This window comes from Conger conger, chromosome 9 (genome assembly GCF_963514075.1).
Source record: "Conger conger chromosome 9, fConCon1.1, whole genome shotgun sequence".
Taxonomy (NCBI): Eukaryota; Metazoa; Chordata; class Actinopteri; order Anguilliformes; family Congridae; genus Conger; species Conger conger.
In genome coordinates, this window is record NC_083768.1 from 34,824,656 (window position 1) to 34,968,834 (window position 144,179).

The 144,179-nt window shown below is 43.0% G+C and overlaps 6 protein-coding genes across 7 annotated transcripts; 4 read left to right on the top strand and 2 right to left on the bottom strand.

Moving 5' to 3' along the window:
• Positions 1 to 12,662: 12,662 nt before the first annotated feature.
• On the bottom strand, positions 12,663 to 40,194 carry LOC133136568 (myosin light chain kinase 3-like). Of its 2 annotated transcripts, none has more exons than XM_061254186.1 (14): positions 40,020 to 40,194; positions 24,328 to 24,409; positions 23,520 to 23,985; positions 21,655 to 22,220; positions 20,516 to 20,621; positions 19,883 to 19,976; positions 18,439 to 18,548; positions 17,110 to 17,251; positions 16,863 to 16,933; positions 16,259 to 16,387; positions 15,482 to 15,634; positions 15,121 to 15,199; positions 14,965 to 15,019; positions 12,663 to 14,683 (listed from the first exon to the last, which is right to left on the bottom strand). In XM_061254186.1, the coding sequence occupies exons 1-13, from the start codon at positions 40,155 to 40,157 to the stop codon at positions 14,969 to 14,971; spliced, it is 2,187 nt and encodes a 728-aa protein (XP_061110170.1). In that variant the 5' UTR covers positions 40,158 to 40,194; the 3' UTR covers positions 12,663 to 14,683; positions 14,965 to 14,968. The 2 variants fall into 2 exon arrangements, with proteins under 2 accessions (XP_061110170.1, XP_061110169.1); XM_061254185.1 differs by lacking the exon at positions 40,020 to 40,194 and adding an exon at positions 28,242 to 29,381.
• A 3,807-nt stretch (positions 40,195 to 44,001) lies between these two features.
• wrnip1 (WRN helicase interacting protein 1) lies at positions 44,002 to 60,487 on the top strand. The gene is made up of 7 exons (XM_061254187.1): positions 44,002 to 44,659; positions 49,391 to 49,585; positions 52,218 to 52,462; positions 56,725 to 56,948; positions 58,722 to 58,877; positions 59,524 to 59,603; positions 59,730 to 60,487. The coding sequence occupies exons 1-7, from the start codon at positions 44,015 to 44,017 to the stop codon at positions 60,009 to 60,011; spliced, it is 1,827 nt and encodes a 608-aa protein (XP_061110171.1). The 5' UTR covers positions 44,002 to 44,014; the 3' UTR covers positions 60,012 to 60,487.
• A 401-nt stretch (positions 60,488 to 60,888) lies between these two features.
• dhx30 (DEAH (Asp-Glu-Ala-His) box helicase 30) lies at positions 60,889 to 88,508 on the top strand. The gene is made up of 20 exons (XM_061255102.1): positions 60,889 to 61,130; positions 61,701 to 61,810; positions 63,470 to 63,580; positions 64,849 to 65,000; positions 65,215 to 65,323; positions 66,022 to 66,174; positions 66,587 to 66,739; positions 67,493 to 67,954; positions 68,555 to 68,938; positions 69,919 to 69,997; positions 70,391 to 70,495; positions 71,239 to 71,414; positions 72,409 to 72,615; positions 72,900 to 72,981; positions 73,246 to 73,439; positions 73,791 to 73,953; positions 74,580 to 74,737; positions 86,459 to 86,562; positions 87,073 to 87,212; positions 87,410 to 88,508. The coding sequence occupies exons 1-20, from the start codon at positions 60,929 to 60,931 to the stop codon at positions 87,736 to 87,738; spliced, it is 3,573 nt and encodes a 1,190-aa protein (XP_061111086.1). The 5' UTR covers positions 60,889 to 60,928; the 3' UTR covers positions 87,739 to 88,508.
• A 1,731-nt stretch (positions 88,509 to 90,239) lies between these two features.
• Positions 90,240 to 101,536, bottom strand: LOC133137639 (alanine aminotransferase 2-like). The gene is made up of 10 exons (XM_061255979.1): positions 101,516 to 101,536; positions 99,488 to 99,601; positions 98,863 to 98,971; positions 98,422 to 98,555; positions 98,005 to 98,248; positions 97,772 to 97,851; positions 97,324 to 97,460; positions 96,269 to 96,443; positions 94,172 to 94,327; positions 90,240 to 90,422 (listed from the first exon to the last, which is right to left on the bottom strand). Exons 1-10 carry the CDS (start codon positions 101,534 to 101,536, stop codon positions 90,240 to 90,242), a joined length of 1,353 nt encoding a protein of 450 aa, XP_061111963.1.
• Positions 101,537 to 123,084: 21,548 nt separating this feature from the next.
• Positions 123,085 to 125,952, top strand: LOC133137640 (lactose-binding lectin l-2-like). The gene is made up of 5 exons (XM_061255980.1): positions 123,085 to 123,145; positions 123,575 to 123,690; positions 124,652 to 124,774; positions 125,672 to 125,792; positions 125,879 to 125,952. Exons 1-5 carry the CDS (start codon positions 123,085 to 123,087, stop codon positions 125,950 to 125,952), a joined length of 495 nt encoding a protein of 164 aa, XP_061111964.1.
• A 5,962-nt stretch (positions 125,953 to 131,914) lies between these two features.
• LOC133137802 (lactose-binding lectin l-2-like) lies at positions 131,915 to 135,571 on the top strand. The gene is made up of 6 exons (XM_061256149.1): positions 131,915 to 131,978; positions 132,121 to 132,194; positions 132,524 to 132,639; positions 133,530 to 133,652; positions 135,225 to 135,351; positions 135,436 to 135,571. Exons 2-6 carry the CDS (start codon positions 132,134 to 132,136, stop codon positions 135,528 to 135,530), a joined length of 522 nt encoding a protein of 173 aa, XP_061112133.1. The 5' UTR covers positions 131,915 to 131,978; positions 132,121 to 132,133; the 3' UTR covers positions 135,531 to 135,571.
• The last annotated feature ends 8,608 nt before the right edge of the window (positions 135,572 to 144,179 follow it).

A 144,179-nucleotide genomic window follows, 5' to 3' on the forward strand; every position in this document is an offset into this window, starting at 1 on the left:
GAAATGTACACTGGAAGAGTGATGACTTTGTTTTCAACTGCTTTTTATTCTGACATAATCATTTTGGGTGAATTAACCCTCCCCGACCCACCACACACACACACACACACACACACATATATATACACACATGCAGATATGCTACCCTAAACACACAGGTACATACACAGGACACACACATCCCTACTTGAAAACAACCTTATAGAAACTGTGACATCTCAAACGTAGCTCCAGATCCCCCATGGCACAGACGTAAGCTTTGTGAACATTTTGCCTCCACTCTGTAGATCTTTCGAGAGAACAGAATCCGGCTGTGGGCATGTCTCTGTGGATATGTACTAAGAAAACAAGGAGGAAATTAAAGAGCCACTGAATACACAGCACTGTCTACCGCCCACACACACAGCGCGCATGCATCTGTACATACACGATGTCGGTACGGGACGGGAGAACAGTCGTACAGTCATCCTGCTGGCATGATCTAAGGCCTCCTGCCCTTCTGTGAGACCCAGGTAGCCAGGGCAGGACGATCCTCGGCCAAGAACAATACAGACAGCCGGGGACTGACCTCCGAGGGCTCTGCGTGTTATGAATTAAATGTCAGATGATACTACTGTGTGACAAACCATTAGGTCCCACATAACACCCAGAATCCCCTCAGGCTCTCCCAGTGAAAATAAACTCCGGAGAGGCGATTGGGTGACTCCCTGTCACGGCCAGATCCAAGGCAGGAGCGGAGACAGGCGCGTTACTGAAGTCTGGATTCCTGAGGAGGGTTACGGTTGGAAGGAGATATTTGCAATTCCTTCTTATGTTCTGACTTTCCGAGAGGGCCATGTCCTATGAATACTTCGGAACCATCCATCTCTTTATCTTCCCTGTAATGTGTAGCAGAAGTGTCATACGAGGACAGGGTTCGTATTACTGACACTGTAGTGAAGGAACTTAAATATACTGCACACTGACTGCATGGTATGATCCATGGCACACATATTTGATGTTTTCATTTTTTGTTTAAAGCTGTCATCCAAGCTTGCTTAATAAAGACAAATGTGGGGAAAAGTAAGACATAGAACTTATAATCATGAATTTGAAATTGGAATGTCTGTATTTCTAAATAAAGTGCTTTTATTAAATTGAGACATTCATTATGCAAGCAAAATAACTGAAAAGAGAACCAGGGAAACTATAAACTATAAACTATAAAAAAGCCTCAGAACACCCAATTAGATTTCATAAGGCAAATCCATATTTGTGCAGCATGGAAGAGCATGGTATTGCGGTTTCCATGTGTTAAATCTAAAAATGTATTCTCTTTCATTCTCTATGAGCATGGAAAACTGGCCAGTGCTACTACTCTATTGAACCGACTGTGCTTGAAGAGCAAGGTACCCGGCAATGTGCTATGAATGTAAAACTAGCCAACACATGATGATAAGGCGCCACCTTCTGGTGGGAGGGCACAATGACATCCTGGTGAAGTTGGGGGCTCTGACCAGAGAAACTTCAATGCAGCCACAATGTGCTGGTCTCCACACATACAACACCACATGCTACAACCAGGTAACCATGACCATTTTATACAAAATACCCCACTTCTACCTCTCCTGTATTCACTGCATTAATACAAAGCACAAACTGCTTAGAGAAAAAGGATAATACTGTAAAAAATAGTACAGTAAAAAGTTAATGTTTTGAGTAAGGGGACTTACAACTGTAGACATTCCCAGGTCGGGCACTGCCATCGTACCCTTGGCAGGCTACTAAACTTGAATTGCTTCAGTGAATTTCCAGATGTATAAATAGATATAATGCATAAAAAAGGAATGCAAGTTGTCTGGACAAGAGTGTTTGCTAAATGCCTAAAATGTAAGAGTCGCAGCAATAAAAAAAAATTAATGGTGCAGAAAAATAATTTTGAATAAGTTCTCTCGATCCCAGGGACAGGGTTTTTTTATTATATTTATTTTGCACTCCATTGTGATGAATTCATCATGGTTGTGGTAGCTGGCTGAATTTTAGAATAACTTTATTAAATAATCACTCTAGTCATACAAAATATTTTATGATGCAGGAAAATAATTACAAGAATACTGTCCATCATAAAAACCGATGTAGATTTTTTTAAAATACTGTTCATATTTTCATATCCTTTAACTATCCTTATTGTCTTATTATTATTTGACATATTACTCTTGTAGGCCTCTAGCATATATAACCTATAGGTTGTATAATTTTATCAAGTGTGACATGGTAATATACAAATATGTACAAGTATAAACAAAAAGTAGAGTATGTAGCATGTCCTCTTCCTCTCTCTCCCCCTCTCTCTCAGTCGACTGCAGTTTGACGTGAATTTAATAAGCAGTGACCTGCAAGGCCCAGTCTCACAGGGACCACGATACGATCTCTGAAAGGGCCCTCAGAGTGCAAACACGGCCAGCCAATCAGGGCTCATTACATGGTCCGTGTTACAGCCCACACGGGACCCGGAGACCAGCCCGTGGCCCGAGTGCGGCTGATTTATGCGCTCCAAATTAGTCACGCTTTCAATCCGGCGCTTTCCTGACGAGTCGCGGCTGGTGTGCCTCCGCATTCGTACGCTGCCACACCGACAAAAAAAAAAAAAGGCAATTAATAATCCCTGGACGTGCGGTGTAGAAAAGAACAGCCTGGCCCAACTCTGGGCTTGGGCCTGATCTGGGCTTGCCTTTCGCATGCGTATGCATTATGCATGCGTGTGATTTCAGAACTGAGGTAAGCCCGCTGTTCCTCACGTTGGCCACATCTGGCTCAGTTCTGGGAAAGCTGATGGAGAAAGAGGCTTCTGTGGGGAGAGTCACGCAGGTGCGGCTGCAACCTCTACCTCGGACTCCAGAGCTCCCGGTGACCACAGGCATTACTGCCAGTCTCCAGGGCTGCCATGTGCCGTGGGTGCAGCCGTGTGGGGTCTTACCCTAAGAGCCGGCTCATTACACAGGCCGTGCACTGCTTCTTAAACAGATTCCCGAGCAGTAATGCTCATATTGCGTTGCTCTCTGTGCCGCGCACACATGCACACATTGGCACCGTCGTGGAGGGAAGAAGGGGAATGTTGGTGCGGAGCCGACATCTACATGTTGGGAGTTGAGTTAAAGAAATCTTATACTTTATGACTTTGGAAACTCCCCAGTCAGCAAGTGGCCTTATCTCTGCTGGTTCTCTGTCCTTCATTTAAAGTGAAATACCTCAGCATTCAGTTCATTACAGAAAAAAGCCAAGAGCTCTGGGGTATATAGGAAGTGGGTTTAGTAGTGTGCTTTATATTATACGCCTCAGTAATCCAGGAAAGAGGAAGCATATGTACTAGTGAAATAGGAGAGATTTCAGATTAACTGAATTGTTTCTCCTCCTTATCCTGTGCAAAGAATCTGACACCTTACCCTGCTCATTCTGTTCATTTCTTTCCTGGTAGTGTGTCCGGAGAGCTGTTTTTATAACTTTTTTGAGGGATATATTTAATATGGAAAACATATTTTTTCTGAGAAATGTGCCAGAGTTGCTGGCAATAGACAACCAAGCTGCTTTGAATTATTGGGACACACTTGTTTTTCGAATAAGTTCTCATTTTTGGACCGACCCCGATCCCTGAGACGATTTTATTTTTATTTTTTTCCACTCCAATGTGATTAATTCATCATGGTTGTGGTAACTGGCTGAATTTAAGAATAACTTTATTAAGGAATCTTTTCCTGGTTGAAATCAAGTCAGGAGGCTTTCCCTGTTCCATAAACATGGCCAGAATATAAAAAAAAACAAAAAAAAACCTTGTCATGAGGAAGCGGGGCAGGAAATGAAGTAAGGATCAGGTTACCATTTGCAGGGGTTGCTATGGTTATGAGGTAGCTGGGGTTGGGGGTAACAGTGGGGTTGTTGAATGGGGCAGGACGCAGGTGTGGGGCATGGTGCTGTGCACCAGGATTCTGCATTCATTCCATCTGAGACGTAGGAAAACCTGCAGAACTCAAAGAGCAGTCCAGCTCATTCCTCCAGTCCCTGTGGGCGTTACTCTATTCCTGCCTGTCTAAAGTGGGGATGTGGAAGAGCTGATCTGTGTGGAAGGTGTACAGCAGTGTGCCCTGTCGGGTTTACAGTCATGTCTGTGTAAAAAAGGCCTGACACATCACGCTTTCACTACCACTCCGGCTCCCCCATTAAGATTCCCAATTACAGGGCTCCTTGTTGAAGAGACATTCTCTACCGAGGGGGCCTCCCACCCAACCACACCGCTGCCATTGAGACCCCCCATCAAGCTCTGAGTGATTTGGGACCGAAAAACCAAAAATAAACTGGACTGAACCGACAAGACAGGCAGCCAGTGCACACTGGAACAAAAGCTGGAACAGGAGAAAAAACCAGAGTCGTGTGTTTGCACAGATCTTCCAGAGGCACTCCGTCAGCCCCAGGATGCATGTGGCCTATTGTTGGCCTGTTTCACGGCGGCTACTGTGTTTCCTCATTCCCCGACGGACAATGCCGAGCCCACACGCAGCCATTGCGGCTCATAAATCTCATACCGATAGCGCCCTTCAAAAATAATTACTTCTCAAGAACATTATTGTTTGTGCTTTCTGGGATTTATTTGCGAAGGAGCCTGTCTGTAAACCAACCGTACTTACATTTCAGGTTAGCTGCCTGACTCCTGCTTTCCAGGGGGTGTACACTGTTCACTGTACAAATACCTCTCTGCCTTCAGTTGATTCCTCTGTCTCTTTCTTTCAGCCCTCATCTCCGCCATGACAGTGCGCATAATGAGCAGTTTTTATCCACTTCTTGCTGTACTGTCCCAACTAACACACAAAAGCCTAAAAAGCCTCTGTTTATCTCACCTGAATGACCTTTGATGATTATTGTTACATACCAATTACAAAGTGAACCTGCTATAATTATCAGAAAGGGGAGCAATGAGTTCATTAACTTTTTCTCTAAGTTATGCATTTTGACAAAATAGATTGCACATGCATAACAGAAAAAAAAACAAGAGCCAAGTCAGATAGGATGGTCCCCAAAGGAATAGAATGAAACCAATGTTATCTTCGAAACACTGATTTCATTAATATATTGTAACCATATGTCAAAATATTTTTTGTCCTTCTAGAAAGAAAAAAGAACAGTACTTAAAAAACGTTTGACAGAATTATTTATTACGTGATTATAGTCATGCTATTGCTAAATTATTTTCTTTAATTTTACAATACCATACAGCAGTGTTGCCGTAGATCTACCATCCCATTTATTTTTTTCTCATTTTGGGAAATTAGAAAGTTAAGAAAGAGGATCAGGTCTCTAATGGAATACATCACTATTATATGTGTGAGCGAGGTAGTTAACCTGATATCAGCTTGGAAAATACCCAGGCATGCAACACAAAATGCCTGGATAAGGGCTTGTGCTAAGAAAATAAATGATCTGAACACCAAAAAAAGGACCATAGTTGGTGAGATTGAAAACAGGGATGAAAGACATTTCATTTCAGTTGCAGTGAGCTTGGTGTGAGGATGCGAGTTTATTGCATTAACTGGACTGGAGCGCCTGCCTGTTATTCAATAGAAAAGCATACGAACCCTCAGAATATTTGACTTGGCCGTTTCCACACAATAGCAGGACATGAGTCTGTCTGGGGTTGAGCTGTCCGTCATTGTGTCGCTGAGGTACGTGTGAGGTCCAACTTCCAAACATGCTACATGCACGATGCTACAGCTACCCCTACTATCAAAAACATATTTAACTAAATGAATAAGGGCAGAAAGTATAAAATAGACTGGAAACCTGTGCCACTGTGAAAAAGCGAAAGCTCCATATTTTTATTTTGTCAACAGTAGCTATCGACAAATAACCAAGTATATTATTTTGGCTAAAAATAAATAAATATATGAATAAACAACAACAACAACAACAACAATAATAATCATAATAATAATCATAATAATAATAATAATAATAATAATAATAATCATCATCATCATCATCGAATGTTAAAGATAATGAAACACTATTTCTTCACAGCGAACCAAATTGACTACGATGTTATCGTTGAGGTGAAGGCCAAAAGGAGAAACCAAAATATATAATCCATTATAAGAAATAACAAACTTTGTTATTAATCTAAGCCTAATACATGAAAACACTGAAAGCAGTGTCAATAAAATGTGTATTTTGTCCCCACTGGCATGTCTCCTCTTGACCGGACTAGAGCCTCCACCCAGTAGAGTGTGTACCGCACGCTTATTTGGTCTGACTTTCCTGTGACTCTGTTTCATTTGGGAACACTGCTTTGCCCTTTTCCTGGTCTCACGCCTGGATTTGCAAGAGAACATTTTGTGACTATGGATAGTTCACTCGTGTGTCTGTGCGTGTGTGTGTGCATCTGTGTGCGTTATTGCGTGTGTGTGTGTGTGTGTGTGAGTGTATGTGTGTGTATTCCCTGCATATTTGTCTTGGCTGATGGGGGGCTGTTCTAGCAGGCTGTTTAGCAGCCACAGAGACGGTCATCCATCTTGGATTGTGAAGTGCCGGCTGATGAGACAGGAGCTTGGGGGGAGAGTGGGACCCTGTCCCACAGTGGGGATCGCTGAACGGTTCACTCGGGCTGGGGGGTGAGGGATCTGAAGGCAGGCCGCTCCACTGCACAGAGAGGCTTTTATAGCGCCCAGCAGGACCTTCACTTTGTACAGCCAAATCTCTTCATCTTCACAGAGTCTGACTCAGTGGCACCCCCGCGTGTGTGTGTGTGTGTGTGTGTTTGTTTTAGTGTGTGTGTATGTGTGTGTTTCAGTGTGTGCGTATGTGTGTGAGTGCAGGTGGGTGAGTCTGTTTGAGTATGTATGTGTGTGTTTGTTTTAGTGTGTGTGTATGTGTGTGCATGCACGTGAGCGAGTCTGTTTGAGTGTGTATGTCTGTGTGTGTGTTTGTTTTAGTGTGTCTGCGTTTCAGTGTGTGTGTTTGTTTGAGTGTGTATGTGTCTGTGTGGGATACTTTGATCTTGGAAACTAGAGGCATGCAGACCGATGCACAAGCTTAGCACCTACTGGCGGGTCAGCATGTTATTGTGAGGACGGTGCTGCAGATTGCACTTGTGTGACAGACAGTATGGGTCCCCCAAAAAAAGGCAATACAATGGCAGGCAGGGTGAGTTTGAATTTCATTGTCGACCTGTTGAGTGTGCTTGAGTCTGTATCCAGGATTCATCCAAGCAAGCAACCAAGCAATTCTACTGCAAGCAATTCTAATGTACAGCTTATGTGGATTCAGTTATATGAGTACAACTTACATTGATTAGGGTTGATTTATACATTAAAGCGAATGCAGAAGAATTCCAAATAAATTTTAGTTGTATGCAACCTACACACTCAATAGTAGGTAAGTGCCTTAATTCGGCCCTTGTTCTTTTAAAATAGGTTTCTACAAAGGTAATTTAGCCCTTTGACCACTAGAGGGAGTAGTGCCTGTTACATTGTGTTTAATGTGGCATGTTTAATTCCTTACTGGAAACTAACATTGGAGGGGAGGCTTTGTAAGCCTGCATAGGGGAGGTGGAAACATCAGGGAGTCAGAGAGCTGTCCTTTATCTATCTCTGTGTATGTGTGTGGTTGTGTGTGGTTGTGTGTGTGTGTGTGTGTGTATGCATGTTCAAGTGAGTGGGGGGGAGGTGTCCAAGCTGAGAGAACTGAACTGGCCACCCACTGTCTCGGGTCGTTGCTGACAGCTCACTTTCTCAGAGACAAGGTGGCACCTGACCGCCCCTGTGCCAAAACAAACTGACCCCCCCATCACCACCATCAGTGCCCCCCACCCCCGCCCCCGCCTGGCCACAGAGCCGCAGCGCAGAAGGTCCCCGGCGGACACCCCCGGTGACCCCGCCGCTGTGGAATCTGCGCTCCCCTCTTCTTTCCACGAGACTCATCGTTTCTTTCACGACTACAGGGGAAAAAAAGACAAGCCAGCGTAGGATTCTTTTTTTCGGACTTTAGCGCTGGTGGTCCTGCTCTGACAGGAACTCGGGCGCTATTTGTTGTCTTTAGGTCCCGTTAAGTACATCTGGTTTTGATTGTGTACGTAGAGATGGCCTCAGGAGCTGGAGAGGAGGGGATAGGAGAGGGGGGGGGGCAGGGGGGACTTTTCGAGTCTTAAATTGAATTTCTCACAGTTTAAAACTGGGCCCTGGACCAGGGAGAGAAGGTTGTGGCTGTCACACAAGACTCTATTTAGTTCTGGCCCCAGAAACCTGGCCCCAATCTGTATCACCTGTTTGGCTGAGCGACTGCATGTTCTGAGCAATAAAAGCCATTAGCGTGGGCCGCCCTGCCCCGCCTGTGGCCCAACACAGAACTGGTTGAACTCGCCTTGACCTCCAATGCAGCTAAATGTCTCTTTGTTCATTAAACTTGTTTCCGAAGGGCAGCCAAGCCTCCGATCGCTTTTCAGGGTGTATCAAAACGACCCTTTCTTTGCGCGAAACCTTTCGCGTTTCAATTGCCTGTTGTTGGATTTCATTTTTGAGAAGTGAGTAGATTTTCAGATTGGCAAGCTGCTGGCAGCAAGGTTTTTTTGCGGTAACAGAACAAGCATGTTCTCTCAGCCGTGTTGCTCCCAGTTAAAATGTGTTTATGCTCCAACTTTCCTGGTTTCCTGGCGTGACTGAACAGTGTCTTTGGGTGAACCCCGCTTTGTGCACATTGATGGCCGTAGACCCAAAAAGTGAGTTAAGAACAGCCTAACCAGAAGCAGTGTCACTCTCTCTACCTCTCCCCTAAGCGTTCTGGGAAATAAAAACAGAGTAGCGTCATAAAAAAATAAAAAAATAATAATATCATTGATTCCATCCAGTGAAATTTTTTCTTCTTCTTCTTCTTCTTCTTCTTCTTCTTCTTCTTCTTCTTCTTCTTCTTCTTCTTCTTCACTGAAGTTATTCTCTTCCAGAAATCGAATGTATTTCAAAATAAATTGCCATGAATGTTATTAATTTATTAATTATTATATTATTAACATTATATTGGCAAACATACCCATTACTGCCACTGTTATGATATCTTTATATATTTCCACATATTCCGAATATATGAGAATTGTTGCCGTATATTTTCCAAGGGCTCACAGGTCAAATTCAGTGAAAGAGTGCTGCGTACCTCTACCTACCATGCCATTCACATGGTCTGTAATATGGAGTTAGCCAACTGTTTGATTAGCACCCAGTCTGAATAACAATTATGGAATGGGATCGCGACTTATCCAGGACAACCCCATTTTAGTTCTTAAAGGCTTATTTGAATTCCAATAACGGAGAAATTGATGGAGATCACCATCTGCAAATGATTCCTGCAAGAGGCTAATTGGATGATTAAGAAGATTAGATTAATGAGCAAGGGGAGGCAGGGAGGGAGGAGTTGTGATGGAAGATATGACACCCTGCTGTGACCTTTGACCTTACAGGCTGCCCCTCGGGTGACCTGTATAGCTGACAGACAGACAGATAGACACACACACACACAGAAATGTAATGTTCTCTGTTGCTGTCAGCCCTTCCTTCGACCTCAGTGGGAAAAAGACCCTTCAGTCCTTTTTCCCACATAGCTCAGTGAAAAAAACCCGGCAGCTTCAATTTTGGTTTATTTTTTCAGGTGAGTAAACTGCGTGGCATACGCTGGCCTCTCGGTGGTTTTAATTAGGCTTCTGGAATCTCGCGCTTTCATCTGCCGAAGGACCTGCGTCAGCCCGCGATTGGCCGCTGCAGTTTTTTTTTTTACACAAATACTTTCAGATGAGGCACGTCGGAGGTTTGGAGGAGAGAGAGGTTTAATTGTGCGTGCCGGGTACTCCTGCCACCATCTGACCACGGCGCTCCGCTGAACAAAGCTCGGTTTATCGCTGATTGGCTATTTCTGCCAGTTTTTCCACTCCCTGGAGTTCACAGGAGGCAATTCGATATGGTGTCTATTTCTGAAACCTGTGAAATCTGACTGAAGAATGCTGCCACTGCAGCGTTTACTGTGCAACGGAAACATAAAGACGGAAATTAGAGGGAAGTCCAGCTGTAAGGCGAAAGGACTGGGAAAATCCAGATGTGTCCATCGCATTGCTGAATTGCCTTTTTGTGTCACATTTAAAAAAAAAGCCTTTTTGAATTGTGAGAAAATATCCATTAAATGCATTAGTATTAAACATGAAATATTATCTGTCACGTACAGTACTGTGCAGAAGTCTTAGGCACCTGTATAACATTCTGTACAGATAAGATTCTTTGAAATTCAATGAAAGGTCCTAAATAAACGTACTATACATTTTACATTACATTTTAGTCATTTGGCAGAATAGTTAAAAATTGAATCGAATCAATCTTTTTTGTGATCAGCCTTCGGCATTAAAACTGCATCACTCCTCTGAGATAGCCAATGCTGTCCTGCAGTTCTATAAAACAATCAGCAGGGAGGTTGTTCCAAACATGTTGGAGAACTTGCCACAGATCAGATCTTATCTTTAAACTCAAGGGCAGATATTGTTTATTATCCTGAGTTTCTCACAAGATTTAGCAGTGGAAACAGATTAAGGTAATCCCTTAATCCATGTCTCACCTGCATATTAGCTATTTGATACTCCCAATCTCACTGAAAGATGTGCTCAAGATTGTTAAAGATAGACCAAATGCCATACTTCCAGACACAATATACAGTATGCATTACAGATGAACTTGTATTTAGAAATCTTGTGAGTGAGTACATATGAGACAACCAGTTCCTTTTCTGCTTTGTGCTGCACTGTGAAGAAACTACCCCAAAGTTCCAGAGTAGAGTCAATTCTAGAATGCAATTCAGCTATTAGGATGACTGGGGTGGAAGGGGGGGCTGGTGTACATTGATCTAGCAGAGGACAATTATGGGATAGAGCAGACCAGGATGAGGTCATCTGAGGAATTATCTCTGCACGTATGGGAATAATGAATTCCAATCAAACACAGACACTCACCCAGTACTGGAGCGGTCAAAATCAAACAAACCGCAGAAATTAATTTCTTTTGGAGGGTGTCGGAGGTCAAGGGCTGAGAAGGTCACCTACACCCTCAGGCACTGGGACAGAGAGTTGAGTTCATTCGGGTTACCAAATCCACCCCAGCCCCCTCTGCTCAGGGTCGTGACCAAAGCTAACTCATCCCTGCCGCAGACTGGGGTTGAGAGTTGGGTCGGTTGAGGGGTGAAAAGTGCCTCTCAGATGAAGAGCATGGAAGGCATGGTGGACCCAAACAGGGTTAGATGCAGGACGCCTTATAGTTGCTATAGCAACCAAGTTCCTAACCCAGGGGGTATATGGAAGCTTATGAGACCTGTTTTGGATGGGCTCTTTATGCATAAACATGGTACCATGGTGCTGCGACCAAGGAACCAGGCCTAGAGGTGGAATGTTCTGGGTGCACTGCCCAGATCAGACCCAGCAGTGAAAGCTTTATCTGGATACCTGGCCCAAATTGTTTCTAATAAATAACAAGCAGTGTGAGTACAACATGGAAAAACAGAGCCATGGATTAGCAAAACATCTCACCAAGTAACATGATGCATTGGCATGAGACACCGACGCAGTGATTATGGAACAGGAACGAGCAGGATTGTCACCATAGTGCAATGCAACAGATGAACAAAGAAGGTGGCCAAGGGCTTTGAATTACTGACCGGGCACTGCTGCACTACCTACACTGCATTGCTTCATGAAATGCATGATCTTTCATCAAAATTTAAAAATGTATAAAACCAGTTGATATTTTCAGCATCTTACATTTCTAGATTTTAAATTTAGTTCAATCTAGTCAAACACTGCTTCCCTCTAGTGTTTACAAAGAGAAAAGCAGTTTGGATCTTCAAGCTCGATTGTGCAGTTTGATAGTAAAGAATCTTAGCCTTTTCCAGCACACTGTCAACTGCATTCAAGAAGTTAACTACAAATCCAATTAATTATTTAAGGCTTCGAATGGAAACAGATATACACAAATATCTAAGAATCTAATAAAAATGTCTGGCACTCAAGGGCCAAGGTTATCCACTGTACCCAAGTTCTACAGCAACCGGGCATGCACGATGTCCAGAGAAGAAAGTATACGATACAAAGTAAACATTTTGTTTACTAATTAAAAACAACCATAAGCACATGGTGCTCTCATCCGAGTTTAAGTTCAGAAATCTAAATGCTTTTATTATTATTATTATTATTATTATTATTATTATTATTAAGGTGTATTTTCCATCAACAGCAACCTGTTTCTTTAAAGTACTGAACCAAAAAGGAAGATGTGTGGTAAGACTTTGTTTTAATATAAAGTATAAATAAAGGTTTTTTTATACACACATGTACAATATGGGTTGAATCTGGCATATAAAACATTATTTAAGAATTAATTATGGTTGTTTCTAGTATGCTAATCTTAGAATACAGTGATAAATAGTATAAATTGCACATAAGGAAGACCATTAGTTTAGCTCACACTCAATAAACTCACAACTTTCACAGAAACCATTGCCATGTTTTTCCTGGGAATCTTCCAAAGGGTTGTCACATTCTGTATCTATCATTGGCTCATTTGAGCACTGATAACACTCAGTATTATATTGAAACTCAAAAAAGATGAGTCATTGTTCATAAATGAAACACAGCAAGAAAAATCTTTTATGTCTGACACCAAGAGGCTGAGTTTGAAATAAAAAATGGTGATACTTCTTGGCACAAAACACAAGGATAATAAATAATGAAAATGTCTTTAAACGCTATGTGAAAAGAATCAGATTTCAGGTGAAGATGGCAGAGGGAAGCAACATTATATTATTGGAAGAATTATTTGACCTTAGAACCTTATTAAGAAAATTTGCCTGGCCAGACTCCTACCAAAATGTCTCATTAAAACACACTGAGATGCAGTGGTGTGCAAAAATGTGGGCACCCGTGGGCAAAAAATAATTTAGATAATGAATATCTAAGTGAACAGAACCGAACCTGACCTCTAAATGGTACAATATTAAACATGACACATTTCTTCAAATTTTAAAGCAAGATTACTATTTAGTAGAATTTTCTCACAGTTTCAAAAATAATCAAAAAAGGAACAAGGCTCTGTGCAAAAGTTTGGGAATGCTGTCAGTTAGTGCTTTGTAACTCCTCCCCAGGCAACTATAATAGCTTGTAAACACTTCATGTTTATCTAAGACTGTCAATTCTCACTTTTGGAATTTTTCATAATTCTTCCTGGCAGAACACCTCTATTTCAGAAATATTCTTCAGCCTCCTTGCATGTACTGCATGTTTGAGATCACAGATTTTCAATAATATTCTAGTGGTGTCCATTCCAAAACCTTCATCTTTCCTGGAGGTACTTTATGGTTGATTTTGAGGTATGCTTTGGATCATTATCTTACTGGAATACCCACACTCTCTTCAACTTCAATGTCTGGACTGACCTTTGATACTTTTGAAGGCATGGACTTATTTCAGAATAAAAAGTTCATCCCTGGAATTATACTCAACTGACTCATCGAAGCTCTAACGAGTAAATCACCTGGGTCTGGGCCTTAGTAATCATCTTTTTAAAAAGTAACAAAGAATAATCCAAAAGGTTCCTAAACATTTTCACAGGGCCCTTTTCCTTTTTTTTAAATAATGTACAAAGAGTAAAACATGAAAAAAAGAAAAGATTTTGCTTTCAAATTTGCAGAAAAGTCTCATGTAGTAAAAAGTTCAAGTTTGCTTTCAATCACGTACAGATTCATTGTAACAGACATTTTAACCAGGGGAGCCCTGTTTTTTTGCTCCCCACTGTATCTATGAAAGCATTAGCATACTGTATGTCTACGATACACATCTAACACCAGTAGAAGGCTGATTCATACATAAAACTGAAACTATGCATGTAAGCAAATTAATAATTGTGCTTTTTGAGCTGATGGGCATATAGGAAAAAATCCAAACAGTGAAATTCAAAACTGCTAAACAACATAAATGAGCTAATGGGTACAAACTTCAGTAAACACATTTCAGGGAATCTAAAAGTCTCTACAATTCACAACCAAGGTTTTAGTAAACTGTTGTCAACACCCCAACATTCTAGCTCATGCTATGAAAATATTCAGTGTAAATTGTGGCTTCCGCACTCATATGAAACAATTTTCAGTCACTGCAATATCTGATATTGGCTGTTTATATGGTGAAGTTGGTGAGGTGGGTGGGTGAACCGTTCTATAGAAGCCCTAGCATTCAATCACTTGGTACAGGTTGGCGGCAGTGTGGCGTACTGGTTAGGATAAAAGTAGGTGTGTACCTCCAAAGCTACCAGTTTGATTTCCAGGTCGGGCACTGCCAGTGGAACATTGAGTGAGGTAAGCTGAGCTACTTCAGTAAATATCCAGCTGTATAAATTAAATACATGTAAAAAGAATATGAGCAGTGTAAGTCCCTCTGGATTACAGCGTCGGCTAAGTGCCTAAAATATAGCCTAAATGGTTGTAAGCTTGCAGATGCTCAGGGCACTGTGCTAATATACATATTAAAGGGTGAGCGTCATGTCCAGAAAGCATACAGGTACAGCAGTGTTGGTCCAGGTGGTTGTGGCTCTTATCGCCACAGTGCTCGGTATGAGGGTGCCTGTCGACAGAGCCGCCAAATTTGTGGCCGTAGCTGGAGAAAAAACAAGACAAGGGACAGGGAAGGTCAATTCGTCCACTTGAAATATTCTCCTATGCCACTTGCATTTTCTTACTTTGCCACTCAATTGGGAAACAAATAACAGCAAAGGCAATAAGAGACTGAAAGAGCTTACCAGTATTACAATTCACACCTCCAAAGCCTACAATATTCCATTCTGAATGCATGCACTATTCTAAAAACACAACAGCAATGATGTAGGGTAACTCTTTGTGTCAGACAATGTAGACCTTAATTTATACCAAGAGACTCACCTTCTCAATCTGAAAGAGGGATGCAGGACGCTCGCCGAGAGCGACACTTGTTCTTCTGCAGAGAGAGAAAACCGAGGGCGTTATAGATCAGAATGATGTTCAAGTGCAGCAATCTTTATTATTTCAGGATGAAAGGAAGTGCTTGTGGTACTGTACCTTCCTATGTAGACGGTAGTGGAGACCAGGGTTTGACAACCAGTCATGTTCTAGAGCTTCACTTGAATTCATTCTCCAACTGCAGTCACACACAGCACACACACACACACACACACACACACACACGGACACGGACACACAATGAATAGTGAAAACTTCTGCAGATGAGACTTGTGTATATATACGAAGTACCATATTAATTGTAAACAATGAACAATACAAGGTATAGGTTTCAGTACAAAAATCACAATATTGATAATTTACTAAAAACGAATTTACAAAAAAAATTGCAAGTTAAGGGAAGAAAACATAAAACATAAAACATAAACATAAAAAGCGTATTTGAAGGGGTTGAGCATACCTCTTATTCAGGACCAGGAGTTTGGAGATGAAATCTTTGGCTTCCTCTGAGATTTCTGTGAACTCATCCTCCTCAAAAGTCCACTGGCAGGACAGAATGTTGTTCAACGTTTCATTGTCATCATCACCGAGGAACGGCGAGAGACTGCTGAGCCTGTCGAAGTGTTAGAGCCACATGGGAGTCACATGGGTTATGGATGTCACATGACACGCAAGTACTTTTCTGCTGAGATTTCTATGGTGCATCTAAATATGTGACAGACTAAAACGTAAACGAATATATTAGCGAATAAGAATTGATACGATTTGTATCAGATGAACAGCTGTTCTGCTCCAGTAGGGGGCAGTGTACAACTTTGTCTCTGCAGTCATTGCAAGTACGGGCGACTCTCGCCATTCAGCCCAGCAATTCTCGCCTTTCCGACCTCGTATTCATTACAAGTATGCTTGTAAGAGAACTTGCGTTGGTGAATTTATTCACTAATATATCCCCACTTTCAGGTATTAACCTCCTAAAATGTTGTTTGGGTTAATGGGCTTGTTTAGTTACATTATGCAGTTATTAAAGGAACCCTTGTTCGTCGAAAATGCAAATGTTTCCATATAGTACTGCTAAGAATTATATGTTGAGAATGTCTTGTTTAAAATGATCCAATGAAAATGCAAGTTTTGACTCCCAAAACAAGCATATGTGTGTGTGTGTGTGTGTGTGTATGCGTGTGCGTGTGCGTGTGTGTGCCTGTGTGTGTATTTGTATGTGCTGGTGTATGTTACTTACAGCATGTACATAATAACTCCAAGGCTCCACATATCTGTACGGAATGAGACAAATTCATAGTTGACCACCTCAGGAGCCAGGAACTCTGGGGTGCCAAAACTCACTTTCAGCTTCTCTCTGGGTTTATACCTGTAACAGGAGCAGGGCTTAATCACTCACCAGAACCTCTGGTAACACTCTAGAATAAGGTCACATGCTGCATTGAACTACATTGAATATTGCTTAATTCATCATCAGTTGTCTGACTGAAAATATATCAACAAAGCTGTACAGAATAAGATTTCAGTAGTTACAGCTACAATATTTAATGGCAATTCATGTGACCTTAGTGTAAATTTTTACAGAACTTCTTTTGCAGACCTGGATCAAGCTTTACTAACTCTATATGTACTCTATATGTACTGTATGTGTCAATAACAGTTTATAGCAACACAGTTACACATTACGTTAATTGTTTTAGAGTTTTGAATACTCTGAAATGCACAATTTATTTTCTTGGAGTGTAAAATGTTTATACTAGATCTAGAATGTAGTGTCTTAAAATATTATGATTAAAATATTATGATGCAGAAAAGATTGAAATTGGGTGGCTTGGGGAACGTACATCCTGGCAAGGCCAAAGTCAATGATCTTGATCTTGTTTGTGACTCTGCTCACACACATAATGTTCTCCGGCTGTAGGAGACAAAGAAACTATGTCAAGGACAACCCAACAAGGAGTTTGAGACCCCTCATATTGAAGATTCTTACTTTAATATAAGAGTGCGGTGAAGATCACATTTTAATGTTTTAATTTATGTTTTTAATTTTGATGGTCTAATGGACAGTCTGCATTATACTTTTTCATTAACCTTCAGGTCCAGGTGTACGATGGACATCTTGTGCATGTGTTGGACACCTTCACAGATCTGCCTAATGAAGTGGACTGTATCCAGCTCGGTAAGCTTGTAGTTCTCATCAATGATCCTGTCAAACAGCTCGCCTCCATCCACACTGCAGTCACAGAGGGGACACCCAGACAGACAGATGCTAAACAGCTGCCCTATTTTAGGAATCTCTGAACTAAAACACATCTGCTACTTTCATACTCAATGCACCACACAAACTTTCTGAGGCAACATGGAACAACTAAAATTGACAATTGCTTAAAATATCTTTAAAAATATATATTTACACATTTCTCCCTCCTGTGTTTACTTACAAAACAGTTTGTGGTGACATGCCTGCGGTATTATGCCTGCCTGCACAATTCCGTTACACGCATACTCTGTAGCATGCATACTCACATTCGCATCAATTAATTGTCAATTTTATTTTTATCAGACATCTCAAGTCTTTTCAAAGTCTGCCCAAGATAGTAAATACACTGGTAGAATCTCCAGAAAACTAACCAGTAACATTCAGGTATCATGACCAGCCAGCTCATGTACACAATTAATGTAGTTAACTAATAATCCAGCAGCTAATTATTGTTACTGAACGCTGGCCAGCTGCTTGATTAATGGTTAGCATCCAAGGCTAATCTCTCACAAACCCAGCTCACCACTGTAGTAGTCAAGGTGAAAATCCTGCATAGTATGCCTTTAATTTTGGATTGAATCTTCCAGAAAGCATCTCACAGCAATGGATTTCAATTGCTTTAACTTTCAACATTGAAAAACCAAAAGCTTTGGGTTTTTATAGGATGGCATCTCACCCCACCCAGGTGGAAAAGCTAGCAATACACAGTCACTGCCCTCCTGCCATAATAATACAATGCAACACGATTACTACTGCTGCATACAGTGAATTACATTTTTTGTCCCCTAACCAATTTGCTTCCAAAGAACACTGCGTTCTTGCACCTACTGTTTAATCTAGTTTGTAACTGAAATTGTGTTTTAACTACTATCAGCTATGATCCTGATGACTTGTCTTCTTCCCTGTTGCCTAAACCTCTATGCATGAACTTACAGTATGTCATTGTGTGAAGTTTTTGTTCCTCACAGTCTACACTAGGTGTTACTGGCATATTGTCGTTCCTATCAAGCAGTGGATTCATCCCATTGTTTGGTCATACTGATACAATAGCAGAAATTGTATCAATTGTTACCATTGCATATATTGCCAAATAATAATGAAAACAAGCATAATTAAACACAGTTACAGTATGATTGAGGGTTAATTTAGAGCGAACATACTACTCCAAGACGAGGATGACATCATAGATGGACTCATAGGCTGCATAGAGCTGAATCAGGGTGGCGTGGTCCAACTGGTTCATCACCTGGATCTCGTTTTTCACCGTGTCCTGCGGGTTGACCACAACCATAAGGCCAGTTATTGAGAAGATCCCAATGCCTATCAGAGTCCAATTAATCTGCCTAAGTGCACATTACCGGCTCAATAGCAGTAAACTCAGAATCTCCTATATAAATCTGTCGCAATAGCACAGAAAACACATACACACCTATATAAATCTGTTGCAATAGCACAGTAAACTCACACACCTGTATAAACCTGTTCAAATGTATTACCTGTTACTCCCTTAAATTCAATCCAGAGTGTGATCCAAGGACCGGGTGCGACCTTGAAGGGGATCTTAAAGTTACTCAGGGACCGTGAGGTAACCAGTAGTTATTAAAGGGTAACTAAATAAGGAAAAGGTTCCCCGGAAAACTGCACGAAAATAAAGCTACCCTGAAAGAGGGATAATAAGAAACAAAAATAAAGCGTGGGAATTCCGATACACAGGTCGCCCAAGTAACCCTCCGCCAGCTAGTAACCTGACCAACAGAGGTGAGGAAAGCCAATCTATACACTTGGTCCCCTAGCTATAGGAAGATCCCGGATTCCTTTTACTTTTGCAAGCATTCCCGTCTTCCCATTACCGTATATCCTTGCATAGTGAATAACTAAAGAGTGAAGAACGACATTCACCAGCCGAGTCTGCCTTCATCTCTACTAACACTGAACGAGCTGATAAACCAAGGCAAGAGGAGATTTCAGGTAGCGAGAACAAACTGCCGAAATGTCAGGGAGCGAGTCTCCGAGCTAGGAACCTGACCAAAGTGTCAAGAGGTTCCCCAATCCCTACGCTAGTTTTATAACTAAGGAGGTTCCTGAAATCCTTTTAATGTTAAAAGCATTCCAGTCCTCCAACTACCTCTTTACCGGCTTTGTGAATGACAGAACGTGAAGTGAAACACAAAAGGCCAGAGTCTAGGAAAGACCGGGCTTATATAGCTCCGAAACACCTGTTCGCGAGTACCAAGTCCTTGTGCAATCAGAGATTACCTGGGGGAGATATGAACCTGACAGGAGCACCCTCTCGCGGCCCCAAGACATAATGCCCAAGAGAGCTAGGCAAATCATGACAAACTGACCATCAAATAAAGCAAGCATTATTGTTTTTCTTCACTGACACTGTTTGACAAGTTCATCAGTTACTAAAACTAACTCACAAGTTTGTGGAAAATTTGTATTGCATTTACTTTTAAGTCACAGTTAAAGACAAATGATGATTGAATTTAAGCCATTGTCTTGTATGTCCTGGTAAAGCCAGACACATTTCTTTTGATAAAGACAGTCTTATCTAATGTAATCAGCCTTGTCATCAAACAGGAGCAGAAGAGAGATCCATACCTTCTCTTTTGGACTCCGAGCCTTGATGATTTTAGCAGCCAGGGTGAGGCCGGATGAATTTTCAACGCATTTGTGAACCTGGCCAAATCGGCCTCTGTAAGCGGAGAATTTAAAAATTGATTGATTGTATCAATAAACTGTATTTTCTCCATTTACGTGTAAAACCATTAGGGGAAAACAATCTTGAGTGAACAATTTTGTGATAACCATACTCCCGAGCTGGTCAAAGCTGGAGTAGACATTACTGGCATGAACCATACATAAGGTTTATTTAATTCTTAAAGTGTACCACATTAACGCATAGAGCCAATGTCTGTGATTTAATTCGATGCATGTTCATATCAAGGTGTATGTTTGTGAATACAAATTTCAATAAGCTCCAGCATTCTGGCTCCCTTCATTTTAAAAGGAGAGAGGCAGTGTGGATTAACACTTAGTGATTAGCTCTCAGCTGGTGCTGGGTATGGTTTCACATTCTCTGAGCTGTGGGGTAAAAATAAGCCCTGACCCTGGAGATATGAAGAGAGGGAGAGAGATAGCGAGAGAGAGAGATTAGAGATAATAGAGTCACTGTGGGCCTTGTTTCCTGCTTTCTCATACATTCTTAGATGTGGTTTAATGAAAGCATCGTACCCTCCCAGCATCTCCTCTTTGTTGATGGTGTAGAAGTTGTTGATCTGGTTGGGTTTGGTCGCCACAATGCGGTGGCTGAAGGGGGCGATTGGGGGATGGGAGACATCTGGAGGGACACAGAGAACGGAAGTGAGGTAGAGAGGAAAAAAGAGGCCTCATTCAAATCTTTTCTTTTTCTCCACTTTTTTCCTTTCCTTGCTACCTTTTCTACTCCTAGCCCAACCCATCGGGAGAGGCTAGAAAAAGAAGTGAAGAAATGGAAATCGAGAAAACGTGAATTAGGCCATTGGAATGTCCTTGTTCCTTCAAACATCTGTTTGAAGCCTCGTCAGTTACAGATGTATACTTCTGCAAAGCATGCACTCATGTCTCCTTGCTCAAAGGCAATATTGGGGGCTCCTAACGTCTAGCTCCTATAAGGAACAAGTAACAGGTTGGAATGTCCTTAAAGATGCAAGGTCAGCAAGGAAAAGAAAAAAAGAGGAGAGAAATAAGCGATTGGAATGAACCCAGAGAGAAAAAAGATGGGGGGAGAAAGAGAAAGCAGAGAAGGCAGAGGGGGGCCAGTAAAGGGAGAGGGGGTATGTAGAGGGTTAGTAGAGAAGAGATATCTCAGATTGAGAGGAGAGTGATGAGCCTCTCTCTCAGCAGGCAGATTGGATGAATTAGCCACCTGTGCATTCTGACATGCTGAGATATACATGAGACGGTCAACATATGCAAGTGCACCAAGCGCTGAGAGATGGAGGAAACACACACACAGTCACCAACAGACACACACGCACACACACAAATGTATGCACACACACAAATGCACACACAGACACACACATGCATAGAAATGCACACAATAATTGAACAATCACGCAAATCAGTTTAGGTCACGGAGACTCCCTTCACAAATACATGTTAAAACATTAAATTCTTAACCTGCTGAATCTGTTCTAAAAAATATCAAGTACATTAACAAAACAATAACTGTAAATAATAGTAGATAACAATAATTGGTACTATAGGACTGTAGATTTTATTGAAAAATCGTAATGTGATATGATAGTATACTATACAGTATATGGTTAAATCATATTCAAAACATGTTTTTTTGTTATTTTATGTTACCTTCCAGGGAATTCACTCACCAATCATAAACTTTGTTTCTGCCTCTTCTTGACGACCTTGTAATCCTTCCAGCTCTTCTTTTTTCTGCAGCCACAGTCTCTTAAACTCCTCCAAATTCGCTGCCCTCTGCTCACTATCTCCAGCGTCTTCTGCCCCCTCCTGGGGTTCAGCCACCGCTGTCTCCCCTCCTGCTGTCTGTCTTCCCATTTCTCCTTCTTCCATTGCCTCCTTCCCTCCCTCATCCACTCCCTCCTTCTTCACCTCCTCTGGATACCTGCTCTCATTGCACTCCTGTGGCTCTGGAACCTTCTCGGGCACCTGCGTCTGGCTGCTGCTGGCCACCTTGCTGCTGTGGTCTGGCTTCGCCTCAACCAAGGAGGAAGGTGTAGATTTGCTTTGATCCTTCCTGGTTGGTACTGATTTGCTCTCATCCTTCCTGGTAGCTACTGATTTGCTCTCATCCTTCCTGGTAGCTACTGATTTGCTCTCATCCTTCCTGGTAGCTACTGATTTGCTCTCATCCTTCCTGGTAGCTACTGATTTGCACTCATCCTTCCTGGTAGCTACTGATTTGCTCTCATCCTTCCTGGAAACAAAGAACCAAAGAACCATTGTTTTAATTACTATTTAGCTGGATTAAATAATCAGCACCTGATATTTTGAATATTGCTGGTGATATATCTGCAAATATAGGAAATGCACACTTGAGGTACCCCTATTGACAAAGTGATGAGTATTATAAATTATTTTCCCGAATTAAAAAAAGAATGCCATCAGGTATTTCTATTTTCAGGTATTCAGTTTTAGACATTCACTCACCAAGCACTTTATTCGGTATTTATTAGACTTATTTTTTAGACTTCTACTGCTGTAGCATATCCACTTTGAATTATGATGCATTGTGTATTCAAAGTTCTTCTGCATACCACTGTTGTAATGTGTGGTTATTTCTGTCACTGCTGAACTGCTGCTCACTGGATGTTTTTAGTTTTTTCGCACTATTGTCTGCAAACTCTAGAGACTAGTGTGCATGAAAATCCGAGGAGATCTGAGATACTCAAACAAACTGACACAAACAATCATTTCATGGTCAAAATCACTTTTCAGATCACATTTCCTCCCCATTCTGACATTTGGTCTGAACTATAGCTGAACCTCTTCACCATGCATTTACTTGCTGCCACAGGATTGGCTGATTAAATATTTGCATTAACACGCTGCCGTACAGGTCTACCTAATAAACTGCTCACTGAGTATACATACATGCTTGTGTGGGTGTGCATTATACCCTGCCTGCCTTGAAATTTCTGCCTGGGATAGGCCTTGCTGATGCAGTATAATTACCTTGTTATACTGTGCTCAGTCTTGCCATAGTGTATGACTTCTGACATTAAACTGTCTTCAGCAACCTCACCTTGGAAGCAGAGTTTGGCTGTTCCTCACCCAGTCAGTTTTAACCGTCCTACACAGCTGTTTCTGTTTCAGTTAATGATTGTGTTTCAACCTACGTATTAAATTGATGATCATTAGCTCCTGTTTGTTATAATTGGTTAATCACACACCTGACTATATGCCTACAAAATCCTTGAAGTGTACCTAGAAGAATTGATGCTGGCATGAAGGCAAAGGGTGGTCACACCAAATATTGATTTGATTTAGATTGTTCTTCTGTTCACTCACTTTGCATTTTATTAATTTCTAAAATAAACTATTAACATTTCTATTTTTGAAAGAATTCTTACTCTACAGCATTTTTTCACACCTGCCTAAAACCTTTGCACATTACTGTACATTCATGTGTGTGCATGTGATTGTACTGTACGCGTGCATTTAAATGTGCTTGTGTGTGTGTGTCTTGTGCATATCCATGTCTGTGAAACGTCACCTCTGCAGCATGGGGTCCACATTTCTGGGCTTGTCAGTCGGTTTGACAGATGCATCAGCAGGAAGAGGCTTTTGGGTCTGAGGTGTCTTACAGATTGAGGGCCGCACACTATCAGCAGGGGTCACAGCTGCTTCTTTTACCTTCTCTTTTGCTTCTTTCCCTTTCCCCATTTTTGGTGATTCCTCCTTTTTTGTCTCAAACTTGGATAATACCTCCACCTTTACTCTTGACCCTTCTACCTTTGAATCCTCTCGCTGCTTGGCTGCAGGTGCTTTTGGGTTGTCCAGGATGGCATTCAGACGGTCCAGGCCTCCCTGACTCTCTAGGGTGACCTGAGGGACCTCTCCCTCTGTCTCCAGGTCCTGGGACCCCGTGGTCTGCATACAACTTGACCTCTCTGCATTCTGTTGGTTGAGTTTCTGAATGTCTTTCTGTTGCAGCGGGTGCTTCTTCAGAGAGCTGGTGTCTGAGAAGGTCCAAATAGAGTCACAGTGGTATCAGAATTTCACACTGCTACATATACATTTGGCAAATTCTGTTCTTAAATTCAGCATGAACCACAGTATAACACCTTCTTTGCCACAGTATGGCATATATCCAGATCAATCATAAGCCTGTTTGCAGGATTTTTAGTCTGAGGATGGACTTGGTGTGAAGTCATTTCAAGTGTTACTTTTAAATAAAGCCAAAATGTAGGGTGTGCAACAAGTGAGCAGTGGTTGAGGAAACTACATCACTAACAATATCCAGTATTATATGACAGCGGGCTGTCAGTGGAAATATCACAATGCAAAAACATCTACAGTACCTGACAAGTCTGGAGGCTTCTTCTGCAATTTCAGACTCAACCCAGGCTTCTCCTTCCCCTCTCTCCCTTTCTGGTCTTTCAGCTGCAAAGAGAGGCCAGAATACCGCCATTTCACTGTAGCTGCAACGCAACCACCAATCAGAGCCAGACTTAGGACTGCTGTTGCAGACTCCATACTGGAATTACTGCTATAGCTCCTATAACACCCAACACCAAGTTGGACATTTGTTCAGCAGTTCATCAAATAATGATTTGAAAGAACCAGGCAAAACACAGTTATTGATACAAAAGTAATAGTACCAGTCAGCTGACAAAGCTATCTGTAACCTAATTATTACTTGTTAAATATTTTGCTTAATTCTCATTGTCACCGTCTAATTATTTTATATCACAGCAGGAAATTAATAAGTCAACACATACAATAACAATTTAAGGAAACTACTGCATGTTTTTTAGACATTACATTAATGCTGCTGATTCAGTGAAAGTTAATGACATGGTTGACTGGCACCAGAATGATGGGGCTTATGTTGTGAGGGTGGAATTAATGCATTGAGGTGTGGACAGCGTGCAGACCAGTCTGCTAAACGTGTGCCAAGTTGTCTCTGATGAGGGATGTAGTAAAGATATGCAGGGCTGCGAAATTGTAACTCAACTCTGTCGTTGAGGTGAAGAAACATAACGCTGATCCCCAGTGGAAAAAACTTCTTGTTCCCAATGCTTGCTTTTTCCAAACATGGGCACCATAAACACTCCATTTAAGTACCCAAAAGTGTCTTGTGAGCCCCTGGATAAGCCTCCTTTTGGGAGCTGCTGCCCGTCTGAACGTCTTTGGGCGAGATACTCGGCACTGAAGCATGAGGATATTTCGAGCGCATAGCAGCTGCCACACTCTGAAGGACAGACTGAGCTAACCGCCCTCAGGTATCTCACACCTTCAGTCAGAATCGTGCTTGAAGTGCAACTCTGTGCAATGACGCACACAACCCCACAAGCCTGTAAAGTCACTTGGCAGAAATGCGTCGTCACCATAGCAACATACACCGATCAGCTCCAACATTAAAACCACCTGCTTAAAACAGTTTTTTCATGATTAAAAATGCTTTAAACTGTATAATGCTTTAAACTGTATAGTAAACTGTAAAAAGTGTACAGATTCAAAATGCTTTAAACTGTATATTTCATTATTGATTGGTGAGCCAGGAAACACATACAAGAAATATATTGATGTTGCATACCGTATGTGCCCAATCACCTGTTGGTGTTGTGGCCATATACTAGAAAAGTCATATATAATATGATTTCTTTGGTAAATATAAACAAAGGGATGCAAAAGATTATGGGGGAATCAAATACATTTCAATAGTGTCATATTTTGCATGGATAGTACAGTTTATATTTTGGTGTGAAAGATCCTTTGATATGTGCATAGGTAAATAGCCAGACTAATGAACTATGTTTTTAACTGAATGTTTTTGACATGTCTCATTGCTTCCAGCACTGTCAGTCAACGGGATGTACCAACTGCATGCAGTCTCTAATGTAACTTACTCTTCAAATGTTTTTACAGTTAATTCTCATATTCATCATTAATTGGTCAAATGGATTAGCCTTACAATGCAAAAAGGTGTCAGGCCTGTTGGCTTGAACATGATGATGATTGAGACCTGACTTTCAAGTGCCAGAAAATTTGTCTCAAGTTCTTCAAGGTAACTATAACCCAGCCATTAACCTTCTGCCTGACGTAAGAACATACCCGCTGAGGTTTTATGTGATCCGGCATCAAACAGCACCAAGAGTTGTTTTCAGAGGAAGGAAATATTTAATACAGGATATAGAGCAGGAGTAGGCCAAAGAGCCAGTGACGTAATTCAAAGTGTCAGTGACGTTTCTGGTTAGTACTAAGATATAAGCAGATCAGAAATGTTTGGACTTTCGAGTTCTAAAATGGTTTGAACTTTCATAATTACTTATTATACTTTTCAAATTATCAGAAAATGAACCCACAGGGGAAGTGTATAGTTGTCTAAAGACCAAGGAGCACCATCAAGGTAAATAATCACACGGCAGGTGTTCACATGCTAACTCACCTCTCATATTGACAAGATTTTTATAACAGGGACGTACAAAAGAAAGACCATTGGAATTCATTTGCACAGTCAGCAAACCTTTACAAACACACAAATACTCCACAAGAGGGAATTTTTCAGATACTTGATTACAGGTATCATTTCATAGGGTCTGCTGTGGCACTCCCCATCTAAAACAGAATTAATGGACACCAACTCATAGCTCATTTATGACCCTTCTAAATCAATGTGTGTCTGACACCGTATCCATGGTCACGGCATAATTTAGAGTTATAAATAGTCTTGAGAAATCAAAGTGTAAAATTCATTGCCACTGGTGCGCAAGAGCCATCCTGCAAGTGCTGGGGTGTGATAAATGAGACATTAGCATGTTTATCCCCCACCCCCCACCCACACATTGCAGGGAGAGGGAGAGGGTCAGTGAACACCACCTCTGATTGGCTGACTCATCACAAACAGAAGACACCTGACACCCACCCAGAACATGCACCATCTCTAAACATCTCCCCCTTCAGACACATTAACACAAACAGCAGGGAGCTGCTGTAGCTGCATTGGGCTTCCATGGCTCTCTAGGGGCTGTGTGCCTCAGCAGACATCCTATAATGGGAGCGCTGTACGTTGTGCGGTTCTGTAATCCATGGTGGTTCAATCACACATATTTAGAGTCCACTACCAGTACGGGTCCCTGTTCACAGTATGTCTACTTAACTGGCTCGAAAAGGCTTTGCCACCAAACCTCAATCAACAGAAAGGTTTGGTGCAACAAGTCAGCTTTCCTGCTCGTAGCACTTCCATCTCAAGGAACCTACTGCCAAATATGGCCTTTATATTCACATTATAATCACAAAAATAGGGAACTGATGCCATGGGGCAGACACTGGCAAACAGTTCAAATTATTTGTTGTTACATGTGATAGGCATCAAGCAATAAACTAAATGGACACCCCGCAATCAAGCATTCAAATAGCTTTTTTCCCCATCATCCCTTGTGTGAGACATCACAGCTGTCACATGACGTTTTGGAAAGAGTGCCGACATAAGTACGATAGTTTACAGGTCACAGAATGGCACCAGAGTTCAACAGAAGTTGAATTGAGAGATCATTGCTGCTTACGTGTTACGTGGCCATTGATTTTGGGCAGCTTCAATGCTGCTGGCAGTAGGGGTTCTCTCAGGTCAGAACCTCTGCTTGGCTTTTCCTGATCACAGCATATGACTTTATCTTTTAATTTACCCTTCCTCATTGAGCAGACTGTTCCAAATTACCTATTATATAATACATTTAATGTGCAGCTCCATATGCAAATTCAAACCTTTTATTTTATAAAACAACAATTAAGACTTGATAATTCTGAGCAATGATGGTATCCATTTTGTTTTGTAGTCAAGTTGGAAGGAAATGAATGCATTGGCTGCACATGATTTACTATTTAACTAGATCACGTGAATATCCCTCTCCTTTGCAGGCTTAGAGGGTTATAAAGATGATAAATTAAATGAATGGAGTGGCACTGGCAGCCTTTTATTTCCCACACACTCAGTAATACTAGGAATTGGAAGGGAAAGACTTTCTTGGGGAAAAAACACTGGCAATGGAATGGATTTGTGTACGATTGTAGTTAATGCCTCTTCAATAAATCCCACTGCGGAAAATGAGACAGGCACGTATAGCACTGCATAAAGGTGGTCTTTACACACATAAGGTGTTTTTACACCTTACCATCTGGGAGCTTTTAAGAACAAGAGGCAGAAAGAAGAAATGTGTTTACACACACACACACACACACACACACACAGATGAGGAGGCTTCCCAGTCCTCACCTTGTCTAATTTCTCGCTGAGCACCGACTCGCCCTTGTCTGTAGAAGCTTGCCTCTTGATAGTCTGTTTGCCCTTATCATTAGTGTTCTCTTTGGGTGGGGGTGAGGCTACTCCCTCTCCGGGTGAAGTGGAGCCTCGTTTGAAAAGGAGCTCCATGAGCTGAGAGCCCTTCACCGTTTCCCCAATGAAGCTGATCACCTCCTGGATGCTGAGCACCAGCTTCTCCATCCCTTCCAGCTTCTTCTCCTGCTGTTCTGACCTCTTGTTCACTGCTGACATGATGGTGGTCATCTCCTTGCACATCTCCTTCACCTGGTTGGTGCCTGCTGGCTCCAGTAGCCTGGGGAGTGCCGGCAGCACATGAACCTCTTCCTTGTCCACCATCAACGTCTCCATGTCCTGCTCGATGTCTTCGATCTCCTCCGACATGCCATCCAGCCGGTTGAGGACCTTCCCCTGTAGGTGAATAAGCTTGTCCATCTTCTCGCTCAGGGACTCCATCTTCACGTGGATGATGTTGAAGCCGTGGGCATGTTGATCATCGGCATCTCCTGCCATCATTCCCGGTTTCCCCTTGTTGAGAGAAGCTTTGGGGTCGTAGACCTTGGCCAGGGAGCCCACCAGTTTAGAGCTCATCACTTCAACCACGTGTGAAGACTGTTAGGATCAGCTCTCCTGGAACAACCTATGACTGACTGCTCGGGGCCAGTGTCCACAAAAAAACCCCCACTGAATCCCTACTTTGACAAAACCAGCCAGATCTGCTCGTTTAGGTCTTCTCCTTAACGGCAAACCCCACAATTATAGTGCAGCACTGATGGAAAACAAATCCTCAAGGAAGATCGAGCAACTTAAAGTGGGAAAAAATCAACCACAAACACAATACCCACACAAAATCCAGCCGTGCATAATAAGTCAAGCTCACAGGCTGACAATGGGGTAATCAGACAATGTTGAGGTTGCCCCTGTCCTTCTCCATTCAAAGTGGCTGAGCCTCAGTAGAGCTGGGGGGGTATTAAGAATAGAATGAGCAGCCCACCCTAAATGAAGAACGCCGCCGTACGTCATCACAGGGACTGGCTGGGGCTCTGACTTTGGGGCCCATGGGGACTTTGGCTTCAGCCGACTGGTTTGACATTTGAGATGCTTTAAATGTGTGTCCACTGCGGCTGTCATGGTGCCAGGTGCTCCTCTACACCTAACGTTGCCAATAAGATCTTCTCTGAAAATTATATACATGTTTGTCTGTGTGTGTGCAGCCGTAAATCTTTTATCATTAATTGAAAAAGGAAATGCTTTCAGTTCATCACATACTTATTGAAATGAGTGTGAGTAAAACTATCACTTTGATATTTGACCCATTCACCTATTTACTGCTGTTTCATAAAAAAATTAGAACCGGTGTACAAAAGGGAATCCTTAAATCATTTTTTCATGAAAAGCACATACAGTATATACGTCTATATTCAATATATATTGAAACACATAGTCGTACTGTACTACAGAATAAATAAAATGACCAGAAAATATAAATAGAAAGTACTTTCATAATTGGTACTTTCATAATTGACTGCTTTTATGACTTTTTTTATGAACCCTGTTGTGTATCATTTTACATATCCTTTTATCTTTTTATGAACAGTTTGAAGTATTTTTATTAATCTATACTGTTTAACCTAGTCTGTTTTTGCCTTGGCTTTGTTTTGATTCTTCCTGTTGGTGCTTTTGTAAATTGTGCTTTACAAATAAATCTATTTTCATTTCATTTAAATTAAATGATTAAATATTATCATTATTATTATTATTGGTTGTTATTGACATTGTTACTGCTGTTATTATTAATACAGTGCGTATTATTGTAATTGTTATTATTATAAATATTACAATTGAGCATCTCCAAATCACATGAGTGTTCTCAGGCATCCGTACATGCAGTTTAATTTGCTTACATCTTTCCACTGGGGATCGGAGTTCTGAAGCATTTTGCAGTGATAATGCCGAAATATCCATCCTTGATACTGAGAACACGGATACATAACGACTTGGTTTTATTCAACAAGTAGGGCTGCAAAGCTCAAAAATCTGCCCCCTTGGCAACTCATGCTAATGAGACCAGCCTGCCACTGAATTTTCTGGCACACCTACACAGAGCTCACCATAGCCAGTGGTGCTTGACTTGGCAAACTTAAACATCTTTGGCCCCGATAATGAAACAAGAGAAGATGACAGCTGTGATTTATTAGGTGCCTTTCTTCCAATGAACGTATCTCTTTAACTTCGCTGTACTAGGTCCATCTCACACACAACCGGGGTAGTTACGGATCATTTTTTACTTATGAACCGTAATTGGAACCTTGATTTTATACCCACGTAAATATGAAAACGTTGACGCAGCATGATGAGAGAGCATGTGCCATTTTCATCAACATGAAGGGAAAATGGACATTGTGCCTACGCACAGGATGCATAGAGGGGAGTCCCCCCAGACAGGCTCTAATGGCCAGTGGACATAAAGGTTTGCAGTACTAAATGCTGAAGAAATAAAGAGATTTTATGGTTTGGTTAAAACAAAACCAAGCAAGTTTTAGCATACGACTGAGGTAAGCCTGCTAATTGTACTTTTATATGTTTAAGTGTTCACTATATGTTAGCACATTTAATGTGGATTATCTTAAATGTTTCATCAGGATGACAAATTATTATCATACTGTAAAAGTGTAAATAAAAGTAGAAGCATCTGTAAGAATGTATAGGCCTCGTTACTGTACCAAGTGAAACTAGTTCAAAATGTTTTGAGATTGATTCATTTTGAGTAACGTAAATATTTTAGATCTAAAAGCAAAGTCTTTGGTTAATAATTCTGTCAGGACAAAGTGCCCAGCCTATATTTTTGAAATCCACATTGCAAAGGATATCAAATACAAATACTGGACAGGAGTATGGAACAAGGACAGAGAGAAGCTGGGGGCACTGAAAGATACTGTTGACATCTGAAGGATTATGATGACCTGCAAACTGAAACTGAAGCACTTCTGTCTAATAACCATGTTCAAAGAGTTTTTGAAATAGAGACTGTACACCACCTTGTGTCCCCATGCAAGCATAAGGGGCATTTTTATTTTAAAATTCCAGGAAAAACAGGGTCCAAGTTGCATATGTTGCATCGTGTCCTCATTTTGAATGGATATTTTCACAATGCAAAGAACAGGTGAAGCTGGTTGACTCTTAATGGGGATGTAGACCGGAGATGGCCCTGATGTCACACCTCACAAATTGTGTCAGGTTGCCAATTCCAAAAATGTTTGTCGTTCCATGCCACTTGTGGCGATTTACAAACCATGAAGTGCAGCTTTAAACATGGTATTCCTTTCACTAAAGATGAAAAACATGGCCAATACATTTCCAAATATATCCAATTACACATATATTTACACAAGGATTTACGAATATATTGATAAATGAGCCCCATTGAGTGCAAAACACTTACACACACACCAATCCAAGTACACTGACACTGGGTGTTTTCATACATTATAAATAAGAGGCTTACTGTCACAACTTCAAATAAAGGACTCCCATTAATGTTAATGCGAAACTCAACAGTCTGATAGTACCTATTCATTTAAAATGCCACTGTGAGCACTGTAAGACAATTCATCATGCGACTACATGAACCTCAGATCACATTTATAACACCATGCTCCAGCACTTAGCACTGAAATACAAATGATGCCAGCCTCGTTCTTGATTGCGTCCTGGAATATGCAGTGGGCGCCTGTGACAGCGCCCGGCGCTGTATGACTGCCACGTGGCGTCATCGGAGGATGGTGAGATGGTGAGAGGAAGAGAAACTTCTCACCTGACAAGATGCTCAAATTGATCCTAGAGCTAGCATGGGGATTTTCTGCTATGTTTAACCCGGTTCTGACTAGCAAGAGCTGTTCATTCTTTGTTTTTTCAGAGGTGAATACTGACCTCATAATAATAATAATAATAATAATAATAATAATAATAATAATAATAATAATAATTATTATTATTATTATTATTATTATTATTATTATTATTATTATTATTATTAGTAGTAGTAGTAGTAGTAGTAGTAGTAGGATTGTTATTCCCATTGTTGCTATTATTTTGGCTCTGATCTGCCAGTCTGTCAGATTTTCCTGGAGAGTTGTACCAGGGTTGTATCATTTTGCTCCCCCCTCCCCCTCATGTTTCTAGCTAAAAGCGTATCAGGTTGTGCGTTGTATACTTCCTGGCTGTTATCAGGTAAGTGGCACCATGTGGTGTCTGAAACATTAGTGAATGAGGGCAACTAACACTGCCGAAGTTGGAATTTTTGTATCTGGATAACAAGGTATAAATTGCACCTTCAGCTACACCGAAGACTAAAGTCAGTAAATTGATATGCGTATGAAGGTTAGCCACTACTCTGTCATCACCTGCCCCGGTCCTAAATGCAGACCTCCTCCATCTTAGGAAACAGTTGCAAGAGGAAGTAAAAAGGAGTTACATCCAGCATCCTACAGAGATCCAGAGTATCACTACACAGTGGTTGCCAAAAGCCACATTTGTTTACAGGGGCATATACTTATCCAACTTTAGTATGGGAACATACCACCAATATATTTCCATCAAACTCTTTGTAGTTGTCTGTCTTAAATCAATGAATCTAATTTATAAAGACCATTTTACAAAGAATGTATCACAATATACTTCACAGTTTACCCTGGCCTAAAACCCCCACAAAGCAAGCCAAAGGCAACAGTGGCAAGGAAAAGCTCACTGGATGGCATGCAGGCAGAGGCCTTAGGAGGAACCAGACATAGTAGGGAAAACCCATCCTCTGGCTGGTTCATGGTATGGGTTCACGGGAAAAAGACATGGTTCAGTCAATTATTGTATCTGATCAGTTCAAGATAGTTTGTATGACGCATCTGTCCTGGTATCCTTCATAATAGTACATACCAAATCTGTGTTTTGGAGACAATTGTATTCGTATTGGTAACTTTATGAAAAATACCTAAAATCCCAGTGGTAAAAGTAAAATGTGTGCAGATGCAAACATTTGCACAAACATTGGGCTTCATTTATCAAACGTGAGCCAAACAAATTTGACCGTAAATAGTTCATTTACACCAACAACGTGGGATTCATCAAAGTTTTTGTATCTCAGTTTGTAGGATCTGAACGGATTTCATGAGTACTCTAAACAGAAAAAACAGGGTTGTTCCATTCCATTCATTCATATATTTTTACTTTTGAAAGAGTGGCAAAGTTATTTTACTTAATAAGCCAATTGACTGTTATGATGAACTGGGTTCAACATGCTTCATTTGTGTAATTCTGAATTTTTTTTTTTTAATTCTTGAATTTAAATTCCATAAAACACGTAAACGAAGTTTGCTATAAATAGAGTGTATAAGTCATAGCTTAGGCTTTTGCTGCTGTAGCTGACCTACCTTTACCTTACATGAATTGCTTTATTTGAAGATTTGATGCATGGCACCCTGAAACTGCGCCAATTTGTTTGCTGCAGCTTGTGAGTCGGTTCAGACTACAGACACCTATCTGCGGCTTTGTGCAAGGACAGAAAAATGTTTGCTGTCACTCTCCATGGTGATACCAGACAGTGACGTATCTCCCATAATTTGACCAATACATTCCAGCGTACACAACTGGGACAAACTCTGATGTTCCCCTGTGGGTGATGTGCTTCATTTGTGGAGTTTTCTTTTTCTGCCTCGCATTTAATGTCAAATGATTTTCCTTTTACCTGTTGCATAGTGCGTGGAGCTTTAGATAGAGTTTACAGCGGGCAGGCTTTAGTCTTCCCCAGCTCTGACAATCCACACTACTGAATTGCATATGTTTTTTGGCTTATACTTCCATTAACAGCACTTCAATCTCTGCTTCAGAGAAGTTTTTTTTATTTTGTTTTTCTCTTGCTATCTCTTTCAACTCTGTAATGGAATTCCTTATATGGTATTTTAGGTGCGTCAATTTATGCTAATCATGAGTTTAGTGAACGTGCTTTTCAGTTCTGATTGTTTGGCATTCATCAACATACACGGATACAAAAAAAGCTATCTGTGTGTCTATGTGTGTTTGATACACACACACACACACATACACACACACACACCAACCCAAGTACATTGACACTGGGTGCTATATCAATATGTGCTGGCCCGTGTAAAAAGATATTTATATTTAACTTTGACAGCATCACGTTTTTGACAAAGTAAACTGACCCTGTGCTGGGAGTGACCGGTGGAGCAGTTTGACCCCAGTGGCATTAAATGTTTTGGCAGGGGACGAGATCAAATGGAAAAACGAGTATGGGTCCTTGCTAGTGCACTCTGTCTGGTCCCAGAACACGGCCCCATGCTCCTGTCACCCCTCAAGTGAATGGTGCCCCGTCCACGAGGAGCCCAGAATATGGCCCTGACAATGGTTCTCCCACTTCAGAAAGCTCAACAATCCGCTTTTCTTTTCAGCAACCCATTTTACCTTTGAGCAATCTCCTTTACCTGTCAGCAATCACCTGTATTTTTCACTGAACCCCATTTTTAGAAATCCTCTTTACCTTTTAGCAATCTCCTTTAACTTTCAGTAGTCCCCTTTACCTTTTAGACTATACATGATCTGCTGTGACACAGTCCAGTTGTACTCATCATGAACGATTGTTCTACAAATAGATTTCAAAATCTTTTTTGTATGAATGAACCAGTTCATCACCAGACAGAAAAAGACAGAAAGTAAACCTGTGGTTTCCATGTTCTGTTGGACATGGCCAAGTTGCTTCTGAATTTGCAGACTGCAAAAAGACTAACACCAGAGGGCACTGTAACATTGACTGATAATCGTTCATGCCTAGTTGTTGGGCCACTGAACAGATGTGTCCTTGTTTGCAAGATAGTGTGTGCTTTTATGTTTTTTTGTCAATAAATAATCCTGTGTACCTTTAATATTTAATAGATACTAATAATAAATAGATATTTTTGAACCTCACTTTAGTTACTGTGAAGGAGGTTGACCTCAATTCAAAGGTCTGTTGTTAAATGAAACCTCTCAATGTATGTTTCTACCACATGAGGAAATGTTTTAAATACTCCGCCTCAGCCAAAAAGGATGGAAACTTGCCAAACTGTTTTCAGAAGAGGGGAATGAAGAGGAGGGAGGACTTTTTAAATGTTTTACATGGCCTTGCTCCATAACCGCTTTGCAAATAGGTAAAGAGACTTGGAAGATCTGCTTGAGGAGTTGTTAAAAAAAAAAGCCTTGGTTGATATAATCAGGTCTGAATTTTAATTCAAAAAATCATGTCAGAATTCATATTTGCTCCCATGTGTAAAATCCTGTCTTGTCATATTTGAATGTGATGTATTGTAAAATATGTCATCAATGTAATTGTTATACTAAAAACTGTTCATGTGACCGGGTGTTGGAAATGAGTATGGTGCAACACATCTTGAAATTGTGTATTCAGTTTGTCAATGTGTATTGTAATCTGTCCCTATCAAATAAACCATAAATACATATAATTCTGGCAACAGCATTGACTACAGAAATGACCCTTCTGTCCAATCTGTGAATAATATAATTTACGATATCCGAGGGTTCTCCAGCAAACACTGACGACTTGATTTGTCTTATTATACTGTATACTGCTGCACTGCCAGTGGGATTCCAATCCCTTAATTATTGTTATATAATTGCCAGTTATGAGAAATGTCCAGTTCTGGACTAACAACACTAACAACACTAACAACACTTACTTTGGAGTCATCTTCCTCTGTCATCAAAGTAATCTCCCCAAACACATTATGCAACATATCAGATGATAGATTTTGACAAGTGTGCTCTTTAAATAGTTTTGGTCACAACAACATTGCATGGATGCATAGTTACACAATGCGCCCACAGAAACAGAAGCCTAATTTCTTCTCTCTCCCTCTGTCTCTCGACTGAGCAAGTCCTGGATTAAGGGAGGGGTCACCTCTTCTGGACTTATCGGCGCAGCCCATTCCTAACATTACATAACTTTGGCAGGAGAAGAGGGCCCGGGGTGCCATGTGACCGACAGCGAGACCAGACACCCCGGAGCGGGCAGCACTCTGCCGCCACTCATCAGATTCACACACCCCCGCTTTCCCAGAATATGAGCTTGGCCATGCACTGTGGAGATCAGAGATTGTTTGCCACTGCTGCTTTTTCAGGGGTGTCAGTTTCTGTTAGAGAAGCAGATGGACCATAACATGATATGATATGGATCCATTTTCAGAACAGGCTGTGTTTGATAATGGGAAGCAAAATGTGCATTCCGATTGGGTTCAGCGGTTCTTGCAGTATGCAGAGTATTGGTTTGCGGTCCAAGTCTACAAATGATCGAATTTGACTCTTTTCTTTTGATAACATATTAATTGTACCATTTGCTTTTGTGCATAATTCTTACATTGATTAAAATATTTTAGAGCCCAACCTGTGAACACTATGAATAGGTCATGTTCAATTTGTATCTGTCTATGGTATAAGCTTTGTTTAAAAGATTTTCAACCAACAATTGGTTTTACTTTGAACATTTTTCCTTTGACCAGCAGAGGTCATAGAAGATTCACACTAGAACACACTGGTTATACGGTAGATACAGCCATTGTAGACAACACTCCATTTGTCAGCTACCAAAAGCTACTCTTGAAGCTGATTGGAGGTTTGGGGGAGACATACCACAAACCTTGTGGTGTGGCAAGTGAATGACTTATCTTAGACATTTAATAAAGTTAGTGAGTCCATTTATTACATCACTGTCTGTGGTAAGAGCAAAAGCATCTTTCCCTTCTGAGGTATATACTATCATGTACTAATCAAGTGATACCGTGATGTAAATTTAGGTTAGATAGATAGATATCTTAGCTGGATTAGTTAGACAGGGTAATCCTCCAATCAACTTCAGAAGAGGCTTCTTGATAGGGTTATTCTAAAGTGCTGGGTGGGTGTATAACATAATAACCATGGCGCATGAATACTAAGAGGGCACATTCCACTGCCAAAATGGCCATCGAGCATTGACACATTTTTAGTATCATTGCTTTTATTTTGAAGTACCATTGATATAGATAAGAGGAAGAAGTACAGTCCTAAAATTGACCTATGGAATTGCTGCCTGGTTGAATTTAGGTGTTTTTCCTTTGCTGGGGTATTTAAAATGGCTAAACAAGGGGATGTCTTAAAATATTGACATGCTGACAGACTGTAAAACCAGGCTCTCACTGATAAGTTATTTAATCACCCTTGAAGACTAAGTGCCCGAGGTCAGCCCTCTCTTCTTAAAAACCTCTGCTTACCCGTAATGTAGATGGGTCTGCTTGCATGTACCCAGAGACTATTTATAAAATGGCCTTGGTTGTTTTTATAGTGGAGGAGGAGGGTGGGCTGTCCTTTCCTGTCTCTTAGCTGCAATGAGCTTTATTTCAGATGGCTTGTAGCGTAGCGCCATGCCACACCAACAGCATGTAACCTGTCCGCACACCCGCTGATAATTCACTGACAGTGTATGTGCGGTTATGGTCACCAGTCAGGAAACCGAATGCCTGGCAACCGCGATCTGTCATGCAAGCCTCCTGATTTAACCACACACACTGAGTGGATAGTGAAAAAAACTTTTTCCCAAGTTTTGGTTTTCTTTCATATCCCCCTCTAATGTAACCAGTTAGAAAAATGCAGGGACTGTTCAATAAAAACAATTGTTTACACAAAATGTATGAGCGATGCAAAAACCTTGAAGGTCTGTTTCAAAGAGTGAAACCATAGAAGCCTCCAGAATGAGAGGCAAATACAACCTAATACCCTAGTAGTTCTATGGTAGGGAGTAGACTGACACACACATCAGTGTGAAGGACAGACACACTTAAACCCTTCTTACATCACAGATGTAATCCCAGGGGTTAAGCAGCTGGACCAACTGCATTCCACTGGACCAACAGCTTGTTGAGCCTTTTCCAGGGAGTCCACAGGAACTGCAAAAACACTTGAGTGTCTCTATGTTGTACAAAACAATCAGGGGCCCCTTTACAGTAAAGACATTTTCAAGGGCCTATCTACTGTAAAATACTTTTAGGGGCCACTCTACCCTTCACAGTGAAATATATTCAAGGGCCTCTCTACTGTAAAATACTTCCAGGGGCACTGAGATTTAGATTGTTGCTGATTGTGGAGAAGCACAAGTCACACAGCAAAATGGAAGGCTTTTTTTTGGATAAATCATCAAAGGACAACAGTTGGCATGCAGGTGGGATTCCTGTGGCTGTGTAAGAAATAAACAAGCATTAGAACTGGTCTACTTTGTATTAGTGATTGAGTTCCTTGCTGACAATGTCAATATCAATGACATTGACAGAATGTCAACAAAAATATAAAATGAAAATTATTATACTGGATGAGTCAAGCTGAGAACACTGGTTACCAGCACAGGGACTGAAAAAAAGACCAGGATTGATCTTTTTTTCCTCAAGTACATTTTCTCATGACAACTGATGTTATAATAATAGATGTTACCAGTAATGCCACCCCCCGCCTCCCCCCATTATTCCATGCACATAGTGGATCAAACCAATCCAGGTGGATCAAACCAATCCAGGTTGCTATTATTTGTAGGGGGGAGGTAGAATGGTGTGAAACAAATGTCCCCATCTTCCCTGTCACCTCGTAAATACTTTACATCACAGCAATGAAACTGACTGTGGGAATGTAAATACCTGATATAAAACCAAGTTAGTATTGTACATTCCAAGATATCTGAGTTCATTGATTAACTCCATTTGAGGGTAATGAACACAACTAAAATTATAGAGCCTTTAAACATTAATCAGACCTGTATCAAGCAAATGTATCCTTTAATACACATTATTGTATTGTGTTGTGCAATGTGTTGTTAGCATGTGGGTCAATTCTTTGATTTAATTAATGAATTTGATTTAATCCAGTACATTTGCTTGAAAAAAGGATAAACAAAAAACACAAGCACAACAAAGTGTGAAGTAGTTGGTCATTCACAATTAATATGTTATAGTTTATTTCTCAATCAGAGTTCCAAGCAATCATGATTTACAACCAATACATACCTCATTTAATTTATATCTTGTCATCATTACATCACACATCGTTACATGCCAACACAGACGAAACCACTGTGTTTGAATGGTCAGCTCACTAATGTTGCGCCCGTCAGCAATGTGTTTAACTTCATTTACTTCAGCTGTATCATTGTATGTCAAATAACTTAATCTGTGTAAGTCGGTATGGAAACCAGCATCCGCTAAATGGATACAACATGTTAAAAAATGGAAAAGGGAAATGAGAATAATCAGTCAATAAACCAAAATACTGATCCCAATTATTATTCTATACCCAAATGTGTTCTGGAATCCAGATATTTTTGTTTGTATTTTTCCTGTTAAGCACTTTGAGCTGCAGTCTGCAAGAAATGTGCTGTACAAATAAAGCTATTATTATTATTATTATTATTATTATTATTATTACTATTATTATTATGTATCAAAGTTGATGATTTAGATGATTTAAGAGGCACATCCGATTTTTGTGCATCTCCATTAAAAGCAGTCATCGTTGGATTGGCTGCAAGATAGATTGAAACGTTTTAAGGAGTTGACACGGCACAGAGCACCATATCAATAGGCAGGTCTAAAGCTACGCACATCTCCTCAGGAGAAGGAGGAGATCGGAGAACATCCGAGGAGTGGGGAGTGGTACCTGTATATCAGCCGGTGCGCGGGGCTGTCCTTTCCTCCAGTAACTGAGTAAACTCCACAGTTTTCTCCAGAGGTAAGAAGCCACCAGGCACATGCTGCTCACAATCCACATGCCTCTTCCCCACACAGTGTTGTCCATGTCAGCGTCCGGCGGGCAGGGCCTGTCCCTAACGCTCTGTGACTCTGCGGCCCCTCAGACTGCCAGCGTAGGGCTCTGCATGCCACGTCGGGCGGGGTGTGCGTGCATGTGTGTGCGTGTTGGGGAGGGGGCTGGGGTCGGGGGTCGTTTTTTGGAGGGTTTCCTGCACGCTGGTGACTGAAAGAGCGAGCGCGTCTGAGGGTCTCTCAGTCACGCGGAGCGTTCCGCGACCAGCCAGCCTGGGGTCCTATAAGTAGTGACGGGCTGTCCCTGTGACAGGAGGGGGACAGGTGCAGGGAGACCGAGATCTGGGGGGGGGGGGGGGGGGTGAGAATCGGACACAGCCACCTCTGTAGTCCACCAAGCACTTTAGTGAAAGTGAGAGAGACACCAGAGTCCTTTCACTTTAGGCACAGTGGGCAGGCAGTTCCACTGGAGATCAATTCAGTGTTGCCTCACAGGTTGCACTTACATATGTGGAATTATAATATTCAGGTATTGTGCCACTATCAACTTTTGGCATGTGTTACTGTCATTGTTTGCATGCTTTTCAGGAAAAATAGCATGTTGCAATAATAGCACTGGTACTTAATGCTTTCAGTGCTGACATGCTTGAGGTAAAAATAAATCGGTGCTCCAACAACAACTGAAAAAAATAATGACCAATTGCAAGCCAGTACACTGCCAAGTGAAGAAGTATTGGCCAGTCTCAAACCAGTTCAGCGCGAACTGAAGGAATACATGCCAAAAATGAATATTCCAAGTATTCAAGATTCTTAACATGTCAATGTCAAAATATTGCCACTATCCATGAGACCATATGCCAAAAAATGGCTGTAATATGTGATCGTTTGGCAAACTTTACTCAGGTACAAAATATATACAGAATGTGAAAAGATGTTACACAGAAGATAACAAGAATGTGTAGAATGAAAAGTGAGCCAAAATAAGTACCTTCATTTCCTGGGCTCACACCCACAAATCAAATCAATTCTGACGTCTCCTTTAAACTCACACACAGAGTTTGGAAGCATGAGACACTCACTCTTAGCAGTGGCTCTGAATCTGAATGACAGAATCCCTCCCAAAATGACAGTGTCTGCAAGCTGTGGGCACCTGCGGCTGACCACTGTCCGTCTAAAGCAAGAGAGCTATTTACAGACCCCTTGTAGAGACCTTGACAGAACCCAAATAAACTTGTGTCAATAACAATACCACAAATAACCAGCATCACAGTGAAACTAAATTAATACCGGTTGGCAATTTGACAACAAATGCATCTTCTTCAGGCAGTAAAAAATGAAAAAAGGAGAAAAACTATATAATAATAATAATAATAATAATAATAATAATAATAATAGTAATAGTAATAACTGGGCAAAAACCTGGTATGATTTCCCCCAAAAAAGGTTGTACCCTTGAAAAACATACTTATTGTAAACTGCAATGCTTAACTAAACAACTGGGTATATTAATGGATTGTACTACAATACTAAATGCATATAATTGAGTATCTAGTTCATCAAGAACTCCAATGTAGTTTCATCCATCCATCCATCCATTATCTGAACCCGCTTATCCTGATCAGGGTCGCAGGGGGGCTGGAGCCTATCCCAGCATACATTGGGCGAAAGGCAGGAATACACCCTGGACAGGTCCATCGCAGTCCATCGCAGGGCACACACACCATTCACTCACACACTCATACCTACGGGCAATTTAGACTCTCCAATCAGCCTAACATGCATGTCTTTGGACTGTGGGAGGAAACCGGAGTACCCGGAGGAAACCCACGCAGACACGGGGAGAACATGCAAACTCCACACAGAGAGGCCCCGGCCGACGGGGATTCGAACCCAGGACCTCCTTGCTGTGAGGCAGCAGTGCTACCCACTGCACCATCCGTGCTGCCCCAATGTAGTTTCAGTGCAGCTTAACTGATAAACTGCAATATAAAAAATAATTAAAATGTCTCCCCAGATTTGAACACCGCAATTTATCATTTCAAAATGAGAAAACATAAAAAGGATAAATAAATATTTGGTTCTGTGATTTGCCTGTACTGTATACTTTTTATTATGCAGTGTAGTGATACCTCCCTCTACTGGTGATCTGCAGGAATTACATCCTGCCATTAAGGTACTTGTCCACTAGGTGCCACCCACTAAAGCAGGTGGGCAATTCCATTACTGCAGGACCAGTGTGTATCCTCTATAGTTATTTCGTTGTCACTGTTGTCACTGGCCAAATGAGCTCATGAGCTGAATGCACTTAAACTGGCTTAACTGTCGATTAGACCACAATAAGATGTGGAATAATGGGATGGAGGAATAGTCTACAGTCATCATTCATGAACATACCAAGAAACTAAGCTAAGATAAAGATATAAGATATAAAAGCAGACGTTAGAATGAAAACCAGAAACAGATCCAGCTTTACACCAGGGTCATTCCAAGTTCCCGGGCACCATTTCAGGATTATGTGGAAACTTCTGCTCTTACTGAAATTATTCAATTAAATCAATCATATCTTGAACTGACAATTCTATTAGCACCAGCTACAGCCACATTCTGCAAGTGTATACTGAAGGAAAAGCGGTAGGAACAAAAACAAGCGTGCCTATCAGGAGCTTCAGGACCCCGGGTCTTAGAGGGTACCCAAGTGAATTTGTGAACTTTCCCTGCATCGGCATAGTACTGATCCAAAGCATACAAATCACTAAGGTTCCCCATACCTGCTCAAGTTCTCCCTCCATCTCAGTATGCTTCAGCTCCCAGAAGCTCCTCATGGTCTCCACCCTCTCCAGGCACTGGAAAAACACCAGCGTGGTTAGGTGCTGGCTGTCGGAGCGGCTGTGAGCGGCCTTCAGTCGGGCCACCTTGGCGGAAGGAGAGACGGGGCCCTGCACCCCCTTGTCCTGACTGCTCTCTGCTCTCCTCAGTGGAGTGACCTCTGACCTTCTCTCGTCAACTGCCTTTTTATCTAAACTGAGAGAACACACACACAACCACAAATAATATGCGAACATTGGCCTGTGATGTACCTGCTCTTAACATGGTTTTTAATTATAAAGTAGCTGGGTTACAGAAATTAACATTCAAAGCCTATGTCCACGGATTCAGTTTATTTATGCAGCACTGCCATTGTGCCTTACTGAGTAACCCAAGGCGCATAACTAGAATCTTTTCAGTTAACACCAAGCTGTGTAAATGGATAGAGCTATGTAACATATGCTGGCTGCTTAGTATATAAAGTATGCCATTTAAATATTTGAGATGATTCAATACAACTTTGGGAGAGAATGCAGGACCAACTAGTCTTGCGTAGTTGAACCAGTCTCCCAAGACTAAGCCTAATTCAAACCTAAATATGTGTGAGAACCATGTGCAAGATAAATAAGATCACACAAATTATTATATATTTTTTATTTAAAACATCACCATTTAAAACTTTCACCTCAGTGCAGAATCTTTGCACCCACTACCCAATTCTGCAGGTAGCCTAAAGTAAAAGTAAAATCTAGCCCTCACTTTTACTTATACTACTTCAACTCTTACTAGTTCTTATACCGTAATTAGTTCGCTAGATTTAGACTTAGCTGAACTTCATAAGGTCATGATTTAACAGACTACGTGTCCCACAATGCCATGCAGTTGTGTGGTTTTTGACTTTCACTTTACAACTAATCTACAACAATATTTATAATTTGATATTAAGTAGGCTACGGATCATACACCGAAACTGGTGTGCATAAAACTATCAGGGCTTCTCATTTTGTTCTGTTATTTATTTATTTATTTATTTAGTCGTTTTTGTCGCAGTAATTATACGACATTCCGGAAAGCATCGCGGGAAACATGGCGCAAGGAACAGGCAATGCTGATTCTGTGCAGTGTCCTGTATGTTTAGGTGATTTCGAAGCGTCAGTAATCAACGCTCACTTGGACAATTGCCTCTTGAACGATGCACAGTCTCAGGCATCAAATACCGATAGAGACATCGCTACTGAAAGCGGACCACCTCCCAAAAAATGCCGCATTTCAAGTGAAAGCGCGTCAGAGAACTGCGATGCCCCGGCGGGGACAGCAAACCCCGAAAGTAAAGTGCATCGCGCTGCGCCGTCCTCGGTTTTTACTATGTTTCAGAGGAACACAGCTCCAAACCAGAGCGAACGGAGCATGTTTTTCTCCAGCAAACAGACCCCTTCAACAAACAGCAAAGGTGGCAAACGCACTTCTCCAGAGGAGAAGGATTTAATTTCCCCTTACCAGCTTAAGTATGATGGAACTTCAACGTCGGGCTTGACCCAGACCCCGACCTGTCTACCTGCGCATTCACTATTAGATAGTGGCAAGCCTTTAGCGGAACTAATGCGACCCAGTAATCTCGAAGAATATTTTGGGCAAAATAAAGTCGTGGGAGAGAGCACTCTGATCCGATCACTATTGGACTCTCAGGAGATTCCCTCCATGATTCTGTGGGGACCACCTGGTTGCGGAAAGGTATGGTGTGATTTGGATTGTGAAGTAAACCCAGCTGTATTCAATTAAAGTATATGATTGTACACTACTAAGGAACTTGCATCATGTAGACTGTAATGGGCAAAATAGCCTAGTCTAGCCCGTTCTATTATTCACAAGGCATGTTTACCATGAACAAATTAAGTCTCGGATAAGTTTGAGGGACATACTTGTGGAAGACTCGGGCCCACATCTTTTTCATTATACAATCGACTTAAAATTTTTTAGCTGTATTAACTGGTTAACGTTAGCTAAATTAGTTGGCTAAAGCCTGAGGTTGTAACGACGTAGGCTATTACTTGACGCTGTTATACGGCCAGTGGGAGTTGTCGCTCATCTCCGTAGCCTAGTTCCGGGACTAGCTTAAACAATGATGTTGCATGAATGGGAAATCATCCCGAATGGTTGATCAGAACACCTCGAGCCGAAATAGAAACAGGCGCTGACACACGGGCATGAGAGATCTCGCACCTGGTGGAACATGTAACCTATTCTTAAGTTTGCGGATATCAAACCAATTGCTTTTTATATTACGGGGGTGATGAGATGCTCGTCGTGCTGTATCAAGTTATCATAAGCTATATTTTTTTATATAAATAGCTGACATTTTAAAACGAAAACATGAATAGCCTCTATTAAGTTCATCATTCAATATTTTCTGGATTACATTAATGTGGCACTTAAGCAAAACCATTTTGTTTTACTTTTGAGAAATTAAGCGACATGGAGCAAAATGCAGCTATCCAAGGACGGCATTAATTTGTGCTTCAGTAGGCCTCCAGCGTGTGTTTGAATATTAGCTACGCCCTGTCCTGTGTGCAGAACACTTCTGAAAGTATACACTTTGGACTCACACACTCCAAGGAGCATATGCATGATGATGGGGTGTGTGTGTGTGTGTGTGTGTGTGTGCGCGCACGTCACACGTCTCGGCCAATCAGAATGGCATATTTGCCGTATTTGTTTTTTTCTTCAGTGCAGTGGTATAACGTGCGTTTATGCCGTAGGAATCTAATGAATGAATCTAGTGCATTTTGAAAATCCTGCCTCTCTGCCACCTGTTGGTGGACATCCTGTTAAGGCACTGTTGTAGTGCATGGATGCATGAGCCCAAAAGCCAGGTATCCATTCTGATAGCGGTGCTTGGTATTTCTGTCACCAGAGGAGACAACGGGCTTGTCTGTGCTCTCCAAATCCATAGCCATGACTGCTAACATATGATTAGGCACTCCAAATTGGGGAGAAAAAGGGAGGGGAAGCATCAAACAACTTTAAAGCAGGAGCACCATTTGGTTCAGATAGGGGTATTGTCACCACAGTTAATGGCAGGAAGGTGCAAATACTGATAGTCCGTGTTCTGCGGTCACGTTAAAGTTCACATTTCTTCAATTTACTGGCAGGACAGTGAGGCTGCAGAAATGCCGACCAGGATGATTCACAGTGTATAACTGACCAGCTCATAATATTTTGCTATGGGAATCAAAGCGTTTTTCATTGACACTTATCCACTGTGATTTGCTGCACCCAGTTTTGTATGTCTTATTATATGATGAAAAAAGTTTAAGAACACAGCATATATTATCACATCCGGCCAGTTAGTTATGCCGCACAGATAAAACTTATCCTACTCGCACAATTACATCCTTATGTAACTCCAAACTGGCAAGGTCCTGGCCAAATAATGTTTTGAATGTGTGAGGTGTTTTCCAGGGTGTCTGACTTGCCAGACAGACAGTTCAGGACCTGAAACATTTGCTCAGAGAGGAGATTTTGAAAACCTGTCCTCCCGTGAAGCAGGGTAGACAAATCGGTTGTGTTTGGATGGATAACCTTCAGTATAAAGGGACTGCTGGACTGAAATGCATGGGTGTCGAACTGCAGCATCTGCTGGTATTTTTGTCAGGTATGTTTCCTTTTTGTCAGCAGCCAAATAAGGCCTTGGGAACAAGGAGTGTGGACTCTAAAAACCAGCAGACCCTACACCCCTCCAGATGGGGGTTGCAGTGGGGTTGTCTGCCCGCAGGCTGAAATGAAGTTTAAAAATGCACATTATCCTGCAAGGCAAAGGCAAGTTGTAAAAGTGCAAATCTCACTCACCCTTTCTACCCAAAAGCCCACCGGAGTTTGACACTCATGACTGGCGTGAATCTAATTTAGCTTGATGTTGTGAAACCATAAATCCATAAAACACTACCCGCAAAGGCTCCTCTGATGGCTTTTGGAAAAATAGCTCTTGGCACAATAGGCTCCTCTCTTAAATCAGAAATAGCACATGAACTTGCAGTGCTGGAATTCTGGTGCTCCAAAGACCTTCATTGTAAGACCCAGGATTACCTGTATATTCTTAGTAGCGGCCATTGAACCGTATTTTTAGAAGTGATTTGTTTCCATTTCACTGTAAAGGATGGTTACATTTCAGTAAATCCATGTGAACTCCACAGACTTTTGGATCACATTGTCACAGATTTGAATGATTTTGGCAAAAAACCCCTGAAACCAAAATTACACTAAATGTTTTTATATGGGAGATATAGGCTAACAAAGTTTGCATTAATTAGTGTGACTCCGTGACTTTTTGCCTAACAAAGATATAGGCTAACAAAGTTTGCATTAATTAGCTAGTGTGACTCTGTGACTTTATCTCCATTACTATAGGTTGTAGACAAATTGACTGGCTTAACTAGCTATATGTTTTACATATGCAGTCAACTACAGAATTATTGGCACCCTTGATAAGTAGAAAGAAGGCTGCATATAATAAACAACATGTTATATTCAAACGTATGGGAAAACTGTATATTCATTTACTCATGTTTAATGTTTTCATTGCTACAAATAATCTATTTCAGAACACCATAGGTGTCAAAATTATTTAACAATTAGAGCTATTACATTGTGTCATTCCATCACTTCCAGATTGGCTAGGGTATAAAAAGGAGTTAACAAGCATGCAGAACCCCTTCCATCAGCATGGGAAAAGCCAAAGAACTGTCAATTCAGAAGAGACAGATGGTAATCTGTCAAATGACCATGACAGGTCTGGTAGTGGGTACGAAAAAAAGCACCTCATACCTACAGTCAAATATGGAATTGTGTCATTGATGTTTTGGGGGTGTTTTGCTGCCAGTGGCTGTATTTACAGTCCAGAGGCTGTATTTAAGATAACTGGTATAGTACCATGGCATTTTGTCAGAAAATCTAGTTGTCTCTGCTAGGAAGACGAGATTTGGCCATATGTGGATTTTGCAGCAGGCCAATGACTCCAAACATACATCAAAATCCACACAGAAATTGAAAACAACATCCGTGTTCTGCAATGGCCTTTTCAGTTTCCAATCTAATGGTCTGAACTGAAGAGGGCAGACCATAAGCGCAAGCCCAAGGATATCCTCCAAATGTTTTCTCACAGAAATCAGAAATTATAGGAAAATGGCTGTGGCTGTATTATTTTCCAGGGGAAAATACACAAAGTATTCACTTTGGTGTGCCAATAATTTTGAAACCTGTTTTTTGGGAAAATAATTTTTCATTTGAGAAGTATAAGACATTGGTTGATTCATTATATCATTAATAAAGCACACTACTTGACACATAAAATAAATCAATCAATCTTACATCAATAACCTTTTTTTTTTTAGCTTAGAGTATTTCTTGTGCATATGTATCAACGGTGGCAGTAATTCTTACAAAAAAAAAAAAAAAAATGTTCTCTAAAGTTGGGTTATAATGTCAACACCATCTCCAGAAAATTTGGTCTTGGTTATTTGAGCCATTGCTGAGATCATAACTGATCTCATGTAGTGTTACAACCTCTGTCATAAGCTTTTGTGCTTGCATTTTTGCTGGATGCACCACCATCTTCGTTTTATTTCCAGTTTGCCCCAGATTGGCAATTTCCGCTACTGGTTCGTCTCTTTGAAAAGGCCGCCAATCCTACTGATCTGGGTAGACTAGCTCTGTACCCCTTTGTGTTTGTGACTGTGAATTAGTGATTGCTTCATTGATTTGAGTATGACTGTATTTGTGTTCGACTTACGACTCATTGCCTGTATTGGCGAAAAAGTTAAATCATTGGACCAGTCGCCTATGGTAAATTAGACCCGCATAGTATATCAGGCAAATATTGCGTGACCAAAGTTCTTAACAGCAGCATATTTACAGATTTAATGCCAATCAAGTCTATCAGGCTGAAGCCATAGGGAAGAGTCATGAAAACAATTATCATTTTAACCGATGCATTTATCGGAATCGGTATTGGGAATGAAAAAATGGTATCTCTAGCTGAGACCTGCTGGTCTTCCACCCTCACTTTACCTTGGAGTCATGTGCAAAGACAGTCTGGCCAATCCGTAGGACTAATTACCTGGGAGAAAAGAAAACCAGGCCTGGATTTGGATTTGAAAACTCTTGTCCTGCAATGCTTTAGAGAAGCCGCTAGTTTCAGACTATTATCCGTGCCATTCCAAAAAGACATGAGATACTTTCTTCCACACGTATATGTGAGGACATGGGGCGCTGTCAGATCACCTGAGTGCAGGGGGTACCTGCCTCTCAGGGGTTTGGGCTCAGGAAACTGCTGATGTGTAATAAATAAATAGTGACCACAGACGGTGGAATAGTTAATGCTCATATTCAAAAGGCACTGCATATCAATGCTGGTTTAATCCCTGCTCTCTCTATCTCTCTCTCTCACTCTCTCGCCGTCCTCCCCAGACCACCCTAGCCCACATCATCGCCAGCCGCAGCAAGAAGAGTGGCTCCATTCGCTTCGTCACGCTCTCTGCCACCAGCACCTCCACCAGCGAGGTGCGAGAGGTCATCAAGCAGTCCCAAAACGAGCTCCGGCTCTGCAAGAGGAAGACCATCCTCTTCATCGACGAGATTCACCGCTTCAATAAGAGCCAGCAGGTGTGCCAATGAGTATGGGTGTTTGTCACAGGAATTTATTGTGACAGTCATTATGACTGCTGAAACGGTTGTGTTTTGCGTGCTTCATACATTTACACAATAAGTTAGTATTTCATTTTTTATAGCGCTGTCCTTTTTTCTTTTTTCTTTTTTCTTTTTTTCAACTTTCTTAGAATGCGCAAATGTGCACATTCCACAGCCCCAAGGGTTTTTTTTTTTCCATAGAGATGATGTTTCTGCTTAACAATGATTGCAGCATGATTTAAGGAACAAAATGCATGAACAGAAGAAGTGAATGAACAGAAGAAAAATCTAAATCAAATCAATATTTGGTGTGATCACCCTTTGCCTTCAAAACAGCATCAGTTCTTCTAGGTATACTTGCGCACAGTTTTTGAAGGAACCCGGCAGGTAGGTTGTTCCAAACATCTTCTGTGGATTTAGGCAGCCTCAAATGCTTCTGTCTCTTCATGTAATCCCAAACTTGATGACGTTGAGATCAGGGCTCTGTGGGGGCCAGACCATCACTTCCAGGACTCCTTGTTCTTCTTTACCCTGAATATAGTTCTTAATGACATTGGCTGTATGTTTGGGGTCGTTGTCCTGCTGCAGAATCAGATGCCTCCCTGATGGTATTGCATGATGGATAAGTATCTGCCTGTACTTCTAAGCATTGAGGAGACCATTAATTCTAACCAAATCCCCAACTCCATTTGCAGAAATGCAGCCCCAAACTTCCACCATGCTTCACTGTTGCCTGCAGACACTCATTCTTGTACCGCTCTCCAGCCCTGCCTTCTGCTCCAGCCAAATTTTTCAAATAGCATTTCATTTTGACTCATCAGTCCAGAGAACCTGCTGCCATTTTTCTGCACCCCAGTTCCTGTGTTTTCATGCATAGTTGAGTCGCTTGGCCTTGTTTCCACGCCGGAGGTATGGCTTTTTGGCCGCAATTCTTCCATGAAAACAATGTTTGACCAGACTTCTCCACACAGTAGATGGGTATTCCTGGGTCCCACTGGTTTCTGGCGATTCTGAGCTGATGGCACTGCTGGACATCTTCCGATTGCGAAGGGAAGTAAGCATGATGTGTCTTTCAAGTTTCCTTGGCTGGCCACTGCATCTACAGTCCTCAACGTTGCCCGTTTCTTTGTGTTTCTTCAACAGAGCTTGGAAAGCACATCTGGAAACCCCTGTTTGCCTTGAAATTTCTGCCTGGGAGAGACCTTGCTGATGCAGTCTAACTACCTTGTGTCTTGTTGCTGTGCTCAGTCTTGCCATGGTGTATGACTTCTGACATTAAACTTCAGTAACCTCGCCTTGGAAGCAGAGTTTGGCTGTTCCTCACCCAGTTTTAACCCTCCTACACAGCTGCTTCTGTTTCAGTTAATGATTGTGTTTCAACCTACATATTAAATTGATGATCATTAGCTCATTGGTATAATTGGTTAATCACACATCTGACTATATGCCTACAAAATCTCTGACTTTGTGTACCAAGAAGAATTGATGCTGGTTTGCAGGCAAAGGGTGGTCACACCAAATATTGATTTGATTTAGATTTTTCTTCTTTTCACTCACTTTGCAATTGATAAAAATAAACTATTAACATTTCTATTTTTGAAAGCATTTTTACTTTACAGCATTTTTTCACACCTCCCTAAAACTTTTGCACAGTACTGTATTTGATGTATTGCTCATACAGTAGGTGGGAACACTAGTCATAATTATTACACTGAATCCTGCTTTTCTGGCCATGCACCATAAAATGGTCTTTGAACTCATAACCTATGCATGAAGAATAGTATTTGATATGTTCCCATTTGGGAATGCATGTATCCAGGGTACCAGCTGGCTGCCATTCCCACAGCACAGTTTTCCATTGCAGCCCCCCCACCCCCGGATTTTTCCAATGGAAAAAGGAACTAGACACCACATTGCACCTGTACACGCCTTTACCCTTTTAGTGCTGTTATCCTTGTTTTTAACACCAACAGCAACATAATATCATGCAGCTCTGCAGGCTAGCATCTCTGCCCAAAGCTCACTTCATGTGTCAGTGTGTGTTTGTGTGCGTGTGTGCGTACATGGCAACAGACTTGTGTACTGTGGAATTCCTGTTGCTATAATGCAGAGAACTTAAGCCATCTGTCTGCAGCGCTTTATTGTTTGTGAAACTGCAGATCTCAAAATAAACGCAGATTAACCTGCTGAAGCAGTACTAAAACCAAACCCGACACTCTTTATTCCTGTGGCTCGACAGTACTTTCAGGGGCTCCTGTTTTGGTGCAACAAGGACATCACTTAACATTGAAGGCAGAACACATGGTTCATTCCACCAACAGTTGCATTACGGTGATGTGGAGGCATACAAATCACAATTATGGTACCACAGTCTAGGCATTCAGAATCATTCTCATCATATCGGCATTATCAAATTATGATCACATTATCATTGTTATAATATCAGCATTGTCATAGTTTAAGACCGCAGTGATCACCGTGTCTCAAGTAAGCTCAGAAAGAAATGTAGAGCTAAATAGAGATGGAAGGTGGACTCACCGTTGGTTTGCGGACAGTTTCTGGATGCTCAGGGCTTTTTTGACTTTCCCTCCCATGTCCCTCGCCGCAGGACACCTTCCTGCCCCACGTGGAGAGCGGGATCGTGACGCTGATCGGGGCCACCACGGAGAACCCCTCGTTCCAGGTGAACGCGGCCCTGCTGAGCCGCTGCAGGGTGCTGGTGCTGGAGAAGTTGAGCGTGGAGGCGATGGGCGCGATCCTGCGCCGGGCAGCCGACGCGCTCGGGCTGCAGCTGCTAGGGCCGCCGGGCGTCCGGGGCGATGAGGACTCCGCAGAGCGCACCAGCGGATCTGAGTGAGTGCTCCCGGGACAGGCCCCGTTATCAAGGAGGGGCGTGGAATTTCAGAGTCCGGATGAGCCGGCTGCCAGGAATTCCTTGACGCCGATCGGTGGGTGGGGATTATGGTGTATCGGGCCTGACTGGATCCATGTGTTCTCCTCTGCTAAGCGACTGTTTCTGTACCTCCTAAATCACAATGGAAGCTTGAGGATACGTACAGGAATGCAGGCAGTGCATTTTCAATTCAGGTTTGTGTACTCAGGATTAAGAATTGTCTAAAGGGGTCGTAAAGGGGTCACACGTGCCAAGCTCGTGCAGTCAGCGGCTTCATGTAGATTTATTGCTGTGCGCATAGATTAAAAACGTGCCAGGCCATTATTCATTCTGGATTATTCCTTTGCAATGGACTTTCTTCTGACCACTTTTACATCCCAGGTAGAGCAAGTATTTCTCCTGGGGCTTGCCATTTGCATATGGTATGTACGTATAGACTTACTGGGTATGACTTAATTAGTTCTGTTATTTCTATTGAGTTCTTGTCATCTTGCGAGTGGCATCATTGTTTTCATGGACAATGCTTTTTTAAACATTGTGTGTCTGGATGCTGAAGTGTTCCAAAGGCTGAGTTTACATGTCAAACTGAAAATGCTAATGAGTAAGCCTTCACATTCAGTGATTTTATCCTTATTGCTGACTATTGAAGCGATAACATTTTCACAGCAGTCCATAATATCTGTCCTTAAGTATTCCTAAGTGAAATGTAATCTCTGTAACGTTAAAAAAAGATTAGCTTCGCTCTCATTTTGCTAGATGGCCTGGTCTCCGTATCAGGTTATCATTCTCCTTTCCGTTTACATATGGACATTTCTGCTGTATATAGATGGCCTGCTATAAATGTGTTCCTCATGGAGGGAAGGGCAATGTGCCTAACACATATCATGTTTTTTTCCAGATATTTTCATAATGCATCAATCCTATCACAATATGTACTGTTAGCAAACAGCAAGGTTTTTGCGAAGTTTGTTTTGCTTTAGAAACTCATGAATTGAATGCAATTCAATATATACTGTCCCCTCCAAGAGCAGTCAATTCCTTTGTTTTTGCTATACATTGTCTATTGAGAGTATTGAATTTGAGGTCAAAAGATGTACATGAGATGACAGATTTGAATTTCAGCTTTTATTACCTGGTATTTCTTATTTAGATTTGTTAAACAACTTAGAACATATCACCTTTTGTATCAGACCAATTTCTATGTGAGCAAAAGTATTGGAACATGTGACTGACAGGTGTTTCATGTTGCCCAGATGTGTCCTGTTAGATTGATTGGTTAATAAGTAATACATTGTTCTGAATGTCTACTCTTGGTTTTAGGCTTGGGTTTTGCCTCTGAAGACTGCATTTGTGTTAGAAAAGATGAACCCTACATGAAGACCAGAGGGCTGTCTTTGGGAGAAAGGCAAGGCATTTTGAAGCTTAGAGAAGAGGGGAGTCATAGCCATTGCACAAGCATTGGGGATAGCTTGTACAACAAAAAGAAAGAAACCGCTGGTGTGTTGAGCAACAGAAATCAAACAGGTCGACCAAGGAAAACAACAGCACTTGATGACAAAAATTCTTTGAACATTCTGTCAACTGTTCAAAGAAGACTTGGAGAGCAGCAATACCACAAGGTGCAACCACTCATCAGTAGTAGGAATGGGAAGGCAAGATTACAATTTTCAAAGATTGAAGAGTGATGAGTCACAAATGTTCTGGAACAAAGTTTTATGGACTGATGAGACAAAGATTAACCTCTACCAAAGTGATGAAAAGTGTGGAAAATGGATCTGCTCATGATCCAAAACATATAAATTAATCTGTGAAGCATGTTGGATGAAGTGTCATGGCTAGGGCTTGCATGGCTGCTCTTGGAGTGGGCTCACTAATCTTTATTGATGTAATTCATGATAGTAGCAGCAGGATGAATTCAGACAAATACATTCTGCCAATTAATGGAGAAATGTGTCCAAACTAATTTGGAGGAACAAGATAATGACCCACAACACACTGCCAAAGGACTTTTAGGAATTAGGAAGAAAAAGTGGAAGGTTTTAGACTGGCCAAGCCAATCACCAGACCATAACCAAATTGACCATGCATTCCACCTCCTGAAGAGGAGATTGAAGATTGAACAACTGAAATTGGCTGCAGTAAAAGTCTGGAAAACAGTTTGGTGATGTCAGTTGGTTGCTGGCTTGATGCAGTTATTGCAAGCAAAGGAGATGCTGACAAATATTAAGTGTTATTACTTTCACTTACTTAAATACTGTGTTCCAATACTTTTGCTAAGGTGCTAAAGGTTGACTATGTCAAAGGTGCTATGTTCTAAGTAGTTACACATCTAGGTGTAAATACCAGGAAATAAAAGCTGAAATTCTGTCTCATGTTCATTCTTATTTCAACCCCAACTGTATTCAGTGTATTGCAAAAACAAAGGAATTGCCCTTGCTGTTCCAATACTTTTTGAGGGGATTGTACATACTAATATTGATAATTCTATTAATTTATAGCAACGCATTTTTGCTACTCATTGATACCTTGGAAGCAATATGAGGATTTTTTTCAGGACTGTTCATCGCCCAACTGTTCATCAGTTGTCAATCACAAACACATGCCGTGATAAGCTGAGCAGCCTGTAGGGAACAACAAAAATAATTTGAGAAGAGTACTATGCCTTGTTACAGCAGTTCTGGCAAAATCTATCATCATTGATTGAAATATCTAATATGCTTTTCTAAATGTGTTGTGACTGAAATTGTGATATAAAATGGTAATATCTCCCACCCCTACCCCCTTTATGTGAATTCACTGTAATAATGGGGAATTGTCCCCTGAATCCACTCCTCCTGGGACAAGCCACCTGTCTCTGTCCAACTCTTCTTCTGCACGATCCATTGAAGAATGGGGAGGGGGTGGGATCTGTCATTTTCCAATCTGCGTCACTGGATATACTGTCTGCAAGAACTCTATCTGACCTATCAGATTTTAAAAGCTGTCACTTGTCAGTGGTAAAGGGAGCTTCATGGATAGTTAAAAAAATATGATGGGAATTTTGCCGCACGTTAGTTCAACATGACCGAGCAGGGCAGTGAGTCTAGTTGCCTCAGTCTCTCTTTTGCTGAAGGACCTCTCAAGTGTTCTCACTTGCCATCGTTATGCTTATGTATGAAAAGTAACTTGTGACTGATTGATGTCTCTATATACAGTACATGGACCAGCATAGTCTTGTCCTCCGAGTCACCTTTTATTGCATTTCATGTGGTGGTTTTGTACAAAAACCTGTTTACCTGTGAATTGCAGGATTTAATTTTAGGGCAATAATAATGCGTAAAGCTTTGAGGTTTCTCTGTCTGCTCAAACGTGCCTTTGTAGAAGATAAAACCCAATGCTCCCAGAACCAGCATGTTCTTTGTATGTAGTAAACTCTTTCTATGGTGGCCATGAGTAACTTGGGGGGGATCATTGGAGAACACTGAACACTGCAACCCACTTAGACCTGCTACAGGGGATAGAAATATGTTCCCTCTCTTCTGCGCACACGCACACACACACAGACAAACATACAAACATACACATGCACATACACATACCTTCCGTTCCATTCTGAGTGCTTGCTAAAGATCTTAGCCTCGCAAGTAATGTGAAGGAATTTACATGGCTAGCGTTTAATCACCGTATTGGATTTCACGTCAAACACGCTGAGAGTTGATTTCAGTCGGGGTTGTTTTCCTCTCTTCTGTCCTTACCCAGGTGTCACTTTATTGGAGATAGGGGTTTAGTGTGTACATACACTCAGTGAGCACTTCTACACCAGCTCCACCATTTAATTTGCCAAATATTTGGCAGCAACTAAATGCATAAAAGCATGCAGATATGGTCAAGAGGTTCAGCTGTTTTTCAGACCAAATGTCAGAATGGGGAAGAAATGTGATCAAAACAAAGTGAAAAAAGAAAAGTGACTTTGACTGTGGAATGATTACTGGTTCCAGACAGTGTGGTTTGAGTATCTCAGAAACTGCTGATCTCCTGGATTTTCATGCACAACCATCTCTGCAGTTTATAGAGAATTGTGTGGGGGGGAAAAAAACATCCAGTGAGCAGCAGTTCTGTGGGCAAAAACGCATTGTTAATGACAACGGTCAGAGGAGAACAGCCAGACTGGAGATATTGCACATTTTGGTTCTAAATGTGTGCTTATTTTGTACTAAAGGGGTCTACTGTTGCTGTTTCACAGGCTGAGGGTGTTAATCGAGCAGAAGGCCCTGGACACTATCGCCCATTTATGTGACGGAGATGCCCGTGTTGGGCTAAACGGGCTCCAGTTGGCGGTACAGGCCCGGATCAGTGCCGCCAGGCTGGGGCAGACCAAGCCTGCTGGCACCAGTCAGGACGTCCTGGTGCAGGAGGACCACATCAAAGAGGGGCTTCAGAGGTCCCACATCCTCTATGATAAAGCAGGTGAGCTCACCGCATTGGCTAATCCTCTGTAAGAGGGCTGGTCACTCAGCTGATGGTCAGCCTGTTTGTTAAAGTTAGGTTTTTGCTTGGTCAGTACTCTGACAGGAGAAATCTTAGCTGCTGTTGGAAATTGTTGTTCAGTTGTGGAAATTGTGTTCCAGTGCAATTATGGGAACACTGCTGTAGGAGAAAGAATATTTTGGAAGAGCCGTTGTACCGAGGGCCATGCTGAGGTCAATAAAAATCCCAGAGATCAAAATCTCTGCAAAGAATAGGAATGGTAGCCTGGCCAAATTCTCAAAATGGCTTTCTCAATATAGCCCTGTACTGTTTATCTTTGATTGTATAACAAGTTTCCCCACCCTTTTATGTACAGCAGGCAGTTTGGGGGATACTAAGCAGCTGCTTGAGCTCACAAGCTGTAAAGCAGTGGAGTAGTTTATAAAGAGATGCAACAGCGGGGGCCTGAATGGAGATGGGTAGGGTGTGTGTCTAAGAGCCTCTCAGTACCTACTCCGGTGGAAACACCGCCAAAATTGGGTGAGGGTCCTGTCGCGGTATACAGTCCCAAGGGGCCGGCTGATGACAGTGGCTCATACAGTAAACCCAGAGACTGCCTGGCTCCAGTGACTGGACCCCAAGAGGGGGTGGGGTCCCAGCTGTCAGGGTCACCAGAGGTCATCCTGGACGAAAGCCTCTTCACCATTCCCCTGGGAAACCCCTTTTATTTGTGTTGGGTTTCCGCTCTCAGTAGCGGCTGTCGGAAACGGGAATTTGAGCACCCCGTGCTCCGTAGACACTTGAGGCCTTTGTGTGGGCAGGGCTGAGCCCTGAGTGATACAAGGAGATTAGGAGAGAGTGACTCGGGCCTCTGTAATGGAGTTCTCTCACGCAAGGGCCTCCATCAAAGCAACCTTTAATAAACAAGAGTTTATAAAACAAGCTGGGGAGCTATATATATTATGATTTATCATCTATTATTATGTATTTATTATTTAGCATTATCATCACAGGCTTTTGTTTCATCAGTTGGAGGGTTGCCGGTGTAATTTCAGATCTGTGTGTCATTCCCCTCACAACTGCCTCTGTGACTGAGGCCCTGAGAAACAGCGCGTTCTGCCCTCGGGTCACTCACCTCCTTGGCTCTGCCAGAGACACAGGCACATTCTGCCCTGAGGTCACACACCTCCTTGGCTCTGCCAGAGACACAGGCACATTCTGCCCTGAGGTCACACACCTCCTTGGCTCTGCCAGAGACACAGGCACATTCTGCCCTCAGGTCACACACCTCCTTGGCTCTGCCAGAGACACAGGCACATTCTGTCCTCAGGTCACACACCTCCTTGGCTCTGCCAGAGACACAGGCACATTCTGCCCTCAGGTCACACACCTCCTTGGCTCTGCCAGAGACACAGGCACATTCTGCCCTCAGGTCACACACCTCCTTGGCTCTGCCAGAGACACCGGCACATTCTGTCCTCAGGTCATGCACCTCCTTGGCTCTGCCAGAGACACAGGCACATTCTGCTCTCAGGTCACGCACCTCCTTGGCTCGGGCAGCACAAATCACAACAGCCCCTTATGTAACAGTGGAACAAGCTTTACTGTTCCCTTTGTCCTGCCCCGCTTCTTTTTTTGGCCTATTAAATGGGCCTGTGAGATGACTGATGAATGCGGGATGTTTCAAGGTGATGACTGGCAACCTGAGCTATTGTAAGGAACCTGCTTTTCTCCTTCCTCTCCCTCTGTCACATTCTCCACTCTCGAGTGAAGGTGAGGAGCACTATAACTGCATCTCCGCCCTACACAAGTCTATGAGGGGCTCCCACACCAACGCTGCCCTCTACTGGCTGGGCCGAATGCTGGAGGGGGGAGAAGATCCGCTCTATGTGGCCCGGAGGCTGGTCCGTTTCGCGAGCGAGGATGTGGGTGAGTGAAATGGGTGGGGTTGTGTCACCACTGGGGACTTGGGTGACTCACAGTGTGAGTGAAATTGGTGGGCGTTGTTTAGCATTTGGAGGGTATGGATGAGTAGGGACAGCTGGTAGCTCCAGAGGGGATTGTCCTCAGCTTAGTCTATCAACTTAGCGTAATCAAGTCGCTTTGGATAAGAGTTTCCACCAAATATCAAATTATTTGTTATTTATGAGTAACACAGAGGTTAGGGTTAGCGGTGGGATGTTTGTTCATTAAGGCGATGCAGAGCTGTACTCACTGGTCTTGTTGTATTTGTACCATGTAGGTCTGGCACACACCCACACTTTTTGTTGCCAGTTTTAAAATAATGTGTCTAATATCATTACCATAAAAAAAAAATTTTTTAAACCCTAAACCAACTTGGGTTGAAAACATGAACATCAAAGCGTATTCGTGGGTTACCTCCAAGGAGGTCTTGTTTGTTCTCTTTGATGAAAATGTTGGATTTCAGTGCATGGACGAGTCGATCGGTAAAGGATTCCTATAGCAGTCTGCAGTACATTTCTGAGATCAGTGTGTGCTCTCCCATCACCTCCTGTACAGAAAGGGTGTCGTAGCGCATCACAGTGCTCCCATGTTTCCTGTGTCTCTTAACTAGGACTGGCGGATCCCGCCGCCCTTCCCCAGGCGGTGTCCGCGTTCCAGGCCTGCCACTTCATCGGAATGCCGGAGTGCGAGGTGAGTTCAAACAGCGGCCACCTAAAGCACTGGGACCTGCTAAGTATAATGTTTAGAAATGTTTCACAATTTTGCACTATTCATCTCTCTCTTTCTTCTCTCCTTCCCTCCTCGTTGACTCTGCAGGTGATCCTTGCGCAGTGTGTGGTCTATTTGGCCAGAGCGCCCAAATCCGTGGAGGTATACACGGCGTACTCCAACGTGAAGGCCTGCCTGCGAAACCAGCGAGGGCCTCTGCCCCCCGTACCCCTCCACCTCCGCAACGCCCCCACCAGGCTGATGAAGGACCTGGGCTATGCCAAGGGGTACAAGTACAACCCCGCCTTCAGCGAGCCAGTGGAGCAGGACTACCTGCCCACGGAGCTGAGAGGGGTGGACTTCTTCACCTGGGAGCCTTCTGACCTTTAGTCTTGTGTATCCTAGTAACCCCGCTGTGGCCCCATGAACCGTTTGGGCCCCACGTATTTGCATGTGGCCCCTGGCCATTATGCGTATCCCTGTAAACCAGAGGCTCCTGTTGCAGCCTCTGTGTCTCCTGTGAGTCTTTGAACGCATAGCCAATGTACCTGTTTGAGAGACCTTGAAGTTTAACTCTAAGGGCCAGAGGGGGCAAAATTATTCACTGAAATAAGTTAAAGGGCAGTAAAGCTGGATTGAAATCAGAAAGAATAATACACCGCAGAATTTTCAGAGATGCAGGCCACCGTTCAGTTACAACTGGAGGCAGCTTCGAGTCGTAATCATATGCTGATGTTGAAATCACAGATGAGTGGTTTAGAATCCCTTTCGAATTGAATGCATTACCTTCTGTGTGAATCTCAAAAAACTGTATTTTCTGGCAGTATTTAATGCTTTATATTAAAGATGGAAAAGAGGATGTGAAATATGATTTATCACTGGTTGTTGTACAATATGTTTTCCTTTACAATTTTGATGCACACTTATTTTGAACAATGAAGGATGTCACTAAACATTTACCAATTCAAGTTGCTTAAAGTACTGATGTGCATTGAATACACAGACGGAATGACTGCATATATTTTGTACCCATTTTCATCAAAGCTCATAGTAGATAAAATAAGTGATCGCGAAATACACAATCGCCTCACAGCAAGGAGGTCCTGGGTTCGAATCCCCGTCAGGATAAGCGGGTTAAGATAATGGATGGATGGAAGTACACAATCATTCGTCTTGATTGTTGAGCATTCCTTAAAATGCCTAGCTACGTCGTCGTACCTCCTGGCCGACAGATGGCGCTAACCTTATTCATATACTGATTGTTTCTACGCGGCGCTCTGTCTCCACGGAGTACAGTACAGCTAAACATGGCGGTGCCCAGTGCTGCACTCGTGCGTCTCCGAGTGCTGTGCAACCTTGGAGGTAAAATCAGCGGGACAGTGACCAAAACCCGACAGAACGGCATCTTGATCAGTCGGTGTAGAAATGACTTCGAGAGGAGATATGGGACGAAAGCCGAGACGAAAGCCAGAACGCTGCCGAACCACAGAGCGGCTCAGAAGAGACCGGGTGAGATGTCATTGACTGCTCTCAAAATGAAGCACTAGGTCGTTAACTTGGGTAGTGTGACAGATAACCTGGCTTAACTCGCCAGTGAACAACTTGTTACTCGCTAGTTTATCCGAAAGTTAATTTAACATACAGTCAAATGCGTAATCATTCGCGAGTTTTGCCAGTGACACTGAGCAGCCTAGCTCGGGATAGATGCTAGTCAGCTAGCTAACTGTAGCCAAGGATGCTAGCTATAGTATTGACTAGTTATCGGAATAGTCTACTATTGCGGTCTGATTGTGAGCAACTTAACCAGGTGCTATGTTACATAGTTTGGTAGTCTATTTTTCATGTTAAATATGATTTAGGCGGTTGGCGAGTAGCTTAACTGTAGTCTGACCATGTTGTTTGACTGGAGGTCACGTGTAACGTTAAGTGAATTCTCAACACCTCTCCTCGTTCAGTAGCTGCAATGGATGCATATCGCATCTATTGACTTCAATGTAACAATCGGTAAATACATGTGAACTAACACGCAGGAGTTTCTTTTGGATGAGTGGCCTCATTCTCCCTTCTTTCTGAATTCAGGGAACCTGAAGGAACCGAAGCAGCTCTTGAACGAAACGCTGTCCCGCCGGCTAGGCGTTTCTGACCTGTCCGAATTCATCGAGTACAATGTCAGTGAGGGAGCCGTCAAGGTGAGGGGCAGATGCTATAAGTAAATAAGGAAAATAAGTTGGATCCAGTAGTTACACCAGTGCTTCACCAATTTCAACTGGTCATTGTGTTTAAGATGCAGTACGAAGTCATTTGATTTGCCTACTTCAAGCTAGAGATGTCAAGAAGTGGTTTGGTGCACCCATTAGAAAGGAAACTAGCCCTGCTGTGAAATCCAGTTTGACCAGATTTAAATAACCAGCTGTCAGCTCTTTCAAAACCTAGCTTGAGCAACTTAAAGCTCTCTGGGAATAATGTGTTAAGCAGGCATGCAAACAAATTATTTTTTTTGAAGGAGGCATACACACTGCATTTTTATTTATTTTTATACTATGTGCAATACAGAACATAAAAATGCACACAAAATAAATAAATACAAAAAACTGACTGCTGTACATGCATAAATCCCCGTCGGCCGGGGCCTCTCTGTGCGGGTACTCCGGTTTCCTCCCACAGTCCAAAGACATGCAGGTTAGGCTGATTGGAGAGTCTAAATTGCCCATAGGTATGAATGTGTGAGTGAATGGTGTGTGTGCCCTGCGATGGACTGGCGACCTGTCCAGGGTGTATTCCTGCCTTTCGCCCAATGTATGCTGGGATAGGCTCCAGCCCCCCTGCGACCCTGTTCAGGATAAGCGGGTTAAGATAATGGATGGATGGATGGATGGATGTAAATGCATAACTGTTTCTAGAGGGAACAACTGCATGATTGCTTGAACTCATGTGTGATTGAGATAGGACACGTTTAACTCTGCTTGTGCGTCTTGCATATTCTGCAAAATATCCCTCGGAATAACACGGCATTTAAAATAGCCTTTACGGCTTATTACAAAAATTACATACAAAATAGCAATTCATGTTGTAATAGTGGGGCGGCACGGATGGTGCAGTGGGTAGCACTGCCGCCTCACAGCAAGGAGGTCCTGGGTTCGAATCCCCGTCGGCCGGGGCCTCTCTGTGTGGAGTTTGCATGTTCACCCCGTGTCTGCGTGGGTTTCCTCCGGGTACTCCGGTTTCCTCCCACAGTCCAAAGACATGCAGGTTAGGCTGATTGGAGAGTCTAAATTGCCCGTAGGTATGAGTGTGTGAGTGAATGGTGTGTGTGCCCTGCGATGGACTGGCGACCTGTCCAGGGTGTTTTCCTGCCTTTCGCCCAATTTATGCTGGGATAGGCTCCAGCCCCTCTGCGACCCTGTTCAGGATAAGCGGGTTCAGATAATGGGTGGATGGATGGATGTTGTAATAGTGGCCGCATCACTACATGTTTTTTTATATATATACATATATACTGTGTATCAGACACATGCACAGTATAAATACAGGTGTGGTTGTTTGAATTGGTCTTTCTGGATGATTTATAATGTATTAATTCTCATTCACAATCATATTATGTTCTCACGATGATTTTCTTTTTTAATCCAACGTTAGTTAAGGCACGGCCATTTTCTGTTCAGGCGGCCCATTTTAACTATAAACCACTGCAGGAAACACTGGGCCTTGGGTGTATGATGACTTCCGTACGTCAAATTCAAATTCCTTATGTTAGCTGCTGCAAAGCTCAGCTGCTGCCTCACTACACTGGGAAAGAAAAGTGTGTGATTGAGGCATTAGTAATGATGCTGAGGTTTCTGCCTTGGCAGAGGGCTACGTTGACCGTCCGGTGGCCTGAGATGATAGAGGTGGAGGGCTTTGGGTCCAGGAAGGTCGAAGCAGAGCGGCAAGCCGCAGCCGCCGCCTGTCAAAGGCTGAGGGTGAGACAGACAGCCTAAGTGTGAGAGAGAGAGAGAGGCTGAGTGTGAGAGAGAGGCTGAGTGTGAGAGAGAGAGAGAGGCTGAGTGTGAGAGAGAGAGAGAGGCTGAGTGTGAGAGAGAGAGAGGCTGAGTGTGTGTGAGAGAGAGAGGCTGAGTGTGTGAGAGAGGCTGAGTGTGTGTGAGAGAGGCTGAGTGTGTGTGAGAGAGGCTGAGTGTGTGTGAGAGAGGCTGAGTGTGTGTGAGAGAGTCTGAGTGTGTGAGAGCGAGAGGCTGAGTGTGTGAGAGCGAGAGGCTGAGTGTGTGTGAGAGAGACAGGCTGAGTGTGAGAGAGAGAGAGCCTGAGTGTGAGAGAGAGAGAGCCTGAGTGTGACAGAGAGAGCCTGAGTGTGAGAGAGAGAGGCTGAGTGTGAGAGACAGAGGCTGAGTGTGAGAGAGAGAGCCTGAGTGTGAGAGAGAGCCTGAGTGTGAGAGAGAGAGAGCCTGAGTGTGACAGAGAGAGCCTGAGTGTGAGAGAGAGAGGCTGAGTGTGAGAGACAGAGGCTGAGTGTGAGAGAGAGAGCCTGAGTGTGAGAGAGAGCCTGAGTGTGAGAGAGAGAGGCTGAGTGTGAGAGAGTCTGAGTGAGAGAGAGAGAGAGTCTGAGTGTGAGAGCAGATATATAAAAAATAATTTTTTGGTAATTCAAATCTGGTTTGTAAGGGTAATTTTCTTAATTGACTCTTAATTGACAATGTGTGTTACATAAAGACAATCACATGATTACAAATAACCTTTTAGTAATTTGTAATCCTTATTACTATTGAGACCACTTTCTGAATTAAATGCTTACTATGAGTCTCTGTCTCTCTCCAGCAGACAGACAGCATTTGACCTTAATGTCTCTGCTTCTCAGCTAGCACATTCTGGTCTTACAGCAACAGTCAACAAGGGGTATTCAGAAGACAAAATACTGATAAATGTTTGTGGCCAGCTTCATGTCTTTTTGTTTTGGTAAAGCCCCCCCTTCTGGAAAAGTGTGTATAAGAGTCTTACTGTGTCTGATGCAAATCAGAAAGCCGGTAAGCTTTTTCACTTTCTGTCATTTCTTTGCAAATAAATACAAAAGTTAAACTGAAGAATAGCTATTGTTGTTTTTTACTGGATTTGTTTCATCAGACGATGCTCACCTGTGAAATGTTAAAAAGGGCATTTTTCCCTAACAGTTCATTATTTGAAAGCTGATGGCCCTTGTGCTGCTAACTTTGCTTGTAATGATGCCCCCTGTTGGCAGGAACTGGGAGTGCTGGAGCCAGGGAGCAGCCTTTCAGGAAGTAGTTTGGGCCAGGTCTCTATGGATGTGGTGGCAGATAGGAGAACATCAGACATTGCTGATTTCCCATACCCCCCCCAGGCTGGTACACAAGGCCCCCCTGACCCTCCCAGGTACTGCTGCTGATTGCTGTATCCAAGGGTTGAGACCACAACCAGGCAGCTGTGGCAATAAATGTTCTCATTTGTTTAAACTCCAAGCCCTTTTGAAAAGTTTTCTTTCATTGTTGTTTTGTTCCTGTTTCTTATTCAGACTGAAGACAATGGTATACTTATTGCCATCAACACTAAGATCAAAATCAATCTCTCTATTTCTCTTTCTCTACAGGTCGTCTCAGAGGGCCGACGATGTGGCCCACGCTCTCTCCTTGTTCCCCAAACCAAAGGTCCGTCTGGCGCAGGTCATTCAGGTGGCCACGTCTTCCTCCAGCCTCAGAGTGAGTCTGCGTGTGTAAATCCTGCTTGCCACTGCCTGCGTTTCCCTTCCGTCACGGTGCTGTCTGTTCTGCCGTTCTCCAAACTCACTGCTGTCGTTGTATCTGCCACTCATCAACCGACTGCCTGACTGAATGAGAGCCCACCCCCTCTGATGTAACGACAGTAACAATGTTTCAACACTAGGGGGCAGCAATTCCCTTGCCGTTTATTCAGTTATTTTGATTTAGTTTGTGTGGGTGTGCTGAGAGATGACTGGTTTAAATTCAGGGAAAGCAGTATTTTAATCCCATAATGGAGGAGACTGTTGAGGTGGGGAAAATCTGCAGTTATCTTCCTCTTCCTCATTCACAGCATCTGCGGTATGAAGGGTAATCAGATCAGTGTCAGCCTTTCAGCTGAATTTAGACTTGAAGTGTGCCAAGGAGGAGTTGTTTTTCCATCCTTTCCCCCTAGTGCTCTCCTCCCTGTTTCCACATCTTCTTTATCCTCGCTCACCCGTCTCTCTGTTCTCCCTTTCTCAAACCTCAAGTGTGCTGCAGTACATGGCAAACAGTATTTGTGCAGTGCTGGTGAAGCTGGTCAAATGGCAATCAAAAGATCAAAAATCCCTCTGTGTTTCGCTGCCTGAAGTGGTGTGCAGTACCAGAGATGAAATAAACGAATGACCAGAACAGTCCTTTTCCCTACTCTTCCTCAGGAGCTGCTTCAGTACAGCACACAGGGGGACAGGGTGGTGAAGACGTGTAAGCTGACCCTGCTGTGGCCGAAGGAGATGACCTTTGAGACCTCGGCGAAGCGCAAGGTGGAGGCGGAGAACAGGGCCGCAGCACTGGCCTGCCTCAGGCTGAAGGTGGGGGAGGAGCCTACAGGCTGATGTCAGCAACGGCACTGCAGTGGCTGCCACTTCCTACTGTGTATAGTGTCTAGTGACAGTGTAACCATCTTAGAGTCAGCCAGTTAGTGTATCTCAGACAGTAGTGACAGTGTAACCGTCTTAGAGTCAGCCAGTTAGTGTATCTCAGACAGTAGTGACAGTGTAACCATCTTAGAGCCAGTGAGTTTGTGTGTGTTATAGTCTCTATGTGTGAGTGTGTGAGTGTGTGAGTGTGTGAGTGTGTGAGTGTGTGAGTGTGTGAGTGTGTGTGTGAGTGTGTGAGTGTGTGAGTGTGTGAGTGAGTGAGTGTTCATGTGTGTTTGCTATTCCATGTCTGTTGTGTGTCTTTGTGAGCATACTCAAATGTCCTCCCAATGTTTTTGGGCAGGAAATGGGGCTTTTGGGCCGGAATAACATGCCCCTGACCCACGCCATGTACCACAAGCAGGAAGTGCGTATGATGGGTCAGATGGCGCGGAGACCCCTCACCTTGGAGCTCCCCGAACACCTGGAGGACCAGCTGGCAGACTACCTCAGACAGGTTAATGACACTACAAATGCATACACACAGACTACCTGGGAGAGGTTAATGACTGTAAATATACCTTTACATACACATAGACTACCTGAGACAGACTAATAACACTTTAAATATACCTTTTCATACACACAGATTAAAGTTTATGGTTAATTACCAAGAATGAACACCCTCGGTTAGTGTCCGGTACTCTGAATACGGAACACGTCAACTGTTAAGATCCTTAACTTATCCAACATGTAAAAGAAATGTGCTCACACCAAATATCATGAAACACCCAACCTGATGTAAAGTCGTAGCAGCAGATATCGACCCCCAAAATTTTGACTGTAAAGGAAGGCCCACATTTTATGAGCTTGCAAAATGGGGTAACATTGTCCTCAGAGGGGTATATCTGTGCATTGGGAAACTGGAAAGTGTGGGAGAGAGACATATTGAAGAGTTATTGAAGAAGCAGGACTGGGTGGCCTGTAGTGTAGTGGATAAAGACTGGGACCCGCAAGGTCAGTGGTTTGAATCCCGGTGTAGCCACAATAAGATCTGCACAGCCGTTGGGCCCTTGAGCAAGGCCCTTAACCCTGCATTGCTCACGGGGAGGATTGTCTCCTGCTTAGTCTAATCAAATGTACATCGTTCTGGATAAGAGCTCAGTTATTGAATACCTTAGAAAAGTGATAGGGAGTGATAAGGTACAAAAATATTTTCTCAAAGCCAATAATCAAAACAAGTTATCTGACTCTTCGTCACTGACCACAGTATCCAGCAGAAGAAGCGATGCAGAAGCTTTGGGAGGAAGAGGAGGAGAGAGCAGGACAACCATCAATCATGGAGGATGAAGATGAGGTCATTGTAGATGCCATAACAGGCAGTCCGTATCAGCCCCTGTCCCCAGAGGAGGCGGAGCTTCTGAACGATAGCCTCCGGTTGCAGTGGAAGGAGGCGGATCCCAGCTTTGGGGTGGAGCTTCCCGTGGACGCGCACCGGGAGCGTGTGGTGTCGGCTGTGGAGGCAGAACGGGTGACCATTATTGTCGGGGAGACGGGGTGCGGGAAGACCACACGCATACCGCGCTTCCTGCTTGAGAGCCGTGTTCACGGGGGCGACGGGGCGCGGTGCAACATCCTGGTCACCCAGCCGCGCAGGATCAGCGCCGTGTCTGTGGCCCACAGGGTGGCTCACGAGCTCGGACCTGATCTCCAACACTGTGTGGGGTACCAGGTACAGACACACTGCTTCATCACAGACACTTCTGTAACACAGACACTCTGGACTACCCTACACACTGCTCTATCACAGACACACTGCACTATCACCGACATACTGTTCTATCACAGACACACTGCTCTATCACAGTCACACTGCTCTATCACAGTCACACTGCTCTATCACAGACACACTGCTTCATCACAGACACTTCTGTAACACAGACACTCTGGACTACCCTACACACTGCTCTATCACAGACACACTGCACTATCACCGACATACTGTTCTATCACAGACACACTGCTCTATCACAGTCACACTGCTCTACCACAGACACACTGCTCTATCACAGACACTTCTGTAACACAGACACTCTGGACTACCCTACAGACTTCTCTATCAGTCACACTGCTGTCTCAGTCACACTGCTCTATCACTGACACACTGCTCTATCACTGACACACTGTTCTTATCACAGACACACTGTTCTTATCACAGACACACTGCTCTATCACTGACACACTGTTCTTATCACTGACACTGTTCTTATCACAGACACACTGCTCTATCACAGACAGTACAGTCTATCACAGAAACGTCCCTCTCTCTAAGGTGAGGCTGGACAGCCGTCCCCCAGAGCACAGCGGGGGAGCCATGCTGTTCCTGACGGTGGGCGTGCTGCTGCGGAAGCTGCAGAGCAACGCGACGCTGCAGGGGGTGAGCCACGTGCTGGTGGACGAGGTGCATGAACGTGACGTCAGCAACGACCTGCTGCTGGCCCTGCTGCGCACCGCCCTGCAGCACAACCCCGACCTGCGCGTGGTGCTCATGAGCGCCACGGGCGACACAGACCGCCTGTCCCGCTACTTCGGGGGCTGCCAGGTACTGCGCGTGCCTGGGATCATGTACCCCGTCCGCCAGCGATACCTGGAGCAGGTCCTGCAGGAGATGGGACGGCCTGCCCCCAGGACAAGCCTCGCCAGTGCTAGTAGCCAGGTAAGAGACGATGCATATTGTTCGGTTGGCTTATATTGTCTGTGAACTGTTATGTCCTTGTACGTATATGATCATGCGTTCAGTGGTGTATGCTCTTTGTGTTCTTTTCTGTGCTTTGGCAACATAAGCTGTATTTTGTTATGCCAATGAAGCATTTTGAATTTGAACCCCTACCCCCTCCTGTCTCCCTGTACCAGCCCGAGAAAGATAAGTAATGCAGTCAAATAATGGACAGTAGAACTGGGTGATATTCTGATGTACCACAATGATGATTATTCAATTATTTTTTTTAGCATAATAACAATCATTGCTGCCACATGCCGCATCAGCTTTCTTACTGGATGTTATCGTAAACAAACATGACATTGCATTAATGGCATTTCTTATCCAGAGTGACGTACAGTTGATTAGACTAAGCAGGAGACAATCCTCCCCGGGAGCAATGCAGGGTTAAGGGCCTTGCTCAACGACCCAACGGCTGTGCAAATCTTATTGCGGCTACTCTGGGGATCGAACAAGCGACCTTGCGGGTCCCAGTCATGTACCTTAACCACTACGCTACAGGCTGCCCTCAGACTACAAACATCAGACGCCACATGAAATGCTTCCAGGAAATAACATCATGAAATGCTCCTGGAAGAAACACATTAGCACTGATATTTTGGGTGTTGATAAGACAGGCAGCAAGGACATAAAGCTTCCATGTGAATGACATAAAGCTTCCATGTGAATGACAGAAACACACATGGAAGCTTTATGGCCTTGCTGTCGATTGGCTTATCAACACCCAATAGATCAGTGGTAATGTGTTTCTCCCAGAAGCATTTCATGGCCTTGGAAGTTAGACGTTTACTGGACTGGTATTTGTCTTAAAGAAATAAAGATATTGTGCAAAAAATACTTGTTATTGTGGTCAGTATAAGTGACATCCACACACAACCACAAAGGTCTGTGAGTGTGTGTTCATGTCTGCCTTTCAGGTGGATGATGATGATGCCACTCCTGACCTGGATCTGGTGGCAGATGTGATAGAGCATATTCACAAGTGTGGAGAGCCAGGTAAGACACGCACGCACGCACGCACGCACGCACGCACGCACGCACGCACGCACGCACGCACGCACGCACGCACGCACGCACGCACGCACGCACGCACGCACGCACGCACGCACGCACGCACGCACGCACGCACGCACGCACGCACGCACGCACGCACGCACGCACGCACGCACGCACGCACGCACGCACGCACGCACGCACGCACGCACGCACGCACGCACGCACGCACGCACGCACGCACGCACGCACGCACGCACGCACGCACGCACGCACGCACGCACGCACGCACGCACGCACGCACGCACGCACGCACGCACGCACGCACGCACACTGACAGACCCATAATCCTGTCACACATTCCAGCTGACCTTTGACCTCTCTCTTTCTCTGCAGGGGCAGTACTGTGTTTCTTGCCTGGCTGGCAGGACATCCGCATGGTCCAGAAGATTCTAGAGAGGAAACCTGATTTCCAGGGCAACGGCTGTCTAATTCTGCCCTGTCAGTGACCGTGACTGCTTAAAGTGTGTGTGTGTGTGTGTGTGTGTGTGTGTGTGTGCGCAACTCTGCACAATTTAGAGAGGCACACTGTACTGATAGTAAGACAAATTCTTTATATTCTCTATGTAATGGCCACATTTCATCACATAAAGGTTCTGTGCAGTCACTATTTTATTACATTTGAGTGTTCATAAAAGCACAAGATGTCTTTCTTTTTCCAAATTCAACTGGAAAATAACACTGTTCATGTAAAGCAAGGCAATGTAAAGCACGTGTAAATTATCATGTAAATGTCAAATGTCAAACTCAAAGAGCTGGAGGTCTAGCCTGTACTCTCCTTTTATGTTTGAGCCCGCCTAACAGATGCGCCGCTGATTTGCTAACATGTAAATCGCAGCGGTACTTGCGCAAGCAACACGGTGTCCAGAAAAACAATGCAAATTCCTCCTGCCATGTGTATCATGTAAAACGTTTTTTTGTGTATTCAAGAAAAGTAAAACCTTGACCGAGTAAAATGGGCTTAATATCGTAACCTCTATATGTACAATGTAAATATTGAAAAAGTGATGAATTTGACTGTATATGGACTTTTTGAATGCTGTAGTATCCAAGCTGCAGGTGTTCGTAGTGTGCCTGTATGTATGGGTATATACCATTTTATTTTATTTTACTTTTCTTGAATACACAAAAAACATTTTTTACATGACTCTGGGTGTGTTGACCCCCTTTCTCCACCCCATCAGTGCACTCCAGCATGTCCGTGTCAGACCAGCAGACCGTCTTCCAGCGCCCCCCTGCAGGCCAGCGCAAGATCGTCCTGGCAACCAACATCGCAGAAACCTCAATCACCATCGACGACATCGTTCACGTGGTGGACCTGGGCGTTCAGAAAGAGGAGCACTACGACCCGCGTACCAAGGTACCACCAACTGCCTACCAGCCATACCCACACACACACACACACACACACACACACACATACAGTTAGGTCCAGCAATGTTTCTACATTGACAAAGTTATTGTTATTTTAGCGGTCTACCACAGGATATTGGAGTTGGAAGTAAATAATGAATATCAAATTACTCAAAGTGCAGACTTTCAGACTTTTTCATTTGAGGGTATTTACATCTAAATCAGGTGAATGGTGTAGGAACGACAGCCCCTTTTATACATAGTCCCCCCAATTTTAGGGGCTCAAAAATAATTGGACAAATTAACATAATCATAGATTAAATTGTCATTTTTTTGTACTTTGTTGCATATCCTTTGCATGGCATGACTTCCTGATATCCGTGACCTAGCAATGTCATCAGCAATGTCATCTTATTTTCAGGTTGTCCTACACGTGATACAAGCTTTGCATTTTAATAGATCTCTATGGGAATTGGGGGGTGGGACTAGATTGAGCTGAAAATTATGCTCATTTGATACCTTGGACCCTTGATGACTAAATGCCATTCAGCAAAGAAATGTGTTCTATACTGTACATGCTTACTGATGCATTTAAGTTGGTCTGCTGCTGTAAAATGGCCTTTCCACACAAATAATAAAGATATAAAAGAGTACTTGAGTAAATGCAAGGACAACTCCGCTTGTTGTCATTGATAGGTTGACAACCATCTGTGTTATCAAAGATTTAAAAAAACTAAAAACTGAAGCAGCTTTATGTGAGAGTGTAGAGACCAAACTATTTGTCTTCCAAGGTCTAAATCCAATCGGAAACACTCTTTTCTCTTTATCGAATCACCATTTGTTTTATTAGCTTATAGGCTTTCCAACGGCTGTATTTGCTGAAGGGGTTAATGTGTATTTGCTTGATTGCTTAAGGTACATGAATGGAACATTCTAGGATTGCGGCAAGTTCTGTTAGGGCTGGACTGTGGCGCTGAAGTTTAACCTGCCCTTTGTGTTAGGTCTCCTGTCTCGACACTGTCTGGATCTCGCGCTCAAATGTCACCCAGCGCAAGGGCAGGGCTGGGCGTTGCCAGCCTGGGCACTCCTACCACCTGTTTCCAAAGGGACGTCTGGAGGCAATGCCAGACTTCCCCATCCCTGAGATACTGCGCACCCCCCTGGAGAGCTTAGTGATGCAGGCCAAGGTTCACAGTCCAGACAGCCAGGTGAGGAATGGACCAAGTGATGGAAGGTGGGGGGGGGGGGGATCCAATCCAATCCAATCCAATTCTCTTCAAATTCTAAACACAAGTAGCATCGGATATGAATTCACAGAGGTTTTGTTGCCCTGGAAAAGTTATTTTTTTGTTGAAATTTTAAACTGGTAAAAGCAATTATCTGTCAGTTGGCTCGCACACAAAAGCGAATGAATGATTAGCTGTTCGGTGATAATGCATCAGTTACTGTATTAACTGGATGAAATGTTCCCTTACATCCCCTCTCTGGGCAGGCTGTGGACTTCCTGTCCCAAGTTATTGACAGTCCAGACAAGGCGGCAGTAGAAGAGGCCATCATGAACCTGCGGGAGATTGGTAAGTTATAAACACTTGCACACACACATACATACACACATACCCACACATACACACCCATACATACAAGCACACACACGTGAACATAGACGTTCACACACTCATGCACACACCCACACACATATATACACACATACACACACATTCACGCACACGCATGCACACGCACGCACACACACATTCACAAACGTACGTATGCACACACACTCACGCACACACACAGGGCTGCGGGTGGAGGATCTAAGCTCCGTTCCTTGGTTGCAGGGGTTCTGGATGGTAGCGAGTCTCTGACCCCGCTGGGGGAGCGCATCGCCTGCCTGTCCTGCGACCCCAGGCTGGGGAAGGTCCTGGTTCTGGGGGTGCTGTTCCGCTGCGTTCTGCCCCTGCTCTCCGTCACGGCCTGCCTGACCCGGGACCCCTTTCTCAACAGCATGCAGAACCGGGCGCTCATCCGAGAGGTCAGCACGCCCTCCACCGGCACCTTTTCTGTGTTCCTCTTGTTCTTCTGGCTCAGCATGCTTTTAAACGCGTTCGTGAGGTAAATCTTGAGCCATCTGCAAATCCCCCGACAACTGCGGGGTTCAAACCTCGCCATTGCCCCTTCTGAGCTGTGACGCCCTCTCTCTCCATTACCCTTTTAATAGCACAAATATAACTAAAGAGGGTGGACCCCCGATTACTCCTGTCGAGCTTATTGGTGCCTTATACGGTGTGTGATTGGGTGAATGACAAGCATCGAATCTTGACAAGCTTCAAGATTCGATCCCCCCTCCCCGCTCACCTCTGTCTCACGCTCTCTCCCTCCCCAGATTAAGGCTGCCCTGAGCGGCTCCAGCTGCAGTGATCACCTGGTGCTGAGCCGGGCGGTGCAGGGCTGGCAGAGGGTGATGCAGGGGCGCATGCAGAAGCACTCGGGCAGGCAGTACCTGGACGACCACTGCCTCTCTAGCAGCGGCCTGCGCTTCATACAGGGTGAGAGACACACAGACACTGCACTCACTACAGTCCCTTATTTTTCTTCTCTTAAACATTTGTTGGAAACCATGTCAGTTACATCACATGCACGGCAGATGCGTGGGAGTTCCTAACTTCTATCTCCTAGGAGGAACATTTAAGGCGCTGAAATGTCCTTAAAGATGGTGGAGCTTGAACGTATTCCGGGTGAGCAGTAAGGAAAGGGAAAAAAGTGGAGAAAAATAAGAGATTGGATTGAGCCTATTGTGTTCAATTTCCCTCCCTGGTCGGAGCTGATCCATAAGGACATTACAACCCCTAAGAGCTAGAAGTAGAAGTTAGGAACTCCCAATCTTTCCTTTGAGCAAGAAAACATCAGCGTATTCCAGTGCATCCACGTCTGTAGCTGATGCGGCTTCAAACTGACATTTGAAGGAGCAAGAGCATTACATTTACCGATTTGTAGTTTCCCCCATCTTGTCTCTTTCGATGGGTAGAGCTATGGGCAAGAAAATGGAGAAAAAGGAAAAAGAGGAGACATTTTTAAAAAAGGGATTGGAATGAGCCCTGTGACCCTCGGTTTGATTTTCCTCCCTGCTCACTGCTGGTCCGTGTCTCTTGGTTTGACTTTGCTCCCTGCTCAGGGCTGACCCAGCAGTTCAGTGATAATCTGCATGAAGCCAGGCTTGTGCCCAAAGCGTTTCACTGCCTTCGGCTGAGTTCCTCCACAAACCACTTCAGCCAGGAGGACCAGCTGGTGAAGGCCGTGCTGCTGGCTGGTCTGTACCCCAACCTCATCCAGGTACGCTCTGCACTCCTCTGAACTCCTCTGCTCTCCTCTGCTCTCCTCTGAACTCCTCTGACCTCCTCTGAACTCCTCTGACCTCCTCTGAACTCCTCTGCTCTCCTCTGAACTCCTCTACACTCCTCTGTACTCCTCTGTACTCCTCTGCTCTCCTCTGCACTCCTCTGTACTCCTCTGCACTCCACTGTACTCCTCTGCACTCCTCTGCATTCCTCTGCACTCCTCTGAACTCCTCTGCACTCCTGCACACTCCTCTGCTCTCCTCCAAACTCCTCTGAACTCCTCTGAAGCATGTGCAGAGGGTGCTCTCTCTACGCTCATCCGTGAATCCTTCCTTTCGCAGTTACATCAGGAAGTTTAATTTTTCAGGACCGTTTTTGGTTTGTCAGTCCCCGCACTTAAATAGTTTTGTCCCCAATCTAGTGTCGTGGTGACGCATCAACAGCTAGCCTGACATGTCTCCCCGTTACCTTTGGTGTTCCACCATAAAGCATACATGACTTCCTGTGCGCTTTGGTTTCGTGATACATTGTGTAAGTTGACATTGTGAGATGAATGACAAATGTGGAAGTACGTTTTTTCATACAGATTTTTATTCTGGAAAGTAACTGCAACGTATAGTGTATGAGCCATAATATTCATTATATTCATATTCATTCATGTTTATTTTGTTTGTATGTTTATATTTATTGCTTATGAGCCTGTATATCTTCCTTTGCTTATTGTCTAAGAATTATTTGATTGGGGTCCTAATCGTTTGTGTGGGTGTGGTTTTACCTACATAGGTGGGGGGAGGGCCTTGGACAGAAGGACAGAGAGAGAGGGGGTTAGTTGGGTCGGGATATTTTCTGTTAACTGTACGCCATGTTTTCGTTTTGTTTGTTTGAATAAGTTTCATCACGTTTAATATCGTTTGACTTTGACTGTAATAAACACCATAAACTTTACTTTCGACTGGACATGAATTCAATGGAACATGAGACAGCAATGGTTGCGTGAGACAGCAACGAGCCAACCTAAGCCTCTCGCCGACCTTTGTTTGATCAAAAAGTCGCTATAATTTAGTTAACAGAAAACGCCTTTGAAGACAGCCACGGGAGTTTGCGCTGGATTGGAAACGCGGATGCCAATTTCGCAAGCTTTGGAAATGGATACATACAGCGTTTGCATCCCCGCAGTTTGTAATCTGACAATGGAGCGAATTCAACCTAATTGATTGAAGCCACCTTGGAAACATTGCCCCAGCCAGCAGCGCATCGCAGCATCAGAAGCGGTAGGCTTATTTCATTGTTTGAAAGCCGATTTGGAAAATACCGCTTGTCCATTGGGGACTGTTATTTGTGTTGTGTTGCGCGCGTTTGGTTGAATATCGCATTTCCGACTCGTTATTGTGCAATGGCTTGTTGAAATGCGGTGTATTTGTGGGATGATGCTCATTGACTTGGATGATTGTGTATCATGGAAAGTGACAAAATGAGCGAAACTAAAAAAGTGGTTGATGGAATGGAGAAGCAAAGCAATGGAGGCTCCTCTAATTCAAGCTCCAGAGTTTCAAGCACTACAGCTGCACGTATCCTAGCTGAGGCTGAGGTGGCCGCTCTTAAAGTACAGAAACAACGGCTAAAAGATAAACTTGCCCTAGAAGAACAGGAGGAGCAGTTGGGAAAGAAAAAGGAGCAGCTGGAACTGGAAGCTGCCATTGCTGCTACTATGGCCAAAGTGAAAGTACTAGAATCATTAAAGGGTTCTAGTGTTCATGGCAAATCATCTAGAGCAGGGGTGTCAAACTCAAATACACAGTGGGCCAAAATTTAAAATTAAACAAAGCTGCGGGCCAACGTTGAACAAATGAACCTTTTAATATGGACCCAAACAAGTTTTGCTTTAACATTGAACATGGAACAAGCAACGCTTATATAACTTAATAGTGCAGACATGCAAAATCGAATTTCAAATTTTTAAAAAAACATATCAATGGCATATTAAATAAAATTTCTATTTGCAGCCTTCTGGGGTAAATATCAAAATAAACTTTTTCCACAGGCTAATAAATTTGAAAATAAAATAACAACAATGAATGAATCAATAATTAACGTTTTCTTTATGCAAAAAGTGCATAAAGAAAACGTTAATTATTGCTCAGTTTGCGACACACTGATCTAATCTGATGTGCCCAAGCCAGATACCTGGCATCTTTTCTTGGATGCTAGTTCATCAATGTCTGGGCTCAGGCTCTGAGCTGAGGAAACCCTCAGTATCGAACGAAGGTGTTCATCAGTCAGACGTCTTCTGTGAGATGTTTTCGTCATCTTCATCAAGGAGAAAAGTTGCTCACATAGATAAGTGCTGCCGAACATGGAGAGCAATTGAGCAGCTTGGGTGCGGAGCTGAGGCATTGTGTCAGGGATGAACTGTGGAAACTGTGCGGCGCCAACAGCATCATACTTCGACTTCAGCGTGTCATTACACTGGAGTTCAATCAGCTCCATTTGGAGGTTGGTTGGTGCGTTTTCCACATCAACTGCGAAGGGATTACTAAGCATTTCTGGACATCAAAGTCGGCAAATCGCCGGCTAAACTCAGCGCCGAGTACACTGAGTTTTTCAGCAAACTGCGCACGGCGGTAGAGATCTGCGTTTTTATGGTTTGGCAGCAGGGAAAATGGCCAAGGTTTCCTTGCAGCATCTGGTTCTCCCACAGGCACAGTTTAGTTTTAAAAGCTCTCACTGCTGCGTACATGTCTGTGATGATGCGTCCCCGCCCCTGCAGCTGCAGGTTCAGCGCATCGAGATGGCTTGAGATGTCACACAGAAAGGCCAGCTCACACAGAAACTTTTGCTCCCGGAGCTCTGCTGTGTCCTTCCCTTTGCTTTGCAGAAACTGACATATTTCCTCACGCAGCTCGAAAAATCTGTTCAGTACTTTTCCGCGGCTTAACCATCTCACCTCTGTGTGATACGGCACGTCTGCGTATTCCGAACCACACTCGTCCAGAAAAGACTTAAACTGGCGGTGATTCAGACCTTTTGCTCTAATAAAGTTAACAACTTGTGTTACTGTGGTCATAATGTGTTCCATCTTTAGGGCTTTACCACACAGTGATTCTTGATGTATGATGCAGTGATAAACAGATAGCTCACCTGCACAGTTCTCTTCCCGCATCTTTTCCCGAATCCTGCCCACCGGTCCATTCTTTTTACCGCTCATCGCTGGCGCACCATCTGTGGTTAATGCCACGAGTTTATCCCACGGCAGCTTTATTTCAGTTACACATTTGCAAACCTCCTCAAAGATTTCCTTCCCTGTGGTTGTGCCATGCATGGATTTAAATCCCAAAAGCTCCTCCGTAACACACAGATTTGAGTCCACTCCGCGGATGAACACTGACAGCTGCGCAGTATCAGACGCGTCGGTGCTCTCGTCCTCAGCAAGGGAGAAAGAAACGAAATCTTTTCCCTTTTCCATCAACTGGTCATACAGATTGGTGGCAAGATCACATGTGCGCTCAGCTACTGTGTTTCTGGTCAGGCTCACGTTTGAAAAGGCTTGCTTTTTCTCTGGGCACACTTGGTCACAAACTTTCATCATGCACTTTTTTACGAACTCTCCCTCATTAAAGGGCCGGGCTGATTTTGCGATTTCCTCTGCCACAATATAACTAGCCTTTACAGCAGCCTCACTTTGTGATGTGGCTTTTTTGAACATATTCTGTTGTGAAACCAAACTTCTTTTCATCTCCTCTACTTTCTGGCTCCTTTGAGTCATGTCCAGGTCCTCGTACTTGTCCTGGTGTTTCGTTTCATAGTGTCGTCTAATGTTGTACTCTTTACTTACAGACACGTTGGCTCCACAAACAAGACAAACAGGTCTGTCTTTTACATAGGTAAACAGATATTCTGCCTCCCACCTGTCCAGAAAAGTTCTGTTTTCTGCCTTTCTTTTCGACATTTTTGGGAAGGGTGACAGTGACAGTGACGGTGACAGTTGTAGTATGAGGTCGCGGTGTGGTCTGGGAGAGAGGCACGGGGAGGCGGGGTGAGCGGGGGCTTTCCTGCCGAAGCACGGATCGCTACTGACACAGAGTAGAGGGCGTGTCTGGGTCCTGTCCTGATTGACGCGCCAAAACAACAGTAGAGCATTATGGGATTTATGGGATTTGTAGTATTAGCGGTGAATGCGCTGTCGCCGCCGCTGTATAATACCGGCGGGCCAGCTCTAATAGTAATTTGATATTGCCTCGCGGGCCAAATATAATTACACTGCGGGCCAAATTTGGCCCGCGGGCCAGAGTTTGACACCCATGATCTAGAGCATCAAGAGGAAATGATGGTATGAATTCATATTTTGAGAAATATCAAAAGGAAAACCCAGCACAGAGCCAAGCCAGGCCTACAGGTGGACAAACCCGCCCAGGGCACAATGTCAGTTTAGCACCACAAATGACACCTGCCGTGGATGGGGCTGTAACTGGCAGCCAACCTATGCTCTATTGCTCTATGCTCTATTGACACATCAGTCAAGAAGTGGAAATGGACAGCAAGGATGGGCTGTGACATTTTCAGCTACACTGCCAGTTTCAAGCAACAGTGAGCCAAGTAATATTCACACAGTTATGGAGAAGCAAAATGAAATCACCGCGCTACTACTCCAGCAACAGTGTCTTTCATCAATGCCTAAAAAAGAGAATGAAGGTTTTGATGGTGATCCGCTCAAATACCAAACATTCATTAAATCCTTTGAGCATAATATTGAAAGCAAGAACACAAATCCCAGAGATTGCCTTTACTATTTAGAGCAATTCACAAGAGGGCATCCAAGAGAACTTGTAAGGAGTTGTCTTTATATGGCCTCAAACACAGGATTCTTGAAGGCCAAATCCTTATTGGAGAAGAATTTTGGCAACGAGCATAAAATTGCCACCGCTTACATGGAGAAGGTTCTTTCATGGACGTCAATAAGATCCGATGACACAAAAGCTCTGCAAGCATACACCTTATTCCTGCGAGGTTGTTGTAATACGATGGATGATATCAGTTATTTGCAGGAGCTCAACATGACTGCTAACATGATGGTCATCATTGTAGGGACTACAACTTCCACATTCCCACAGGAAAATTCTGCGACATCCACCACATATGACTTGGTTCAGCCAATCCCGTAATGGCAGGAGCAATAAACGGTCCCGTATAAGAGCAAGACACGTTCTTGGGATCTCTCTTCTGCTTTTTCTGCCTCTTCTGCTTCTTCTCTTCGACGCACCCTTTTTGGCCATTCGCTTCAGCTCATCTGCTCCGAGACTCGGACAGAGGCTGACTGCTGCACAGCGCACTACCAGGCCTACGGACACACCCAGTTACCTCGCGGTAACTTCGTGGCCTATAGCGAGTGGAAACTGGTGTACGCGGAACGCTACATCAGTTTACTCCTGCAAAGCTCACCATCGAACAACAGCAACAAACTTTTCCACCCGGAAAAAGGACAAGCGAACATCCTTCCAGCAACCGAGTGGACCAGACGACAGCGCGCGGCTAAGACGCCCCAGCCTGTGCATCTCTCCAGGACACGCATTCACAGCACCATCGCGGCTCCTATAAGGACAGCACGTCTTTTGGATCCAATGCGTATGGACTCAGTAAGAGAACAAACATTCAGGCATAGCCAGTGTTTAGTTTAGTCTTAACTGTTTTTGTGAATCTGTGTTTCAATATTTACCATCCTACTATTGTAATGTGTTTGGTTAGCTACATATATGTGCACGTGAATTGATTCGCCGTCTTTTGCGCATATATAGAGTAAAACTACTCAAGTAGTCCCATCTCACAGCTAACTCTAACTCATTACCATACCCAGAACTCTAGCTTACTCAAGCTAGCTACTCCCACCTTTCCTTTGTTCAAGCGACACAAGCGCTCTCGCGCGCCCACACACACACATACACGCCCTAACTTAACCTACTAATTTACCCAACTAAATTTCCGTTACTTTATCTGTTATGTGTTTGTATGTTTGTTTAATAAATATATTTTATTAAACCCCGGTGTCCGTTTTGGAATCGCATAGACATGAGAGCCGAGTTAAAGCAGTCTTTCGAAGAACTTCCAACCTTCAGGTTATCGGTATGTTTAATCATTAATATTGGTTATTTTAATTATTAATTAAAATACTAAATTTGTGGTTAGATATTTCTGATAATAGTAATTTTATGAGACTGATTACTTTTTGCAGTTATACTGCTACACAACGTTTAACTGGCGCCCCGGTTTCGTAGAGAGTAAAATCCCTGCGTTATTTGGCGGCCCGTGCGGGGACCCTACATAATTTGGAGTCCCGTGCGAGGACCCCTACATCATAAAGAAGTTGCCATATCGATTAAGGGATAAATGGAGAACTGTGGCTTGTGATTTCCAAGACAGATATAACAGTAAAGCTACTTTCAAAAACTTGGTGGATTTTCTGGAAAGGCAAGTAAGGATTGCAACAGACCCAGATTTTGGGGATATTAAAGACACTCCATCAGTGAGCAGAGATGTAAGGAGATTGAAGTCACCACCTCAACCTAAGAAAGGAAGTGCCTTTGCCACCACTGTGACGGTCATGGAAAAGAAACTGTACAAAGGAAGTAAGGAAAAGGAGAGTCTGTCTGCTGTGTCCAGATGTTTATCCTGTGGAGGGGGACATGCTCTGGATATGTGTCCACAACTGGAAAAGAGGGGACATAATGAGAAAACAGTCTAGTGTACAGTCTAGTGGTCTTACTGGAGCCGCTGAAGACAATTGTAAGCTCTCAATTGTGCCTGTACAGGTGAAGGTGAGTGCTATAATGCACACTTATGCATTTCTTGACCAGGGCAGTACTGCATCATTTTGCACAGTTGGGCTCATGAACAAGCTTAATGTGCAGGGAAAATCAAATATTTTAAGTACCCTGGGCCAAAGGAAGATTCTTGAATCATTTCAGGCCTAGAAATTGCTGCACTGGACAGCGGTGACTTTTGTGATCTTCCTGGTCTGTATACACAGAAAACAATGCCTGTGCACAAAGGAAACATCCCACATCAGAGTGACATCGAACAGTGGCCTCATATGAGCAACGTGCGTCTGCCTGAAATTGACTCTGAGATTGAGTTGCTGATTGGCCAAGATGTACCAAAGGCTTTGGAACCACTGAACGTAATCCGGAGTGTGGGAGATGGTCCTTACGCAGTGGAAACCATGCTTGGATGGACGGTCAGTGGACCTCTTGGAGGGAAAAACGCTGACGCCCAGGAGAAGTCTGTCAACAGGATATCAGTTATGAAACTGGATGAATTGTGGGAACAGCAGTACAAGTACATTTCCTGAATGCATCAGAGACAACCACGAACCTTCAAGAGAAGATGAACAGTTCCTCGAGCTGGTCACAAAGTCATCCAAACTGGTCAATGGCCATTACAGTATTGGATTGCCATTTAAGACTAGCCAAATCTGCATGCCTGACAACAGAAGTGTTGCTGAACAGCGCGAAGTGTGAAGAGACGATTCAAGAAGGATTCTGGTTTTCATGCAGTCTACACCAATTTCATGTCTGACATGATATCTAAAGCCTATGCTGAGAAGGTACCTGATGAAGTGCTGAAGCGCAATGATGGGAGAAAATGGCATCTACCACATCATGGAGTGTTGCATCCACAAAAGAAGAAGCTTCGAGTGGTCTTTGACTGTGGAGCGACATTTCAGGGAGTGTCACCGAATTCCCACCTCTTGCAGGGACCGGATTTGACCAGTACGCTGATTGGAGTCTTGGTCAGATTTTGGAAAGAGTCTGTCGTTATCGCTGCAGACATTGAAGCAATGTTTCACCAGGTGAAGGTGCCCAGTGAAGACCGTGATGTGTTACGGTTCCTCTGGTGGCCTGATGGAAACTGCAATCAAGACATGATGGAGTACAGAATGACCGTCCACTTGTTTGGGGCAACATCATCTCCAAGTTGTTCAAACTTTGCCCTGAGGAAATGTGCTGAGGACAATGTGGAACAGTTTAGTCCTCAAGCTGTGGACATCATTCTAAACTATTTTTATGTGGATGACTGCCTCGTTTCAGCAGCTTCAGAAGAGGAGGCAATTGCTCTATACCATGAGCTTAGAGCGATCTGCTCAAAAGGAGGCTTTCTGCTTAATAAGTGGATAAGAAACAGCCGCCACGTGTTGGCCGCAATACCTGAAATGGATCGAGCCAAAGTGGTGAAAGACTTGGACGTGGATTGTGACAGTCTTCCTGTGGAGAGAGTGTTGGGAGTGCAATGGTGCATACAGTCTGACACTTTCAGGTTCAAGATCATCTTGAAGAATCAACCTTGCACAAGAAGGGGAATTCTGTCGACGGTCAGTTCGATTTATGATCCTCTCGGATTGGTGGCTCCTGTGGTCCTGACTGCCAAGAAGATCTTGCAAGATCTGTGTCGGGAAAAGATTGGATGGGATGATGAAGTACCAGACCGCATCATACAGGAATGGATGAGCTGGACTCAAGATCTTCATCAACTGGAAGACTTCAAAGTTGACAGGTGTTTCAAACCCAGCAACTTTGGAACAGTGACATCTGCTCAACTGCACCATTTCGCTGACGCATGCAAAGATGGGTATGGAACCGTCAGCTACCTGCTGCTACGTAATGACAGTGACCAGGCACATTGTGCATTTGTGATGGGGAAAGCGAGAGTGGCTCCGCTGAAGTCGACCACGATCCCTCGCATGGAGTTGACTGCTGCTACCATGGCGAGCAGGATGGACACAGTGTTGAGGAAGGAGCTGCAGATGGAATTGGCAGACTCCATGTTCTGGACCAATAGCACCACCGTGCTAAAATACATCAACAACAAAACCACAAGGTTCCGAACCTTTGTGGCGAACAGAGTTTCTGAGATTGGTAAGGTGTCACATGCACAGCAATGGAGATATGTCAACTCTGCTAACAATCCAGCAGACATGGCTTCTCGAGGTCTGACAGTCAAATCCTTTCTGAAGAAAGAAATCTGGCTAGCTGGGCCTCCATTTCTTAGACGGCCTCAAGAAGAATGGCCTCAGAATCCGGATGGATTGGAAGAGATCTCACCCAAGGACTCTGAAGTCAAGAGCATAAGTGTGAACGCTGCCCAGATAACATCAGAGGAAGTGGATCCAACAACCCGCTTGATCCATCATTTCTCATCCTGGACTCGTTTGAAGAGAGCAGTAACATGGATGCTCAGATTAAAAGGACTGCTTCTGTTCCAGAGTAGAAAGAAAGGCATCAACAAGTGATCAACATGAGACCCAGAAAACCAGTGGCCTTGGAGTTGAAGAACTGGCTCAAGCTGAAATGGAGATAATCCGCTTTTGCCAGAAGAAGCGATTCGCAGATGAAATCTCAAGTCTGAAAAAAGGAATTAATGTCAAGAGAAACAGCCACATTCATAAACTCAACCCCGTTCTGGAGGATGATGTATTGAGAGTTGGGGGACGTCTCAGCTGTGCAGCGATGCCAGAAGAAGAGAAGCATCCTGTCATACTTGTCAAGGATTTCCACATCTCTGATCTAATTCCCACCATATGTTATCCAGATTACGCCAAAAGTACTGGATTCCTGGCGCCACAGTGTCAATCAGAATGATCGTGTCAAAGTGTGTTGTTTGCCGGCGTATGAATGCTACTCCTGGGCAACAACTGATGGCCAATTTACCCTTGGACAGAGTCTCACCTGACAAACCTCCTTTCACGTATGTTGGAGTCGATTACTTTGGACCCTTTGGAGTCAAACGTGGCAGGAGTGTTGTAAAGGGCTATGGCGTGATTTTCACGTGCTTGAATGTGAGAGCAATTCAGCTTGAGGTGGCATCCTCACTCGACACCGACTCCTTTATCAATGCCCTCCGCCGTTTTACAGCCAGACGCAGACAGGTAAAGGAGCTAAGGTCTGACGATGGCACCAATTTCGTGGGAGCTCAGCGCGAGCTGAAGGAAGCTATTGAGAGCTGGAATCAGGATCAGATCCACAATGCACTGCTCCAGAAAGGAATACGTTGGATTTTCATCCCCCTACTGGCTCGCACCACGGTGGTGTATGGGAGCGGATGATTAGGTCAGTGCGAAAGGTTCTCAATTCTACCTTAAACCTGCAGAGTCTGGATGAGGAGGGTTTGCAGACAGTTTTTTGTGAAGCTGAAGCTATTCTCAACGGTCGACCAATCACCAAGGCCTCAACAGAACGACCTGGAAGCACTAACTCCGAACCATCTCCTGCTTCTCAAAGCTACACCATCGCTGCCACCAGGACTCTTTCAGAAGACGGATATATATGCTTGCCGCAGATGGAGACAGATACAGTATATATCGGATGTATTCTGGAAAAGATCGATTAAGGAATATCTTCCACAACTGCAGGAGCGGAAAAAATGGTCTCAAACCAGACGCAACTTCACTCCAGGAGACATTGTGATCATTGTGGATGATTCAGCACCGCGAAACTCCTGACTGACTGGGAAAGTTGTCGAGACCATCATGGACAGGAAAGACCAAGTTCGGCTTTTTGAACAGACCCATCAGCAAGGTCTGCCTTTTGCAAGAAACAGAAGAACTTTAAGAAGTCCATGCTGACTTTATTTTTTGTTTATTTTGCCCTCTTTTTCACACCAATGACCCTTATTCACTACACGGACCACTACAGACTTTGACTGATGGACAAAGAGTGATAAGATCACTCAGACTAGGCCATGTGCTAGTAACCTCTTGTCTTACTGATTTCTATCTCTTTGACCCTCTTGTAAAGCATCTCTGGCTTTATGAAGAAAGAAGACCTACATTGTTATTACAGCGTAATTGTGTTATTACTGTACCTGGTTGTCACTGAATAGTCTGTTAGTGTGTAATGGTAATTATTGTTATTATTGTTAGTAACACAATAATTAGGGGCCGGAATTGTATGAGCCATAATACTCATAATATTCATATTCATTCATGTTTATTTTGTTTGTACTTTTATATTTATTGCTTATGAGCCTGTATATCTTCCTTTGCTTATTGTCTAATAATTATTTGATTGGGGTCGTAATTGTTTGTGTGGGTGTGGTTTTATCTACATAGGTGGGGGGAGGGCTTTGGACAGAAGGACAGAGAGAGTTTGTTTGTTTGAATAAGTTTCATCACTTTTAATATCGTTTGACTTCGATCGTAATAAACACCATGAACTTTATTTTCGACTGGACATGAATTCAATGGAACGAGTGAGACCGCAACGAGCCAACCTAAGCCTCTCGGCGACCTTTGTTTGATCAAAAAGTCGCTACATATTGTGAGGAATTTATAATGTATCCACACCTCCTTACATTGCATTTAATGACAGCCATTTAGAAGGCTCTCTTATCTAGGTTGACTTCCACAATTATTTGCCTTTATTTCCTTTACATACAGTACTGTGCAAAGATTTTAGCACCTCTGGTTAAAAAGCCTTTTACAAGTAATATTTAAGGGAACGCACATGTACACCAAAGCAATTTAGGGTCAACTACGTTACTATGTTAACTACATTGCTCAAGGGTCTAATGTCCTATCCGGGAGTTGAACCTGAAACCTTGTTTTTTTTTAGGTTACAAGCCCACTTCCCCTACCCGTTATTCTGCTGCCACACGTTCGTTCAGCTTCACACCGCTGAACGGGACTCTCCCGTCCGCATACTGCCCTGCCTCACCTCCTCTCGTGTTTCAGGTGAAGAAGGGCATGGTGACCAAGGGGGGAAAGTTTCGGCCCAACTGCCTGGCCTACCGCACCCGCACCGGACCCGTCCTCCTGCACCGCTCCACCGTCAACAGGTGAGCAAGGTGTGGGCTGGAGAAACAGATGAGCTGAGAGGACAGATTGAGGGATGAGCGAGCCAAAATGGAAGAAATTGAATCTTTCTGCTGCTTGCTATACTCTTAAAACAGTCGTTTTACTTCCTCAAAGCACCGTCTGTGTTATAATCTTACCCACTTAGCTCATTCACACTTCCAGGCAGGAAACTAATCAATTGAAAAATAATTGTTATTTTATGCAGGCTTTCTCATTTGCTTTTTACATTTAGGCATTTAGCAGACACTTTTTTCACAGGTTGACGCAACAAACGGTGCTGGCGTTGAGTCAGAAGGGTCGCAGCTGATAGTTGTAGTCGACACAATCATGATTGTACGTGCACGTTAGTGGAAAATAATGTCTTAGTTATTCAGAAGCAAGGCTTGTTCTCATAAAAAATGTAGTGAAAGTTTGAGTTGTAGTGAGTTGTAAAATGGTTGAATGACGTCTCTGTTGCTTGTCTGTGATACCTGTCCGTGTGTCCTTCCCAGAGGAGAGGAGAATCTTCCTAGTCGCTGGCTCACGTTTTTCACAGCTGTCAAGTCCAACGGACAAGTCTTTATCAGGGACTCCACTGTGGTCAACCCGCTTTCCCTGCTGCTGCTCACCGACTGCAACATCACAGAGAGGGGTATGTTTGACCTCACTTCTGTCCCATCACTGAGTGAGAGGCTTTTTTCTAATGAATGCATTACACCATTTTCACTGAAGCTTTCTATTCTAGTGTATTTTAAGTGTACTTTAAACAACTTGGGGTATTTCGGTCTAAGTTCAGTGTCGGAGACAGTAAAGGAAATCGTATGTTTATCGTTCGCTCTCTGTCTCCAGTGTCCGGGGGGCGAGTGGAGGTTTCATTAGGAGAGCAGTCTTTGGTGCGCTGTGAGATGTCTGTTCAGAGCTGGAAGCTGCTGTGGGAGCTTCGCATGTCCCTGCACGCCATGCTACAGAGGCAGCTACTGCGTACCCGCCGATCCCCCGACCACCACGCCAGCGCCCAGGACCGCCAAGCCAGCGCCCAGGACCTCCAGACCAGCGCCCAGGACCGCCAAGCCAGCGCCCAGGACCGCCAAGCCAGCGCACAGGACCTCCAGCTCATCGCACTGCTGGTGCAGCTGCTCAACAGCACCGAGCCGGGGACCGAAGTCTCGGAGCCGTAGCGGGCCTCGCCCAGAGAGTAGTCCTCAGCCCCTTTTACTCGATGCACCGAGTCTGACGCATGCGCGTGCTGCGTGACAGGGGAAGGTTGATGTTTATACATCAGCCGTCCAGGAGAGGTTGAGCCGGCGTGCCTCCATAGCTTTACGGCTGTGGATGGACGGCGGAGCTGCTACTTCAGTGAGTGGGAATATTTCAAACCTTCAGGATGGGGAGATGGAGATCAGAGACCACACTATGGAGGAAGATTCCACCCTCCAGTGGGACAAAACGTTATGGGCACTTAACTGATAGGTTTGGTGGCCCTCCAGTTGTTTGAAATACCGCCTTTTCCCTTAAACATGCAGACAATGTACATGACTGAATGGTCCCCATAGGATATGCTGTCCGAGAAAGTGTAGTCCTCTCATAACAGCTACTTATAAAAACGATAAAATAAGAACATGAAATGGACATACAGTTTGTTTAATTCTGAGCATGACCAGAACTTCATATATGTAATGAACCATAATGAATATGTAATACGCAGTCTAATTGGTGTACCATCCCATTTTGAGAATGAATTACAAGTCTGACAGAAATGCCCCTTGTAATGTCCAGTACTGTTAATGAGGTGCAGTGCTCCGCTGTGGATTCAGAGCACAAGCTGAGTGGACGCACTTTGAAAGTCGCTGTCTAAGGGATTATGTGTAAATGCAAAGTTGTGAAAATGACCTCTGTGCTTGGCTGTGTAGATATAGCTATGTTGTAATAAATGATGTCACCAATCGGACACATCTCTCTTAATTGTAAATTAAAGGGACTCACAATGCAAGGCAATGGGACAAACAGAAACAGGGTGTTTGTAAGTCAGGGAAAGTTTTATTGCAGTCAAGACTGTAGGTTCAGATGTCTGAAGCAGACCAGGTTTTAAGCATAGGGCTCAAGGGCTGCCGCCTAGGGCAGCAGAAAAGCCAAGGCTGGGTCTGTGCTGAAGTTGTATGAAGATGAAGGTGTATGTTCCCATGCTGTCATCTTAAATTAGTGTCTAAGACATGTGCCTCACCGTGGATGATGGCATTTATTAAATATTTTTTATTAATGTTTTTCAATAAGCTGCAGATTTTACAGAATTTTTTTTTTTCCCCACACTGAAAAACGTGGAAAACAACACTGGTTATTCCAGCTTTGTTTATTTCATTCATTTAAAACTCGTGACAGGACGTCCCAGTCAAGAGAGCTCTTCCAGGTTCTCCGTGGTTGTGTGCACACACATTCTGCAGGGGAACAAGAACATATGCACCCACTCTCCATTTTTTTCACACCTAATCATAACTCCTAAAATAAAGATCTGAAATGTTGCAAATTCTCTTCAAATCATCCTTTTGCCAATGTATTTATTGTAATTTTGACTCCAGTTATGATATTTTTTGTGGTAACGCAGGCAGTTCTTTTGCTGGATATGCTCCTATTATGCTTCATGAGAGTGAAGCTGCAGCTATCTTTGCAAAAATTAAGCAAACTATAATGCCCTTGGACCTGATGGCCTGCGGGGAAGGGTGCTTATGGCTTGCTTCTTTCAACTTGCTTTTTTAATTGAATTGTTACATATATTGCCAGTCATGGAATACCAGTTATTCTGGTTCCTGAAGAGGCTAGAGCTTCATTGCAAAACGATTTCTAGCCAGTTTCTCTGACCAGCTTTCTCTGCAAGTGTATGGAATGGGTCATAGTCTACCTTTGGTGACTACATTGTGCTTTACCCACTGTGTGGTCGGAGTGACACTCTGACATTACTATTAACAAACATTTTCAGATGTCTGAAAGTTAAGCCAGAGTATTATTCTTAAATTTTAGTTCAGCTTTTGATACAGTGATCCTATATTGCAGAGGCTTTCTGATCTTGGTATCAATGGGGTTTCTTTTATGGACTAAAAGCATTATTTCCCATTGGCCCCAAACCTTGTCTAGTAAAGGTACAATTTTGGACTTCTAATGGTCAAGAGAGTAATTCCAGCAACACCCTCATACCACAACACTGTTTATCCCTCCCCTTCTCTGTGAACGCGATGACGTTGAAACCTCCACGCCATTGGCTGTGGCAATTAGAACCAATTTTCAACCAATGAGCTTGAATTACAACTGTACAATGTTTTGGTGCACAGTGTCGGTCCGTCAACTATCATTTAAGGACTATAAACGGAGAGTGAATTAACGTCAGTAAGCAATTCAATTTCAGAATAGAACTGTTCTCTTCTATTCCAGTGCACTCTTTTCCATAATGGTTAACATTGTATTTTAGTCCCTTATATGTTGTGCAAATAAGGTCCATGAGGAATAGCCTGTAAAATATACATTTTCAGTCATGCAGAGCCCTGTTTGAATCGCTCTGCCCTGTTAAACGTAGCCAGGCGAGGTGTGAACGCAATCGCACTTGCATGTGTGAAGGGTGTGACAGCAGGGCCCCCAGATAAATTCAAAGCTGCATTCAAAAAGAACCCCCCCCGACCCCAAGCTGTGCCATTTAGACTTTCATCTGCAGTGTGGGTGCTGGCTTCATGGGGCAGGTCCATGGTGAGGGTAACAATCGACACCTGAGGTGGTGGGTTCCTTCTTGCTGCCCGGACTCACACCCTGGCTGGACGCATATGTCCTCCTCATCCAGCAGCCTGCTGCAGTAAAATTGGTCGGCCTCCATCCCAGCCGCCTAGAGCGCAAGAGAGGGGGTGAGAGCACAAAGTCGCACAGTACTGGGGTTAGGGTTAGGATTAGGGTATTAGTATTGGGCGTGTCCTGGACAGCATTTGGGTATTTAAATGGTTGCCTGCGGTGAAAGGCAAAATACCTGAGTGGTGTGTGTGGCTCCCAGAAGCAGGTTTTTCAGACACATGCTATGTCATTGACTCATGAAATCTACCTGCTGTTTTAATATCTCTGACCTATCCAACAAATTGATTAACTGCTCTGATAGATCCTTCATTTCATTTCATTTCGGTTTCCGTTCATTAGCCAGCCAGCAAAGGATGGGCTCCTTCTCTGTGGATCGTTCTTAATACACGTCACAAACCATGTAAACTTGACTTGACATCAGGGCAAGCTGCCCATATAACTCAATGTATTTTGCCGCTAACAATATTGTTTTTCCAATCTCAGGTCAAGGACAAAGCATATAAATACAGTGATTACATTATGATTAATTTCTGCACAGTTTATGCTTTTTGCTATACACTGAACACAATTAAGTTTGAGGTCAAAAGATGTGCATGAGATGACAGATCAGCCTTTTATGTCCTGGTATTTCTATCTAGAAAAGGTGATATGTTACATTACATTTTACATTAATAGCATTTGGCAGATCAGCAACATACAGCTGATTTAGACTAAGCAGGAGACAATCCTCCCCTGGAGCAATGCAGGGTTAAGGGCCTTGCTCAAGGGCTCAATGGCTGTGCGGATTGTGGTGGCCCGATCAGGAATCGGTACACCACTGGAGTGGAACGGCCCGTGCGCCAAGCACTAGGAAATGTCATTAACCACGTGTATTTCCCCAGTTTGTATTTTGGCCTGCGACACGGGGAAAGACGCGTGAGGAATGTGAGGAAGAAATCATTAACCTTTCTTATTGGACAGGCGCAGCCGTACCGACTCCAAGAGAGAGAGAGAGGCCTTACAAAAGACGGGGCACAAACACAGAGCGGGGCTGAGTACGGAGGGAGACGGAGACGCAGCCCAGTGCTTAGAGAAATAGCCACGAACAACGGCAACACGGTGGAGCCGCGGTGCTTCGGAGGCTCGGGAAAAGGCGTGGGCGGAACGGACCACCCACAGTCTCCGACGGACCGGTGTACCTAATTTTTTGGCCGGTTACTGAGGAAGCAAGTTTTTGTTGGGACTTTGTGAAAGTGCCCTGAAGGCACGCCAGAAACATCCATCCATCCATCCATTATCTGAACCCGCTTATCCTGAACAGGGTCGCAGGGGGGCTGGAGCCTGTCCCAGCATACATTGGGCGAAAGGCAGGAATACACCCTGGACAGGTTGCCAGTCCATCACAGGGCACACACACCATTCACTCACACACTCATACCTACGGGCAATTTAGACTCTCCAATCAGCCTAACATGCATGTCTTTGGACTGTGGGAGGAAACCGGAGTACCCGGAGGAAACCCACGCAGACACGTGGAGAACATGCAAACTCCGCACAGAGAGGCCCCGGCCAACGGGGATTTGAACCCAGGACCTCCTTGCTGTGAGGCGGCAGTGCTACCCACTGCACCATCCGTGCCGCCCACGCCAGAAACAATTAAAATATAATTTTTGAGGAACTACTCTTGCTCTCTCTGCCTCTCTCTCCCCACGGGGCACCACAGGATCTTATTGTGGCGACACCGGGGATTGAACCAGCGACCTTGCGGGTCCCAGTCGTGTACCTTAACCACTACGCTACAGGCCACTCCTAAACTTAGAACATATGAAAACTTAGAACTTAGGTGAGCAAAAGTATAGGAACGTGTGACAGGTGTTTCTTGTTTCCCAGATGTGTCTTGTTAGATTGACTGGTTAAACAATACATAGTTTTGAATGTGTACTCTTGGTTTTAGCCTTGGGTTTTGCCTGTGAAGACTGCATTTGGGTTAGAAAAGATAAACCACCAACAACATTAAGACCAGAGAGCTGTCTTTGGGAGAAAAGCAAGTTATTTTGAAGCTTATAATTGATAATTAGTTGACATACATGCTTTGGTGATAGCTTGTACAACAATTTGGAATGTCCTGAAAAAGAAAGAAACCGCTGGTGGAGTGAGCAACAGGCAACAAACAGGTTGCCCAAGGAAAACAACAGTAGTTGATGACAGAAACATTGTGAGAGCTGTGAAGAGAAACCCCAAAAGATCAGTCAGTGACATCTCAATCGGCTGCTTGAAGAAGACTTACAGAGAGCAGAAATATAGAGGCCGTACCACAAGACGCAATCCACTCATCTGTAGTAAGAATCAGGAGGCGAGATTACAATTTGCAAAGAAGTATACACATAAGTTCTGGAACAAAGTTTTATGGACTGATGAGACGAAGATTGAACTACCAATGTGATGGAAAGGTGAAGTGTGGAGAAAGCTTCTGGAGTGTGGTGAGCCCACTCCAGAAACACTCACTAATCTTTATTGATGATGTAACTCATGATGGTAGCAGCAGGATGAATTCAGAAGTCTACAAACACATTCTGTCTGACAACTTATGAAGAAATGCATCCAAACTAATTGGGAGGAACACTGCCAACACTACAAAATACTACATTAGGGAGAAGTGGAAGGGTTTAGACTGGTCTAGTTAATCACCAGACCTTAACCCAATTTAGCATCCATTTCACCTGCTGAAGAGGAGATTAAAGGAAAAACCCTCCAGAAACAAACAACAACTGAAAGAGGCTGAGGTAAAAGCCTGGAAAAGCATCACAAAAGAAGAATGTTTGGTGATGTCAATGAGTTGCAGGCTTGATGCAGTTATTGCAAACAATGGGTATGGTACCAAAAAAGAAAGTGTTATTTACTTTCATTTACATAAATACTCTGTTCTAATACATTTGCTCACATCATAATTGGGTGGTCTGATACCAAAGGTACTATATTCTACACATCTATGTGTAAATACCAGGAAATTCAGAACTCGTCTCATGTTCATCTTTATATCTGGGGTGACATGGCTCAGACAGTAAGAACAGTCGTCTGGCAGTCGGAGGGTTGCTGGTTCGATCCCCCGCCCTGGCTGTGTCGAAGTGTCCCTGAGCAAGACACCTAACCCCCAAATGCTCCTGACAAGTTGGTTGGGGCCTTGCGTGACAGCCAATCGCTGTGTATGAATGGGTGAATGGAGAAGCATCAATTGTACAGTGCTTTGGATAAAGGTGCTATATAAATGCCTGCCATTTGCCATTTATATCTCAACCCCAAATGTACTGAGTGCATTGCAAAAACAAAGGAATTGGCCTTGCTGTTTTAGCGTTAGTGAGTAAACTGTGTGATTACACCTGCTGAGTTATATGACTGTTATATGAAAGCTGATATTGACTGGGCACCATCATATTTTTTTAAATGGATGCCATGTCATCTAACCCCTGTGTTTCACTGCAAAAAATAAATGGGTTGCTTTGGCTGCTTGTCCTCCAACACATCGTCATCAAGTAAATTGTGACGTGATTAAGAACAATCCACATCTGGGTTTTTCTGTGTTTTCGTTTTTTTTTTACAATTTCAGTGTTTTCCCCCCCGCCCCCCCACCAATGACCCCACATGTGCCTACTTAGCAACACCCCTACTTAAAATCTGCTACAGTGCCACACTGCTTGAAATTATGGCAGAACAGAACAGACCAAAAAAAAAAATGACATGGGAGCCACCACACCTCTCCATCACATATGGTTCATATTTGGCATAACGTTTGGGCTGTGTTCAACTGACCTTGGCCTGCTCCACTGCTCTTGAGGGGAGGTGCAGACGGGGGTAGACATATATACCACCCATCACCGGCTGACAAATCACCCCGGGTAGACCTCCAAGGACATCCTGGGCCAGACGAATGTTCCAGGCCAGCAGGTTCCGTCTGCACAGGACCTCCTGATGGAAGAGGCAAAAGTTCAGTCCAATGGAAGTGCTGTGCAGGTGGGGACGGGTTGAATTCCAGGTGGGACACCAATGTTAAGCTAAGTATTTCACCTATAACTGCATTGTCATGTTTCAGGTCTGTCTTGCCCTCTTATGTTTTATCATTTGTCTTAGTCACGTATTGTCTTATCATGTATTATGTTAGTCTAGGTTTGTCATGTTGTTTAGTTTGTTTCTTGTTACGATTCATTTTCTTGTCATGTCTAGTTATGTTTTGTTACGAGTATTTTACCTTGTTATGTTGAGTGGTTATTGTCTTAGTTCGTTTAGTGTTATGTTTTAATTTATGTTTATTGTTACGCAGACTGGTCGTTGTTTAAACATACACTTTTACATGTCTTTCCGCAAACCTTGCGTTCCAGCTTTCTCTCTCTCTCTTTCTGTCACTCACACCCTAATTGTTTCTATTTGTCCATTTACTAAAACTACTAATGCTAGATCAGGATTGGGTAAAACTAACAGACTAATCATGTGTTCATGTTACCTTACGTTTCTCGTGCATGTCATTTACTAATTTACTAATGCTAGGGCAGGATAGGTTTATTACTAACGATTACTAATTACCTTGTTAAACTTGTCATCCATCGCACCTGTTTTCCATTCCCTTGCTGCTCTCTAACTAATTGTCTACACCTGTCTACAACTGCATTTATAGCCCAGTCGCACTTCTGCTCGTTGCAAAATTGTCTGCCTCTTGTCTGTCAGAGCAACTCTTGAGCATTATAACTCTTGAGCATTATAACTCTTGAGCATTATAACTCTTGAGCATTATAACTATTGATTACACGTTAAGATCCAAGCCTGTTTATCGACCACTGTTGTTTTCTGTTTCGTTGACCATCGCTTGTTTTTGATCACGTCCTCGCCTACTGTTTTTGTACCTTTGCCTCACTGTTTGTTTTATGGTTTCGACTTCCGCATCGCCCTCGACTACGACTCAGCCTGCCGCCCGCCTGTTCTTCTGCCCCACTGACAGCTCTCCTGCTACCGGACCTCCCTGCCCGTCTACTGACTACGAGTTTGCCTCTTCCCTCGGCACCGTGTTTTTTTATTGTTTATTGTTTTATTGGCTGGATCTACGTGTATGGACTTTGTTTTGACTACGCTCCTGGGATTCGTCCCGAATAAAGCCCTGACGGGACTTTATTTCACTATTGTTTCTGAGTCGTGCATTTTGGGTCCAACCCCCACGCACCCGTCTCATGCATTATGGAAATCCGGCAGCTGTGAAGAGTAAATATTAACATTTTTTCATTGGAAGTCATGAACATGCCAATTCATCACATAACTAGAGACACATATCAATATAATTACTGTAACATACATCCCCAGTCAAAAGTGCTGTAATTACTACATGGTGAAACCAAAATGTATAAACATTGCCTTTAATAAAAACTGTGAGCCTGCACTTGTGTGAAATATTTGATTACAAACATCCATCCATTATCTTAACCCACTTATCCTGAACAGGGTCGCAGGGGGGCTGGAGCCTATCCCAGCATACATTGGGTGAAAGGCAGGAATACAACCTGGACAGGTCACCAGTCCACCGCAGGGCACACACACCATTCATTCACACACTCATACCCACAGGCAATTTTGACTCTCCAATCAGCCTAACTTGCATGTCTTTGGACTGTGGGAGGAAACCGGAGTACCCAGAGGAAACCCACGCAAACACAGCGAGAACATGCAAACTCCGTACAGAGAGGCCCCGGCCAACGGGGATTTGAACCCAGGACCTCCGTGCTGTGAGGCGGCAGTGCTACCCACTGCACCATCTGTGCTGCCCTATCTATTGCCCTATCTATTAGCTGTTTAATTGTTGGGGAAAAAGAGAAGCCAGTCCTGTCTGTTCTCTTTTTTTAAATCTTATGGGCTGTGGGGTCTCACCTCTGAATATGTGGGGTATGAGGGATCTCCGACCTGCGGGGGGTCAGCCAAGATGTCCAGAGCAATCTGGCCCATTACGGAAGAGCATGACATGGTGGAGACGAGTGTGTGTGTCAACTGCATGACTGCCGGGTTGACATTCAGAAGCTCCATGTAACCTCCACGCAGTCCAAATCTGGGAAGGAACATTTTGGCTGATTCTTTTACATGGTTACTTCTTCACACAGATGATGGGGTGCTGTACAGCTTTCTCTGACACAACATGTGAAAGATCACATAGATGAAATTGTGCCTTTCCTAATGACAGTGTTTTTACAGATATATTTCTGAAGTATTAGACCCCAGTAGAGCGTATTCTCAGTGCTTTCAGCAGGTGCAACTGCTGGTTTTATTGTTTCAGTGCATTTGAGAGTTGCAAGTCTCCATTGAATTAAAAATAAAATTAAGAAAAATGATCAGAAATTAGAGTTATTAGATGGAGATTAAAGGAGTCTGGGTTCAAGGAGTTACTGCACACACATATATTTTTATCTAACTACAGATACAATTCAGATAAGATAAATGTTGAATGGCAAAATGTTTGCAGAAATATTTGAAAGCACAGTTAATAATCTAATTTGATCGTATGTGTTTTGTGAATGAGGCCCAATGTGTACAGTATGTGGAAACCCAAACTGAGATGAGCATCAACCTTGACCTTGACCTCATTTGGTTGCTTGAGAAAACTCCTCCAGACATTCCTGGACACAAATGTTGGACGAGGGAGTTTTTTCTCCACTATCACCTCTGGCTTTCTTTATGGGGGTTTTAAGCCAGGGTGTACCGCAAGTATATTGTGCCAAGTTATTTGTAAATTGTGCAATATGAGTATAATTGAATTGATTCATTGATTACCTGGCTTTGAAGGCCAGGGTTTGGAAGCATCTAGAAAGCATTACAAAGGCAGTAGTGAGGTCTGTACAGTACCAAAAAAAAAGAAGTAAGTGCGCAATGTTGTTTGTTAAACTACAGAGATGCAAGAAGATGTATAAGATCCCACAAGTCCCCTGACTCACTCTCCCATGAAGCCCTTGGAAATTGAGTGAAATGAAGCCATCTCCACTGTGTCTGAGTACTCTGGCCCCATCTCAAACAAGATCTTCTTGTAGGAGATAAACTCACAGCCCTCCATGTGCACAATGTCCTGGTACACCTGTCTCATAAAAGAGGAATTTCAGTGTAATGAAACATCATCAACACCCGTATTTGCCAAAAGTTCATTGGCAGTCCATAAACCTGGAATCAAAAATGAGCACATTGAGTTGCTTTCTGTATGAAATGTGCTATATAAACAACATTTGATGTGAAAGACCCTGATTGTAGAATGCATCTGAAAGTCAGACTATGTCTAAATTATTCTGATATACAAATCAGAATACCATTAGAGTGGAATGTCTGTTCAATAACTGCATTTCTGGTTCGGTGTTTATGCTGCAAAAAAGTGAAAAAAAGAACATTGTGCACCTCATCAGCTAACAGGAAGAGCTTCTCTTCAGCAGCAAACCGAATCACATCTTCAATCGACTCTCTGCTCTGAATATGTCCTTTCGGCAAAGGAGAAAATAATGTCATTTAAACACATTGTAAGATCTCCGGAAAATGCTAAGTTATTCCTGGACACAATCCAAATATCTCTTCAAAAATAAATTCCAATGAGAGCACCTACGCATGTCGGATTTAGTTCTTAAATTTGGCACCTGTGGGATTTCCAGGATTTGTGACATACAGAGCTCTGGGGCTACAGTGACTCCTTGCGGCATGGAGGACTCTGCGCATCTCCTCCACTTTCAGACACCGGCCTTCTTCCTCACAGAGATGATAGGGCACCATCACTGTACCCTGCATTGCCAGCATCAGATTGAAACTGCTGTAGTTGGGTAGTGGGGCTAGAATCCCTGTTTGGGACAGGCCTTTTCCATAGGACAGAAGCTTCAAAATAACCTGATTATGGAGGAAAGAGCAGACCAAGTCTTCACACAGATTCATTATTAAATTTTCAAATTGCTGCTTTTCTCCAATGGTAGCACAACAAAAGCTATGTATATCAATTACGAATTTGTCATTAAAGAGCACAGCAAATTTGGACACAGATACAAAGCAGTGTCTGTTCTCACCATAAGAGCTGACTGAGAGCCATTGCAGATGAGGATGTTGTCGGGGTTAGAAGGTATCCCCCCATCCCGTCGCAAGATAAAATCGGACACATTGCGTTTCACATGAGCGACACCACACGGTACTGTATATGCACCTGAGGACAGACGGACACACACACAACTTGTCATACGAATAGAACAAGTGTCTCATGTCATTGTACATGTACACACACAAAAATAGGATATCAAAATATAATAGTCTGTCACATACACACATTGCTCATTAGCGGCACAGAGGCGATTTACTGTACATTTACACATACAAGTATAAAATATAGTCTGCCACATACAGACATTGCTGAGTATCTCATACACAACTGCATGTAAATACAAAAACATAAATAGGGTCATTTTTGCTCATGCATACAGAGGCTAATTAAAAATAATACACAAACACCTTACCCACACTCCCTCCGTCACACTGTTTCAGGAATCTCTGAGCCCTCATTTGAACATCCACTGGGAGCCTCTCACTGTGGAGAAGCTCAGGGTAAAGGCAAGCAGCAGTGACCTGAGCAACCAGTCACACAGAGGAAAAGAAAGGAAGATCCTGACCCAAAATCTCAACCATTCAGACAAGCTATTAGTATTATCAATGTCATAAAAAAAACAGTCTAGGGCAGAGCTGCCCAACCTTGCTCCTAAAGTTGTACCATCCTGTAGGTTTCAATCAAAAACTAAAGCACACCTCATTCAGCAGCTTGAGCTGCTAATTAGTAGAATCAGTTGTGCCAAATTGAGGTTGAAAGAAAAGCTACAGGATGTAGATATCCGGGAACATGTGCATTCAAGACAGTGATTCAGCAGTTTCAATGTTTAGTGGAAGGCCATTCCAGAGTCAAATTGCGCTGGCCCTCCTAGTGCAGTAGATTTTATGAAATTTACAACTGTGGATGTAAAAATATAATTAACGTATTGATGCAAACAAGTAAATTAATGACCAAACACCAGCATACACACTGTCCATGCAGAAACTGAGTTAGACTGCGACTTGCAATCCTGTGTGAAGGCACAGACGTGGTGGTACCTGGCGTACAAAGGAGATCGGTTTAATTCCCATCCTGTGAGCATCACCCCAGCTGGCATCGATGATGCGTTTGGATGGTTTCTGTTCCCACTGCAGAGTGAAGAGGTACCGAAGCTGATTGGAGCCAGTCGCACGTCATTCAAATTCAGTTTCATGTTTTTACCATGTTTATTTTGTATTTTGCACAATGTAAGGTGACCTTGAGTGTCTAGAAAGGCGCCACTTCAAATAAAATGTAGAATTATTATTATTATTATTATTAGTTAAGATCATGAAGAGCCGTCAGACTTCAAGTTTCAATATTAAGAATGACAATGTACCAAATGCACTCACTATGACAAAGCTCTCTGATCATGTAACGATGGCTTTGATGAGTTTATTACCAGTTCATCGAGGGCACGTGACCCAAATTTATTTCAACTTGCATTACTCATTGGGCATGGTCGGCATTGGATTGCCACAATCCTTACAAATTATTCAATTAGTGGTCAGTTGAAACAATTATTCAAGCAACTATGTCTATTGGGCCTCATTTATCAATGCTTTAGTAAAGTTGTTGTGCGTAAATGTTCTCATAGATCAAGCCAAACTAAAAAGATTTTGGCAGATTGACCAAAATTTGGGGAATGCTGATTTCCCTCATGCGGGCGGCATGGATGGTGCAGTGGGTAGCACTGCCGCCTAACAGCAAGGAGGTCCTGGGTTCGAATCCCCGTCGGCCGGGGCCTCTCTGTGCGGAGTTTGCATGTTCTCCCCGTGTCTGCGTGGGTTTCCTCCGGGAACTCCGGTTTCCTCCCACAGTCCAAAGACATGCATGTTAGGCTGATTGGAGAGTCTAAATTGCCCATAGGTATGAGTGTGTGGGTGAATGGTGTGTGTGCCCTGTGATGGACTGGCGACCTGTCCAGGGTGTATTCCTGCCTTTCGCCCAATGTATGCTGGGATAGGCTCCAGCCCCCCTGCGACCCTGTTCAGGATAAGCGGGTTAAGATAATGGATGGATGGATGGATGGATGGATGGATGATTTCCCTCATTTGAGTCGTATGTTTTGGCTACCAATCACTCAATTCAAAAAGTGCGTTCACAGCCCAGCTGATTCACACTCATGCTCCTGAAACCCCATAAAAAGGCAAATGATACAAACTCATGATCACAATAGAAGTAAGAGCATTCAAATGCTGAAAGGCAGAATTTCTCCAACGCAGAAGCTGAAGTGATCTGGAAGATAACAGTGGAGCCAAGACAGTGTCTGAGACACTGTTACGGCTCGGTTTCCCTCCGAGTTGGCAATATAATAACCTGAGTGCCTTAATGCAGTGGTTTTCAACCTCAGTTCAACCTGAGGTTTTGCATGTTTGGGCTTAAGACTATTCCCAGCTAACAAGTCTGGCTAAATTGTGAACTTGTTTCATGAAATCGAAAGGCCTGGGTTTCTCCAAAAATGTCAGCAGACTAATTGTTACCATTAGCCACATAGGGGAGACCGGGGCACAACCTAACACTTCATAAAAAAAATGTATACACATTAAAGTAAATATGGTTTCTCCAACAAGAGAGAATGCTATGATTATAGAACATCACTACAGTTCTAATTCCTGATGATTACAGTTCAATCGAAAGTAGCAGAAGTGAAACTGTTGAAATGTGCCCCGACTACAGGCCAAGCTGTAACAGTCCTGGGGCGCATTATAACAATTTATATTACAACAAAAAGCTTTACAGGGGCATCTCAAAAAATGTGAATTTAGTGGAAAAGTTCATTTTTTTCCATAATTTAATTCAAAAAATGAAACCTTCATATATTCTAGATTCATTACACAAGTAAAATATTTAAAGTTGAAAGCTGTTTTTTGTTTTAATCTGGCCATTAATCTTTACGATTTATAGCTCATGAAAATATTACAATATTACATAAGACCAATCAAAAAAGGATTTATAATACAGAAATGTCGACCTTCTGAAAAGTCTGTTCATTTATGCACTTAATGCACTTAATACTTGGTCGGGGCTTCTTTTGTTCAAATTACTGCATCGATGCGGTGTGGCATGGAGGCACAATCAGCCTGTGGCACTGCTGAGGTGTTATGGAAGCCCAGGTTGCTTTGATAGCGGCCTTCAGCTCGACTGTATTGTTGGGTCTGGTGTCTCTCATCTTCCTTTTGACAAGGCAAGGTTCAGGTCAGGCGAGTTGGCTGGCCAATCAAGCACAGTAATGCCATGGCCAGCAAACCAGTTACTAGTAGTTTTGGCACTGTGGGCAGGTGCCAAGTCCTGCTGAAAAAGGAAATCAGCATCTCCATAAAGCTTGTCAGCAGATGGAAGCATGAAGCGCTCTAAAATCTCCTGGCAGCTGTGTTGACTCTGGACTTGATAAAACACAGTGGACCAACACCAGCAGATGACATGGCACCCCAAATCATCACAGACTGTGGAAACTTCACACTGGACTTCAAGCAACTTAACGTATGTGCCAAGACTCTGGGACCTTGATCTCCAAATGAAATGCAAAATGTACTTTCATCTGAAAAGGGGACTTTGGACCACTGAGCTATGGTCCAGTTATTTTTCTCCTTAGCCCAGGTAAGACGCTTCTGATGTTGTCTCTGGTGAGGCTTGACACTAGGAATGCAATACTTGTAGCCCATTTCCTAAACACGTCTGTGCTTGGTGGCTGTTAATGCACTGACTCCAGCCTCAGTCGACTCCTTGTGAAGCTCCCCCAAGTTCTTGAATCGGCTTTGCTTGACAATCCTCTCAAGGCTTCAGTCATCCCTGTTGCCTGTGCACCATTTCCTCCCACACTTTTCCCTTCCAGTCAACTTTCCATGAATATGCACTCTGTGAACAGCCAGCCCTTTCAGCAATGACCATCTGTGGCTTACCCTCCTTGTGGAGGGTGACAATGAGTGTCTTCTGGACAACTGTCAAGTCAGCAGTCTTCCCCATGATTGCTTGACCAAGTATTGAGTGCATAAATGAACACAAGGTAAGAAGGTCGACATTTCTGTATTATAAATCTTTTTCTTGATTGGTCTTATGTAATATTATAATATTTTGTGATATTGGATTTTCATGAGCTGTAAGCCGTAATCATCAAGATTAAAACCAAAAAAAATGTCAAGAAAAATGTCACTATGTGTAATGAATCTAGAATATTTGAAAGTTTCAGTTTTTCAATTAAATTATGGAAAAAAATGAACTTTTCTACGATATTCATTTTTTTTGAGATGCAGCTGTGTCATAATACAGATCAAAGGCTGACATATAACTAATCACACTCATATAACTAACTGCATATGCCACCATTAATATGTGATGAATGTCTTGGAAGACATGGATAGGAGAGAGTGCTATAGGATAGAATAGTGGTATAGGATTGTGCCTGGTATACATGGAATATAACTTTAATTGAAAACTTATTGTGGCTGATGCATTTATAAGAGGTGGGAACATGTTATAATCTCAGTGTTACAATGTGCCCCTAGTTGTGCTCCTGCACGGCTCACAGTTTCTGCTTGCTAATGTCATGTTTCAAAACTATACTGTTTTATAACCCACAAGACATTGATTTAAATTATGTCTATTATGTGTCTTTCACACATTATCAGTTTATCGAAAAATACTTATAATAAATTATAATAAAAATAAATTACTTCTATGGTGCTAAAACACAGATTTATTAATAATGTATCAATATTCATGATGTTTTCAAACTGACCGGCCACTCACACACGGGAAGTGCTTCTAAGCAGGAGAAAGTGCTATTTCAGTTACACTTTGTTTGGATTTCAAATTTAATACAGGTTGTCGCCTCTTTTTACAGTGGTGTGAAAAAGTGTTTGCCCCCTTCCTGATTTCTTATTTTTTGCATGTTTGTCACACTTAAATGTTTCAGATCATCAAACAAATTTCAATTATTATTCGATTATTATATTAATTTAAATAAATTTAGGTTTTTATTATTAAGGGAGAAAAAAAATCCAAACCTACATGGCCATGTGTGAAAAAGTGATTGCCCCCCCTGTTAAAACATAACTTAACTGTGGTTTATCAAACCTGAGTTCAATTTCTCTAGCCACACCCAGGCCTGATTACTGCCATACCTGTTCTCAATCAATAAATCACTTAAAATAGGACCTGCCTGACAAAGTGAAGTAGACCAAATGATCCTCAAAAGCTAGACATCATGCCGAAATCTAAAGAAATTCAGGAACAAATGAGAAAGAAAGTAATTGAGATCTATCAGTCTGGAAAAGGTTATAAAGCCATTTCAAAAGCTTTGGGACTCCAGCGAACCACAGTGAAAGCCATTATCCACAAATGCCGAAAACATGGAACAGTGGTGAACCTTCCCAGGAGTGGCCGGCCGACCAAAATTACCCCAAGAACGCAGCGACGACTCATCCAAGAGGTCACAAAAGACCCTACAACAACATCCAAAGAACTGCAGGCCTCACTTGCCTCAGTTAAGGTCAGTGTTCATGACTCCACCATAAGAAAGAGACTGGGCAAAAATGGCCTGCATGGCAGAGTTCCAAGACGAAAACCACTGCTGAGCAAAAAGAACATTAAGGCTTGTCTCAATTCTGCCAGAAAACATCTTGATGATCCCCAAGACTTTTGGGAAAATACTCTGTGGTTGGACGAGACAAAAGTTGAACTTTTTGGAAGGTGTGTGTCCCATTACATCTGGCGTAAAAGTAACACCGCATTTCAGAAAAAGAACATCATACCAACAGTAAAATATGGTGGTGGTAGTGTGATGGTCTGGGGCTGTTTTGCTGCTTCAGGACCTGGAAGACTTGCTGTGATAAATGGAACCATGAATTCTGCTGTCTACCAAAAAATCCTGAAGGAGAATGTCCGGCCATCTGTTCGTGACCTCAAGCTGAAACAAACTTGGGTTCTGCAGCAGGACAATGATCCAAAACACACCAGCAAGTCCACCTCTGAATGGCTGAAGAAAAACAAAATGAAGACTTTGGAGTACCTAGTCAAAGTCCTGACCTGAATCCTATTGAGATGCTGTGGCATGACCTTAAAAAGGCGGTTCATGCTCGAAAACCCTCCAATGTGGCTGAATTACAACAATTCAGCAAAGATGAGTGGGCCAAAATTCCTCCACAGCGCTGTAAGAGACTCATTGCAAGTTATCGCAAACACTTGATTGCAGTTGTTGCTGCTACGGGTGGCCCAACCAGTTATTAGGTTTAGGGGGCAATCACTTTTTCACACAGGGCCATGTAGGTTTTTCCTCCCTTAATAATAAAAACCTTCATTTAAAAACTGCATTTTGTGTTTACTTGTGTTGTCTTTGACAAATATTTAAATTTGTTTGCTCTGTAACATTTAAGTATGACAAACATGCAAAAAAAATAAATGAATAAAAAAACAGAAATCAGGAAGGGGGCAAACACTTTTTCACACCACTGTACTTCTGTGCCACCTGCATAGCAATCTATGCATCCACAGTTTGGATTTTAGTTTTTTTGATTGGGATATTTTTTGTAACATACATTTCAGTGTAGGCTACTGTAGCCTATTCCTGCTTATAAGGTAGCCAATTTACTGTAATGGTTCAAAACATTTATTTGTGATAAGTATTTGCAGTGGGGCGGCACGGATGGTGCAGTCCTTTCTGGTGGCGGCACTTTTTGTCCTTTTGCCCTCCTGTCAAATCCATGGTTTGTTTCTCCAGTGGTAACTATTGAGCTGGAAACAAAGGTATAAGGCTGTAATACCCTTTAATAGTTGCACTGTTACACACTGTCAATGAGCAGGTGACATCTGTGTTCTAAGACATCTGCTCTTTTGCTGAATCACCCCCTCCCTGTCACAGTACTCTCAAGATTCAGTCACTGAAATGCAAATAACATGGGATGTTTCACGACTGGTGCAATGGTCTAATTTATGCAGCAGCATACCTAGGACTTGGTAACCAGCCAGGAACCTAGGGAAAACTGTGGAAACCTGCCCCCGTGAAGCCACCTGTCTCTAACTCTTCACCAGCAGCCACCACCTGGAGAGATATCCGAATTGACTACATTTGGACCATTTTTAGATATAGGGAAGATCAAAGGCCTGGTTTGAGCTCATGAGCAGAGGAAACCAAGCAATCTAGGAGCTTGTAGCCAGACTCCCATGTACATAGTGCATGTAATTTGGAATGTAATTGGCTAAGTAACCTGCCTGGCAAATAAAATGTTAAAACTTGATCTGTGTGGTTTCTCTTACTGAACACTCACTGTTATCCATGATACCCCCCTCAAGCTGGACTAGTAAGGATGCAAATTTGAGCTTAATGTATCACGCAGTATAGCATACAGTGAACTCTGTCTCTAAATCAATCGCCTCCGCGTATCAGTTCATTCATGTCGAGAACAGGTATAGCTGTAGGCCTTCTTGGGTCCCCGAGCTGCTACTGGATAGGTAGCTATTCCTGCGTCCTCTAAAATTACTGTAGATATCTAGCCAGCTTGTAAGTCATGCACATGACGGCCAATGTGACATGCAGTGGGACTGGCAGAGGACTGTTCAGGGAGCATATTACTGTATAGGTTTCCATAGTAATCAAGTCTAAATTATGAATAAAAAATCTGCCAAACTTGGATAACTAATCTAAATTATTGTAAAATTGGAGTCAGATAAAACAAAAGTGGATTTATTGGTCCAATTTTGGACAGTATAATGTGGAAGGCAGAGTGGTACTACTGTCTTTGTAACTTGGTTTATTTATTGGCTGATCTAGTCTCTCCACATAGCAGTCATTAACATGTAAACTTACTAACTTCTTTCAGCAATACCAGAAGGACAAGCATGCAGATACCTTCGCCCTCACAAAATTCCATCGTTGGGTTAGCGAGGGGCTTACAAAGGTATTAAAAACCCCAAGGGCTGCAATAAACCTATTTCCATGTAGGCTAAATTTGCTAAATCATTTGGCTACTAATACGCACAGTGAGTTTTACTTGAGTCATGGCATAATTCAAGCAACAAGACACAATGAAGAATACAAATTAAAAATTGTGGACAAAATAGCTACCAAGCGTAGGCAGAGTGAAACCTCGACAGATGATTTGGCAAAATGGTACGTACAGTATAATGAACCAAACCAAAAACTGAAAACTCAGCACAAAGAATTACCACATCGAATAGTGAGCTCAAAACATGAATAAACGACTACATCCTCAGAAGATATTTTAAAAAATAAGTCATTCTTATGTAATATAATAGGAATACCATTTGTTTCCGGATGCGTTCTCGTTTTCTGCTTGCTGTGCTTTCATTCAGTTTGACACTTGCCTTTCCAATTTAAGGTCTAATAATTTACTTTATATTTTGCATCTGTCAATCAAGGGCTCCATCCCACCATTTTCAACAATGGAAATAGATGAGTGGATTGTAGGCTTGGGGAAATTGTGCAAGTTTGTTTGATCATATTCACATCATTGGTGTACTGTTACAGATTTAATTGTCTTTTTTTTATCTATGCCTGCAAAATATATAATGTGTTAAATATTTATCAGACAGAGAACACCAAGGGAATGTGCAGTCCTCAAGTATAAATTCTATAATAAATAACCAAGTAACTAAATAGAAATGCAAATGTCCAGAGTTTACCAACCAGGGTGGGGGATCTGTGGGTCTGTAAGCCAGTCATAAGTAACATTTGGTCTCATGCGCTGGTCAGCTTGCTGACTTCCCCCTCCCGGAGCATGCATTGTTAGCCCCCACCTTTTGGCACACATGCCTGTGGGGGAGAGCTAGAGAAGGATTCCTGGAGCCCCCCTCTTCTCATATTCCTGACAGGTTAGAGCACAGGAATATTGGAGATGGCATAAAGATGTTTCATGATAATCCCAGGTCAGAATATAGTAATGTTTGGTGTTATTCTGATTGGTTCAGTGCGACTGGTGTAATGGTCTAGTTTTTGTAACAGTCTACCTTTGATATCATAACCATTCAGGAGCCGAGGGGAAACTGGGCAAAAGCTGTCTCTGTAGAAGCCATGTGTTTTAGCCCCCTGACCACTGCCTGGTGGGGCTGGCTGCAAATTACAGATGGGTGACTCAGTTTTAGGGTCAAGAGCTAAGGCCTGGATTTCGGAGATAAGGAGAAGAAACCAATCAATCTGGGTTGTATCGCCTTTCCTTTCATTCACCCAAATCAGGTTTATCCAAAAGGTATATTACCATGAGAGGCACAAATACATATTTACAGCATAAAGCAGTTATCATGAAAACTCCGAACTACAGCATTCATAGATATGATGGGGCAGCCTGTAGCGTCGTGGTTAAGGTCAGGAAGGGCTGCCATTTGTGAGGGGCCTGAGAGCTGGGGTTTCTGGTCAATGTTGTTTAGACTAAGGGAAAGATGTATGAGTGGTCCAAGGGCAGTTGGGTCATGGGAAAAGAATCCTCCAGAACATTGGTGACCTCCCTGTGACCCCATACCTGGTCACTTCCAAGGGGGAAGACTCCGGACAATGCCACAGTGCCCTCATTTGGGCACTGCTACCATTACACCGGTGACGGTTCTCCCAGATTAAATATTCAAAACTGCTATTAAGATAGTAAATAGACCCGGTAAAACCTTGAAAACATTGCCCATGTGATCCTTGTATTATTGCATTAAGTCTTATGTAATGGTAACAGCAATTGCATGTAAAATGGATAATCAGGAGGGAAGTTTCATAACTGCAACATAATAAAACATAAGGGTAATCTGTTTGGTATGGATGTGATCTGGTAAAATCAAGGAATCGGATGATACATTTCACACCAAATGGAGTTTAATAAACCATAGTTTCAGTAACTCAAGGGAAAACCTGCATGTCCTCTCTTGGTAATCATCTCATTTTCCCTACTTAACAACCCTCAAGGGTGGTGGTCTAAATTCCAGATTTGACCACCCCTCCAGGTTGATTTATGGCACTGCTGCCTGGTTTCAAACGTATGATTTGGCATAAAAGCAAGGGAGACAGACCAATCTGGGAAGATCGTATTCGACTTCCCACACAGCATATTGTACGTGTATGTAAGTATCAGGAAGATCGTATTTGACTTCCCACACAACATGTCTTGGGTATGTAGATATGTATGTATGTATGTGTAGCAGGGGAAGACCGTAACCGGCTTCCCGCACAGCACGTTCTATGTATGTGTAGCAACGGAAGATCGTAATCGACTTCCCATACATGGCATATTCTATACTCTTTGTTTGTGTGTAGTCAAAGCAGGTGTCGTGAGCCACGGACCCCTTGCCGAGCTCAGACCTCACGTTCCCACAAGCAGTTACCTCACAATGAGGTGTCTCGGGGACGAACTCAAGTACTCCGAACGTCCTGGAGCCCTGGTAAGTTCTACTGAACTTCCAGCCCAGTCTCGAAGTGAAGGGTGTGATGCAAATCTGGTATTCGATGTCCTGTATTCAATGTATTCCTCTAAAGAATCTTTATCACATATGATTATAGTAAGATATACTTTATTATAATCAATCAAAAGAATAGAGTTATACAGATTACAGTGTAAATATCATCTTTCAGTTTGCTGATCACATGCAAGTTACATATACCCCTTTAGCTCTTTCTAATTTACCTTTCCACCATGATGTTTAAAAGTCAAGGTACACCCCTCAAATACCCATCCTCCTCTTTGGCCTTTACCTTATCTTATGGCTCCCCCTTCACGGAGATAAAAGCTACTGAACTTCCATTAATACAATTGGTACGAACACCCCTAAAGTCTAAAAGATGCCGAAAAGATGCCAGGTATCTGGCTTGGGGACATCAGATTAGATCAGTGTGTCGCAAACTGAGCAATAATTAACGTTTTCTTTATGCACTAAACCTCAGAAGGCTGCAAATAGAAAAGAGGCATACAATTTTTATTTGAATTTTATTTTATATGCCATTGATATGTTTTTTTTTTAAATTTGAAATTCGAAGTTATATAAGCGTTGCTTGTTCCATATTCAATGTTAAAGCAAAACTTGTTTGGGTCCATATTAAAAGGTTCATTTGTTCAACGTTGGCCCGCGGCTTTGTTTAATTTTAAATTTTGGCCCACTGTGTATTTGAGTTTGACACCCCTGGTATATAGTATCTTTCTAAAAAATGAAAGACATAAAAATGAAAGAAAACTTATAACGTTGAGCTTCTATGTACTACTTTTCCTACTTTTACAAGTAATATAGATTATAATTACCACCCATGCCCTAAATATAGTCATCTTGTTTTCCACGGGATTTGATCCCTCCTCCTTGCTGTTGATGAGCTCTTTGAACAGCTGCATTGGTTTGGGAATCTGGGGCAGGATCAGGACCCAGACTTTCGAAAGACGTGACTTTGCACTTCGTACTTCTCCTGCCTGTTGTATGGGATGTGCACTGGCATGTCTTCGAACACGTCGGGGGTTTTGCAGTGCAGCCGCAGCATATGCCTCTCCTCACTGACACTGAGGTTAGGGGGGGAGGCTTCAGGTTCTTGCGTGGGTCCAGCAGGAAGGTGTTCTGTAGCGTGGAGGAACCCCGCATCCCGTCTGTTGGCCTCCAGGTGCAGTTCATGGCTCCAAGCATGTCGTAAAAGCCCTTTAACTCTTTCACCAGCTTTTCTGTATGATGAGGGATGACCATAAACACCTCTTCGACATCAGTCCCGCTGCCACAACTCTTGGGCTGAGTCCGCACCGCGTACGTCACTCCTCTCTCCGTATCCAGATCCTGGAGTGGCGCGCTGAGGGAGCGCGGCACTCCAGCTTGACTATAGCTGTCCTGCGTTGCTCTTTCTTTAACAGCCCATAGATATCTTCTGAAGCAAAAAGATCCTCTCCTAAGGTCTAAAAGCTTATTCCTTATATATCTTTTTTGCATGCAAAAGTGTACCTTTTTGATAAGAAATGTCCCCAATATTTCAAGCGGGAAGACATTTATCTCTTATGTAACTTGTTTTTTAATGACCATATTCATTATTTCTGTTTTTCCCACTGTCATTTTCTCATACCTCAAAAGAAATTTCCCCAATACTTTATCTCATGTGCCCCTCCGGTTGGGAATTTCCACCATCTTAATATACGAGTGGAAAAACACTAGCTTTTTTGTATTTTTTTAAGGAACCTATTCATCACTGGTGTCTGTTTCAATTTCATAGTCTCTCTTTGACTTCCTCCACACCTTGATCTCATGCAAGCCAGAAGTTAATGCCTGCCACCAACTCAATACACTCTTCAGGTGCCCCTCTCCCCGGCGCCTTAAGGGATCTACAAAGGACATCCAGCCAATAGCTGAGTGTAAATCATCCTCCAACTCTTCTATAGTCAGTCCTATCCGATATTTATCTATCCGATAAATTATTTGTGCTATAATCAGGAAGGCCCTTGAAGCCTCTTAATCTTCTTTCGGTATTGACATCCCTTCCATTTTCCTTATTTTTTTTGCTTTAGCCAGGCATTGTGCCCCTCCCCTGTAGGGTTGGGGTATTCTCAGTCAGAACTTTAACCTTGCTCCTTAAAACCCTAAATCTAAGTCCCCCGACTTCAGACTCCTCTACTGACAAGTATGGCTGCTCATTATCTCTGAACCACATATTTTTCTTCTTACGGGCATTCTACCACCTCGATAGCGTGTGCGAGGGGTTAACAATGCATTCCTTCCTAACCCATCCCCCGTCAATCTCTCATCAGGGGGGCCTAGGGCCGGGTCCTCGACACCCCCTTCAACCCCTCGCACTAAGCCAATCTTAGCCTGTAAGTGCCTCTCAATTAACTCATACAGCTTTAATATCCAGGTATCGAATGGTAGGGAGTACCAAGTACTAACTGGGCTCCCATCTGTCATCCTCCTCATTGTTTTTTGTCCTCAACCAAGCCCATGAGCACACCTACCAATGGGAGAGTGTTCTGCCCTATCTCCTGAACATATGCCTATATGATGTAAGCTGAGGAGAGCACTCACCCCTCCCTTACATTTTTTCTGGTTATCTGTCACAAGAACAATTTATTCTTTTAAGAAGTCCTCTGACTATATGCATGAGAATACATATCTGGATATATAAATCCTAGGTTATATTATACTTTTCTTCCATAATCCCTCCTTTTATCATATAAATGATAACATGTTCAAAGAGAAAAATAATTTGTCTACTTTGCTCATCTTGATACATAGAATAACATAAGATAATCATACTGATTAATAAGATAAACATAGAATAACTAGGAATAACTATGGAAAATATTCTATATAATTTTCCTCTTTTGCGGCTTCTAAGCCACACACATAGCAAGCTTATCCAACAGTAATGTGCCTGTTTCGTGCCTCACTCCATCGTTAGCCACCTCATTTTAGACAGTTTCACATCCGCAGTGTGCTAATATAAAAACAGAAAATAAAATAACAAAACAATGATGCAACCATTAGTTCCAAAAGCCACTCCTCTACAGGAGCCTCGTATCCAAAGTCCTGTCCATTCCTGAGCGTTGTCTTCATGTTGAAGCAGGCGCATTCCAGTCATTCACGCAAGCCTCCTCGCAGCGTGAAATGGGCAATGTCTCTCACATCCTCGAAGCAGATGAATTCCTTGGGACTTCACCCCCTTCAGGTTCAGGGATGCATCGTGTAACCAGGAAACTGTTCCTTCCATCGAGGAGAGCCTGCTAATCTTTCTAGCCTGGCTAGAACCTGTCTTCCCGTACCTTGCCACAGAGGATGGATAAGGGTGTACCCAGTGCACGAATCAACTATTATCAGTAAGTATCGGTGCCCCCCTGTGGATCGTACTACAGGACCGGCCATGTCCATGCAAATACTTCCCCAGGGTACTCCGGACCTTATAGTTAATCCAGCACTCCACAGGCCGTGTGGTGTATTAATCATCTGGCATTGTGAGCAATTCTTAATTACTCCCTTCACTACCTCTTTCAGCTTGGGTATATGTAACCTATTCTGTTTCAACTGGTTCTTAATTACATAATAAGAGAAATGTCCATTCTCTTCATGTATTTTCCGAACCAATGCCTCTCTCTCTGTCGGAGGCACGACTTGTTTAATCCCTACTATGGGCCATTCTTTATTAGGTAATATAAGCAGGTTAACTTGAGCACTCTCTCCCTTTCTTGCGAGCTCATCAACTTCTCTGTTATCCTGCTCCTCCCACATCTGTCCTGATGTATGTGCTTTGACATGTGTGACCTCTATGTCTAAATCTTTTCAAATCTTAGTTCAAAGAATTCTTTCCACAGTGATTCGTGTTTGACATCTTTTCGTCTCATATTAGTCCAACCACAAATTGCCCATATGTCTAGATCGACCTCGATCGTGGTCTGTACGTACTTACTGTCTGTACACAATCGCAACTTCCTATGCCCCATCTGTACAGCTGCTTTTACTCCAGCAACGGCTGCTGCTACTTCAGCTTTCTGTGCAGTTCCTATCACAGAAAAAGCTTTCCTGTCGAGTTCCTCTGTATTGCTTTTAATTATATATGCTGCTCGTGCCTGATCACCCATTTGTTTAGTCTTACTTCCATCTGAAAATATAGTTATTTTTTTTCCTTCTAATTGAGGATATTGGGGAATCGTTTCTTGATCCTCTATATACAGTTCGGGTAATTCTTCTGTCTCATATTCCCAATCTGTGTTTAACAACATTGCAGACCAGGCATCCCATCTGGAGTTATAAGCTCGGCAGTTTCAATGTCCTTTTTCATAATTCCTTTTATTGTGGGTAATGAGGTAACTATTACCATCTTAGCTCCTTGAGCTATGTTCATTATCTCGAGCTGATATTTTCTCATAAGAGTTGGTATCTTTTCTTCTGCAGTATATTTCATTTCTGTCGGTGAGAAGGCAGCAGTGTAATACGAAATGATCTCGCCTCCATCATTTGCTAGAATTACAGACCCTATTTTTACCCCTGCTCTCAGCTCTACTCTGAGTTTTAATGTGGGATCTCTAGCCACGGTGATTTTGGCTTGGCTGATACCTTTGACCAGTCTCTCTAAATTTTCCTGATCCTCTGTCTTCCATTCAAATGGATCTCGCTGCAGCACTTTGTAAATGGGTTGAGCTCGTGCTTGATAGTCAGGGACATGCCCTCTCACATAGTTACATAATCCTAAAATTTGTTGCAACTGTCGTTTACTTTTGGGTTGTGCAATTTGACTAATCTTATTTTTTAAACTTTCCGCTAGGGCTCGTCCCTCCTCTATTTCAAATCCCAGATAGTTGACTTTGTTTCGCCCTATTTGACTTTTCTTTAGGGATACCAGTAACCCATGTTCCTTCAATCGTTTGAGGATTTTCGCAATTGCTGCTAGATGCTCTTCTTCAGTGTCATGAGAGAAGAATATATCATCAATGTATATCATACAATCAATACCTTCAAGTATTCTTATCATTTCCGCCTGAAACACATTTGGGCTATTACAAAAACCCTGTGGGAGCCGTGTCCACACATATGCCGTGTTCTTAAACGTAAATGCTGTTTTGGCTTGACTAGCTTCATCGATCCAGAACCCATTAGCTAAATCTAGACATGTTTTGTATTTTAGTGCCTGTATCGTTTTCAAACTGGCTGACGGGTGAATCATTTGTCTCCTATCTGGTGTGGTGACGCGGTTCAGTGCCTTATAATTAATCACTATTGTGCTTCCTTCGGGGAGGGCCAGGAACCTTTCATGTCCAGGCCTGTTTCGTGTAACCTCGATTAGGGCCTCCTGCAACTGAGAGGTGGGAACAGTAGCAGCCAGGTCATTAAAAACATACAGAAGGCTGCTGCCTTCTTTTAGGCTTACTTTTGCATCTCTTAATGCTGAGATTAGCCCCTGATTTAGATGATATCCAGCTTCTGCCAATATCTCTTCCTCTTCTGCATCAGCATCATATACTCCTGCTCCAGTCCTGGCCCACCACATTTTTCGAGCCTGAGCTACCCCCATTAACGCCTCTAAGCTGTCTTTACTACTGCCACCGAAGTTCCCACTTCCTGCTAAGGTTGTGGCTACTATTCCTCCATCCCCAATTGTCTCTGAGGCTCGTATTAATCTCATATAGTAACTGCACAACAGGGCCTTCGATCTAGTAGGGTGTTGCCCATAAGGGGGCACATGACTCAAAATTGCAGTTATATTTGGACCCAATTGAGTGGGATGTACATCTGCTGCTTGGGAGATTATCACCTGACGCGCCGTATCCTGCTGAGCCAACAGTAATCTCCGTTCATACCATCCTCCCCTTTGATTATGCCCATCTAATATTCTACTAATTGCCCATGACACACCTGCTCCAGCACTCTGGTCAAGGTTGCATGGATCCGCTAAGTGCAGCGGCCAAGGAAAAGGCCTCTGCACTTCATGGAACAGTGATTCAACCGCTCCGAAATATACTTCTATATGTGGGTCTGGCATATCACTAACAGCCATTTTCCCACCTAGTTATAAATTTATATTTATACTATTACTTTATTACAATTTACTGTCCTATACAGTCTTCTAATATTGGAACTTATTCTAAATTACCTCGATTCCTTTCGAGTTCGAGTATTGCGGTTTCACTACTTGTGTGAAGAAAGGTGTCCAGCACCTTTCTCGTCAGTGCCAGTAATTAACTCGAGCCTCAAGAGTAGGAATCTACTCGGGCTGTGCCTCAATAGGCCGTGAGCAGTTCTCAACTACTCGTGCCCCACGTTGGGCGCCAAAATTGTCGTGAGCCATGGACCCCTTGCCGAGCTCAGACCTCACGTTCCCACGAGCAGTACCTCACAATGAGGTGTCTCGGGGACGAACTCAAGTACTCCGAACGTCCTGGAGCCCTGGTAAGTTCTACTGAACTTCCAGCCCAGTCTCGAAGTGAAGGGTGTGATGCAAATCTGGTATTCGATGTCCTGTATTCAATGTATTCCTCTAAAGAATCTTTATCACATATGATTATAGTAAGATATACTTTATTATAATCAATCAAAAGAATAGAGTTATACAGATTACAGTGTAAATATCATCTTTCAGTTTGCTGATCACATGCAAGTTACATATACCCCTTTAGCTCTTTCTAATTTACCTTTCCACCATGATGTTTAAAAGTCAAGGTACACCCCTCAAATACCCATCCTCCTCTTTGGCCTTTACCTTATCTTATGGCTCCCCCTTCACGGAGATAAAAGCTACTGAACTTCCATTAATACAATTGGTACGAACACCCCTAAAGTCTACTACTTATTTATATCGTATATAGTATCTTTCTAAAAAATAAAAGACATAAAAATGAAAGGAAACTTATAACGTTGAGCTTCTATGTACTACTTTTCCTACTTTTACAAGTAATATAGATTATAATTACCACCCATGCCCTAAATACAGTCATCTTGTTTTCCACGGGATTTGATCCCTCCTACTTACTGTTGATGAGCTCTTTGAACAGCTGCATTGGTTTGGGAATCTGGGGCAGGATCAGGACCCAGACTTTCGAAGGACGTGACTTTGCAATTCGTACTTCTCCTGCCTGTTGTATGGGATGTGCACTGGCATGTCTTCGAACACGTCGGGGGTTTTGCAGTGCAGCCGCAGCATATGCCTCTCCTCACTGACACTGAGGTTAGGGGGGGAGGCTTCAGGTTCTTGCGTGGGTCCAGCAGGAAGGTGTTCTGTAGCGTGGAGGAACCCCGCATCCCGTCTGTTGGCCTCCAGGTGCAGTTCATGGCTCCAAGCATGTCGTAAAAGCCCTTTAACTCTTTCACCAGCTTTTCTGTATGATGAGGGATGACCATAAACACCTCTTCGACATCAGTCCCGCTGCCACAACTCTTGGGCTGAGTCCGCACCGCGTACGTCACTCCTCTCTCCATATCCAGATCCTGGAGTGGCGCGCAGAGGGAGCGCGCCACTCCAGCTTGACTACAGCTGTCCTGCGTTACTCTTTCTTCAACAGCCCATAGATAGCTTCTGAAGCAAAATTATAAGATCCTATCCTAAGGTCTAAAAGCTTATTCCTTATATATCTTTTTTGCATACAAAAGTGTACCTTTTTGATAAGAAATGTCCCCAATATTTCAAGCGGGAAGACATTTATCTCTTATGTAACTTGTTTTTTAATGACCATATTCATTATTTCTGTTTTTCCCACTGTCATTTTCTCATACCTCAAAAGAAATTTCCCCAATACTTTATCTCATGTGCCCCTCCGGTTGGGAATTTCCACCATCTTAATATACGAGTGGAAAAACACTAGCTTTTTTGTATTTTTTTAAGGAACCTATTCATCACTGGTGTCTGTTTCAATTTCATAGTCTCTCTTTGACTTCCTCCACACCTTGATCTCATGCAAGCCAGAAGTTAATGCCTGCCACCATCTCAATACACTCTTCAGGTGCCCCTCTCCGCGGCGCCTTAAGGGATCTACAAAGGACATCCAGCCAATAGCTGAGTGTAAATCATCCTCCAACTCTTCTATAGTCAGTCCTATCCGATATTTATCTATCCGATAAATTATTTGTGCTATAATCAGGAAGGCCCTTGAAGCCTCTTAATCTTCTTTCGGTATTGACATCCCTTCCATTTTCCTTATTTTTTTTGCTTTAGCCAGGCATTGTGCCCCTCCCCTGTAGGGTTGGGGTATTCTCAGTCAGAACTTTAACCCTGCTCCTTAAAACCCTAAATCTAAGTCCCCCGACTTCAGACTCCTCTACTGACAAGTATGGCTGCTCATTATCTCTGAACCACATATTTTTCTTCTTACGGGCGTTCTTACTACCACCTCGATAGCGTGTGCGAGGGGTTAACAATGCATTCCTTCCTAACCCATCCCCCGTCAATCTCTCATCAGGGAGGCCTAGGGCCGGGTCCTCGACACAGGCTAGGTATGATTATTTTCTCTATCGCTATTCTCAATTTGTGTAATCTGTAATTGACTGTGATATTCTAAAGCTAATAACCTACCTCTCTGTGAGTAAACTATTTTGTTTGTAACTTGCGTGATCTCCATGACTCTAATTCACCTTGTACCTTTTCAGCCTAAATTACAACTGAATACTCAGGGGGAAATGGTGGCTAAAGACCGACCGATCGGCAGCTTTGTACATCTGTGGTAGTTCTAAGTTGTGTGGCCGTCAAGTTTCTGCCCATTAAAGGATCGGTGACGCACGGCTCTTGTAATTTGGTGCGAAGGGAACCCATGGGCGTTACGGCGTTGGTTCCTGCCAAATTAGCTCTCAGGAGCCCAGACAATGCTACGCCGACCTGGGCTCACAACTATCATGGCAGGTTTGCATGTATTGTGTTGACTGGACCCTCATCCTCTGAGTTCTCCACCGATTTCAGCAATAATGCTAATCGCGGGAGCATATATTGAGTAATGGTGGTGCAGGTACGAGTCGAGTGTAATCACTCCCGAGGTTCGCGTAAGTTTCAAACCCAAATTTCTAAATCAACCGTTTGAAGAAGCCTTATAGAGCAGCGAAGGATCGGAAGGCAAGATTTCAATTTTCAAAGAAGTACAGTGATGAGCCACAAAACTTCTGGAACAAAGTTTTATGGATAGATGAGACCAAGATTAACCTCTAACAAAGAGATGGAAAGGCCAAAGTGTGTAGAAAAAAATGAATCTGCTCATGATCTAAAACATACAAGCTCATCTGTGAAGCATGATGGAGGAAGTGTCATACACTGTCACGCTTGTTTCAGTTGAGCTTATTTGGACTACATGCTTAAATTATGTGTGTAGACATTTTTTAAATCACTGGGGCAAAGCTTCTCATCCAGAGCTTTTTTGACAGATAAATCTCATTTTGTCCCAAAATGTTACGCCCCTTGCACACCAAATCCTCAATATGCGCATATTCATTATGGTTTCAATGCCGTTTGTGGCACATTAACGTTAAATAACAAAAAGTAACGTTAACAAATGTCACTGACACTGTCAATTTTGGCATGACAGCATTTGCTACAATGCTGCCAAAGCAGGTAACAGTGAAATAGTGAGAGCAATAGATCAATGTTAATTAGTGTTGAATTAGCTAGACGTAGGCCTACTTGAAATACAGTATAACTGGAACAGCAAGTGACAGTGTTTTGGTCACTCACTGACCAAAAAGGCTCCTGTAATGTTAAAGTTGTCTTATAAATATAGGAACATGTAAACATTAACGTGACTCAGTCAGCAAGTTATACTTGTCACCCAGGTGAACTTTGTCATCGCAACATATGAGCTATGCCTATCCTGGGTTGCATATGTTAACATTATACATTTACTGTTAATTTATCAAACTTTCTTAACTCAAATCACTTCGGTTTCTTCTGCGACACTGTCACTTTTCCCTCAGGACTATTCCCTCAGCGATCAGTCATGGTCGTTTGTATACTTATGCAAAAAAATACTCTGTTAAGCATGCAGTTGATTGACCAATAAAACAAATTAGAATCTCAACAGAACCAATTTGTTTGGTGTTTTTGACAGGAAAGGGGCAGAAGAGAAAACTGCTAAATCAGTGAGTGTGGGCGTGGCAGCAAAGCCACCGTGGCCACAGGGTATAACAAGAGGCGTTAAGGCCAAAGAGAGGGGCAATGACAGCCATGGTCAGCAAATTGCCTGCCCTGGTAACTACTACTCTTACTTTTTCAAATTATATAAGCAGGTTTGAACAGAATCACCACAATCAGATCTTTCAGGTGGTAGAGGGATGCTGTAGAGAGACTAACTGTTGAAATGATAGCAAAAAATAACCTGACATAAGTTATTTGTCAAGTTATGGATTTAAGAACACTTCAATAGGTTCAATGGCTGCAATAATGTTGCAGAATTCATATAGTACCTTTCTTCAGGAGGATTTTTTGGTTCAAGGGACTCTAACCCCTGGCAGTGTACACTGTCTGTCCGTGTCACAGACACAGACTAGGGATCCCATCCTTGTCGCCAAACTATTAGGGAAAAATGCCCTTTTTAACATTTCACAGGTGAGCGTCGTCTGATGAAACAGATCCCAGTAAAAGCAACGATAGCTATACTTGAGTTTAACTTTCCGATTTATTTGCAAAGAAATAACAGTAAGTGAGAAAGCTTACTGGCTTTCTGATTTTAATCAGACATGCTAAGACTCTTATACACACTTTCCCAGAAGGGGGGGACTTTACCAAAACAAAAAGACATGAAGCTGGCCATGAACATTTATCAGGATTTTATCTTCTGAATACCCCTTGTTGACCTTGCTGTAAGACCAGAATGTGCTACCTGAGAAGCAGGGACATTAAGGTCAAAGGCTGTCTGTCTGCTGGGAGAGAGACAGAGAAAGAGCACTTTGTAATCATGTGATTGTGTTTATGTTAACACGCATTGTCAATTAAGAATCAATTAAGAAAATGACCCTTACAGTATCATATTTAATATTAATGTTGTGTCTATTCTGTAGGATGTTTTTCTACGATTGAAAGTCAAACTACTCTCCTTCTCTATAATCATTGTGTAATCTGAATGCGCTTAATATACAGTGGAAACACCAAGACAAGTATCGAATGCTTGGACAATGTTTTATGCACCTGTACCTGTAAAGTACCATGGGTACAAAGCCACCTGATCAGTGAGCTGCTTCACCTTCGTTCAGAGGCATACATCAATAATTTAATCACAAGGCACAGATGAGTACTTTGTGTCACATTGTGCCTTTTGGGCCTATATGGGTTAAAAAATACAGAGAACAGTACGTGTATTTCTATCTCCATTGTGCACACATTCCACTCTCAAAAACATAGATGTGATGTAAAAGACTTTGTATTCTTATAGTTGTATAGATGATATGCTTGATCTGTGCATTTCTTTACATTTTGAGATTCTATAATGTCATTTCAGAGTTTTCTCTCAGCTGCTTGAGATTAGGACAATGAACCCATACATACAGTACAAAGCCAGGGATCATGGTTCTCTGTCAACTATCATCTGATTTACACATAGAAAAGCATGTGTCCAATTACTGATTTTGACCCATTAAGTATCATCCCTTTTCTTAACACAAGCTTGCAAATGACTCTTGAACCCTTTAGACTACAGCCGCAAATCTGGTCTCTTCTGAAAGGTAACCCTTGGGGGTTTGTTTCCCAAAGGCCAGGATTACAGAACATTTACTTCTGCAAAGTGGTAGATACCCAAACCCAGTGGAAGAGGAAACTTTGTTTTTCACTTAAAGGAGCACTGTCATTCTTGTTTCAGTTGAGTTTATTTGGATTAAATGCTTTAATTATGTCTGTAGGCATTTTTAAAGTCAGTGTCGCCGTTTCCTACAGGGCAAAACTTTTCACTGGACATGTTTGGCTTGAATCTCGAGCCTGTGTTTCCCAGAAGGTAACAGGTGCTCACCCTTGAACGCAGAGACTGGTTTATGGACGGCCACCCATCCATGACTCCAAAAGGACACATGTAAACTAAATGATATGATGGGTCGTATATGAGGTGTAAAATACTAAATGATAAATGTTCTGACTTCTCCCCGGGAGAAGCAGGTCCAGAAGGAAAGAAAAGTACAATAATTCAATGATAAGATATTGTAAAGGTCCATTGATTGAGTTTTTTTCAAATACCCAACCCCAAACAACAAGTTAAACACATCCTATTAAAAAGCAGGCCTGGTCTTTATTTGCAGTCCCCTCAAAAAGTACACTTTTTCTCCATAATGAAGTCCTTTGTTGTGTTGGCAATGTGTTTTGGGTCATTGTCTTGCTGCATGAAGTTCCTCCCACTTAGTTTGGACACATTTCTCCATAGGTTGGCAAACAGAATGTATTTGTAGACTTCTAAATTCATCCTGTTGCTACCTTCATGAGTTAAATCATCAATAAAGATTAGTGAGCCCACTCCAAGCCATGCAAGCCAAAGCCATGACACTTCCTCTAGCATTCTTCACAGATGAGCTTGTATGTTTTGGATCATGAGCAGATCCCTTCTTTCTCCAGAGTTTGGCCTTTCCATCACTTTAGAAGAGATTAGTCTTGGTGTCATCAGTCCATAAAACTTTGTTCCAGAACTTTTGTGGCTCATCTCTGTACCTCTTTGCAAATTGTAATCTCGCCTTCTGATTCTTATTACTGAAGAGAACATTTATCAACAGTCCGCCATGATGTTGTGTTTTGCCGAAACCAATAAACAGTGTTTCATGGTAAATTACTTCCCTTGTTCGTGATGATCCCATTGGGCCATCTATCCAATGGAACCCAACGGCAATATTGCTAATGGTACATAATGCAAAAACATTTTTGAATTCTTATAAATTAAAATAATAAAATCAAAAATCAAACTTTTTTAGTACAAGTGGGTCACATGGATGAAACAAACATGGATTAATTTCAGAAAACTGTTGATAATGAAGTCCATTGTAATACAGAATATACGTTCAGTACGTCCGGCAGGTTTTGTTGTAGTCATCCATGTAGTCGGTACCTGATTGGGTACACTGCAGTTCATTGGTTTTTGGCAAAATATAGTAATATGGCGGACTGTTGATAAACTCTCTTATTCCCCTTCAACAGTCTGTTACATGTTTTCAGTTTGGCAGATCAGACCAAAACAATGGGATTAGCTATGGTAAAGGGCAATGTCACTAAATGCGACTTACAAAATTGGTCCTGCATGAGACCAAATGGTCTCCTGCTGAGATCCAAGAGAAAAAAATAAAAAATAAGAATAATAAATGTATGCAAGCATATTGGATGACAGAAACATGTTTATTTTCAAATCATTTAACCCAGTTACATTGTCAAATAAAACTATCAAAAAGGGTTGGAGTTAAGTCCATTCCGATTAACTTAATACAGGAAATGAATTGCAATTCCAATTAACTCAATTAAACATTACATTAAACATGAATGTTTTAATTGGAAAAAAAAGTTTTTTGTTATATATGAAAGGTTTTGTTGAATACAAAGGCAATTCATTTTATGGAATTACTTGATTAAATTAATTAACATAATTCATTCCTTTTCCTTTCCTTTAAGACCATTACATTACATTACATTACTGGCATTTAGCAGACGCCCTTATCCAGAGCGACGTACAGTTGATTAGACTAAGCAGGAGACAATCCTCCCCTGGAGCAATGCAGGGCCCAACGGCTGTGCGGATCTTATTGTGGCTACACCGGGATTAAAACCACCGACCTTGTGTGTCCCAGGCTTTCACCTTAACCACTACGCTACAGGCCGCCCCAAGACCATTTTGTAATGTAAATCAAGGAAGTCTTCACTGTCCATCATGTGACATTTGCTTGCAAATCAGCACTGACTAGGATAAGATTAATCGTATTGCTTCAGGGCTTGAATTATCATAAACAGCAGAGCTTGTTTGAATAAGAAGCATATAGTAGCCACTGATGGGTTTTGCTCCTCCCTCAGTCTAAATATTTAAAAGGCCAGGATCGGGTCGAGTCGAGACAAGAAGCAAACTCCTCACATAATCACCTCACCCAACGTGATATCATAAGGTAACAGAACACTGGGCTATTTTGATACTTGATGTACTGTTAGTGTAAAAACAGCCCCATCTTTCATATTGCTGTTATACTTGTGTCTCTTTATTGACCATTGTATTGCATTATGGGTGATGTAGATGTCTCTCCTCCTAGCTGAAGAACCATCATGGCCATCTTCACATTATCAGCATTCGTTGTTGTTACTGTTCTCTCTAGCATGACTTTGGGTGAGTCCCGATTCATGTTCTTTCCAGGTGGAAGAGTTATTGTGTGAATAATATTGTGTATGAAACAACAATGGGTTAGTACTATAATATTCTATTATTTGCTAAACTGAAATCAATAATTGGACAGGAAGTTGCATTTCTATGCATACATGAGTTGCTAATTGAAACCTGGCCTTACAGGAAGCAAATGTTATGAGTGCTTGCTGATTTATTGCAACAGGAATAATGTTAGTTCTGTGCCAGTAATCCTTATGAACATGTTGGACCTGACAGTTTGCCCTGATATTATAGCAGGGCACAGTATCACTGTGTGAAAGAAATATGAAGACTCTTCAAGTTATTGATCCTTAGGTTTTAGCCCTGAGATATGTGAGATATGTAACTAACAAGCTGACTAATAATGTTATATTCGATGTATATGCTCCTCAGTATCGCAAGGGGCTGAGATAGGTTTGTGTCAGGGTCCCTGCCCTGAAGGCTGGATTTACAAGAATGGCCGCTGCTTCCAGCACATTGCTGATAAGAAGACATGGCTTGACGCTGAGGTAACAGCTTAAAGGAATAGTTCACTTCCTCAAGCTTTTAAAATATTGTTTCATTTGTAGTGTGTGCACCTGGTCTCAGAAAGATCTTTGTGCAAAGCACCTGTGATTTAAAGGGCCACCTATGATTTAAAGTACGAAAATGCACTTAAAGTGAGTGCAACCTTCCATGTACATTGTTATTTCTCCAGTGGTCATACGTAATGGCAGATTTAATTGTAGCATCTATTCACAAGTACAAACACAAAAATATTTGTAGCATGGTGGCACTGTGGCACTGCTGCCTCAGAGCAAGAAGGTCCTGCGTTTGGATCCTGGCCCGGGCCTTTCTGTGTGGAGTTTCCATGTACCTCCCTGTGCCTGCGTGGGTTTCCTTGGGTACTCCAGTCGCCTCCCAAAATACAAAGGCATGCAGATTAGGATACTTGGGGGGACTCATGTAGGATGTAGGTGATGTAGGACCAAACACCACAATATCTTTTAAATCAGGTTGCATGACCACAGGAAGTATTTACAACCAAAAATAAGATTAGTTTATTTTTTGGGAAAAAGTATATACACATGCACAAGCTTTGGAGGCATGAACTTGCTGTACAATATACCCTACAATGTACCTTTGTATTTTCTTGCTTTGGACCACAACCATACAAATGCCCAGCCATTGCAATGTTGGCAGGTTGTCAGAAACTTCTCCAAATATGTAGAATATCCTTCATTGCTGGCAAAAAACTGTGGAAAATATTAGCTAAACCAGTTATCAGCATTCAAGAAGGGAAACCATCCCAAATCTTAACCAAGCATCTAATGGTGATACAAGTTTGTATCAGAGTGCTAATTTGCAAAATAGGGTTTTCATATTGTATACATGTTATGGCCATCAAAACAGCAATATTCTCAGTTTCCCAATTTATTCTATCATTTACCAAGCACATGTTTGTTGTCTCTCCCCTACTTCCTTGCTCAGATACACTGTGTGAGTCTTGGAGGAAACCTGGCCTCAGAGCATAGTGAAGATGATCATGAGTTTCTGAAGAAGCTCAATAACAATGATGATCCATTCTGGATTGGATTGTCAGACATTCACAAGGTACTCTTGGAAGCGCATCTGTACAATTTGTACAATCCCCACTGTTTAGAGTATGATGGAATATGTTTTCTTTCATTGTTCATCTGTGTTTGTGTGTGCTGTTTAATGTGATGCATAAATGCATTGATACTTTACATGTAAATGATTTTCTGAGACAAATGGAGATTGAGTTAAGTCTTAAAGGTGCACTGTCACGCTTTTTTCAGTTGAGTTTATTTGGATTGAATGCTTAAATTATGTGTGCAGGCATTTTTATACAAAAATCACCATCAGTGTAGCCGTTTCCTAAATATGGGGCAAAACATCTGAAAACAAACACCCAAAATGGCCGCCCATAAAGTTTGAGCGCCCATTACCTTCTGGGTAACACAGGCTGGAGAAACGTCACATGTTTGTTTTGAGAAGTTTTGCCCAATATTTAGGAAATGGCTCCACTGACAGTAATTTAAAAAATGCCTTCACACATAATTTAAGCATTTAATCCAAATAAGATCAACTGAAAAAAGGGTGAGAGTGCTCCTTTACGTCTGGTCCGGTGTTTTTTTGCATCATTCCTTTTTTCTGGGCACTTTTCTATGGTAACAGGATATACCATTTGAAAGCGTTAAAACTCATGGTTCGATCAGTGTAACCTAGTTTTAGAGGCCATTGCTTTAGCAACAACAAATATTTTCAGTGAGAATAAAAGCTTCCTCTTTCACTGTGTTTGGGCTTCTGTAACTTTTGGAAAACAACCCCCAAAAGAATACATTTCAGAAGAAACCAGGATTACGCAAATCAAAAGGGTTCAAGAATAGTAACCATTTTATTTTTGGTATGTCATTTTCAAGCTTGTGTCAAGAAAATGGGCAATACATAATGGGTTAATGCATTTTCACATGCCTCTGCCTTGTTCAGGAGGGCACATGGCTATGGTCCGATGGTACAAGTGCAAGTTCTGAATGGGACTTTTTAAAGTGGAATCCTGGAGAGCCCAACAATTCGGGCGAAGAGAACTGTGTGCACACAAACTATGGAGGTAAGCATTCTCTCTGTCTGCCTACCACTGCAGGAGACATATGATGGAAATACACTGATTCCTCTCTCCGTTTGTTTTACCCATAGGCCAAAAAGACTGGAACGACACTGGATGTAATGGAATGTTTCAGTCCATCTGTGCCTTGCGATTGAATGAGTGATGTGGCCTCTGTACCAAGGTAAACTAGCTCAGGCTAATCTTTGTGTCTCCTTTTAATAAACTTCCCCAAGCATTGAATACTTGCTGTATGATTGTTGTAGGTTTTTTTTGTATTAAAACACAAACCGGATAAAACTCATTTTAAGTACAGCCTGACCAATTGTCGAGGACCCGGCCCTAGGCCCCCCTGATGAGAGATTGATGGGGGATGGGTTAGGAAGGAATGCATTGTTAACCCCTCGCACATGCCATCGAGGTGGTAGTAAGAACGCCCGTAAGAGGAAAAATATGTGTTTCAGAGATAATGAGCAGCCATACTTTGGGTTTGGGTTTGGTTTTGTTTACTGTCATACTCAGTAGAGGAGTCTGAAGTCGGGGGACTTAGATTTAGGGTTTTAAGGAGCAAGGTTAAAGTTCTGACTGAGAATACCCCAACCCTACAGGGGAGGGGCACAATGCCTGGCTAAAGAAAAAAAATAAGGAAAACGGAAGGGATGTCAATACCGAAAGAAGATTAAGAGGCTTCAAGGGCCTTCCTGATTAGAGCACAAATAATTTATCGGATAGATTCAAAGGACTGACTATAGAAGAGTTGGAGGATGATTTACACTCAGCTATTGGCTGGATGTCCTTTGTAGATCCCTTAAGGCGCCGCAGAGAGGGGCACCTGAAGAGTGTATTGAGATGGTGGAGGGCACTAACTTCTGGCTCGTATGAAGTCAAAGTTTGGAGAGAGTCCAAGGAGAGATTATGACAGGGAGACAAATACCAGTGATGAATAGGTTCATTAAAAATTACATAAGAGCGAGTGTTTTTCCACTCGTATATTAAGATGGTGGAAATTCCCAAACCGGAGGGGCACATGAGATAAAGTATTGGGGAAATTTCTTTTGAGGTATGAGAAAATGACAGTGGGAAAAACAGAAATAATGAATATGGTCATTAAAAAACAAGTTACATAAGAGATAAATGTCTTCCCGCTTGAAATATTGTGGACATTTCTTATCAAAAAGGTACACTTTTGTATGCAAAAAAGATATATAAGGAATAAGCTTTTAGACCTTAGGATGGCATCTTAGAATTTTGCTTCAGAAGATATCTATGGGCTGTTGAAGAGAGAGCAACGCAAGACAGCTGTAGTCAAGCTGGAGTGGCGTGTTTGACACATACAGGGCAGAATCTCTGAAGAGAGCAACCAGAGACAAACAAAGACAAGGAAAAGCTTCTATCCAGTATCAAGTCAGAGATGGCACCAACATCAAACACGTCCCAATGAGCAGGTTCCTCTCTCATGACAAAACAAAGACTGACGTGACTGACTATCTTGCTGCCAAAACTAGAGAAAACAACAGGGGATCCTCCAAGCTGATCATCACATCTGCTTCTGGGCACACTAGGAGCAACAAAGACCTGGTCTTTCAGGACAACAACCACAAAGAAGCAGACACACTGCTGATGCACCAGGCTGTGCTAGCATCACCAGCCTGTGCTAGCATCACACGCTAGCATCAAACAAGGGTATGAGCCCACACAGCCATTGCTCTGCAGGACCACAACTGGATCCCCTGCAAAACGGCTACTCCAAACACTCAGATGACATGCTAACACCAACGACCACAGAGGTCCTCCCAGCCCCAAAGTCCATCATTGAGATGGTGCAATGCAAATGCAAATCTGACTGTTCTTCTGTTCCTACAGAGCAAAAAACTTAGCCTGTACCCACATTAGCCTGTGCAGCAGCCAGTGCCAGAACGATGATGATGCCCAAGCCACGATGCACGAAAGCGATGATGATGAACTACTCTAACTTCTCCTCTTCTCGACTTCCCTCTCGGATCACGGACAAACAGACACCTTAGCCCATACGCACATTAACACACATTGGACTCGCCATTCACATATCACACCATACGTAGCATAAACACACATAGTCAAGAGACACAACCCGCCTGCCATTACATATAGAGTAAAAACACATCCCACAAACAGAACAACCAGCACACCATACACTCCCTGCATTCCTCCCGTTTATTTGTTTCGTTTTATTCCCTTGTTTATATTTATCATTAAATATGCCATTAGGCTAAAGATTTACCTGCCTCTGTATTGCCTTACTGGTTCCACTCTGGCCGTTGCCATAACATAGAGACTGTCTAATGCAAAAGATGTCATGATCATACTGTGGTCTAAATCTGCATGTCATGATACAGAAGATGGTTAGAGAAGTTCACACTTGCTAAATTGCTAAAACTCATGAGATGAACTCCTCAATAAAAAGACATTGTATTTTAAATTGCATTTTCGTAAATTCTACCTCATTATTGTTGGCACCATTCAATTCCCTGACCCTGAAAATGTAGGTTTAGCAGTTAAAATTAATATTACGAATATTACGATATTACGAAACTTGCGTTTTTTACGGCAGCCATTTTGTAAATGCCGAGATGGCTGCCATATCGACATCTGGACAAGTGGAAACATTGGTTTTCTGATTCCTCATACAGTACCCTTTCCAAAAATGTATAGATTGGCAAATCCCCCAAAAAAGCCAACAAAATTGCAGAGCAAACCTGACTATATTTAAAATTCTCCAATATACTTATTTGTCCCTTCAATCATGACATATTCCTCCATGGCGCATGAACTGGTGGAATTGCAAAATTCCACTGATGTACACATGTGGAGCTGAGTGATGCCATAAAATGCCCCAGAATGGGGATAGCTGCTGAAAAACTGCTACGCCAAACTTGGCCCCTACAATACTGTCCATCTGATCACCTTTTGGTTCTCAGAGGTAAGGTTTATTCATATGAAAATGTGTGTTCAATTAGAATGGTTAAAAATGTATGCTTGTCTAAAAAGTTGCGTTCTTTATTGTTATCAGAGCACAGGACAGAGGAACCAAGAGCAGGGATAACTTGAAGAAGGCAGGCTTTATTCACAAAAGGCAGATCCAAAATGCAATCCAGAAACAGGCAATGGTCACAATCCAAGCAGACAGGTACACGAAGGGCATGCAAAAGACGAGTCAGATAACAGTGTTCCAAGAACAGGAAGGCAGTCCACACAGGCGAAGGTACAAAAACAAAATCCAAAAACATAGAGTCCAAAGCCAGGCAGAGATCATAAAACAGGAAACCCAAAACAGAACAAAACACAAAACAGATACCACATAGGTGAAGGCACGGGGAAGTGGAGGCTAGAACAGGGACAGAATTTGGTGCAGGATAAGACGAACTGGAATTAATTATAATAATGACAACAGACAATGTTGAGTGCATGATCTTGCGATTGGCTGGAGATAATACACTGGGGTCCAAAAGTCTGAGACCACTTGTGAAAATGCTTTTATTTTGCATTATTTTCAAATTTAATACAAATGTTTTCATTTGTACAAATTATATTATCAGCATAACAATTTGAGTGAAAAATTTAACCTGTCCTGCACTTCCGTATTCAGTGAGCCCAAGACTGCAAGTAGCAGGTCGGCCAGTGGGTTCACAGATTCACAGATAATAATGTCAACATTGTCTTAGAAACTTAGAAACATGTAAACATTAACGTGACACAGTCAGCATGTGATACTCGGCAACAACCCACCAGACCAGGTGTATCATTTACACCAGATCCCTTGGTCCTGTTATCTCTGCTCATGGCATCTCATATCATTGTTATGCTGATGACACCCAACTCTTTCTCTTCTTTCCCCCATCGGACACACAGGTCTCTACCCGTTGCCTGAGAGACATCCAGAGCTGGATGGGCAACCACCATCTAAAGCTCAACCCAGGTAAGACGGAGGTAATCTTCATCCCTGCTCTAACCTCTCCCTTAGTGACCTCATCCCCTAGCGCAAGAAACCTTGGAGTGGTGATGGACAACAGGCTGTCCTTCTCCGAGAACATCACTACGGTGACCCGAGCGTGCAGGTTCTTCCTGTATGACATCCAGAGAATCTGGCCCTTCCTCAGCACCGACTAAACTCAGCTCCTTGTTCAAGCAATGGTCCTGTCCCGCCTGGACTATTGCAATTGTCTGTTGGCTGGCCATCCAGCATCTGCAATCAGACCCCTACAACTGATTCAGAATGCTGCAGCCAGTCTGGTACTCAATATTGTTGTACTCCGGGTATTCTAGCTGCCAGCCGTTGTATGCTCCAGTTGTCCCTAACCAAACTACTATTTTGGCCCAAGTCCCAAGCAATGCCAAACATTTCACTGTGATTGATCTTGCTAATGGTTTTTTCAGTATACCGGTTGATATTGATTCGTAGTATTGATTTGCTTTTACGTTAAAGACAAAAGGATACACCTGGTCTAGAGTCACCGTCTGTATTCTCTGCTGCTCTGCTGGAGAATTAGGAACAGTTCCAGTTCTCTTTGGGGCACAGTTCACCAATTCAGTATGTGAAGAAGTGGCACCAGCCTAGGTTTGACTAGGTTACCAGTTTCTACTCACCACGCCGTCAGCCATGCAAGTGGAAGGTCAGGTCCATGCCAACCACTGCAAAAGGGCTCCACCAGCACCAAAGGTCAAAGACCCACCTCAACCAACATGCAGGACCAGCAAGTTCTCACAGAGTTTAAAAACTTGAGAGAACCAACACATCAAGGAGCGCGTGGTAGTAATCTCATCTCCCAACATCCCGCAGGAAAGCCGAGGGGTTCAATCCCTTCAGAAGAGCAGGCTGCAGTGCCGAGGTAGACCTAGCCGTATTAGGCCAATCATCTTGGTTCACGAGAAATTCTGCAACACCTGTGGGCTCAGCATGGTAGGCCTATAGCTGAAGTGACGAAACAGCCCAAAAGGTATGCGACTACAGGGCATGAAGCTTGGCTGACACCAGGAACTGTATCACATCACTATGCTGAACTTTTTTTCGATTTCCCCTGTGTTACTGGAGGTCTGCACTGCACATATCCACCGCTGACCATTGCTATCATCGACGTTCTGTTATTTTAAATCAATTATTACCTGATTAAGAAAATGTTAATGATAAAAGGAGGGAAATGTAAGGGTAATTTTCTGAATTGATTCTTAATTAACAATGTGTTAACATGGAGACAATGACATGATTAGAAATAACCTTTTATTTTAATCTTCACTTCAAATTAGACCATGTATGCTGAAGTAAGTGCTGAGGAAATTTACTCTAAGAATCACCCTCTGATGGCGGCATGGATGGTGCAGTGGGTAGCACTGTCGCATCACAGCAAGGAGGTCCTGGATTTGAATCCTGGTCGGCCGGGGCCTCTCTGTGTGGAGTTTGCATGTTCTCCCCGTGTTTGTGTGGGTTTCCTTCGGGTACTCCGGTTTCCTCCCACAGTCCAAAGACATGCAGGTTAGGCTGATGAGAGTCTAAATTGCCCGTAGGTATGAGAGTGTGAGTGAATGGTGTGTGTGCGCTGCGATGGACTGGCGACATGTCCAGGGTGTATTCGTGCCTTTCGCCAAATGTATGCTGGGATAGGCTCCAGCCCCCCTGCAACTCTATTCAGGATAAGCGGGTTAGGGTAATGAATGAATGAATGAATCTTCCTCTGTCTCTCTCTCTCTAACAGACAAAAGGGGTAGCTAGCACATTCTGGTCTAGCAAGGTTAACAAGGAGTTTATCTGGAGACTGAATAATAATAATCCTAGGTTGTCAGCATCATGTCTTTCTTGTTTTTGTCTCCGCCCTTGTGGAAAAGTGTGTATAAGAGTCTTACTATGTCTGATTCAAATCAGAGAGCTGTAATTTCTTTTGCATATAAATACGAAAGTTAAACTATATTATATAATATTGTTATTTTACTGTGGATCTGTTTCATCAGATGATGCTCACCTGTGATATGTAAAAAGGGCAATTTCCCTGACTGTAGAAAAACTTGTTTGAATAAAGCTTGTTTGAATAAGAAGTATATCTGTAGTCACTGATGGGTTTTGCTCCGCCCTCTGTCAAAATATTTAAAAGGCCAGGATCGGGTCAAGTCAAGACAAGAAGCAAACTCCTCAGATAATCACCTCGCTCAACCTGATATCCTAAGGTAATAGAACACTGGGCTATTTTGATACTTGATATACTGTTACTGTAAAAACAGCCCCTTTCATTCATATTGCTGTTTTACTAGTGTCTCTTTATTGACCATTGTATTGCATTATGGGTGATGTATCTGTCTCTCCTCCTAGCTGAAGAGCCATCATGGCCATCTTCACATTGTCAGCATTCCTCGTTGTTGCTGTTCTCTCTAGCATGACTTTGGGTGAGTCCCGATTCTTGTTCGAGTTAGTGTCTAATATTGTGTCTGAAACAACATGCATACATGAGTTGGTGATTGAAACCTGGCCTTCCAGGAGTGATTGCCGATTTATTGCAACAGGAATAATGTTACTTTTGTGCCAGTAATCCTTATGAACATGTTGGACCTGACAGTTTGCCCTGCCATTATAGCAGGTCTCCGTATCATTGTGTGAAAAAAAATATGAAGACTCTTCAACAAGGTATTGATCCTTAGGTTTTAGCCCTGAGATGTGTGAACAACAAACGAACCAGCAGACTAATAATGTTATATTGTATGCATATGCTCCTCAGTATCTCAAGGGGCTGAGACAGACCTTTGTCAGGGTCCCTGCTATTCTGGTTGGATTTACAAGAATGGCCGCTGCTTCCAGCACATTGCTGATGAGAAGAGATGGCTTGACGCTGAGGTAACATCTTAAAGGAGAAGTTCACTTCCTCGAGCTTTTAAAATATTGTTTCATTTGTAGTGTGTGCATCTGGTCTCAGAAAGATTTTTGTGCAAAGCATAGTATTTTAGATGCATACAGTCTTTGAAGACCTGCCAGCTTTACAATGGACATTTGGAACAAGGGCCACCTGTGATTTAATGTAAGAAAATGCACTTAAAGTGAGTGCAACCTGCTGTGTACATTGTTATCTCTCCAGTGGTCATACGTAATGGCATATTTAATTGTAGCATCTATTCACAAGTACAAACACTTTCTCTGAGGAGTTTCCATGTTCTCCCTGTGCCTGAGTGGGTTTCCTCGGGTACTCCAGTTACCTCCCAAAATACAAAGGCATGCAGATTAGGCTACCTGGGGGGGCATTAACAGGACATTGTTGCAAAAGTCTGAGATGCATGCTCAGTTAACCTACCCAGTATAAATAATGGTTAATGAATGAATATTGCAGTATCGTATTAACATCTGAGTTCTGAAGCAGAACAAACTATTCCCTCCAAAGAACCCAAGTCATGTAGATGTAAGACCTAACACCACAATATCTTTTCATTCAGGAGGCATGACCACAGGAAGTATTTCCAACCAAAAATAAGATTAATTTTTTTGCGAAAAAATTATATACACATGCACAAGTTTGGAGGCATGAACTCACTGTACAACATACCTTTCTACTTGAATTGCATTTTCTTGCTTTGAACCACAACCACACAAATGCCCAGACACCAGACATTGTAAAGTTAGTTTTCATATTTTACACGTTTTGGCCGTCAAAACTGCAGTATTCTCAGTTTCTCAATTTATTGCATAATTTACCAAGCACATGTTTGTTGTCTCTCCCCTACTTCCTTGCTCAGCTACACTGTGTGAGTCTTGGAGGAAACCTGGCCTCAGAGCATAGTGAAGATGATCATGTGTTTCTGAAGCAGCTCAATGGCGATGATAAGCCATTCTGGATCGGATTGTCAGACACGCACAAGGTACTCGTGGAAGGGCATCTGAATGATTTGTACAATCCTCACTGTTAAGAGTATGATTTTTGTGTTAAAACATTGCTCCAAGACCATTATAAATTCCTTCCTATCATTGAAAAAGGCTCACTGACATGTGGACTTTGCTTAGTCCCTAAATTCTGGTTTCAAAATATACAGTTGACAGGTCGTCACACTGTACCAAAACATTGAAGCTCATTGGTTGAAAATTGGTTCTAATTGCCACAGCCAATTGCATGGGGGCTTATTCAGATTGTTTGCGTGTAGCTGCCCAAATTGCGCTCCAGACAAGCTATCACTGAATCTCTTCATACTGTTGCTTATTATCCAAGCAAAGACTACATGTCTAGTTATAAAACAATACCAGTTTGCTTGGATACTAAGCAATACAGAGTATACAGGGTTTCAGTGATAGCTTGTCTGGAGTGAAATTTGGGCAGCTACACATTCCTTGTATCTCTTTCGATGTTGAATCACGCGTGTTTAGCTAAACCTTTGTTTGTCTCAAACTGTAAGTTGCAGTTGCATTGTATGTGGTATACTATCATATCTTAGTTATATAGCCAGCTAGTCCCATAGCCAAATAAGTTGCTTGCTCATAATATTGGTGAGCTAAAGTGAACTACAAAACATATAAATAGTCTTGTGCAGCACACTAATGTCAACATTTCATAAAGTCACCTGTTCAGAGGACATTTTCTTGAACATTTTCAGACGGCAGGCTCTGTCGCGTTTGTCACCGTCAACTTTCCAGAACAGTGCATGTTGTGGTTTGAGGGTATTTGTTGCTGCAATTCCTATCTTGACTGTTAGGAGTCCTAAATTACCTATTGTACCTTTAAAGGTGCACTGTCACGCTTTTTTCAGTTGAGTTTATTTGGATTAAATGCTTAAATTATGTGTGTAGGCATTTTTAAAATCACCATCAGTGTATCCTTTTCCTATATAAACTTCTCAAAACAAACACTGGATGTGTTTCGCCGCCCATAAACCCGTCTCTGCATTCTAGGGTGGAGTTTGAGTGCCCGCTACCAGGGTAACACAGGCTGAAGAAATGTCACGTGTTTGTTTTTCCCAATATTTAGGAACGGCTCCACTGTCGGTGATTTTAAGAATGCCTACACATATAATTTAAGCATTTATTCCAAATAAGATTAACTGAAAAAAGGGTGCGAGTGCTCCTTTACGTCTGGTCCGGTGTTTTTTTGCATCATTCCTTTTTTCCGGGCACTTTTCTATGGTAACAGGATATACCATTTGTAACCTATTTTTAGATACCATTGCTTTAGCGACAACATACCTTTTCATTGAGAATAAAAGCTTCCTTCCTTTCACTGTGTTTAGGCTTTTGTAACTTTGCTTTTGTAATATCTCAAGTAATTCTGACTGGAAAACAACCCTCAAAAGGATACATTTCAGAAGAGACCAGGATTACGCAAATCAAAAGGGTTCAAGAATAGTAGCCATTTTATTTTGGGTATGTCATTTTCAAGCTTGTGTCAAGAAAAGGGCCAATACATAATGGGTTAATGCATTTTCACATGCTTCTGCCTTGTTCAGGAGGGCACATGGCTATGGTCCGATGGTACAAGTGCAAATTTCAAGGAAGGACTAGCCTTTTCAAGCTGGAATTCTGGAGAGCCCAACAATCAGGGAGAAGAGGGCTGTGTGCACTCAAACTTTGGAGGTAAGCATTCACTCTGTCTCCCTACCACTGCAGGAGACATGATGGAAATACGCTGATTCCTCTCTCCATTTGTTTTACCCATAGGCCAAAAAGACTGGAACGATATTGGATGTGATGGAAAGTATCCGTTCATCTGCAGCATACGCCTTGGTTGTATGTCTGTCTGTAGCTCATGCTGATGCTGCTTTGTGTCTCTTAATAAACCTCCCCAAGCATTGAATACTTGCTGTATGGTTGTTGTTTTGTTTTGTTTTTTGTTGTTTTAAAACACAAATCGGAGAAAACTTCTTTTAAGTACAGCCTGACCAATGTCACCCGAGATTAGATGTTGTGCCCCCAGATGACAGCTGCAAGAAACCAAGCAATCTGGGGTTTTGTCTCCTTTCCCTTAATTCACTCAAATTAGGTTTATCCAAAAGGTATATTACCATGAGAAGCACAAAACATATTTACAGCATAATGCAGTTATCATGAAAACTCCCAACTCCATTCATAGATATAATATCTTGCACCCTTTTCCCCCCGACCATCCAACATCTGATCCGCTCCTTACAGAACACACCTCAACCCACAGTCAACCCTACGACCCTGGGTATCCAAAGGCAAAGTGGGACTCAGGAAGGGCTGCCTTGTGTGAGAAACCTGAGAGCTGGGGCTTATGGTATGTGTCAAAGGAACAGAGGACAATACTGTTTGGACTACCTTTGGGGAGTTTCAGGCCATTGGCTCCGAAGGAGATAAGAGGAAGATGTATGGTGGTTGTATGAGTGGTTTAAGGGCAGTTAGGTCACAGGGATCATTAAAACCCATGGGAAAAGAATGTGTCCGTGACTCACCACCTGGACATTCAGTGGCTGATCTACTCTCCGCATAGCGGTCATTATTATTTAACCCTACTAATCTTCTTCCAGCAACACCAGAAGGACAAGCATGCAAATACCTTCAACCCGCGCTAAATTCCATCGTTGGGTTAGCGTGGGGTTTTACATCTGTATAGTAACGTTACCATATTTTTGTTGGAGTGTCAAGTGATTGCCTGGTTGGGTAGTAGACCATAAACCAGTCTCTGTGTTCAAGGGTGGAGTTTGAGCGCCCATTACCTTCTGGGTAACACAGGCTGGAGATTCAAGCCAAACATTTCCAGTGACGTCACTGGTAGTTTTGGTGCACAGAGTTTTGAACATGAAATTAACAGTTGCGGGGCGGCAAGGATGGTGCAGTGGGTAGCACTCCCGCTTCAAAGCAAGGAGGTCCTGGGTTTGAATCCCGGTCGGCCGGGGCCTCTCTGTGTGGAGTTTGCATGTTCTCCCCGTGTTTGCATGGGTTTCTTCTGGGTACTCCAGTTTCCTCCCACAGTCCAAAGACATGCAGGTTAGGCCGATTGGAGAGTCTAAATTGCCCGTGGGTATGATTCTGTGAGTGACTAGTGTGTGTGCCCTGCGATGGACTTTCGCCAAATGTATGCTGAGATTGGCTCCAGCCCCCCTGCGGCCCTGTTCAGGATAAGTGGGTTAAGATAACAGTTCATCCAACTGTTGCGCCAACTGCGTGTTGGTGCAGAGTGTTGTATGAAGGGTTTTGAAAATATAAAACACACCAAATATATAATTTAAAAAATTTATTCTGAAATCCTGTATGCATCTCAGCAAACACAGTTGGATTTGTAAAGTGCCGATGTTGAATTACTCACGGTGGCATTACGTCCTCACTACCTCCCACGTGAGTTTCCCCAGCTGTTTGTCATTCTTGTGTCCATACACCCCAAGGCGAACAGTAACAATGCCTGTGAAATTATCTCTCAAGTAACCCACTCACTCCAAATGTGATCCCCTGATGCCCCGATCATTATTCTTGGGGATATGAACAATTGTTCTTTGTCTAAAACACTCAGAGACTTCCACCAGTACGTTACGTGCCCCACTAGACACAATAAAACACTGGACCCTCATATCAAACTGCTCTTAAGAGGGGCAAGGTACAGACTGTATATATTAGGACTGGTCAGAGGATGCTTGCCTGTCTCTTCAGGGGTGTCTGGACTGCACAGATTGGGATATGTTTAAGGACTCATGCTCTGATATTGATGAATTGACTGATGTTACCAGTAGTTGGGTGTCTTACTGTGAGGATATTGTTATTCCAACTAAGGCCTTGAAAGTATACCCCAACAGTAAACCGTGGGTTTCTAAGTCTCTCATGGGTCTTTTGGGTGAAAAGAAAAGAGCCTTTAAGGAGGGCAACTTGCAGGTATTGCACAAACTTCAAAAAGATATAAAATGGGAAATCAGGGCAGGCAAACTTAAGTATACAGATAAATTAGAAACACAGCTCAAAATGAACAACCTGGGTTCAGCCTGGGATAGTATGAAGACTATTGTAGGGCTTAAGGAAAGGGGAAAGAGAAAATTAGAATTTAACAACAAATCTGACTCAGTACTGGCAGAGGATCTATGTCAGATTTGACACACATGACTTCAGCAACAGACATTCTGAACTCAAGAGGAGTCTCCTGGCATCCCCCCCGTTTATCCCTAGTTTCAATGTGTTGTTAGGTGCTTTAAACACTGCAGAGCGAAAAAAAGCCCTGGCCCAGATAACATCAGTGGCCGCACGCTAAAAGTATGTGCCGAACAGTTAGGCCCTATCTTTCATCACATATTCAGTTTGTCACTCTTCCAGCAGAGGGTGCCATCTCTATGGAAGCAGTCTGTAGTGGTGCCTGTTGCCAAGGTCAGTCGCCCCCAAACCCTTAATGATTTCAGGCCGGTTGCCCTCACATCCCTTGTTGCAAAATCCTTTGAGAAGTTGATTAAAGCTGAGCTCCTAATTAAGGTGGAACCCCTCTTGGATCCTTTTCAGTTCGCCTATAGGGCCAAGAGGGGGGTGCAGGATGCTACCATCACTCTACTTAATCTCTATAAACATCTGGAGAAGAGTGGGAATCATGCTAGGTTGCTCTTTGTTGATTTCTCCTCAGCATTTAATACCATCCAACCCCACCTGCTAACTGAGAAATTACTGAGCAACTTTAGCTTTGATCCAAGCCTGACTGGTTGACTTCCTTACGCAGAGAGTTCAGAGGGTGAGGGTGAATAATGTGCTGTCCAGTGCCCTAACATTGTCCACCGGCTCACCTTAGGGGTGTGTCCTCTCCCCCCTGTTGTACATTCTGTATACCAATGACTGCCTTAGCCAACATGACAACAGGTACATTATCAAATTTGCAGATGACTCTGTAATCATCAGTCTGTTGAATACTCATGAGAATGAGCATGGCCCTGTCATTGATGACTTTGTGTCCTGGTGTGAAGATGCCTTTTTGCATCCTAACATCAGTAAAACTAAGGACATGTCTATAGACTTCAAACGCCTCCCCAAGGGGCAGGATGTTGATATGGTATCATGTTATAAGTATCTGGGCACCTTGATTGATGACCGGCTTAAGTTCGATTTGAACACCACTTCTGTGTGCAAGAGAGGACAACAAAGACTCTCTGCTCTCAGGAAACTTGCTAAGTTTCAGGTGGATAAAACATTGATGACACTGTTCTATAGAGCTTTTATTGAGTCTGTCCTGACGTTCTCCATTATCTGCTGGTATGGAAATGTCACTATCAAAGACAAGAATGCACTTTCTAAAATTGTGAATGTGGCCAATAAGATAGTGGGAGTGAAGTTCAATAGTCTTACTGAGTATTTCAACAAGCAGCTGTTTAACAAAGCCATGAATATCTATCAAGATACAAGTCATCCTCTGTATACAGAATACATGTTGTTGCCATCTGGCTTACGATTTAAAACTCCCATTGCTTTAAAACAGAGGTACAAAAATTCCTTTATCCCTCTTTCTATCTAAGCACTGAATGCACACAACAGAAGAAGATAGCCTTGTGACCCCATACCCCAATCCACTACATCTTTTTATATCTACCTTATATTTATTGAAACTGTATCTTTTTTTAAAACTCAGTTTTTAATGCACTGCCAATATTTATCGCAACTGAACTATTTATTATGCTTCTTGTGCAGAATCTGTATGTCTGTCTGTCTGTATTGTGTTATGCCTATTGTTGTGTGGTATGTGTGTGGTCCTGCTGCAAACAAACTGAACTGAAGTGTTCTTCATACAGAACAAAAATAAAATAAGCCTTCTGTATATACAGTGCATCCGGAAAGTATTCATAAATTCATTTTTTTCCTCAAAATTCAACACACAACACCCCATAATGACAACATGAAAGAAGTTTTGAAATTTTTGCAAATTTATTAAAAATAAAAAACAAAGAAATCACATGTATATAAGTATTCACAGCCTTTGCTCAATACTTTGTTGATGTACGTTTGGCAGCAATCACAGCCTCAAGTCTTTTTGAATATGATGCCACAAGCTTGGCACACCTATCTTTGGGCAGTTTCGCCCATTCCTCTTTGCAGCACCTCTCAAGCTCCATCAGGTTGGATGGGGAGCGTCGGTGCACAGCCATTTTCAGATCTCTCCAGAGATGTTAAATCGGATTCAAGTCTAGGCTCTGGCTGGGCCACTCAAGGACATTCACAGAGTTGTCCTGAAGCCACTCCTTTGATATCTTGGCTGTGTGCTTGTCCTTGTCGTTGTCCTGCTGAAAGATGAACCGTTGCCCCAGTCTGAGGTCAAGAGCGCTCTGGAGCAGGTTTTCATCCAGGATGTCTCTGTACATTGCTGCATTCATCTTTCCCTCAATCCTGACTAGTCTCCCAGTTCCTGCTGCTGAAAAACATCCCCACAGCATGATGCTGCCACCACCATGCTTCACTTCACTGATGGTATTGGCCAGGTGATGAGTGGTGCCTGGTTTCCTCCAAACATGACGCCTGGCATTCACACCAAAGAGTTCAATCTTTGTCTCACCAGACCAGAGAATTTTGTTTCTCATGGTCTCAGAGTCCTTCAGGTGCCTTTTGGCAAACTCCAGGCGGGCTGCCATGTGCCTTTTACTAAGGAGTGTCCACTGTGCTCATTGAGACCTTCAAAGGAGCAGAAATTTTTCTGTACCCTTCCCCAGATTGGTGCCTCGAGACAACCCTGTCTCGGAGGTCTACAGACAATTCCTTTGACTTCATGCTTGGTTTGTGCTCCGACATGCACTGTCAACTGTGGGACCTTATATAGACAGGTGTGTGCCTTTCCAAATCATGTCCAATCAACTGAATTTACCACAGGTGGACTCCAATTAAGCTGTAGAAACATCTCAAGGTTAATCAGTGGAAACAGGATGCACCTGAGCTCAATTTTGTGCTTCATGGCAAAGGCTGTGAATACTTATGTACATGTGATTTCTTAGTTTTTTTATTTTTAATAAATTTGCAAAAATCTCAAAAAAACTTTTTTCTCGTTGTCATTATGGGGTATTGTGTGTAGAATTTGGAGGAAAAAAATTAATTTATTCCATTTTGGAATAAGGCTGTAACATTTACAAAAAGTGAAGCGCTGTGTATACTTTCTGGATGCACTGTATTAGAAAGAGAAAGAAAATTAGGCTGCACCTTGCCTTCATTTCTGCCTGGGCACAGCACCTCATCGACATCACAAGCCAGTTCTCCCTGGCCAAGCAGTGTAGAAAGCATCGCCTGGCATGATGAATCCAGCCCTGAAATGCTTCAGCAGCTATATCTCCACATGCTTCCTCCATTGCTTGTAGGATGGTTATGCGCTCATAGGGCCTTCGTTTTGTAAAACCCCACGCTAACCCAACGACGGAATTCAGCGAGGGCTGAAGGTATCAGCATGCTCGTCCTTCTGGTGTTGCTGAAAGAATACTAATAGGGTTAAAAATTAGTGGCCCCTATGCAGACAGTCTAGATCAGCCAATAAACAAACCACGATACAAAGGCAGTAGTACCACTCTGCCTTCCGCTCTTTACTGGTCCGGGCTGACCCAGAATCTCCACAATAGGGCCAATAGATTCACCTTCGTTTATCTGACTCCATTTTAGAATAATAATTTAGATTAGTTATCCACATTAGGTAGATAATTTTGACTTACCGCTATAGGAATCCTGTACTGAGATTTACTCTCCGAACAGTCCTCTGCTGGTACCACCGCATGTCACATCGCGCGTAATGTGCACGTCTCACGAACTGACTAGCTATCTGTAGTCATCAGAGGTCGCAGGAATAGCTACTCTTGGGTATATCTGTTCACAGCCTAGGGACCCAAGCAGACCAACCTAGCTACGGCTGTGCTCGACATGAATGAACTACCATGCGGAGGCGAGGGATTTACCATCATAGGTCTACGGGTGCTATACGCCATGATACATTAAGCGTAAATATTCATCCTCCCTAGACCAGTTCGAGGGGGTAAACCAAGCATTCCCTGTATAACTTTGAGTGTCAGTAAGGAAAACCAAACAGCTCAAGTTTTAACAGTTTATTTTACCCGGCAGTTTACATACACGTAATTACATACTAGTTCCAAATCAAAAACATTACAACGGAAACCAAATTACGGAGTCTTAAAAGTCATACCTGGTAATAAAAGCTACATACGGGAGTCTGGCTACAGACACCCTGTACGTAGAAATTACGTGCACGGAGTGCAGGGGAGGCTGATTGCATTCTCCCAGATTGCTTAGTTCACTGTCCTTAAATCCAAAATCTGGCCTTTGATGTTAACCCTAAAAATGGGTCACCCATCTGTAATTTGGAGCCACGCCTCCCCAGGAAACGCAGGGGGGTTGAGGCACATGGCTTTCACTGGGGCAGAGCTCCACACAGTTTTTCCTCTGGCTCCTGGTTGGTTATGATGTCCAGGGTTTGCTGTTGCAGAAATAAAACCATTGCACCAGTCGCACTGAAACAATCAGAATAATACCAAACATGAATATTATCTAAACTGACTTTGTCATGAAACATCCAGTGCTGTACACATCATTTAGTGACTGAGTAAAGAGGGAGAGAGCAATAAAGGGGGGTTCAGGAGAAGGTCAGGGCCTAACAGGCCGTGCCCTCTGAAACCTTCCCGTGCCGTAAAGGATGTTGCCCCGTCGTAACGAGTCTTCCCCCACAGGCTCCTGCCCGTATGGGTGCGGAGATAGTGGGGGTTAATGGTGCATGCTCCTGGGTTAAATTACTTTACAGCCACATTTTGCCACAATACCAGAGGAAGCCAGCAAGCTGACCAGCCCTGAGTGATAATGCCAGATGTCGGCCTTACAGATTGTATACCTTCCAATGCCAAACTGAAGAAAACTCATGAACAGGGTTGAGAAATGAAGAATATGGTGGTAGATAAAGAATGGAAAAATGTGGGTGCTTGATGAACCAGTTGTGGACCAGAAAAGGAGTAAACTTACATTGGCCCAGATGACAACGTACCTGGCTGCTCTGGGCCATTCATCTGCTCGGCTAGAGTGAGGATATTGCCCAACCAGCTCATAATAACTATTCACCATGAACTGATATTATTCCAATTACAATCACAAAGCACTGAAGACATTCGATTTCTGGAAGGCTAGGTTTCTAATTCTCCGTCAATTAGCAACTGATTTATACATATAATGGCTGTCCATTTGTTGATTTAAATTCAACAAAGAAGAGAAAATTATAGTATGAGCCCATTGTTGTTTCATATTCTGTGTGTGTATCTGTGTGTGAGAGAGAGAGTTTGTGTTCGTGTTGATGTGTGTTTGCTATTCCCTGTCCCTATTCCCTCGGGATCCCGAGGCATTCCCAGGCCAGGAGAGATATATAATCTCTCCAGCGGGTTCTGGGTCTACCTCGGGGTCTCCGCCCAGTTGGATGAGCCCGGAAAACCTCCAAAGGGAGGCGCCCGGGAAGCATCCTGATCAGATGCCCGAACCACCTCAATTGGCTCCTTTCGACGCGAAGGAGCAGCGGCTCTACTCCAAGCTCCCTCCGGATGTCCGAGCTCCTCACCCTATCTCTAAGGCTGAGCCCAGCCACCCTTGGAGGAAGCTCATTTTGGCCGCCTGTATACACGATCTCGTTCTTTCGGTCACTACCCAAAGCTTGTGACCATAGGTGAGGGTTGGGACGTAGATCAACCGGTAAATCGAGAGCTTTGCCTTCCGGCTCAGCTCCCTCTTCACCACAACAGTCCGGTGCAACGCCCACATTACTGCTGACGCTGCACCGATCCGCCTGTCGATCTCACGCTCCTTCTACCCTCACTCGTGAACAAGACCCCGAGATACTTGAAGTCCTTCACTTGGGGCAATGACTCGTTCCCAACCCAAACACAAAGCACATGTGGACTGGATGGGCAAATTCCCATGACCCCGCCAGCGACCCTGCCAAGGTAAAGAGCTGGTCCACGACCAGGACGGAAGCCACATTGCTCTTCTTGAATCCGAGGTCGGAACCTCCTGTCCAGCACCCTAGAGTAAGCTTTCCCGGGAAGGCTGTGTGTGAAGGAGTGTGATACCCCGATAATTGGAGCACACCCTCCGGTCCCCCTTCTTGAAAATGGGGACCACCACCCTGGTCTGCCACTCTGCAGGTACTGTCCCCGACCTCCACGCGACACTGAAGAGGCATGTCAGCCAAGATAGCCCAACAATGTCCAGAGCCTTCAGCATCTCAGGGCGAATCTCATCCACACCCGGCGACTTGTTCCTGAGGAGCTTTTTGACCACCTCAGCAACTTCCACCAGGGATATAGGTGCAGACTGCCCCAAGTCTTCGGGCTCTGCCTCTTCCACAGAGGACGTGTTGTTCGGGTTCAGGAGCTCCTCGAAGTGCTCTTTCCACCGCCCGACAACATCCCCAGTCTGGGTCAGCAGTTCTCCTCCCCTGCTGAAAACAGCCTGAGACAAACCCTGCTTTC

Excerpts from the sequence above, each read along its gene's own strand:
- LOC133136568 (XM_061254185.1), bottom strand. The coding sequence starts at position 28,877 with ATGAGCTCTAAACTGGTGGGCTCCCTGGCCAAGGTCTACGACCCCAAA. Across the intron at positions 24,410-28,241 it reads TCAGCGAGAAATTAGACAAG|CTGAAAGACCAGAAAGGGAG; the intron begins GTGAGGACTGGG and ends CTCTCTTTGCAG. Across the intron at positions 15,020-15,120 it reads ACTACCGTCTACATAGGAAG|AAGAACAAGTGTCGCTCTCG; the intron begins GTACAGTACCAC and ends CTCTCTCTGCAG.
- LOC133137802 (XM_061256149.1), top strand. The coding sequence starts at position 132,134 with ATGGCCATCTTCACATTGTCAGCATTCCTCGTTGTTGCTGTTCTCTCT. Across the intron at positions 133,653-135,224 it reads GATTGTCAGACACGCACAAG|GAGGGCACATGGCTATGGTC; the intron begins GTACTCGTGGAA and ends TGCCTTGTTCAG. Across the intron at positions 135,352-135,435 it reads TGTGCACTCAAACTTTGGAG|GCCAAAAAGACTGGAACGAT; the intron begins GTAAGCATTCAC and ends TTTTACCCATAG.
- wrnip1 (XM_061254187.1), top strand. The coding sequence starts at position 44,015 with ATGGCGCAAGGAACAGGCAATGCTGATTCTGTGCAGTGTCCTGTATGT. Across the intron at positions 56,949-58,721 it reads CATCCTCTATGATAAAGCAG|GTGAGGAGCACTATAACTGC; the intron begins GTGAGCTCACCG and ends TCTCGAGTGAAG. Across the intron at positions 59,604-59,729 it reads TCGGAATGCCGGAGTGCGAG|GTGATCCTTGCGCAGTGTGT; the intron begins GTGAGTTCAAAC and ends TTGACTCTGCAG.
- LOC133137639 (XM_061255979.1), bottom strand. The coding sequence starts at position 101,536 with ATGCCACACCGCATCGATGCA. Across the intron at positions 97,461-97,771 it reads TCTTCCTGTTAGCTGATGAG|GTGTACCAGGACATTGTGCA; the intron begins GTGCACAATGTT and ends TTTATGAGACAG. Across the intron at positions 90,423-94,171 it reads GAGCAGTGGAGCAGGCCAAG|GCGGCTGGGATGGAGGCCGA; the intron begins GTCAGTTGAACA and ends CTTGCGCTCTAG.
- LOC133137640 (XM_061255980.1), top strand. The coding sequence starts at position 123,085 with ATGGCCATCTTCACATTATCAGCATTCGTTGTTGTTACTGTTCTCTCT. Across the intron at positions 123,691-124,651 it reads AGACATGGCTTGACGCTGAG|ATACACTGTGTGAGTCTTGG; the intron begins GTAACAGCTTAA and ends TTCCTTGCTCAG. Across the intron at positions 124,775-125,671 it reads GATTGTCAGACATTCACAAG|GAGGGCACATGGCTATGGTC; the intron begins GTACTCTTGGAA and ends TGCCTTGTTCAG.
- dhx30 (XM_061255102.1), top strand. The coding sequence starts at position 60,929 with ATGGCGGTGCCCAGTGCTGCACTCGTGCGTCTCCGAGTGCTGTGCAAC. Across the intron at positions 73,954-74,579 it reads CGGCCTGCGCTTCATACAGG|GGCTGACCCAGCAGTTCAGT; the intron begins GTGAGAGACACA and ends CTCCCTGCTCAG. Across the intron at positions 74,738-86,458 it reads TGTACCCCAACCTCATCCAG|GTGAAGAAGGGCATGGTGAC; the intron begins GTACGCTCTGCA and ends CTCGTGTTTCAG.